The sequence below is a fragment of the Leptosomus discolor genome, chromosome 9 (assembly GCF_034619465.1).
Source record: "Leptosomus discolor isolate bLepDis1 chromosome 9, bLepDis1.hap2, whole genome shotgun sequence".
Taxonomy (NCBI): Eukaryota; Metazoa; Chordata; class Aves; order Leptosomiformes; family Leptosomidae; genus Leptosomus; species Leptosomus discolor.
In genome coordinates, this window is record NC_141399.1 from 17233006 (window position 1) to 17357505 (window position 124500).

At 50.3% G+C, this 124500-nt stretch overlaps 5 protein-coding genes and 1 long non-coding RNA gene across 11 annotated transcripts; 3 read left to right on the forward strand and 3 right to left on the reverse strand.

The window, feature by feature from the left end:
- Positions 1 to 17663: 17663 nt before the first annotated feature.
- GLYCTK (glycerate kinase) lies at positions 17664 to 24486 on the reverse strand. The gene is made up of 4 exons (XM_086469930.1): positions 24200 to 24486; positions 23676 to 23827; positions 21581 to 21756; positions 17664 to 20962 (listed from the first exon to the last, which is right to left on the reverse strand). Exons 1-4 carry the CDS (start codon positions 24484 to 24486, stop codon positions 20057 to 20059), a joined length of 1521 nt encoding a protein of 506 aa, XP_086326056.1. The 3' UTR covers positions 17664 to 20056.
- Positions 24487 to 33250: 8764 nt separating this feature from the next.
- Positions 33251 to 49195, forward strand: WDR82 (WD repeat domain 82). The gene is made up of 9 exons (XM_086469752.1): positions 33251 to 33411; positions 38565 to 38662; positions 41984 to 42050; positions 42245 to 42344; positions 44366 to 44482; positions 46038 to 46193; positions 46315 to 46384; positions 48218 to 48360; positions 48858 to 49195. Exons 1-9 carry the CDS (start codon positions 33251 to 33253, stop codon positions 48885 to 48887), a joined length of 942 nt encoding a protein of 313 aa, XP_086325878.1. The 3' UTR covers positions 48888 to 49195.
- Positions 49196 to 49776: 581 nt separating this feature from the next.
- Positions 49777 to 52537, forward strand: LOC147414876 (uncharacterized). The gene is made up of 2 exons (XR_015183760.1): positions 49777 to 51600; positions 51858 to 52537. It is a non-coding gene; the product is annotated as an uncharacterized LOC147414876 (long non-coding RNA).
- Positions 52538 to 53572: 1035 nt separating this feature from the next.
- PPM1M (protein phosphatase, Mg2+/Mn2+ dependent 1M) lies at positions 53573 to 61691 on the reverse strand. The gene is made up of 10 exons (XM_086469696.1): positions 61474 to 61691; positions 60143 to 60266; positions 59226 to 59480; positions 58594 to 58706; positions 57948 to 58032; positions 57504 to 57622; positions 56948 to 57011; positions 55899 to 56006; positions 54896 to 55044; positions 53573 to 54613 (listed from the first exon to the last, which is right to left on the reverse strand). Exons 1-10 carry the CDS (start codon positions 61689 to 61691, stop codon positions 54469 to 54471), a joined length of 1380 nt encoding a protein of 459 aa, XP_086325822.1. The 3' UTR covers positions 53573 to 54468.
- Positions 61692 to 61869: 178 nt separating this feature from the next.
- TWF2 (twinfilin actin binding protein 2) lies at positions 61870 to 86779 on the forward strand. Of its 5 annotated transcripts, XM_086469699.1 has the most exons (12): positions 61870 to 61924; positions 71882 to 71959; positions 76138 to 76316; positions 77887 to 77982; positions 78759 to 78863; positions 82889 to 82921; positions 83044 to 83076; positions 83532 to 83588; positions 84329 to 84454; positions 84551 to 84701; positions 85109 to 85230; positions 85408 to 86779. In XM_086469699.1, the coding sequence occupies exons 1-12, from the start codon at positions 61900 to 61902 to the stop codon at positions 85573 to 85575; spliced, it is 1173 nt and encodes a 390-aa protein (XP_086325825.1). In that variant the 5' UTR covers positions 61870 to 61899; the 3' UTR covers positions 85576 to 86779. The 5 variants fall into 5 exon arrangements, with proteins under 5 accessions (XP_086325825.1, XP_086325826.1, XP_086325827.1 ...); XM_086469700.1 differs by lacking the exons at positions 82889 to 82921; positions 83532 to 83588; XM_086469701.1 differs by lacking the exons at positions 82889 to 82921; positions 83044 to 83076; positions 83532 to 83588.
- Positions 86780 to 94484: 7705 nt separating this feature from the next.
- Positions 94485 to 101568, reverse strand: ALAS1 (5'-aminolevulinate synthase 1). 2 transcript variants are annotated; one of them, XM_086469945.1, is made up of 10 exons: positions 101367 to 101568; positions 100450 to 100644; positions 99313 to 99468; positions 99009 to 99231; positions 98357 to 98541; positions 97601 to 97780; positions 97236 to 97400; positions 95878 to 96146; positions 95233 to 95395; positions 94485 to 94684 (listed from the first exon to the last, which is right to left on the reverse strand). In XM_086469945.1, the coding sequence occupies exons 1-10, from the start codon at positions 101566 to 101568 to the stop codon at positions 94524 to 94526; spliced, it is 1899 nt and encodes a 632-aa protein (XP_086326071.1). In that variant the 3' UTR covers positions 94485 to 94523. The 2 variants fall into 2 exon arrangements, with proteins under 2 accessions (XP_086326071.1, XP_086326070.1); XM_086469944.1 differs by having other exon boundaries at positions 99313 to 99462; positions 101322 to 101568.
- Between the last annotated feature and the right edge of the window lie 22932 nt (positions 101569 to 124500).

Below are 124500 nucleotides of genomic sequence, written 5' to 3' on the forward strand. Positions count from 1 at the left end.
TCCAGGCTCACTGGCATGTGACAAGGGAAAATGAGCCCCAGCGGTGCTCCTGCTCCTCCAGGCCGGTACCCAGTGGTGCCAGCTCAGCCACTCGTGGGGCATACGATGGGCTCACAGCATGGCAGGGCCCAGCATTGCCCATGTGCCAGGAACCAACCCAGATAATAAAATTACTGCAGCCTTGAAATCCCCTGAGGTAGGGCTATGGGGTGGGGGGAGCGGGAAAACAGGCACAGGACGCTGGGAGTGAAGCAGAAGAAATATGGAGAAGAAGGTCCCCAGGGAGGGGCAGCAGTGCCATGGGGCAGTGCCACTCCTCCTCTGGCTCCATGCTTGGGGCAGAGCCCTTCAGGCAGGCTGCAGCAGGAATCTGGGCAGCCCCATGGCACAGGGATGCTGCTGCACATCCCTATCACAGGGATGCTCCTGCATGTCACTGTCACAGGGATGCTGCTGCATGTCCCCATTGCAGAGGTGCTTCTGCATGTCCCCGTCACAGGGCTGCTCCCACTTGTCCCTGTCGTGCGGATGCTCCTGTGCAGCGCTGGTGCTGGCCGCATCCCTCCAGGCACTCGCCCCAGCTCACCCCAGCAGGAGCAGAGGAGATGCTGATGGGGCTGTGGCTGGTCCCATGGGGACCTCAGCAGCTCCTGTCTCTTGCGGAATGCCACGACACTCCTGCAGCACTCCCAGTTTCAATGGACCACACTGTCCAGCTCTGCCTTGCAGGATCCCTCTGCCCTGCACAGCAAATCAAAACCCCCTTGTTAGAGGCAGCTCTTCCCCTTCTCGAGACCACCCAAAATATGGTTTGCCCTCCCGTGCAACCAGCTGGCTATTTTTACAGCAGGTGAGAAAGCAGCGGCTGAGGAAAGGGGGAGCAAGGCCGAGCAGAGTAGCGCCGAGCCATAGGGTTGCTGCATCAACATGCAGCACAGCGTGCCAGCTCGACGGTGGCTGGACGGTGTCTAGCTCACCCAGACAAACCGCTGCAGGGAAAGGTGGCAAATTCAGCCCCAAAAATAATGGTAGAGAAGGACCCCCCATCGACTCGAGCCCGGGACATTGGGCTGAATGCCACCCACGGGACCTGCTGGCGGGAGTTCTTCATATCCCCTGCTGTAATTAGGCTGTAATTTAGGTGCTAGCTCCAATTAGAGAAGCGAAGCCACGTCTTCAGCTCGCATAAATCAGCAGCTTAACCCCAGTGCTGAAGCCACCCTGCCTGTCCCCTCCAGCACCCCAGGGGTGGAATTTGGGGTGGGAAGCCGCTCTGCCCAGTCTGGGCTGGCCAAGCCGCCAGTGCCAGCCCCAGTGTTCGGGAATCCGCCGCCTCATGGGGCTTCAACTAATGTGACTTGCATCTGTAATTTATTTTTAAAAGGGGATTCTTGCTTTCTCTCTCTCCAAGCTGCCTGCTGGCTGCTCCTGGATTTTCCAAGCAAAGGGAAGGGGAAGAGGGGTATGAATAAAATATCATCATGACAGCTTTTATATATATACATGAACCTGCTCCACCAGGCTGCAAGCTTCATTTTTAAATAAGAAGCTCGACTCTGTTCCCAAGAGGCCAGAACGTGGCGGGCTTTTAAGAGAAGGGACCAAAACAGAAGAGCATTTTCCTCTTCCATCACATCAGACCGGAGCTGGGTTAATTACACTTCTCTGTCCTGATTTAAGCACGGGAGCTTATTCAGTACAACTGTTCCTTTATTAATGAATTGCAACCCAATTTTAACTGGAGGAAGCTGGTGAGGAGGAAAAAAAAGAAAGGAAACCTTTTGCCAGCATGCTCTGTTTGCCGCTGCCTTTCATTTACGTAACTTCAAAGCGATGCATTTTTTAAACCAACCTATTTTCGGGTCCGACTGGACTGCATGGGTGCACGGACATCGGTGCTGATGTGCCTCCCGGCATCTGTCTGTGTGTGCCCGGTGCTGCCGCAGGGTGCAGCACCTCCTGGGCACAGCCAGGATCCACCAACCTGCTGGGTGGGATGTGGCTCTCCTGCTCTCTTCCGATGCCCGAGATGCTGCTGGCTCACTCGGGCACACATCGCAGTGAGCTTACAGCCTGGTGCCAGCCAGTCCCTACAACAGCATCCTGGGGCCCTGGTCCTGCCCCAGCCCATCCTCCCTGGGCTGGACCACGGGGCCCACGGAGGGTGCCACAGGGAGCTGGGGGACAGGCTGCCCCGGTTCTGTGCCAGTCCTGCAGGGCATTGCCAGCACTTTGGGGTCCCTTTCTGACTCTCTGCAGCATCAGGGGAGCCGTGGGCATCACCACCCGCCGCCACGCGCTGGGGAACCGGGGACATATGCTGCTTTTTCACGCTGTGGAAACAACACCTGCTCGGCTCCCTGCTCAGCCCCAGGCAGGCTGGAGGGGAGCCCATCACCCTGGTGCCCCCTGGGACATCACCATCAGCCTCCTGCCCGCAGCGGGGCTCAGCCTCCCCCTTCCATCCATGGGCACCTGTGGGTGGCCTGAGCTCTGGAGCCCCCTGGGATGGCATAGGCGCTCCCCAACACCGTGCGAGCAGAGGGAGCCAAGGGCAGCTTCCCAGCCCCGCTGTGTGCCGGGACCCAGCCTGGCACCAGCACCCGCCTTCAGCACCCACTGTCGACACCTGCCGTCGGCTTGCTCTGCACACAGGAGAGGTGCCAGGGTGGGGGGGAGCCTCATGGATATTCATGAGCAGAGAGTTCACTGATCAAAAGGCGCAATCCTGTTTTTCTTTATAATATATCTGGTTAATACGGACTTAATGAACGAATGAATAATAAATTAGTCCAATTTTGTTTTCTTTCTTCTTGGAAAGGCAGGCGCAAAGGGGGACTCTGTGCGGGTTTGATTGATAGCAGGGGCTTGCTGAGAGATCTGCTCCTCAAGCCCTTATTAAATATGGAACAAATAACGGTGCAATTGGTTTAATCCTGTTGTGGTGGAGGATGCTGACCAGGTAGGGGGAGAGGAGGAGGAGGAGGATGGGGAGGAAGAGGAATCCTCCGTTGCCTTCTCCCCACCTTGAGGCAGAGTATGAGGTCCCCAGGAAGCTTGGTGTGGTGCGGTGCTCTCGTTGCACCATTAACCGGAGCAGGGTGCAGGCACGTGGCTGCAGGAAGCAACCGGCACTGCATGGCGCTGGCACGGCACGTGGCCTGGGGTGATGGAAAAGGCATCACGAGAGGGTGGATGGAGTCTTTGCAATGGCATCATTGCACTAGCTGGATCAACGCAGGGTCTTCTGGGCTCGGTGGAGTGATGTCCAGAAGAAGGACGAGATGACGAGCTCCATCAGGAAGATGAATTGTGGCCACCTGCCACCACAGCCACAACCCCGGGATGGTAAGGGGCCATGCGTCCTGGTGCTGCAGCATAGCTCACTGAGCTGGAGCTGCCTCCATTAGCATGGCTCATTACAGCCTTTGGGTCATTTCACATCCCACCCACTGATGCGAACCGCCAGGAGAAGGTGTTGAGTCACGGGCCACTGGCACATCCTCCACCTGGCCGAACCATGGGAAGGCGACTGCCCAGAGTGTTTCCCCAGGGAGGACTGGGGCTGGTGTGCAGATCTCCAGGGACACAGATCCCTTCAGAGGCACCGCCCTGACCTCCAACAGGCTCCAAGGCCTGGGCTCCATTCTGGTCCATTCCCAAAATATCCCACTGAGATGCCTGAACCACCCAGGCTCCCTGCAGAGCTGGCAATTGGAGCATCCTCCTGCCCTAGGACCATGGCAGCCACCTCTCCCCACACAAGGGTGTTGGGCTCGCTGGGGGGTGATGGACGTGGATGTCATGGGTGGCTTTCCCACTCCCAGCACCCCTCTGCCCTGCCAGGAGCAGTGCTGGGCAGTGGGTGCCTCCCAAAGCAGCACCCAGGCCCAGCTTACACAGCAAAGTCATCTCTCTGCCTGCCCCCCCAGTGCTGGGGATGCCCCTGTCCCCCCAACCTTTCCAGGCAGGAGAAGGTGGCAGGTACACCCTGCACTCTGCCTCCAGGTGGGTGCCAGCACCCTGAACCACCCAGTGATGCCTCCACCGGCAGAGCAGACATTCGGTGTGAAACCTTCTCACCTCCAGGTAGCTTCCCGTTGCCATCCCTTCAATCAAAAAAAATAAGCAATTCCCAGCTGCCACGAGCTTAGCGCTGCTCCAGCTGCCTCGGCCCGGCGCGCCGCTTCCCTTTGAGGCTCAAAGCCCCTCGCTGGAGTCCCGGCCATGGTGGGAAACCAGGCTGGGGATGAAAGCGCCACTTACCTGCTTACTTCTGCTCCAGTGACCGACGAGCAGCAACGCACGGATTACCAAAAATAATTCCCCCTAGAAAAGGAGGGTGAAAAAAAGAAAGAGAAAAAAAATGAGAGAGAAAAAAGAAAAAAAAAGCCTGTGCTTTTTTCTGTGGGAACGGCCATCTAACCTCAAAAGCCTCTTACCTGGCTAGATTTAACTGCCTTTGTTGCTGCATCAGCCTGCAAAATCCCCTCTTGCATCGTGTCAGTGTCGCTGGCAGCTCCGAGCTGCTTCCCGGCCCTTTGTAATGAAAGGCAGCTCTGTGCGGCACGGTGGCCGGGGCTCCTCTGCTCCACTTTCAGGCTTTTCTCCTGGGTAACCCAGCTCACCTACTAGGGTTTTTTTCTTTGCGGGACTGTGCTCGGTGTGCACGGGGCTTCAGAAGCAATCTGGGAAGAATTTGCCTGTATTAAACAGCCGCCCCGACACTAAAATGTCTTCTGCCTCCTTGAGCCCGCTTATTGCCATGATCCAAATTGAGGCACTTCCAGCTGGCTTGCAAAGCGGCATTTCTGAGCCATCTCTCCAATCTATTAATTAATTAATGGCTTTATTAATGGCTTTATTAATGCTAGAGGAATGGCATGGGTTGTGCCTGGGGGCTGTGGACACAAGAAGCAAGGGAGATTTGGTGAACCCAGGGTGTGAAGGTGAAGCCCAGGGCTGTCCCAGGGAGTCAGCACTGGTGGGATGTGGGTCCCATGCACTCCCTGTTCCCATCCTTCTCCAGAGACAGCCCCAGGTCCACCTCTGCCACCGTGGCTCAGAGCCTGGCAGCTGTGCCATGCTCCAGCCAGCAGCGCCATGGGGCCAGGAGCGGGTGGGACACTGTGAAAGGGCAGATGGGGGCTTTTTGGGAAGTGGCTGAGGAGGGACATCACTTCAAACCACGTGCATCCTTAAGCCATGCCCCAGCCTCAAGGGCCACCTGCCCTCACAGTTTTGGGATGAAGTTGCTGCCCTTAGACTGGCACGGGCAAAAAGGGAGCCAGGGTCTGCATCTTGCAGCCGGGCATCCCCTTCTCGCCATCCCCTCTGTGTCTGGCATGAAGGGGAGAGCTCGAGGCTGGTGTCCCCAGGCCTGGGTGCCATCTGTGCTTTCCCTTTGATTTTTCTGCTGGTTTGGCCCCAGCCCTCGGAGATGAAGGATGAGGCAAATTGGTTGTGAGGCATCAAAGGGAAGGCATACATATGGATGAGGTGCAACACTAGTCCCCGTGTCCCATTTGAGTTGGCGTCACCTGGGCAGGTGGGTGGCATCCACCTTGCCCAGGATAATCTGGCAGAGGTGGCAGTACCCAGCTTGACGAAACAGAGGGATGCCCATATGTGTGTGGTCTGGGGACCTGTGTGTGCCCTAGTGCCCAGGGCTGCAGCACCAGTGTGGGATGCACCTGCAGCACCCCATGGCCATGTGCCTGGGGACAGTCGCAGCCCCTTCCCTGGACGTGCTACGGCGCAGTGGGGAGCCAGCGGGGAATAGGCCGGTGACTATGCTCTGTCCTGGCTGAGATGGTTTTGTTTTTTCTCCCAGGGTGGGCATCCCTGTCCCAGGCTGTGCTCTTCCTGTGCCCTTCCGTCCCGGGCTGTGCCCCCCCCCATCTGCACTCTGCTCCCTCTGTGCCCCGTGACCTGGGCTGTACCCCCCATCCTGGGCTGTGTTCCCCATCCCGGGCTGTGCCCCCCACCTTGGACTGGGCTCCCCCTTTGCCCCCCATCTGTGCTGTGCTCCCCCACTGCGGCCCCGCGGTGGGGGGGTCCCAGGGGGGGATGTAGAGCAGGGCCGGGGGGGGAGGGAAGGGGCCGGGGGAGGCTGCGGAGGGGGCGGGGAGCCGCGGCCGGCGCTGCCGGGCTGGGGGCCGGGGCCGGGCAGGGCAGGGCGGACCGGCGGTGCCGGGGGGAGGCCGGGGGCGGGGAGGGGGCGCTCACCGCCCCCCCGCTTTCCCGCTGCCCGCCCCCACGGCAGCGCGGCTCGGCGGCGGCGGCGGCTGCAGACGGGGACGACAGAGGCGCCGCGCAGGTAGGACGGACACCGGCACCGGCACCGCGACGGGGAGCGGGCGGGGGGACCTCGCTGCGGGGGCGGGGGGGGGCAGGAGCGGGCAGCGGGGTTGGGTGAGCCCCAGTTCAGCTCGTTGGGTGCAGGGTGAGGGCGGGAAGCGGGGCCGGATCCTGCTCAGCCGGTACCGGCCCTGGCGGGAGCATCCCCGGAGATGCGGAGCGGAGGAGCCCGGCGCGGGGGTCGCCCCGCTACCCGCCCCCCCCTCCTCCGGCTGCCGGTGGCGCCGGGCTGGGGCTGGGGCCGGATCCTGCCGCCGGAGGGTGCCGGGAGCCAGCGGGGAGAAAAGGCTTCCCCGGGATGGAGGGTTGATGGTCCCGGGGACCTCTTGGGGCGATGGGGGGGCTTCTCGGGTGCCCCACGGAAAACGGGTGATCGGGGGCTGGCGTGGGCGTGGGCTGAGGGCTCCGGCTGCCTGCTGGCAGGTGGATCCGAGGGGGAGCTCCGTGGGACACCGCGGCCACTCGCTGTCTCCCCCCCCACGTCCCCAGCGGTCGCTCCTCTGGCCACCGTGGTGGGGAGGTGGGGGCCTGGTGGAGAGCCCACCCGAGTGGGGAGCACCCTTGGGATGCAGGAGCCGTGCCCTGGCGGGGGCAAGCCCTTGTCTCCGCTGCACCCTCTTCTCCCCGCAGACCCCACGAGGGGCTGACTCCCTGGGGGGCATGGCATCTCCCCGGGTGGCCTCGCAGGGCTGTCGGGGTGGCCAGTGGCTCCCCAGAGGTTCGATACGTGTGATATGGCCGAGCTCCCCACTCAGCTCCCGGCTGCCGCCTCTTCCCTCTGCAGTTTTTTACCCTCCCATCTCCACGTCTACCTCTGCAGCCTCCGGTTTCTTTTTTATCCTTCCCTCTTGTTTCAAGATCCATGGGTTTGTGCGGTGGTTTTTTTTCCCAGCCTGCTCCCCCCCCCCCCCCCCCCCCGCCCCGCGCCTGTTTTCTCATCCGTGCTCTCGCTCGCTCTAGCCCTTGTCTTTGTTTCAGCTGGGGGAAAGGAAAAAAAAAAAAAAAAAAAAAAAAAAAAATTGCTTCCCTTGTAAAGTTGGCCCTAGCAGAGCGAGCCCCTGCAGAGCGATGCTGCCCGGGTGGTGCGGAAGCCAATGGCAGCCCCTGCCACCCTCCAGCCGCTGTCCCCAGTGCGGGGGGACAGCCACTCGCCCCAATAAATACCTGTCACCTCCCAGGGAGGAGGGTGGTGTTGGGATGCCTCGCGGCTGAGGGCCACCGGCGGTTTGGCTGGGGATCACACAGGTACCTCCCCAGCGCTGCTTTCCCCAGGGTGGGTTTTTCTCCTGGCATGATTTTCATCATGGGCCCCGTTTCTCGGTTTGGGCATCTCTGCCACTTGGGTCTGTGCGTGATGCTGGTCCCCAGGGGTCCCACGGGGCTGGGGGGGCCTCAGCCAGCCTGGGGTCTCAGGGGGGGTTTGTGTTTCACATGTGCGCTGCTATGCCCAGGTTTGCCTTTGTCTGGAGCAGGGACGGCGACGGGGACGGGGACGGGGGGGGTCAGTCTTTTATTTTCCCTTTTGCGTGTGTCTTTGATACCATCCCCAGGAGGGGATCCCATTTCCCCAAGCCGCCTTCGCTTCACGTCGCTCCTCCTGCGCCGCCGGGATTCGCGCCGGTCCCAGGTAAAAGGAGAAGCCGGGACCGCTCCGCGCTCCGCGCTTCCCGCTCCCCGTACGGCGGGCAGGCTGCCGGGTCCCGGCTGCGATCCCCGCCCGGAGCTGCTTTGTGGCCGGGCTTGGCCGCACTGGCTCAGGTATCGCCTGCCGGATGCTGGCAGCATAATCTGGCCCCTTGGTTATAGGCGGGGGAGTAGTTTTGTCCTTATCTCCATCCGCTACGGAGGCCGGAGCTCGAATTTCAACGGGATGCTGCTCATCGCCCTGGGAGGCAGCTGGCATGGGTGCTACCCCCAGGGGACGGGGTGCCCAGGGGAAGGTGTGGGCACCCGGAGTGGGGCAGAGGAGTCACAAGGTCTGCCGAGCCTGGAGCTGGGCTGTTGAGGACCGCAGGTTTAGCCAAGGTTTTATTGTCTAGTGCCTCCTACTCTCCTCTGCTCCATGTGGTTCCTTCTCCATCTCGGGGCTGGCTCTAAAAGGCAGGGAAGAGGTGATGCTCGGGGTGGGCGGCACACAGAAGGCCTGCGGGGTGTTTTGGAGGGTATGTGCACGCTAAGGTCTACAAAATGCCTGCACAGATGCCTCATCCCCAGGAAGTTTTTTTGGAGGATGCTGTTGTCGCTTTGGGCACCCGGTGGTTTTGATAAACCGAACAAACCTGGGCTGTGCGGGAGCAGAGTGTGAAGGCACCAAGCCCCGTGCCATAGGGTGCACTGGCTGGGCCCCCAACAGCTCGCTGATGTTGGCACGGCCGCGCCAGCTACTTGGGCTGTGTTTGGAGGAATGACGTGTGCGGTGATGGGAGGGAGGGAGGGAAGGTGAGCAGGGGACGAGCAGGAGCCGGAGCCTGGCCGCGACCCAGGGCTGGCGTGGGCAGCCGCAGCGGGGACAGAAAGCCAGGGAGAGGTATGCACAAGGGATGGCATCTTCCTCCGATCTGCCCCTCTGCCTGCATCTGTGCTGCTGAATGCCAGCACAAGGTTCTGCGAGCCCCTGCCTGCCCTCTTGAAGCTGTTTGAACTCGGCCACTGGGTAAGAAGACTGGGAGTAGGATTTCCTCCCACCTTCCTGGTTGGTGTGGGGTTTTTTTTGTTTGGTTGGTTTGTTTTTTTTTTTTGTGCTTTTAGACATGAGACATTCCTGAGCGGATATCTGTTGCCAGGGATGGGACACCTCCTGCCAGACGAAACTAATGGGAAATGGGGGATTTGGTTTGGGATTTTTTATCCTGTGTCTTGACCCTTTGAGTTATTGAAAAGCCAACTGCAGCTCAGTGATTGCTGCATATCTTCAGCCACTCATTTCAGGTCTTTAGGCGGTTTGCAAAGAAGTCATCGTGAGTACAGGAGCAGCAGCTCACATTTTATGGTTACTGTGGCGGGTTACATGGTTTTGTCTCTATTTCTCCCCCTCCCTGGATCAGATGTGTAATTATCAGAATTGGCAAAGTGTAAATTATAAAGCAAAAAGCCTCCGTGAAATATTCGTAACTCTGCCTTCAGTGAAGGGTCGGCCCTTGGAGCTGGGAAGCCCGAAGGAGCACTCTGCCACTGTCCCACACCCAGCCACCATCCCATCACCCGCTGTCCCATCGCCTGCCTGGCCAGTGGCAGGGGAAAGAGAGGGGAGATGCAGTTAGGCAGGCAGGGAGCCGGTGACCTTGTGACGTCCCTGCCGTCCTGCTCTGCTCCACCACCTCTCATTTTTGTCCAGGCACTGTAGACATCTCTGAAAGCTGTAATCTGCAAAGCCCTGGGGGGCTCCACACTGCGCTAGCTGCTATTATCCCCGAGACAAAGAGGGACAGGCAGGCAGATTACCTTGGCCTTTATTTTTTCAGCTGGGAGCAAAGAAAAGCCTTAAATGAGCTTGCTGCCGGGGAGGGATTGATTGAACCGGGAAAGCCCCGAGCCCCCTGTGCTCCTTTCCCTCTCTAGAAGCTGCAGGACCCCATCCCTCACTCCGAGAACAGCTCGTGCTGCCCCGTTGCTCCATGATCCGCTGCAAAGCCTCAAGGCCAGGTGAGATTTTGGCTCAGGGCTGGTGCTCCCCTGCAGCACCCTTGCCTTCTCAGGGCACATAACACCCAAGGTTGGGGTGGCCAGGAAAAACCTGACACTTGTACCCATCACTTCTGTGCCTGGTGGTTGCATTTCCAGGCTGGACTGGCGATGGGCAGAGGCAGGGCTCGCATGGCTCAGCACCTGTGCTCCTCTCCATGCCAGAGACTGCGTCCCTGGCCAGGCTGGCCTCGTGCCGAGACGGCACCGCGGCAGTGAGGGGCAGGTCCCCTCCATATGGTGCCCCTGGCCAGCTCCCAGCGCCAGGGCAGGTGCTCTAGTCTGGGCTGTACAAAACCCTATTGTCAGCACTCGCAGGGTTTCCCCCCCTGGGCAGGGACCCATGCCAGCCCCAGCACCTCTCCTTGCCCCAGCACTGCCGGAGAAATGGCTTAGCCTGGCCTGACATGGCTGTATCCTCCCCAGGGCTCCCCACAGAGGATGCTCTCCATGCAGCCAGTGTCCCCCTGCAGCCCCCTCCAGCTTGAGCCTTCCCTGGCAGCCCTGCTGCTAACAGCTATGCTGGGTGGGTTTTGTCAACTGGCTGCTAAAGTGCTGATGGTTTTATGCCTGGCACTTAATTATTTCCCCAATTGCCACTGCCATGTGCTGGCAAGTGGTGCTGGCTGTGACCCTGCCGAGCCCGACTCTGCTGCTGCAGCCTGGGGAGCTAATGGCAGAAGCATGCCCCACGTGGAGTTTAATTATTGGCTTTCTTCCTTAACAGAGTACATTGGCTGACCTTAATGCAATTAATTAGGGCTTAATCAACTTCTGGTGGCTCAGCACAGCACACAGCGATTCCTGCCTTTCCAGGAGGGTTTATAAGAGGTTAAAGCAGCTGAGGAGGGGTGGGATGTAGTCTGTGGATTCAGTGAGGTTGTGCTGGGGAGTGGAGCCCAGTTAGCTGGGCACTGAGACAAGACTCACGTGTCCTCCCAGGCTGGGCTTGTTGCTAGAGATGCTGGTAAAGGTAGGTGGGAGGTGAGCTGTGTTCAAGGGCTGTGCCTGAGGTGGTGCCTCTGCACAGAATTGCCTGTGGTGTTTGTTTTTGGCATCACCCTTAGCTTGGGGGTGGCTTTCTGCAGGGCTTACCCCTGTAGCCTGTGCTGGGCCAGGGCTTTTGTGTTCTTTGGGTGCTCTCTGCTAGTGATGGGGCTGTGGCTGGGTCATGCATCCAGCAGCTGCAAGTGGGTTGCTCCCAGGTTTGTGGTGGGGTCCTTCACCCCCCCCTCCCCCCCTTAGTAGGCGTTAGCCCTGGAGACAAGAAAGGAGCTGTCAGTCACCAGTTCTCCCTGGGCAAGAGGGAGGCTCCTTCCCCTCCCTGTCCAGTGGCATTTAATAATTAGCACTAATTAATATTACAGGATGTCCCCAGCACCCTTGGCATAAGGCCCTGGCTCTGCACCCCACTGCTCCCTCTGGGTGTGCCTGATGGGTGCCCCATAGGCTTTTGGAGCCCTTAAAAAGGGACTGAGGCATGGGTGTCCAGTGTAAGGATTTACTCACATGCCTTGAGTCTCCAGCTGCTAGCTTTTAGGTTTCTGAGCCAGTGGGCACAGCTTGTGACAAGGTGTCCCATCCATGGGCTGCTGGCTTCATTTGAGGATGAAGTGACTCAGCCTTGGTCTTGCAGAAAGCCCTCGGCAAGGTGGGTGTTCCTGTGCAAGTTGTGGCATCTCCCAGTGTCAGCTATGCGGATTGGGACTGTGGCATGCCCTGCCATGTGCCCTTGCATCTTCCCTGTGTCATTGTGCTGAAGCAGCTCCTCTCCCACAGTGGTGTGTGACTCCCCATGTCCCTGGCTGTCCCTCACCCCAGAGGCTGTGCCACTGAGCCCTCTTGTGTGGGCAGCCCCGTGCCAGGACTGGGAGGTGGCGGCAGGAACTGCGCCAGTCGCCGTTGCTGGCTTGTTTGCTTCAGTGTCTGTTCATTAATATCGAAGAGCTAATTAGGATTCTGCAGCCCTTCCCACCCAGCCCTCTCCTTTGGAGGCTGGAGGATACTTGTTGTCTGCGGAATTTCACTGCAGCCCTGTGTTAAAAGTATTCAGCCCTGGTCTGTCCCAGCCTGGTGGTTTGTGTTGTGCTCTCTCTGCTCCTGGCTAATCCATGTGGCTAAAGCCCCTTGAAGCCCAGCAAGTGGGGAAGCGATATTTGCCAATAATCCCTCCGCTCCCCTGGGCAGGCTTCTCATATTACAAGTTATTAAAAACCAAAACCCAGGCAGCAGTAACTGTGGCTTGGGGAGAGCCCTAGCACAGATTGCTCCTGGTTAAACCCCACCTGGCAGAAGAGCTGCAGGCAGAGGGGGCATGGCATTGTGTGGTACAGCCAGATCTTGTGGAGCATCTCTAGGCAGAGCTCAGGCCCTCTTGCAAGCGGAGAAGGGATGAGCTACAATCCTCTTGCTCCCTGGGGAGTGAGTGGGGATTCCCACAGGTTGTAGACTAAATCCTGTTTCTCCTCACAGAAGCTGCAGGGAGCCCTGGAGAAGGTGGAATAAACCCCACCATTGCTCGCCATGGCTGCCCACCCCGGTGCCGCCATCCCCTGGCATCTTCCCCACCGCTGGGGCGGGGCTGGGCTGGGCAGGGGCAGCTCCTGCGCCAGCATCTCATGGGGACAGCATAGAGCCAGCACTGCCCACCTGTCACCCCTCTAGGACAAAACCAGCCTCTGCTCCCAATTTTTTGCTTTGCTTTGCAGGGCTTTTGAGAATATTTGCCCAGAATTGGAGAGGCTGTTTCCTCCGGTACAGGGCAATGCTGCTGCTTCATCCTTTCCCATGCAGGTCTGGCAAAAAGCAGCCCAAAGTCTTATTTCCTTGAGGACGGGTTTGTCCTGTGGGAAATTCAATCCACAAAAGATCTGTAGTTACTTGCATTTTTTTTTTTTTCTGCGAAAATACTGATTTCCCTGCAAGAAGTCTCACTGCAGCTCAAAACGTTTCATTGCATGGATTGGGGGGTTTCCTTCTGCTTTTAAGTCAACAGTTCCCCTTAAAATGTCACTCGGGGAAGGATGCTTTTTTTTAAAGCAAAAGTCTGTGATAACATTTTAAGTGGAGAAGAAAATTGCTGCTTCGTTTCAAAATGTCAACTTTGAGTGGGGTGGGTTTGGGGTTGTTTTTTCGTTGTTTTTTTTTTTTTTATTCCAGTGTTTCCCAGGGGAAAAGTGAAACGGTTTTGTTAAGACTCAAGTAACCATTGCTCCCCTGTAACCCCCAAAATAAATCCTTTTTTTAACCCAGTTGCATTTTGAAGCAGGGAAACTTTAGCCAGGAGAAGTTGTGGTCCGGTGGAACGGTGCCCCAGGAAGGGACAACCCCGTTGCAGCCGAACCTGAGCCCTCTACGGCAAATTCTCTGCAATCAAACTCCATCAGGAACCTGTGGGAGAGACTTCATAGCTGCCAGCCAGCTTTGATCAGGAGAGGTTAACAGTGTGTCCAGGTTTTGAAGTTCTCCTCTTTCTGCTTTCCCTTAGCCTAGTGCTCATGGTTTTCTTTCTGTGCAGCTCGCCCCAAAAATTGCTTGTGCTAGATTAGGCTAGAGACTGGAGTTATCTCCCTTTTATTTATTAGAGCAATTATACCTAATGATTCACATGCTCGTGGAGAGTAATTACTCCCAAATACAGCACTGGCGGTGTTCTTATCCAGCCTGGATATGGTGATTCACGAATGCATCTTTTTGTACAATTCATCAAATGATGATCCCTTAATTGCCGATTTGGTTCAGAGGCGGTTGAGAAGCGATTGAGGGCCTGGTGGCACTGTCACTGTGCCTGGTTCACTCCGCTGGTGTGGTCACTTGCCCCTTTCTCCCCTGTGCTGTGCTGCTGGCCATCACTGCTTGCATCCCACGTGGGTTTTGCTGGGGATTTTGGTTGGGTTGAGCCCCTCCAGCTGTGAGATTTGTGCTTTTCAAAGAGCTGCAGTGCCTCATCCAGCAATTGCCATGGCACAGCTCAGCTGAGGGAGGGGTGGGGCTGCCTGCCTCTGGGGTGGGGACAACCCCTCCATCCTCCCAAAATGTGTCAGTGACATGGCTTGACCCTTGCCTCTTCCTAGCTCTTGAGCATGTGGGTGAGAAATCATGAAATACTGATGTGGAAAGACAAACCCTCCTGGTTCTGCACCAAAAAAAGGCCCCTTGCTACAAATTGCTCATTGTAGGGCAGTTGCAAGGGATGTTACCCCCTGCCCCAGAGGCTGACTGCCCCAGGGAGGGTACATGTGGAGACCCTGCCCGTCCATGATGCAGGGTCCAGCTGGGCAGGAGCATTCCATGAGGGATGCAAGTCCATCCTGCTGAGCTGCTTCAGCCTCAGGAGAAACCCTGGGGATGGAGGAAGGCTTCTGGGAGTGTTTTGAAGGGTATTGGTGCTTCCCTGTGCTGCCACGTGGCTTGGAAAGGCAGCCTGGAGCTTGAAGTTTCTTCCTTACGGGTTAAGCGGAGCCCAGGGTGATGGCTCTGGGGTGGCTCAGCTCCTCCAAGGCAATACCCTGGTGCTCAGCCAGAAGCTGGTGATCTACCATGGTCTCTTGGGCCAGTGATAAGAGGTTTTTTTGGTGCCCTCAGCGAGCAGAGCATGGCCGTGCATCACTGCTTTGCTTTTATTTTTTATTTATTTTTTTTAATTTTTTTTTTTAGGTAAAAGAAGCTCTTCCCTCCTTGGTGTGTGGCTGGACTGCATTACACAAGCCTGCACCCGCCACCCATCCCCTGCTGCCACAGGCACTGCTCTGGGTCTCCCACCCTGCAGGTGCCAAAATCACTGACAGGATGTGTGGCGGGAGGAAAGGCAACACAAAGCCCCTTTTCTGCTGGCTGCCACTTGGCTCTATCCCTGGCATCGCTTGGATGGACTCCCTCAGAAGCCTGCCCTAGTCATCCCCCTACCCCAGCACGTGGGGCTACTTGCGGCAGCTACGCCAGCGCCGCTCGGTAAGCATTCACTGGGGCAATAGCTCCCCGGTTTCACTCCACCCACGTCCAACTTCTCAGTGGAGGATCCGTGCTCATTCGCACCGGTGCCTGGCCCCCTGTCAAGAGCTCCTGCAGGCAGCCAGGAGCTGCTCCTAATGGGCTGCCAGAGGATTTGTGCTCTGACATCATGGTGCTGACAGATCCCTGCAACTGCTGGCTCCACATGCCAGGCTCTGCTCTTCACGGTCAGACAGCAGAGGATGCTTCCACTGCTGCAGGGAGCAGGATGGCTCCTTTTTCTCCCCCCACCAGGGTGGGGTGGTGCTGGAGGGTTGCAACACCCGTTGCCTTGGTGGGGCTAACGCCCTGGGGATGATGGTGGCCCATACAAAGGGTCCCCAGGCTGGAGGAGCCCCTGGAGGATGATGCTCTGGGAGGGGGGTAGGCAGTGAGGAGGTCTGGGTGTACCACAGGGCAGGTCTTGTCTCAGCTCCAAGGCGGGGGGCTGGGGTGGGAGGCCCCTGTTGGCTGGGAGCAAGTGCTGATGCCCTGCAGGGCTGCCTCTCCAGAGGCTCTGGGGCCTCCCACACTTTCTCCTGGCTGAAACATCGCCTCTCTTCTGTCTGATGCAGAGCTCCTGTGTCTCCCCATGGACTCTGCACAGAGGCTGGCAGGGGGATGCTCTTGGGGGCTTCCCAGATCCCAGACCCATCCCAGCAGATGTGGCAGATGCTGAAGGAGGACCGGCCTGTTGTCCTGACAGCATGGAGCAACTCACACCCTGCTGTCTCGTATGGCTTTTTATTCCTATGTGATTATACATCCCACTTCATATAGGGATTGAAGCCGTGCAGTACACCAGGGTCTTACAGCGGAGAACAGACCCTGTGCCATAGAAGCCAGCCTTGGAGGAGCCACCAAAGCAGTCCCCTGGAGTGCTGGCCTCAGCCCCAGCTCTGTCCTGCATCCCAGCCTCCCCAGACCTCTCTGGGGACAGGTGAATGGTGCCAAGCTTCTTGGAGGTGAGGCCAGCACAAGCCCACTCCTTGCATTGCACCCCCTTGCAAGGGCAGGCCCGATTCTTTACTACATCTGCTGCAGAGAGCCCTGGTGGGGTCATCCTTGGGGAGACCCCTGCTTCGCTTTTGCCCCCACTATCCCAGGAGATGGGCGACAGCATCTGGCAGCATTTGGGTGCAGGCGCTGGAAGAAGGTGTTGCCAGCAGGACAGGGGAGGAGGAGGAAGAAGAAGAGGAGAAGAAGAAAAAGAAGGGAGCTGGGGAACGGCCCCGGCAGCAAGGGCTGCCCCAAGCATGACGCTCTTCAAAGTTTCTCAAGAGGCCTCAGCTGCTCTTTCAAGGTTTGCGTTAAATCTGTCACATTAGCAAAAATAGTGAAAATTACCTGACTTATGGAGGAGATGAAAGGCAGCCCCCTTCCGATCCCTCCATAAAGGAAGGGCCCCATTAACACCTAGTGAAATATTAGCCATTAATCAGGCTCAGTGCAAAATAAAAAGATCCACATTTATCATTATTGGATCCTTAATGAAGTGATAATGGGAATGCTGGGGAGCTGTGATATTAATGTCTCCTAAGAGGCAAGAGCAGAGCCAAGGGCGGCAGCCAAGATTTTTAATTTACTACCAGAAGCTTGTGCTGTTAATATCGCAGTTACTTTTCCTGGCCATTAGCACTGTTTGGCTACAAGCAGCCTGCTTAGGAGAGCAAATCGACCCTGAGTGCATCTGGGCTTTGCTTTCCTGCCCCCTGCCCCAGTGGCTGAGTGTGCTTTTCCCGATGGCTGTCCCTGTGTTCCCTGCCCACATATGGGGACATTGGCCATCTCCACTCACCTCCCTCCCTCCTTCCTGGAGGCTGGCTGGTGTGGAAAGAGTTTTGCTTTTCTGATAAAAAAGGAAGGGACTGGGAGTGTCAAAACCAAGCTGCTCTTATAGTCCTCACTTTTTCTGTGACTTGTCTCCTTAGGCGCGAGCACCCCAGAGTCAGGATGGCATGGAGCTGGTCCCAGCATGGCCTGCACACTGAGATCATTTGGTGTGACCACAGCTGCACTCTAGGTTTCTTCATTTCCCCGGGTATGCTCAGGTGATGCTAATATCTCATCCAAGACAGCGCAGGCAAGCTGCAAAGCCTTGCTCAGCTGTGGTGACTCACTTAAGTTCAGGAAAGTCATCTCTCCTGACAGGCTCCGACAGCCCGGAGGCAAATGGTTACTTGGCAGGTAAGCAATGCTGTTGTGTCTTTAGATGCAACTGTTATCTCACAAATCCTTGGAAAACCTGACTAGTGCGGCCCAAATGTATGCTGGCTCATGCGTGGGGTCTTTTGCTGTTGGCAAAGGGACTGCAGGTCACAGACTTTGGTCCGGAGCAGCAACAATTCTGTGCTGAGCACTGTCTGGAGGAATAAAACAATGCCTTGTTTGTAAGAGGTGCACACGCTCCAAAGCAGAAGATGCACAAGGTCCACCCAAGCAATCACTCAGAAATGGAGCTTCAATCTATCCAGGTAGAAGCATCAGAAGAGGAAAAGTGTTTTGTAACCTGGGTGTCCTTGGTCAACCTCCAGCTGTCCTGTTATCTCCTCGTTAGAAAAGACTGGATGAGAACAAAAGCCATATATGGAGGCCAAGCAAATGTAAATGTGAAGTGCACTTCAAACAGCTCCAACCTTTCAACAAACCTTTTATTAGCCTTCTCTCCTCCCCAACACAAACTCTTCTTAAACATCAGTGAAAAGGCACTGTTTAGAAAGCAAGGACACTGCTCAGGGTACATGTAGCAGGCATTTCCCAGGAGAAACCTGTGAGCACTAGCCCAAGGTCTTCTGAACCTGACTGTGACACAGCACAAGCAGCAGCACCAAGGACTAGAACGGCGCTCAGCAATGTGGCGAGGCTGTAAGCAGGGTGCAGGAGTATGGTGGGCATGTGACAGCATGCCCAGGCTGGCATGCCAGTCCTGCTGCTGAAGATGCCAGTGACCCTTCTGCCAGGCACCCCAGCTCAAAACTGGAGTCACTCTGGATTTTGCTGGAGCAGAACTGGACAGGATGCATTAACAATGTTTTGGAGCCAGCTTTAGCCAGTTATCCTGGCCACAGTCCCTTCTTTTTGGCTGTATCACCATGCATGTTAGTGCCCCCGTGGTGCTGGCATGCTGGGCATGGAGGAGGCAACCTGCCAGTGACCTCCAGAGAAGAATGCACAGCACAAAACAGCTTCTCCTGCGCAACTGCCACCTGACATTATGGGGGCACAGCGAGTTTTATAATGCTTGGCAGGTTTTCCCCAGCAGAACTCAAAGCTGTTTGCCAGCGTGAGCAAGTTCAGGCACGTTACAGAAGACCTTCAGACTCGGAGGACAAATGAGATGGGTGGATGAGTTTAAACCACTGGGGTAAGAGCAGGATTTTGAAATCCCCAGGCTTGTGCCTTGACACTATGTCTGGGCTATGGCCCAGACAGTCCAGCTGCCAGCCTGGCATCAATACTGGGTCCTGTGACGGTCCTGCTGATACCCCTACTTGTTAGATATTTGCTGTGAAACCAAAGCAGGGGGTTATGCATCCTCCTCAAAAACCCACCTTCCAATCCATCTTGGAGTGTGGTGTAGAACGACTGTTCAGTGAGACACCACAACTCACAGTGTTGGCAGGATGGTGTATTTATGTCAAGAGATGAGATCAGCCACATGGAGTAGGTCGGTCTGTCTGGAAAGAGTCTGAGACAACTGTGTCGTGTCAAATTAGGGTTGGATTTTCAAAAAAGCTCAGCTCCCACTTAGGCTCTGTAACCAACAGGCAGGTATTCAAAAGGAGTTAGATGGGTTGGGTCATACTGGTTACCGAGCTGAACTCCTTTGAATACCCAGCCAAAACCGTCACTATGCCTGTTGCTACAGGCAGAGCCCTTCTGAAATCCAGCCTCATTGTGGGCTCCACATCCTGGGAAACCCAGCTCATCTCTGTTCTCCCACATATTGCACTGCAGTAGGTGATGAACCCGTAATAACCACTGCATCCTTATACATGTGGGGGAGAGTCTCCCTGTCAAAGCACAGCTCTGGCAGCTTTGCCCTTTGATCAGCTCAGCAGCATGGGTCAGGAGAGCTGAGCATGAAGGTTTCCTTGCCTTTTGTTCTGTGGAATTAGCAGAGTTAATCAGAGTGACAGCGACTTCTGCCTCGGCACAGAAGAAAGGTCAGTGGCTCAGGCTGGATGCACGACTGTTTTCTAGGCAGTTGGAAAACAACATGCTGCTCGCATGGAGGCTGTCCTGACAGAGCTCAGCAGGGAAGATGTCCTCTTCTCTCCAGGGGGCTGGAGGAGGGCTCCACTCAGCTGGCTTGCCCCTGTGACTCAATTGTCCCCTTCCTCAGGCTGCACAGTGAAGATGTACCACCCTCTGTGACAGTGTGCGCTGCTTTTGGGTCATGAGTCCAGTATCAAATTCTTCTCTTTGCCAACGTGCTCCTTAGCCACGCTTCTGGGTGTGCGTTGTGCTGGGCTTGGAGTCTCTGTATTGCCTCAGGTACCTTGGTGTGGGAGGAGCTGCAGGGCACTGTGCTGTCAAGGGGAGTGGGTGCAGGGTGTCCCCACTGCATCCCCCCCGGGGCAGGCCTTGCTATTGCTTTTATGTCCTTCAGTCATGGTAATGTATGTCCATGAACCTGCAGAAGCCCACTGCTGAGCTGCTCTTGAGCTGGGGGCACTGGAGATGCAACAGCTGCAGTGAAGGCAGCCCTACCATGGCCTCTGTTTCCCCCCATCTTTTAACTATAGTTGAAGGAGTCACAAGACTTGTGGCTCTCAGCAGCAGTGTTAAATCTGGCCTCTGTGTCTGTAATGTGACCTCTTACTGTCCTCTGATCCCAACTACAAGTGCTTGCTTTTGCTGTGGACATACACTCGTGTCTAATTAGCAGACTCTTTCTGTCAAAGATATTAGCACCCTCAAAAGCAAGCCCTAATTGAAGTAGCTTACACTTGTCTGCAGTGTTGATGCCTTCATTTACTTCTGGTCCTAATTAAATGCATCTGGATATCTGCAGAGGGAGCTCTTACGATCTCTCTGTGGCTCTAATTAAAATGGCCTGGATGTCCATGACGTTGGTGCCTGTCAAGCCTGTCACCAGAAGGTGATGCCCACCTTGGAACTGGCTGAAGAATGTGTAGGAATCATTGTTGCTGAGAAAGGTCTCCACATCAAGGCCCTCCTGCAGCGCTTCATCCACCAGTTCTGGGCTGCAGAACGCCCCTGCTGCATCCGTCGGCCCATCCTGCCCATCTGTCCCCGCACTGAGGAAGACTATCTCACACCTCCCTGAGGGGCTGTTGACTTCCATAGCCTGTGCCCTGTGCAGCCCCAGCCCCACACGCAGGACCAGCTCCTGGTTTCTCCCTCCCTTGCCTGTTCCTTGAAGTTGAACCGTGGTTTCTCCACCGGCCAGGATGCAGACTGGTCTGTTAGGCCCTAATTCTCGCAGGGCCTGCAGAAACTCAGCAAGGTTCAAACCCAGGATGTCTAGCTCTGCTGCCAGCTGCAGGAGATTCCCCTTCACGTGGTCACTCAAGGGCCCTTCTCCGAGGCCAGCGAAGCCCAGGCAGACCAGCTGGATCAGCTGGCAGTACAGAGTGGCGATGCAGCCGACTTCCCCACAGATTGCTGTGCTCAGAATCAGAGTTGCATAGCCGAGGCCCTCGGCTTGGCGTTTGGCCTCATCTAAAGCCAGTGTGTTTGATCCAATGATGATGTTGCAAACGTGGGAGTAGTCTTCCGGAGCAGTGGGCTTGGTGGGAGAGCTGGACAGAACTGTTTCCACTGACTTGGGCAAGCTGTGCAGCAGGTTGTATTTGGCGAGTATCTGAAGGCAGTCTTGGATGCTGTGGGAGCTGGCAGCAGTGGGCCCGCTTGCTATGATGTCCAACGGGTCACCAATCACATCAGACAAGATAAGGCTCACCACCTACCAAGAGAAGCGCCTGGAGAATATTGTGGGAGGCAGAGACAGGTGACCACGTGAGAGCCCTGGCATAAGTGTGAGTCACACTTGCACCACCCCTATGTCAAAGCAGATGGAAAGAGGGGCAGATCTTCACCCATATTTGTTTTAAGGTCCCATGAGAGTCACCTTGCCCTTGAACTCACAGATCTAAAATGTAGTTTGATGCTGGACCATCACATTGGAAGATGCAAGCTGTGCACTGTACTTGTCAGGCTGGTAACCTAGTGTGGGTTCAGCAATGGCATGTGCTGAGAACAGGGGAGCAAAGGGTCAGACTCAACCTCGAAAGCGCTGTGGTGGAGCACCAGCACATTGGAAGTGCCTGCTGGGTGAGGGCTGGGGTCTGCTGATAGTGGTGTGATAGGATGGCTGACGTTTGCCAAGTCTGAATTCCACCTCTGTTTCCCTGAGTATGGGTCCTCAATGAAATCTGAGCCACAGAGTCCCAAAACAGTGTGTGAAGGTTGTTCACTCAGTAAGGAAAAAACCCCTGCAAGCACACTTAGGTCAGTTGATTAAAACCCTATTTTGAAGGCAGATGGGTGATCTCTGTGGAAGCAGGGGCTTCCCCTCGCTTACCTGTGCAGGATACGCGAGCTGGGCCAGCCCTCCACCCTTCAGCAAGGACAGAGTCTTCCGGACAATATTCAGCTCCTGTATGGCAGCTCCTCGAGAAGCCAGTGCCTTTGTGAGTTTCTCCTTCTCTTCGAGGAGGATAGGAGGGATGGGAGCAGGCAGTAGGGCTGATCCTCCCCCTAGGATGCAGAAGAGATGGCAAGGACATCAGGACCGCAGGAAAAGGAGGACAGACACAAAGAAAGACTGTTCAATGCTTGAGCCTTTCCTCTCCCCTCACCAGTGTGCAGTAGGAAGGCAGAGGTGATTGGGGAACTATCCTAACATCCCGTCAAAATTCAGTCTTCTTCACCCATGGGTTTTAATCACTGCTGCCCCACACTGTCTGCAGTCAGCTATACTTCACCCAGGCAGCATAAACCTCCCCAGGGCAGGGTACCGCATGCCTGCAGTGTTGAGGGCGTGATGGTGAAGGGCCAGCAATTACAATCCCCACTACATCATGCTACTAGTGTGTCATCGCACTGATTTTCAAGGGCTACCTGGATGCGTGAGCAGGGAGCACAGGCTCCCATGACTCGCACAGCAGTCAGTGTTAGGCAGATGGGGACACTGCCTGCTTTGCTGCCTTCATTTATTCAGGACAGTGTGTAAAAACACCAGCTATGGCTGCAGCAAGATTGGAAACTACTGAACTACACTCATCTAGGCCTGGGAGGAAAGGGAAGGGGGAGAGAGTAGCACAAAGGATAAAGCACACCCAGGGTGTGAGTCCAGGGTGATGATAGCCTCATCAATAGGAATCCTGTCTGATACAAGCAGACATTGGAAATGTGGAAGAGAAGGCAAGAAAAAAAAGGTTATAATGGAAAAGTAGAATGGATGGAAAACACAGAATAGAAAGGAGCAAGATCTGAGCAGAGAGAGAATGTGCACAGAAGTACAGCTGAAAGCTACTGTCAAAAGGCAAAGCCTGCTCAGAGGTTTGAGACAAATCAGCATCAATAAAACATGATGAGCAAGAAAAACAAATGCAAATGCCTGTGTTTCAGTCAATAGCCAGGGATCTAGCTGAGAGGCAGGAGCAGTTGGGGACTGGCTGCTGTGTGGGTGTGCACATGCATAGGGAGCTGCAGCCGCAGGGAGATCCTGTACAGGCTCCCTGAAGGGCTGAGGAGTCTCTTGGAGATCCCTGTAGCCAAAGGACAGGAGGAAACCCAGGGGAATCCCCAGCAAGTGCAGCTACAAGCCAGCCGCTTGGGTGTTTGCCTAACAGCACTATCTTCTCTGCACCAGATCAGGCTTCAGCATCCACAGAGGAACCAGAAGAAAAAATCACAGAGCAGAGGAGACCAAGGGGTTTCTACAGAGCTGCTCCAAGCCCCTGTATGCTTTTGCTCTGCGACACCCACTCACCAGGCTGAGTTCAGGCTGGGGCGACATTGCTGCATCCCTCTGATGCACAATATCCACCTTCCTTACACAGCCCTGAGTCTGGGGACAGTGTGGGGGCCCAGCAGCCAGGGCCTGGGGGTGTTCAGGACTGAATCTGCAAGGTATGCAGCTCTGCAGCTCACTGTGTTGGAACCTGGGGGCCTCATTTCCACTGGCTGGGAAACAGCAGAGCCCTGGGAAGGGTCGGTCACAAATCTCAGCTTACAGCATCATGCCTCTGCAGAAATTTGGAGCATGCAAGTCCATGAAGTGCTTGCTTCTCCAAGTCTGCATCCCCAAATATAAGGAGGGGGCAGGAAGAAAGCATGTCCTTGCTAAGGGGTGAGAGCAGCTGGCAGGCTGTGCCCAGAGGTGCCATCTCGCAGTGGTGGCACAACTGTGGGACCCAGCCTGCGCAGCTCAGCCTCCCCCCAGTGCTGGGAGGCAGCGCATCCACTGCAGCAGCAGTGAGCCCTGTGCTCTTCCCTGCTGCATCCCTGGAGAAAGGGTGGTGGGAGAAGGGAGAGGAAAAATCACAGAGGTGCAGGTGTCAGTGCTGAAAGGGCTGGCACAGCACAGCACTCCTCTGCTGCACGGCCATGTGTGGGCAGGCAGCTGGAGGAGGTCCACCAGCAGAACCCATTCCCTGGGATCCCCACGCTACCTGAAATGAGCACGAGGAGCAGGTCACCCACAGTCAGACCCTCAGCCAGCTCCTGGATGGCAACTGCTCCCTTCAGAGCCTCTGGGTCTGGGAGGTTGTTTTTGGCACCTTCGATGACCTGGATTTTGCTGTGTGGCTTCAGGAGCATCTCTCTGGCGAGGTAAGAGAGGCAATCACACTGCTGACATGTGCACCTACACAGGCAGCCAGGCTGTCACTCAGCAGGGAAATGGGCCTGGTGCACCAGAGGTGTACAGCAAGTGACCGGGACAGCGAAGTGGCCTTTGCTGAGTGTCTCTTCCCCAGGGCTGGGGAGCCAAGAGCACCCAGCACGAGAGATGTGCTGTGTCATTAGTGCCACCGAGACGTAACGGTGGTTGAAGACCAGGGCAGTGTGGTGGATGGGTTAGGCACCAGACCAAGGGCAGCTGGAAAGGACTGAAGGGGTTCACAGCAACATCCTACAGAGGACCAATCTGGCAGCCTATCCCCACCAAACTTTACAGACACAGCCCCCCCCTTACTGCATTCCTGCTCGCTGCAGGCTTTCCTGGATGCCTAGTGGCACACTGATGATCCCCCGAACAAGGTGGTCTCCCAGGATCTCTTCTGCTGCCGCAGCCATCCCCAGCACAGCTTTGCCAAAACCCACCAGGTACAGGTCCCTCTTCACTGGAAAGGCCTGGCCCTTCACCAGCAGCTGAGGGCACCCATCTCCCTGGAGCTTCACAGCCCTCTTCAGCATTGGAGCTGGCCGGACGATGCCCACCGCGCTGCGGAAGAGGGACAGCGTGTGCTCACGGAGGGACATGCTGCACAGGGTGGCTGGGCTGAGTCAGTCTGCTTGGTGGGGTGGGCTTGTGCACGCTCTGTTGACACTGGCAAGGCCTTGAGAGCTGGGGCAGCCACCACCCTCCAACCTGCAAGGGAAAGTGAATGTTATTGCTAGCAGAAGAGACAGGAGGGCTGTCACAGAGAGGGTAGGGAGGACAAACCATGAACCATGGAGCTCCAGCTCCTGTTCCTTCTAGATTAAGGTGCCGTATCAATAGCATTTTCAAACCTCTCTCCAGGCAGGAGGGAGGGAAGGACAGTGTCACATTCAAACTACCTGTCAGCTTGTGGTTCCCCTGCAACCCCATCACCTCCCACAGGGAAGGCGAGCCCTGCCAGCCAGCTTGTCCATCACTGTGGATTTGCCACTAGCAAGACATCATTTCTATTTGTTCAGCGTTTGACGCCTTTCCAAACTATGGAAGCTGCTCTCTGTCCTGGAGAGAGCAGGCTGTCTGGGTGCAACAGCTTTTCCTTACATTAACTCCCTTCCTCATGCTAGCCAAATGCTGATCTCATTCTCTGGCTAAGCATTGTCCCATGTGTCCCTGCAGCATCAGGCACGAACTTAGGAGAAACAACAGGCTTGCTGGCTGCCTGATCCCTTGCTGCTGGTGGCCGCAGACAGACCAGTAATGAGGTTTCCCCACCAAACAGCAAATTAACACAAGGCTTCATTCACCTTTATTTTTTAGTGTTCTCATTATCCATTAAAATCACATTTAGAGCCCAAATAAGACTTCAGATCCAGGCAAAGTTGCCAGCCGTGTCTGTGAAAGCCCATTTGAGTCAGTCTCCACTGAGCATTAGCATTATATGCAACAGATCTGTGTGTGGACCAAAAGATCTGTCTCAACTGCTCAAGGGCAGACACTTGTCTTGACAGAGGAAAGGCAGCCCCTCCCAGCACACATGCACCTATTCCCTCCCAGCATTTCTCCTTCCTTCTGTTAACTGGCAGCAAGTTCATTGCTGATTTCACAGGATCAAAGACCCTTGTGATCTGCATTTCTCCCACTCATGGCAATTATGGTGCAGGCAATTAAGGCAGGGTGCCAGGAGGCTGAAGCAGCCTGGGCAACACATTCGATCACAGACCCATTCAAATTACCCGAGAGAGTTAAACCTCTCTCTAGTAAATGGATGTGTTTCAGTGCAAGGCTAGTGGCTGGCTGCTTCTGTGAGAGCTCATGAGTCTAGAGGTCTCTTTGTCCTAACGCTCCCATAGCATTACGAGGTGTTAATCATTAACCCAGGCAAGCTTTCCAACCTCCTTTGGGTCTAAATCTGCCTTATTTTGCTGTGAGGACCCAAAGGCTCTGTGAAAACCTCTACACAAGCACCTTCTCAGGCAATGAAACTTGGGCACACTCTGAAATCTATTGCACAAGGGACTTGCAGGCAAAAATATATGGAGAACCATAGGTTGCCAGAGAAAAAAATCCAAGCATCATTTAAGTTGGAAAAGACCCTGAAGATCATCAAGTCTAACTAAATTATTCAATGCTTAGGAGAAACAGATTTTAAAGGCAAAACCCAAGGCTGATAAACTACCTGTCTATACTCCCTCTAGATACTGGCCAGAAGAACTGGCTTTTCAATCACAAGGAGAGATAAGAATGAAAGACAGGGTGTCCTGACCACTTTGTTACCAGCCTCTTAAACTTCCTGGCAGCTGATGCTGCCAGCAGTTTAAATCACTGAGCCTCAGCACTCTTACAATGAGGGCCAGAGTATCTGCGCTAAGCCAGTGAAGTCAGCTGCACACCTCTCAGGAACTGAGATTAGCATCTCCGTTCCAAGCAGGTCTCCGATTCACCTGGCAGCACAGCGCAATCAGAGGAAGGTGTCACAAAACAGAGGTGCATTACGCCCCAGGTCGCCTCGTCTGAACTACGATACAGGGTTTGCAGAAGTAGTTGGAGAGAAAAAGGCTTAAATGGAGCCAAGGGAGTTTAAGAAAATAAAGCTCCAAAGCTTTTAACAGGCTGTCTCTGCCTTGATGTTTCTGTGCACAGCTGACCCTGAAGACCAGGGGAATTGAGCACAACCAGACCTGCAACTGCAGCTCCTGTCACACGTGCCCTCCCAGCAGCTCCATTCAGCTCCACTCCAGACACGACACAGCAGGCACGAGTTGTTCAAAAGCAATCCTCTCCTACTGGAGCCGAAAAAAATAAATGCCAGCTTAATTCATCTGGCACTTGTGTACATACTGCTAATGCTTGCTCTGGAAAGCATTTCACTACAATAGCAGGCATGTAATCTGTTTTCTGCACTCTGAACTCAGATTATATTTTAACCATTGAGGCCTGATCCAGAGCCTGTTGAAGTCAGCATATGTCTTTCCATTGCATCTAAGAATTTTAGGGCACACTGCCTGACACCGATCTCAGTGCACAGGTGTAAATGCAGACTAAATCTGGTGTAAACCCCCCTGCAGTCAGAAGTTATCCAGCTTTACACCAATGCAACAGAGAGCTGAATTTGGCACACACGCACTAGCTTTGGAGGTCTCAGTGTGTAACTCTGCTCCTTGTCAGCTCTGATTAGACATGCAGGCTCACTGGAGGCTCCCCTTGGAATGGGGGTCCTGCTAATGATGCCACAAATCTATTTTATGTAATTTATTTATAGAGTTTCAGGCACTGGGTACTAAATGTCATCAGGGGACAGCTATAAATCAGTGCTATGAAATCCACTGTAGATAGTAACAAAAAATAAAACTCCTACTCATTTTACATTTTACAAGATCAAGAGAACTGAGCATCACCCCACACCAAGGCATAGGCAGCATTGGAAAGAAAAATAATCCAAATGGTAGCTCTCAGACTGCCTCCACAATGGTGGGTCTAGAAATGATGTAATTGCCAGTTAACTGCTGCGTATCGCACGTGGGGAAATTACACCCTCACACCCCTGTGTCCTCCTCTTCCCACTGCCAGCTAGGAGGAATTTGGGCTGGGAGAAGGGGCTGATGATGTGACCCATACTGCTTCATGGACTAATATTTGTTCCTCAGTTTCTCAGGGACATCCCATAGGGACAAATGAGCCCTCTTCTATATGGATATAAGGTGACATACTATAGGCACTAGTGGGGCTCGGGTTTTACACCTTCCCTTTGTTCCTGCTCAAGATAATTTGGACTTGGGGTACACATAGTCTTCTGAAAAGTTTTCTAGAAGTTTGTGCTAAGCTTAGGAGGAAAATTATGCTAAGAATTGCCTGTTCCGAAAAGAGCAGGAGGACTGTAAGGGGTTTAGATTAATCCTCTTTAAATGAAAACTTCCTTAGCTTTCTTGATGAATAATGTTCAGCATCTACATACTTGTTTGCATGCATTACCATTATAAGCCCTTTCTTCATAGGGCTCCTCCTAAGCCTGCAGAAATTTCCAGTTAACTCTCACAACAAAAAGCAGCAAACCCCCAGCTCCTCATTTTCACCTTCTCTGAGAAAGAAGGAAGGAGAAGAGCTGGACTATGATAAAATACAGCAAAGCGCTCATTTGCATCACCTTTCATTAATTTTTTAATTAAAGCAATTCTGCAGGCCAGGAGCCAAAGTCAGAGTGAGACAGAAACAATAACAATCCGGCACTAGGGGCAGAAATGTGGTGAACTGCCAGGTAAATTGGATGGTGGCATGAGACCAAAAGCACGGACATAGGGGGGCATAGTCTGAGCCGTAAACTTGGAGTCACATTGGGGATGAAACCAGTGAACAAATGAGCTAGCCATGCCTGTGCAGTGGGAAAAGTGAGCCAGCACTTCGCTCCACAGCAGGTACTTGAAAGTCAGAAAAATATTCCCTTCTAGGGCCCAGTCTGCCATCGCAGGGCAGGGCTGAGCTATTCCAGGTGCTGCGGCTGGAGGTTTGCTCAAGGGTTTGCAGCACAGGCTTGTGGTTTTCTTGAAGCTGGGACAATTGGGCTTGTTGCAGGGCAAGCCAACCACATATCCCGAGTGTTTCAGGTGCTGCAAGATCAGGGGATACTGTATACTAATGCTCTGGGATGGCTAATTTAACTGAGAACTTCAGGGGCCTAAGTTAGTTTATTTTTAACGTCATCAGGACTTCTCTGGATTTCTCCCAGTACGACAGTGATTGATGGCTGGCCCACCATGTACAAGGTCAACTTCAAATTCCCTGAGGGGCTTGGAAAACATTTGAGATGGCACTGGATAAAACCCAAATTGTTCAAGAATAATGTTGAGCTCGAGCTCTAAAAGACAGCTTACATCTTTGTTACAGCAGTAAACTACCAAACACAGCAAGTTTTAGCAGTGTCTCTTGCTACTCATTTTTCTTGCTACATGACTTTCTCCTGGCCTCTTGATATGTAAATCACTGTTAAACTCACCGAGGCTTACCGCTTCCATTTTTCATGCAGTACCATGGGAGTTTACCTATGAAGTACAATACTGCAGAGATTTTACTGCCTTAAACTCCCCTGTTCCCACTTACTGACACATCTTTTCTATCATTTGATATATCAGCTTTAATTTGCCTGGTGAGCCCTACTCAAACTCAAACTTGCTGCTCCAGATGGTCCCAAAAGCATTACGAGAAAATTTTCCAGGAGATGCACTGAACCCAGGAGGAAAACAAAGCGTTGAAGGTTTGTTCCAAGTGACTATTCTGGGAGGATTAGACGGGGGATTTTTCAAGACTAATCTCTTTAAATGAAAATTTCAGAATTTGATTAATTTCTTAATCTGCACAAGGATTTGCATAAAATTACCACACTGCCTCATTCACATTTTGTAAAAGAGAAAATGTCTGCAGCTAGGATGGACCGACTCATCACTGGTCAGCTACGAAGTGTCCAGTGCACAAGTGGGTGCACAGGGACAGGGTGAAAGGTCCTTTTGCCCCCACTCCCTGAGGTGCTCCTTGCATCCACAGCTGGGAAAGAGGATGATGGTGGACAGAAGCACTACGATGAGACCAGAGAGCTGCACAGAGGGTTTGCCAGGCAGGCAAGGGAGAAAGTAGGATGGAGTCTGAATACCTTTGTTTCAAGAATATGCTGAGCTCTGGGAAACCCGGGAGCCCTAATTTCCAAAACATGGCTTTCTATATGTTTCTTGGAAAAGAAATATGTTGCTCTCATGACTGATTTACTCACCAGGAAAGTGTCAACACGGTCTCTTTGCCTTTGATGGGGAATGTAGCCTAAGGCCAAACACAGGGAAGATAAGTGTTCTGTTCAGCATTTTTTATATATAGATCAATATCATTAGTAAAAAAATTAACTGGATTTGACATATGCATCTTACTAGTTTTTCTAGGTCACACTCCCTTCACTCCCTATATACCTTTTGGAAATGATTTTCCCATGCACTGGGGATTTCAGGGAAGAAAAATTTTTCACTAAAAAAATCCTTCTGTAGCTCAACACAGAACAGTACTACCCTGAAGCCAAGTCCATGCCAAGTCTACTTCCTTTCATGCTGTAATTTCTGAAACACCCTATTTTGAGTCAACTTGCAATTAAAGTTGAGAGTAATTTAAAACAGAGGGAAGGATCATTGTATTCTAGAGAAGATGAAAAGTGGCCAGCCTTGAGGACTGGAATAATAGGATGGGGTCGAAATTCAGTACTGCAAAATACAAGGTCATGTTCTTTGGGATTAATAGCAAAAAATTATGAGCTCCTCTGTTGGAAATAACATAAGAGGAGAAAGAACCAGGAATATTAATCAGTCACAGGATGACAATTACATCTGCCCTCTAGGCTGAGACAAGAGGCTATGGGGAAAGCGGAAGATGTAATCTACCTTGACTTCAGTGAGGTTTTTGACACCATTCTCATGAGCTCGCTGAAGAAGAGTGGGCTGGGCAAACACACTGTTAAGACTCGTTGAAAAAGAGCTCAACCACTCGGCTCAGAGAGTAGGTATCAGCAGCTCAGGGACCAGCTGACAGCTGTTAATGAACAGGGGCTCTGTTGGGGTTCGTGTCACCCTGCGGCTTCATCACCTGACAGAGCCACCCTCCCCAGGAACCATGATAAACTCAAGGTCAGGGCCAACAGAAACCTCATGACGCTCAGCAAGGAGAAGTGTGAAGTTTTGCTGTCGGGGCAGGATCCCCGTGCATCAGGGCAGACTGGGAACCAAGTGGTGCAACCACTAGGGAGCAACCTAATAGCAGCTACAACTACTTGAAGGGTAGTTATAAAGACAGTAGAGACGAACTCTTCTTGGTAGCGGCAGAAAGCATAAGGAGCAATGGCAACAATTTGCAAGTCAGAACGTTCATGTTGGACAGTGGCAAAAAGTTCTTCATAGAGAGGGTCTCACAGCACTGGATCAGGCCACTCAGGGAAGCTATGGTCTCCACGCTAAGTGGTTTTCAGGATTTGGCTAGACAAAGCCATGACCAAGCTGATCTTGTGCTGCTCATGGTCCTGCACCGAGCAGGAGGATGGAGCAGGCAGCTCCAGAGGTCCCTTCTCCCCACACTTCTGTGATTCCATGTTGTAACAGCAGGGAGAGGGTTGGATGCCCCTTAGTTTCATGCTTAGTTTCAAGAGCCCATAAAGAGATGCAAAGTTATAGGATACAAATCCTCCACACAAGCCTCCAGTCACAACCGTTACCCACAGAGAATCATCACTGCCGGCAGAGTCCAACAGAAACATATTCACCTGAGCAGTGTTGTTTCCAGAAGCGTCTCTGAAATTCACGTCCACCCATCCGAGCAAGCACAGGTCTGTCTGTATTGTGCAGGTTATGGTGGTATCTAACATAGAAATGCATAGGTAAAATGACTGGATTTGATCAATACTACTCAAGCAGCAATTAAACATTTTTTCCATTAACTAGTTTTGCAGGGGCATTATCCATAATTCCTACCTAATGTGACATTTTGCTAGAAGATCCAATTATCCTGCCAGAGAAATTCCAGCTTGGTGTAAACTGACAAACTAAGTTCCAACGACTAGGAAGAAAGGTAGAAGAAAGAATAAAAAGGAAGTGACAAAATATCAAATCAACAACCCACGGTGTTATACAACTCTAAAACTTAGCTAAGTATTGTAGGTGTTTTGAAGTAAACTGTCTTATGATGGTATTGATGAGTCACCTTCAGGGCCCACATGAGATAATCCAGGCTTTGATCATGCAATTTACAGTGTGCAAGAGCTATGCCATTCTGTGCTTCTCCAAAATCTCTCATCACACGAAAATCAATTGTTTGAACTGACCTGTAATGGGGTAGCTGACTCTGAGACCCTCGGAAGTAACAAAGGCGTCTTTCGCTGAGTCTCCATAGACTCCAGTGTGAAGATCTTGTCTCTGTTTCACAGTAAAAAAACAGTGAATCATCCTGACGAGCCAATCCCATGACAGCATGAAAGGGTGAATCAGGTTAGATGTCTAAACCTGTGGCAGTGAACTCTAGTAAGCAAGCAATAAGAGCAAGTAATCTGAGAAAAGATTTTTGTTTCACTAAATCGTATATGCACGTAAAATAATTAAGCATGTTTGAATGACGTGCAAGCGGACTTTTGACAAGAGTTCCCGGACTTACTGTTGTTTGACCACAGGAGGGCAACATTACTTTAAAAGCAAAATCAAACTCTTCTGCAGACTATTAAAGGAAAATGCAATTAACATTTATGAAGGCATCTATGGTTTTGTGGGTTTTTTTTCTTTTGATTCTGAGTTTCTGGGGGACCGAAATGACAAAGGATCTGGTGTTCTAAAATTAAAGCAACCGGGTGCTAGAAATTTTCTGGGGGAGGGCTGTCAGATATGTACAAAACCAGGAACACAGAGCCTGGCATCAAGGTTCATCACAGCTGCAAGGTGCCTGTACCGCAGCACCAGCCCCGAAAGCCAAGGCGGCGCGCTCAAAGGTGCGGCGTTCGCTGCCCATCTTTATCTGGCGTCCTGCGCGGCGCGAGGCCGCAGGGTGCGGTAGTGGCGCCTCTGTGGCGCTGCTCGGAGGCCAGGCTTTACAGCCAAAACCGCTGCGGGATAGAAACGTGCAGCAACGGGGCTGACAGGAGCGGAGAGACGAACGTACAGCGCCCGCTGCGCCTTTCAAAGGACAGCACCTACACCGCAGGGACCGCATGGCGCCGGAAGTCACGCCCCCCCAGCGGCGCGAAGCCGCTGCCCGCTCTGCGGGCTGACGTAACGCCCTCAACCCGACTTTCCCCCCATACCCCGCGAGGCACGGGTAATGACAACCCAATCCGGCCCGGCCTGGTCCGGCTCTGGGTCGTCCCTTCCCACCTTGGGCCCCACGAGGGGCGGGGACGCTGACAGCCGCCCCGGGCCGGGGGAGGGCAGGCAGGCCTTCTCGCCACACTCAATATGGCCGCCGGGTACAGGCCACGCCCCCCGCGGCTGCGCCCTCCCCCGTCCCAGCAGGCCGCGCGCACGCCCCGCCCTCCCGCCGAGCTCCCCTGACACCGCGCAGCTGCTAAGCGCGCGCGCGCGTGTGTCCCCCCCCCCTTCCCAGGGTGCCCCGCGCGTCGCCCCCCGCTGTTCCCGGAGCAGCAAGATGGCGGACACAATGAGGAGGAGCCGCCTCTCCGCGGCCTGAGCGGGCCGAGCCGAGCCGGAGGGCGCCGCCCGCCCTGGCCCGCCGCCCCTCCCCGCCCTCTGCCGATCCCCGCCGCCCCGCCGGGCCTTGCCCGTCCGCTCCCGCCGCCGACCGGAGCCACGCCCGGCTCCCCTCAGCAGCGCCGCCGCCCTCGGCGCGGCCCGGCCCGGCGGCGGGATGAAGCTGACGGACAACGTGCTGCGGAGCTTCCGCGTGGCCAAGGTCTTCCGCGAGAACTCGGACAAGATCAACTGCTTCGACTTCAGCCCCAACGGCGAGACCGTCATCTCCAGCAGCGATGATGACTCCATCGTTCTCTACGACTGCCAGGAGGGCAAGTGAGTGGCGGAGACCCGGCCTGGCCTGCTCCTCCGCCGCGCCGGGGGAGGGAGGTGCCTGCCTTCGGGAGGGCCGGGGAAGTTTCTGGGGCAGAGTGGGGACGTAAGGAGCACCGGTTTGGCTGCTGCCCGTTGTGGCGTTCGGGGGGCAGCTGTACCCGGCTCCGCACGGGTGAGACTGCGGTGAGGAGGTGGCAGGTATGGCTGGTAAGCTTTAGCGCTTTTTTGTTGTTGTTTTTTTAGTGTGGGCTTGAAGTGGAACGCAAAGATTTCTGACGCGGGGCGGGGGGGTTATTGACGGTTAAAGTGGGGCGCAGAGATGGGAGCAGCATGGTTTTGTCTGCACTACGGTTGTGTCTTGTTACCTCTGGTAGGCTGGAGCCAGCGATGGTCATTTCCGAAGTGTGAGAGAGTTCACTGCTGTGAGAACTAAGTAGTTGTTAAGCTTAAGGAGTTGAGTCTGGTCCCATTTCCAGGCCTCGGGATTGTTACAGATACGCAAACTGACTTCTTGGGCTTCTCTGGGCTTAAGTCTCGCTAATTAAAATGGAACCAGTTGCTGTGAGCAGTGTACAGATGTGCAATTTTAGGCAACCTCATTTGAGTGTAACTTCTTGGATAAATGCCTTAAGCCAGAAAGTGAAGATGCTGTGGTGTTTACCATAACTTTTGAAAAGTTGATGGTGTTTTCCTTAAAACCTAGTTCCTAAGCAGTGTCTGGGAACGTGGTGGTAAAGCACAGTTAAAATACATGCGTGATTTACATGTGTCTTCAAACTTTGTCTTAATTTCTATTTGATCAGCCAAGGTGTGTATTGATTACTGTTGCCTAAGGGTAATGAATTAAGGTGTGTGTTTCTTACCGAACAAGAGTTGTCCAGTTTATCTTTCTTCTTTCATTGATTACAAGATGCTTGTCCTGTTTTCTGGATAAAACCCCATAAATTTGCACAGTGCTTGAGATACAGTGCTCCTATTCAGAGGATAAAAACGTGCAAATAAGACCACCAGTAACACTTGCAGTTGATGTCTTGGAACGTATGCAAAAGGCTGTTGTGTTTTATGCGAGTTGGAACAAATTGAGCCAAATGATGTCATTATTCCATTAAAATTTTTCTCGGTACAAATGTGCATTTGACTCCTTTAAATTCTTTTAAATTTTAAGTTTTGAAGTTTTGATTTTCACATGATTCTTGGTGTAGAGATGTAATTCTGAGGTGCTTTGTTTTTTCTAAAGCCAAGGCTAGAGAGCGTCACATCCATCCATCCGTAAAGTGAAAGAAAGAAAGAGCACACATGCTTTTGTAGAGGAGAGAATAAAAAGGACAGGGTAATGCAAGAATGAAAAGGAAGTGGCTTGGGAGTACCAGGAGGTAGATGTGTCAGTGTTGCCTGTGTTTTCTAGTAAACAGGTATTCTTTTTTATATTACAAGCAAACCAAGACACCACACTTGCTGTGCTTGAGAGATTGCATCCTGCATATTCTCTTAATTTTGTAGGCCACTTACCATATGTTGTTTTACACTTCTATGTAGTTTGCTTGCTTAAAGTTGTTACGTTGCATGTTAAAGTTGGTAGTGTTCCCTGTCTGATAGAGTGAACTCTTGTTTGAAATTATCTGTTATTTATGTAAGAAGAGGTAACTTTGTAGGTATGGTGTCTGCCATGGATTGTATTCTAGATCCTAATTATATTCAATAGTAGAAGGGCCGAGTGATGTTAATGCAGATGGTATTGATTGCTCTTTCCTTTCAAACTTGTAAATAATAGTTTGATGGGTTGGGAGGCATTTGGTCCTTTCATCCCTGTCTGCATCTAGTCCTGATATATACTTTACAGGCAGAGGGTTTGCTTTAATTAAGTTAAATGTAGAAGATCGATGATTGTCTGCTGCAGTGCTACCAGGCAATGAGAGTAGTTCCATCAAGGTAACCACTGCTTCAGGATGCATTTCTCTAGTGGTTATAAAATTAATTTGAAAGTTTGTCATGTACTATCAATTGACTTAAAAGTGTAACTGTGATTTTTAGAGGTCCCTAGGGATGCAGGACACTTTGCCTGGAAAGTTTTAGCTGTGAATTATTTTGTCACTAGAGGTTCATGTGGAGATGAAAAAAAAATCCGTGAATGATTGTTGTTGTGACATGGTGGAATTTGGCAGTTTCAGGCCTATAATTTGTTGGTGTTTTGTTGTTTTTTTGTTTTTTTTTTTCTTAAACCACCATTTCAAGGGCATGGAACTCTCACCTTCTTGTATATGTCATTGCTAATGAATGTAATGGCCAGGAGGAAGTGTCCTGCTTGCTGAGCTTTGGTATAAGATACCCTTCTTCATCAAATGGCCTGAATGTTTAAGCTTTTCCCTATGTAAATGTGGCAAAATTTGTTGTTTTGTTTTGGTTTTTTTCCCTGTTAATGAACAGTTCTGCTGGTAGAATGAAAATGCAACGGTCTTTTGTTATAGTTGAGGTACACAGTCACCTAGTTGGCTTTGTTTTGCCATACCAAAATGAGCCATACAGCTATGAGAGCCGTTACCAGTATGACCAAGGTCTGTCTCTGTGAACTTCAGTTTCTGAAAATGCCAAGACAGTTTAAAGAAGTGATGTGTAGCCAAGGGCTGACAGGACAAGATTATCTCCTTGAGACACAGATTCCCTTATCTCATATATTCTAAGCCTAGGGAACAAGCTTTAAAAATTTGTCCTGTTTCTTCGTGAGTATCCAATACTTTTGGACCTGAGATTCCACTTCTATCTCAAGATGTGTTACCAACTAAATTGTTGTTATAATTTTTTTTAGCCCCTTCTGCATCACTGAATACCTCCACAATAGGCTGGCTCAGAAGCATAACCAAGAGGCTTGCCTGTGTCTGTCAGGGCCTCAGAATGAACTCTGAAAACCTGTAGGACAGAGTTGTGTGTTGGGATGTACAGCTGTCCGTAAGGCTGGGAACGGGAGGCTTGTGGCTGCAGACTTGTAACCTGGGTATGTCTAGCAAAGGTCTAGCTTGTATTTTAGTATATATCAATTGTGTGTTATTTATATAAATCAAGAGGTGATGGATCCGGACTCCTGCTTAGCTGTGGTCTTTACTAGACATACCAGTGAGCCTGGTTTTGGATGATGGGTTTACCTGCAGTAGTAGTGATTCAAACCAAGGCACAGGTATTATTACAGACATTTTGTTTCATCTTTATAACAGATTTGAGTGTGGTCTCGTAAAGCATTTTTCTTTGGCAATATTGCTTCATTTGGAAGTGGGATAGATTAACCCTAAACTTGGAGTTATGTTTAGTGATTGTGATTTATTTTTAAAAAAATATAAAACTTGGTTTTCTTGTTTGTTTTTAAATAGCCGATTGGGAACAGGTGGTTGGTCTTGTGTGAAGTGACATGCTTCTGCTTGTACTGGCTTACATAAAAACTTCACCTTTCTTAAAACACAGAATTACTTTCTTTCCTTCTTTTTGGTAAATGTGCTTTTGTCCATCTATCGATCTTTATTGTCTCTGTGTATATTCTTTGGTGTATATTCATTTATTCTGAATAGAGCTTCTAAGCTTTGAACTTTTCATAGATAAGGAAGAACCAGAATCTTTGTATGTTTTGAGGTTTTTTGTTTCTTTTTGTTGGGGTGTTTTTTTTCCATTTTGGTCAACAGCATAGCTGAGGTAACTAGAGAGACGAGTATGGAGAAGTATATTGGGCATAATGCTACAGAGTTTTGGTGTCTAAATTTATATTTGATGTGTTGTTTTCAGTTTGTAGCATGTTTGCATCCGAAAATCAATTTTTAAAATATACTGGGGGAACTCAGGAAGAATCTGTTGAGATTTGGTCTAAGTGGTACAGGCGGCGTATGGGTTTTAATTACACTTGCTGTATTGGCTTTCAGTTAATGTAAGCTTGTCCCCAGCAATTCGTTTGAAGTTGAAGCCCTGTGGCTTCTGCTGTGCAAGACTTAGTCTTTAAGAATTAATGTCTATTTTTGTTCTGATATGAAAAGTCTCCAAGTTGTGCTCTTGGTTGGGTGTGTCAGTTTGAGGCTAATGAAAACAAGGAAAAAGTTAAGCATTTTAGAAATACCTTGTCTGAGGGTGTAGTCATGATAAACTTTTCTTTTGGCAGCAGTATTTCGGTTTAAACCGCTCCTGCTGTTTGTTTCCATTCCATGCTGTTGTCTTTGGTTTGTGTTGGTAAAATATTTTGTAGGCCTGTGTAATAACTGCAGTTATAAATTTCTGGACTAAAAATAACTCCCGGAAGAGACTGTATTATTTCTGGTGTTGATCGGTACCCCTGTTGGTTGGCTGCCCAGCTTTGAAACCTCTGTGCTACCTCAGCTGAGGAAGGAAAGGGGAAGGAGGGTGGTGGAGACCTTGCACTGCTTAAACAGGTGCTGCTGCTGCTGTTGCTGCAAGATATGCTTATTAACCAGCTACTTCTAAGTTTACTTTGCAGTTTAAATTTCTAGTACTGCAGTTATACCACTTGCTTACCAGACCCCTAAAATTCCAGTTCTCTATGTTGTTTTCACTGTCACTACAATGCCTTTAATTCTGTTGCAAAATGTTACATTCAAGTTTTGTGCTTTAATTGGGATTGGGTATGAGTCTCATTCTCCAGTAGTTTGAGAGTCCCTGTGTTACCATTGCTTTTATAGACCACTGGTATATAGACATGTTTGCGTTAATACTGAGGAGCCTTATTCTGAATGAGACACACTGTTCTAGGTTTTGAAGTAAGATAGAAGAAAAATAATTTGTCTTTTTGTTCTAAAATAAGCAGCAGATGAATTGGAGATTTGGATGGGCAAGGGGAGGATGAGGCAGTACTGCTTGAAATCAAGGGCTCGTTGTGCTAGCGCCTCATGTTCTTTTTACAGCAAACATCATGGGAAAAAATTTTTGGAGGAGGCAAATAGGTGCATTTTGCGGCTGTTACAGGGCACGTCTCAAGCCTGGGAATAGTCTTGGAGAAAGCATGGAGGTGCTTGTTTGAAAATCGAGTACAAAAGCCTTTCTTAAATATCTGATTACGTGGAACAATCTTGTAATATCTCAATGAAAACAGGCCTTGTTAATGTGGTGAGTTTTGGTTTGAGCTTTTTGTGGCAGCGAGTGCAATTATTTCTGCTTCCTTCTGACAGACCAAAGAGAACACTGTACAGTAAGAAGTATGGAGTGGACCTCATCAGGTACACACACGCTGCCAACACTGTCGTGTACAGCTCCAACAAAATAGATGGTAAGTGGTCCACTGGAGTTGAGCATATTTAGTCTCCTTACATTTAAGACTATATGCCTGGATAAAAAGCTCTAAAGAGCTGGGAAAATATTGTAGCAACTTTTTGGTGATAAATGCACTGTCAGAGACAGAGGAATTGATGTTCAACTCTAATGCACAACTCGGTGATATTCCCTCGAGCATGCTGATGTGAGTTATTGTATTGTCGCAATAACTAAGGTATTAAACGTTGTTGGTGTGATGAAAGTTAGGTTCTTGATTCTGCTGTTCACTTCGCTGTTTGAAACCAGTGCTGTCAGTCAGCCTCTGTGCCTTAATTTCTTACGTGTGAAATAAGGTGGAAGGAGCACAGCCAGAAGGTGGGCTAATGCCATAGCTCTGTCTGGTATGCGCACAAATGAAGTGCAAAGGAAGGGAATGTTTTTCCATTCCCTGTGCGCAGCAGGGAGGACAGGAAGTTCAGGTAACTCGGCAGATCACCAGCCAAGCCTGGAGGAGGTCACAGAGCTCTTCTGAGATTATCTTTGCTTCTGTTAATCTGTTTTTTCCATGTAGTAGACAGAACACCCACTTCCATGCTATTTCTCCACAGTCAGTGTCTGTGATAGCTACACTCTGTAAATCGCTGACATCAGAAAGGCTTCTAGAACTCTGTGGCAGGCTCTCTGTTACTGTATTTGAATTTAATCTAAAAGTCAGATTTAAGACCTGGCACAGATAGGTACATTATTTCTTCCTAAGGTTGGAAACAGCTACTGTTCATTTGAAATTTTGTCTCAGCTTTTTTTGTTGTAGTCAGTGTCTGAGGGATTTTTAGCAAACAAGTCTCTTAGCACGGCACTTTATAAGTGGGTTTTAACATTGTATTTGTAAACATGATAATTTCTGGAATAGTGGTTTTGTTTTGGTGTTTTCCTTTGCAGAGGTGGACCTTGACAGTAGAGATACTGGTGCCTTATTTGTGCTAGGTTACTTAAGGAATTCAAGAGTATGAAATTAGAGCAGATGGAAGTTAAGTTAGGAAGTCAGGTTAAGCTAGAAGAAGCTGGACCTGAAACTAGAGGAACAAGAAAGTTTCCAATGGAATTGGATTTAATGGTGTAAAAGGATTAAAAGTGTGACAGGAAGCACTTGCCTTTTTAGTCTGTTTCACAGCCTGCTTATTTTTTTAATGAAGTTTTGACTTCATGTTGATTTCTGACTTGACAGTTACTGAATTTACAATTAATTAACAATTCAACAAAGCATTTTTAATGCTGCTGTGAGTTTTTGTTTATAAGCACTGGTAAGCCTTTGAGGAACCGAAACTTAAAGAGCCTTTATCCTGTAGGGTAGCATTATGATAAGAAGAAAAGAAAAAGGTAGCATGTGAATGTATTTATGGCTGTTAGGAACTATAAGCCTAATAAAACCAGCAGCATGTTCTGGAGGGGTCTCTTTTGTCCCTAACGCATGCAGCAAGGTGCGTTATATTTAACCTGTTACGCAGTTATCGGGGGAAAAATTAACCCAGGAGCATGTTACAGGAGTGCTGGCGCTGGCTCTCAAGCATTTTATGTGTTGGACTTGCTACCAATCCAGTCACTTCTGAAGATTTCCTCAAGGCCTTTGAACCTAGTTCCTCTTGCCTGATTCCAGGCTGAGGTAGTAGTTTGTACAGTTTGAGGGTCTATGATACCACCCGGTACAGGAGATAACTGTACAGGCCACTGCCTTGCCTGGGACAGAGCGCTGCCAACAAAAAGGATCACAAAGGATCACAGTTCCCTGGTGCTGCTTCTTTAGCAAAGGAAGATAAAATTCTGCATGGATACTTCAGAAATCAGGTAACGACAGTTCTTGCAGGAAAAACTAGAGATGTGTCTTAACAGCTTGCTTGAAGTGTATCGGTTGTAGCCGCGATGGGATGTGATGCTGGTGTTGGGGATTCATGTTTGGATAGTCACCTCAGGTCACTTAGAGCCTTTCAGAACTGTGTGTCACCAGCATCCTGTTTCCAGCTTGATCAGTTAGCTTTAGTTTTCTTGTCAAATACTGGAGGGTGTCTAGAACTCTGATCTCAGCTTGCTGTGAAACCTGAGGCAAAAATGGGAACTTGATAATTTTTTCACAGAAACTAAATTTTGCTGAATGAGTCTTTCAAAAAACTGAACACAGTAGCCCTTAAGAGTGCTAAAATGCACTGTGCATGTTGCATCCTGTTGGCTCTCGTTCTTCTGAGTCAAAAGTGAAAATGTCCTTTCCCCTCAGTTTATCTGTGGAGCCTCGTCAGGACTTGTTACAGCAGCACGGAGTCCCTTGGCACCGTATGCTGCAGGTGCACGATGCCGACCTCTTCCATCCAGCAGTAGCTTAAACCAGTGTCCCCTAATCAGCGTGGGAAGGCACTTTGCTGATACTGCTTTCGTGGGTTGGAGGTTTAACTTGTGCTCTTCACATTTCATCACTCGGATGGATCTGCACATAAAGATTAAAAAGTGGCTTCTGTGTTTTAATAATTGTTTCCTCTTACAAGGATTTCTTTTAATCTTGGGAGGAAGTCTCAACAGCATCTTCCAAATTCTGGGCTACTCTTGATATGTTCATCTATACTCAGAATAAAATTACCACTTGAGAAATGTTGTGGTGCTGCTCTGATTTATTCAATATATTTTTAAGATTACTTTAAGTGGACTAAGCTTTAGTTCAGCTTTTCATCTGTCCTCTTCTTAAAGCTTAGCTGTTCTAAATGCAGAGAATGTGTGAAGCTGTGGTTGTCAGATTAAAAAAAAAAAAAAAAAAAAAGATTTGCTGCTTTTAATGGTCTTGTCCTGGCTTTGAAGTTCATGTTTTTATCTTCCCTTTGGCTAAATGCTAGAATTCAGGAATTTCGTATGCTTACTGTTTAGTTGGAGACTTATTTGCTGCTTGTGTACGTAGGTAAGACAGCAAGATTCATGCTGTATAGCAAAAAAAAAAAAAGGAGTAGTATCAACTTCGTAAATTTTATACTCTCAGTATTGTGGGAATTATGGAATAAAACCTACTGCTACTTAAATTTTAGCAACTTTGAAATTAACTTGCATAAATCACATGGCAGTTTGCCTTTGGGTTATAATACAACTTCAGGCTGTAGGAAGTATCTTTTCCTTGATTATCAATTCTGCCTTGGAAACCAGGTTGTTCTATGTCTAACGATTCTGTTTCAAAGTCTGACTTGAAATCAAATGATGAAACTTATTCAGTGTGGGAAGATTGCTGTTGCTGTGGGGAGCAAGTTTACTGTGTGACCACTTCAAGATGGGTTCATGATATAATAAGGCTTATGGTTTATGTTTTCAGATACGATCCGATACCTCTCCCTGCATGACAACAAATACATTCGGTATTTCCCAGGGCATACAAAAAGGTAAGATGTGGCTTGGAGATAGTACAGGAGAAATTGAAATAATGATTGTAATGAGCTTGAGTTACGTTAACACTCGATTTGTTTTGCTTTGTAGAACTGTTCATGGCAATTATGAGCTTGTACTCACTTGTTGGGGTAGGTGTTGCTCCAGTCCTTTTGGGTGTCTCTGATGCATGTGGTCTTCTGTGTTGCAGAGTGGTTGCTCTTTCAATGTCTCCAGTGGATGATACTTTCATTTCTGGATCCCTTGATAAAACTATTCGACTTTGGGATCTCCGCTCTCCAAATTGCCAGGTAGGATATCAAATTCATGCACGTAGTGTGTTGCATTTTCAAGTAAAAGGATGGAAAATGGATGTGTGCTTGTTACAAAACGAAAATACTGCCGGAAATGTATGCTGCTGATTTAGTGTTGACGCCTTTCTGGAGTGCTGAAGGAGCCTTGATCACAAATCTGTGTGAGATACGTATGTCACATTGTGTAACACCACTCACTTTCACCTATATCTCTCCTGGAGAGGCACTGGGAAGAGCAAGAACACCCACAGCTGACAAAACAAAAGAGCTGAGTGTCGTCAGCTTGTTCATCAGGCTGCTACCCCATGCAGAGAGTATTCTCTCTTAGGGTTGGGAATGCATCTTATCCGAGTGTTTATAGTGTGTGTTTAAAATTGATGCCTTGATGCAATTAAATTTGATGAAGCAACTGATGATCTAAAGTAACACAGCAGCCATATGGTCTCTCTGCTACTTGTATCACCTTTGTTCATCAGAGCTGTTTGTGAGCAGATTTAACTTTCTAGCAAGGCAAAACCCTGTTTGTTTTTATTCATTTAGCTGGAATACTTTACTTTTTTTAGTGGAAGCAGGCTTGTGTGGGCTGAGAAAAGTACCAGAGCTGGCAGCAGGGGCAGGAATGAAAGACTACGTGTAGAATCTCCACGTTTTATTGATGATGAACTGTTTTGTCCCTATATACAAACACACTGTGTTGTGCTCTCATATTCTTCCCATCTCATTGGGACCATTTTGCTTATGCGAGGGGGCTGTTTACTTATGCCAGATGATGTAACTGTAAATCCAAAAGGAGGAAAAGGTTAGGTTCCTTACAAAATGATTTTATCTGTCTTAAAATCGAACATTTTCTGACAAGAAATCTTAATTTTGCCTTTCTCCAGGAGTATGCATTTAATGCCAGTGTGTAAGTTTCCCTTGGGATGAACCTCAGTGTCGAAGTTACTACAGATGAGACAGAGTTGTAAATTCAGTAGCAGTTCTATGGTTTATGCTAGTGCCTGAAGTTGTAAGAACAGTAAAACTAGGACTTGCAGCTGGAAGCTGCATCCGGCAAAGTTTGGGAAACAGGTTGAGGAAGTGTTCCTTGTCATTTTCGATTTGCCCATGAGATGGCAGCCATGGTGCCTAGAAATACTACCAAGAAACGAGAGGTGTCCCACTTGCAAGGGCCCTGAGTATTGGCTAACTTACTACTGCCTAGCCTTCAGAGATCACAGAGAAAACTGACCTAAATTGTAAAGAAAAGAACCTAGGAAAGTCTGTAGACTTCTCTAGAGAAGAATGGCATTTCAGAAATGCAGAAACTTCTTAAATTATTGTTGATTTAATCAAAGGCGTGTTCTTATTTATGTGCATACAGTTACATAAAGACATTTGGCTAACATGCACAGACCTGCCAGTCAGGATACAGAAAATTATATCTCTTCTTGGCTTTTACTAAATTTTCTCAGGTCTTATCTACTATTATCTACTAGGAAAACGTAACATTAAAAATAAGTACTGATAGTAATCTGTCAATTTTAATATGTTAAGGTCTGTTGGCTTCCAGAAGGTATGAGTTTTCATTAGACAGGCATGGAAGGTTCAGCAGTGGTGTATACTGGAGCTGTTTCTACTTGCTTTCAAAATACTTACCCCTGCCCCCCCTCCTTTGCAACCATAATTGGAGGAGCATAGCTATCAATCCCAGCAGCGGTGTTTTGTGGTGCTGTCTAGTATTAATACAGTCACATCATCCACCCTCCTCTGATTACTTGACAGCTCGAATGAGGTCTTGATGAGTTCTGATGTAAAATCTGTCATTGCAGCAGACTGGAAGCTTTGTATGATTACTTGAAGCGGTCAGAGTTGCTTTTGAGAAGCTGAGTTCTGAACCTTTGTAAAACCTCAGTATTTACAGTTGAAATTCAGTTGTTCTGCCCATAGGCTGCTGTCCTGCTCGCCGTGGGCTCAGAGGGCAGTGGTAGAAATTTGAGCATCAGTTTCACAAAATAATTTGGACTTCTTCCATTTTCTAGGGTTTAATGCATCTCCAGGGGAAGCCTGTGTGTTCTTTTGACCCAGAAGGGTTGATTTTTGCTGCTGGAGTCAATTCTGAAATGGTGAAGCTTTACGATCTCCGTTCTTTTGACAAGGTGAGCTACCCTAACTTCACTTCTTACATTTGTTAGCTTGCAAGAAGTAGGCTAAACTCAGCGGCTGGATTACTTTACTCCAGCTTACTATCTGGGGTCCCACTTGGCACCTAAAGAGTTTTCAGTAAGTACCCATCTCACAGACAGAAAGGGGTACGGGCTGTCACCAAATCCTGAAATCCACTCTTGAACCAATGTTAAAGTTTACTTCTTCCAACTCTTTAACCTGTTCCAAACTCCATTTAGGCTTTTTGTGTTGTTGGGTTTTGGTGGTTTGTTTTTTTTTTTTTTCCCTTGCTGCTTATTCTGGAAGAACACTGGCAAAGATGGGAGCCCGGATTGTCAGAAAGGGTGGAAATTTCAAAGTAAACTGTAATTGCGTGGGCAGCTGAACTGGCTAAGCGCTGAGCATAGTTCCATGATTTTCAAAAAGTCAGATGATGATAACAGTGATTCAAGCTCTTTCTTGAACTTCAGTTAGCAGCCTTGTTTGAATTTATTCTGCCTTAAATTAATTTCTGCTGTTGAATGTGGTAGAGCATGGGACTGTTGGTTATTGCAACACCCCACTGTGGCGCTGTCTTGCTACTAAAACTGTTGATTCATACTGCTTTGAAACTACACATGCTGTGACATGTTTTTGCAATGGCACTTTCCTTTGGTATCTTAAGACTAAAGATTTTCTTCTGAAAAGTCTTAAATGTTTTCCTGAGTTAAGGTTAAAAGCAGGCTCTTGTCAGCAGCAATGCATACAGAGTCCACATCGTATAACAAGGCCAAGTGCAGGGTCCTGCACCTGGGTCAGGGCAGTCCCAATCACAGGTACAGTCTGGGCGATGAGTGGACCGAGAGCAGCCCTGCCAAGAAGGACTTGGGGTGATGGTGGATGAAAAACTGAGTATGAGCCAGCACTGTGCACTTGCAGCCCAGAAAACCAGTCGCATCCTGGGCTGCATGAAGAGCAGAATGGCCAGCAGGTCGAGGGGCGTGACTCTGCCTCTCTGCTCTGCTGAGACCTCACCTGCAGTGCTGTGTCCAGCTCTGGTGCCCCCAGCACGAGACAGACATGGACCTGCTCAGGCGGGTCCAGAGGAGGGCCACGAAGATGATGCAGGGGGTGGAGCACCTCCAATATGAGGACAGGCTGAGGGGATTGTTCAGCCTGGAGAAGAGAAGGCTCCAGGAGACCTTATAGCGGCCTTCCAGTGCTTAAAGGGGGCTACAGGAAAGGTGGGGAGCGATTCTTGATCAGGGGGTGGGTGATAGGACAAGGGGTAACTGCTTCAAACTGAACAAGGGGAGATTTAGGTTAGACATTAGGAAGAAATTCTTCGCTGTGGGGGTGGTGAGACACTGGCACAGGTTGCCCAAAGAAGCTATGGCTGCCCCCTCCCTGGCAGTGTTCAAGACCAGGTTGGATGGGGCTTTGAGTGACCTGGTCTGGTGGAAGGTGTCACTGCTTGTGGCAGGGGCGTTGGAACTAGATGATCTTTAAGCTCCCTTCCTACCCGAACCATTCTGTGATTCTATATTATTTCCCACTTTTATTTTGTAGGGGCCATTTGCTACATTTAAAATGCAGTATGATCGAACTTGTGAGTGGACAGGCCTGAAGTTCAGTAATGATGGTAAACTCATCCTCATATCGACTAATGGTGGGTTCATTCGACTGATTGATGCCTTTAAAGGAGCTATCCTGCATACATTTGGGGTGAGCATGTGGCCTGTGTAACCTGCTGGAAACTTGGTGTTAGTTTTGGGAGCAGGTGCCCTTTGGTTGGGAGATTACTGTGGACGCACTCTACTACATGCTCTCCTGTTTTGTGCCATAGGGTTATAACAATAGTAAGGCTGTCACGCTGGAGGCATCATTCACACCAGACTCTCAGTTCATCATGATAGGTAAGATAATTCTTCTTGGAAAGAATTCAGTGCTCTGAAATTAGGTGTGTTATGTAGGACTAAAGTTGTGTCTGTTGGGAAGTAGAATGTATTTCAATAATAAAATGCAGCTATAAGCTTTTTTGCATTGACAGTTCTCTGTTTTGTTAGTTTACTCAGGATTTTCTAGACTGAAATGTAAACGAGCCTGCAAGACGACTCTTATTTTTTCCTTTATATATGAATGCTATTAAAAAAGATAAGAAACTGGCAAACTGTTGTAATACGTGGAGACATGGCTCATAATTTATGTCAGTGATCCTCACCCTGTGGCTAGGTTGTGCCATGTGCTGCCTTAAAGCATTTCAGGGCTGTATGTTGTGGCCTGCCCTCCCTTGCCTGACGAGGAAGGCACCTGTCCGCGTGGGCGATCGGTCTCATAGCCTGGTGCATTTGTACACCTCTTGGGGACACTCTTGTGCTGGTGCCATGCTGGGGCAGCTGCATTCTGTTCATGTGGCTCTTGTAAACCCCCATGTCTGCTTTACCCTTGATAGAAGCAGTAGGCATCAGCCTGATGGTTCCCAGCATATGATTCCTCTGGTCCAGGCCCCCTTCCTTACCCCCTGCAGGAGGGACTCTGAGTGAAATGGGTGGTAAAAAGTGGTTGCAACTCCTGTAGAGCCTGGTGCTGCAGGTTGAGTACCCCAAGGTAAGCACTTCAGTCACTCCGCCACACACTGCTGCACTGCTGCCCAACAGGACCCATGAACGCAAATCAGATGCATCTGTGTGGTGCTGTCCTCTCCTAGCAGGTTTTTTGCTCTTATTTATATGGCTGGTACATCAAAGATGTTTTGACTTTGTGGGAATTGGTATCTGGATCCTCATTTCCTAGATGAGTGATGATCTTGACAAAACTTCTTTTTTCTTTTTCTTTTCTTTTTTTTTTTGTTTCTGGCTGAGAATTTCCCAGTTGCAGAGAAGGGGCATGGGGTTCTTTGTTTAGTCTGTCTCTGGAAAGCACCTTATTGTACACACTTTACTGTTGTGCCCTTCCAAATGAAAAATGCAGTGGAAGAAGTTCCAAAACACTTATTTCTGTTCAGTTTTTACATATGGTTAAGTTGTAACTTGTGCTGCTTAATTTTTCCTCTCTGAAAGGCTATACGTATAAATACAGAAGTAGAAGAAAATTCCTTATGTTTTTATTACAAATCTTATTTAAAATGAGACTAAAGCAGAATTGAATTATAAAAACGTTAAGTGCCAGCCCCAGAGTTTGCAAAATGCCCTTTTGAAGTGAAAAACGTGTCCCACTGTACTAGTGTGGAGAGTAGATATCCAGTGAAGCTTCTTGTATTTGGCATAGCGCATTGAAATCTGGTTACCTTCAGTGGTAAAACCTTTGATTTGATTCTGTGCCTACCGAGTGAAATATTTATCTCCTCCTGAGTCTGAACTGAGAACTTGTGTGAACAATGACTCTTACACACAGCTTTTGGCCTCTCACATGCTGGTGCAAGTTGGCAAGGGTCTTTCTTCCTTAGCTGGATGGTGTCAGCTCTCCTTTTCTACTGGGTGACTGTAGTTGTTAACCTCTTTGCCATAATATAGTTGTGTTGTGTTGCATGGTTGAGTCTTTGCAGTGCATAGATAAAACCTGCTGTTTGGATACGGATGTGTAAACTAGTGACGTTTTGTAAATGCTCTAGTGACACTTAGAGCTTTAAAGTTAAGCTACAAAGATGAGGCATGCTTGTTCCTACAGTGCTCTGACAGGAATGTTCTTCATTTTCTCTGCTGGCCTCTCCAGTCTGTGTTGCATGTCTTGTTTTCCATTCCCGCCTGCAGGTTCGGAGGATGGGAAGATTCATGTTTGGAATGGGGAAAGCGGAATGAAAGTGGCCGTGTTGGATGGGAAACACACAGGTCCTATAACCTGTCTGCAGTTCAATCCAAAATTCATGACTTTTGCTAGCGCATGTTCCAATATGGTAAGGAAAGTGTTTTAAGTTCTTCTTGACTCAATGAGGTGCTGACCCTTTTAGAAATGTCTGAGAAGGCTCAGTGCCACTGATGGGTATGTCCTTGGGCTTTGGTGAGAGCTGGGCCCCTGTCTGTCTTGCCTTGATCATGCCTTACCTGGCAGGTAGATGTGTGGGGCAGCACACCTGGCAAGCCAGTGTTTGAACACACACGAAAGCAGAGCAGTGAGTGAACGTGCACGCAGAAGTGAGAGTTCTCCAGGTCGCTGTACACGACTGGTACTTTCAGTCTGTGTACGACTGGCTTGCTCTGAGGACGTGCAGTGCAAACCAAACCAGCGTAAGCCAGGATTGTAACCTTAAACTGCGGGGAGGGTGCTGCTGCCTCTTTGCTTGTCTCCACTTGTGTGCTCATAGAAGGTAGCAGTGATCGGCTCCTACAGTATGGAACAGGAGAGATCTGTGTTCTGCTCTGTAAAAGATGTTCGTTCTTTCCTCTTTTGTAGGCCTTCTGGTTGCCAACTATCGACGACTGATTCCTACGCTGCAGCTGCTGTCAGATGACATCTACACTGCTAACAGCAGCACATCACTGCAAGCATAGCATTGGAATTGCCTAGGTCTCCTAGGCTGTGTTCCTGTTCCTGCATATGTCTCCATATGTCTTACCTTTATTTGCTGCGTTCCTTTGTGAGGACTCCTCCACTCGGCCTCCTAGCATGTTCAGAAGCGGCGTGCTACACGTTCTTACCTTCCAGTCCATGCCCAGCAGGCTTCAGCCAAAGTTGGAACTCACACAGTATTATTTCTGATAAGAGCAATGAAGTCTGTTTTATTTACAAAACGTTTGTGGCATATTTTTTTTTACGCTGTAATTGTGTGTTTCCGTCTGTAAGTGCGCAAGGCTATTGAGGTTCCAAGGTGGAACGTGCAGTACCTTCCTGTAAGTGCATATGTCTTCACATCTGGGATCTCTGGTTTCACTGCAGCCCACAGATGCAAAGTTACTTTTGTGCCAAATGTGAACACTGACAGTTTTCAACTTAAACAGCAGATGCTGGATTCTCTTGCAGTGGAACACACACCGAAAGAGCAAGTGACTGTCAATATATACGATACATCCTGTCATCCTTTTTTTGGGTTATTTAGTGTGCAACAAACCACAGGTTTTGTCCGCTGCCAGAGCTTGCCGGAAAGCCTCCCTGGTGTTTGATGTGCCGGCATCCCGGAGGGCACAGACAGTACTGAGGAGGTCCAGTCAGCGTCCCAAGCAATAAAGGAGTCTGTCAGCAAGAAGATGGAGAAACCTACCTGAGACTGAAAGCACAGTCCGCCTGTGTATCTTTATTATGTATCATCTTGGCTGATCTTGCTTGTAAATATTGGGAGGGGGCGGGGGGGGGGGGGGCACTGGGAATGGGCCATATTTTTTTACTTTTAGATATTAAAGAGTATGATGTGGCCAGTATTGTGGAGCGTCTAGGCTGTTTACCTTCACCGATGCAGTTTTCCCCTCCTGTTTTGTAATTGAGCTCCATTAAATTCTCCCCACACCAGGCTTAGACCTGTGTCCCTTTGCTGATAAAACTGACAAGCAGTTAAATTCATTGTGCATTTTGTTCCAGGTCCTGCAGATTTTCAGCGATAGCCCCAAAAGAGCGATGCTTCCTTTGTCAGATGGTGTCTTCAGAATTGCATTTTTAAAATCTTACATGTGACTGTGCTGACTGTGCTTTGTGGTGGCCCTGCTCCAAGGAACGCCCCTGCAAAGAGACGGGAGGGATGTGCTCTCCTGCGCCAGAGAGACTTGGGGGCGAAGGGCACGGAAGGGCTGGCAAGCTGGTCCTCAAGCCTGGTTCCAGTTTCTTTTTCCTGAAGCGCTGCATTGTTAAGTGCATCCATCAGCAGGCTGGGACAGGCTCGGCATAAATATGGTGTTTGTTGTGTTCTTGCCTTTCCAGACACACTTGGTTTTATGTGCTGGGTCACAGCTTGGAAGGTGGATTCTTCCTTGCTCAGCCACATGTGCTTCCCTTCTCCTTAATGTGAAGTGCTGGTAGGGTAAGCTGGTACTGGTAAGCACAGTAGTGGGCACGTTCTCTTTGTTCTCAAGTGCCAGTCCATACTGGAGAGCTGTGCTCAAGCATTTTGATTGGGTCAGTTGTCTAGATGTTCCCCTGTTACAGCAAAGTTCATCTCAGCTGTGGGTCCTGGTATATAATTCAGAGCATATCTCCCTGGAAAAGGAAATCGGTTTGTAGAACAGCTGCTTTTGGTTTGCTTTTCCTTGCCTTTGTTGTTTACTTCCCCCCCGGCCCGCCAGTCCTTGTCAGTGGAAATGTGCCGTGTTAAGAGCTGGGGATGGGGAATGAGCATTTCTCCACTGCTGGTTGCTTTAAAGTAGCAGCACATGCTGAGCTGCAGTGTTTGCCTGTGACAGCTGGCAGGAGGACTGCCTGCAGGAGGCAATCTGGTAGACTTGACATTTGGATCAATTGCTGCGATTGAAGCTTCTCCTTAAGCTCTGTGGCTTGCCTCTGCTGATGCTACCGCACAAGCTTAGAGCCATTTCTAACGGCACAGCTCTGCAATGCGAGTTTGCTGTCCTCCGGACTGGAGCAGGGAAGGGAACGGCAGACTGATGCTCTTGATAGTGCCAAACAGGCCTGCTGTTGGAGATGCAGATGAGATACTGTTACACCAGCATCCCTCTTCCTGTGCCGACCCACCACCACCTGTAAATGCCCTGTGTGAAGGGAGATGGTTTTCTCGGTACTCATAGCCACCTCTTCAACTCGGTGTTGTTGCATTTCAGGTTCCTTGGTGCTATTTCACCATTGTTGGTGTTTCCATAAGCAGCTGTGTTTTGCAGTGGTTTGTAACATACAGGTATTTGGGGTTTGAAGTGCATTTTAACAGTTAAACTTCAGTATTCTGTAGCAAATCATCTTGCAGGGTTTTACAAAGTCTGTTGCCTGAGGAAGTGAACAGATAGCCTCCAGCCATTTTTCTTGTTAATTTTTTCACAGGGAAGCATTTGGAAGTATTCTATTCAAAAAATGCTTTTTGCTAATGTGGTTTGAGTGCTTGTCTAAAGACCGTTGTTCAGCTCTTTTCTGCTTGCAGTGTAGTGAAACATTGTGCATTGCAGCATGAAACATATAAGAAAAAGTGGACCAAAGGACCGATCTAGGAGGATACATACATGAAGAACATCAGTGGCTTTCTGGAGTGAAGATAAATTTACAGGTTTGTACACAACGCAGCACTAATGCTCAGTTCAGAATTTAAGCCTAATGCCTTCCCGGGGCAGACTGCCGCCCACACAGGCAAAGACATCTTTCCGATGTGACACTGACGTGGCACTGAGTGTTTCCTACCTGCCTTTAAAAGAGGGAAGTGTGCCAAGTTATTGTCAAGGAACTTGAGTATCCTGTTGCTAGAATGTTAGAAAGGAAAGGTGACTAAAGCTTTCAGTTTCCAGCTTCTATGTGCTTCTCTAAAAGTATCAGGACTGCAGTTCCTGTGATCTTCAGGGCAGCCAGCTCATGAGAAACGGACCTCGTCAAAAACAGCACTCCCAGGTCAAACGGAGTGTCCAACCTTAGTCAAGCCAAGCAGGAAACAACATTCCCCCTCCAAATTGGACATTTAAAAGATGAGTCCCCCCCGCCGTGTTCTTTGGGATGAAGTAAAGACCTTCCTTCAAGACGAGGGGAAGTGAGACTCCACAGCCCTCCTCTGCATAAGCCATGGTGGTGGCTGAGCACATCTGCTTGGACTGTAGGAGATTTCGGGTGTAATTTTCTTCTCCAACTTAGTCTTCGAAATTTATTTTTTTTTTTGAGGCTCCCGGGTCCTTGCTTAATGTTCCAACCCCTGCTCTGGGGGACACGGGAGCAATTGAGTGAACAAATTTGGAAGCAGGAGTGTATCTTTTCCGATGCCTCTTGACTATATTTGCACTTTAAGAGACTTCACCTTGGGTTTGGGTCAGGGGCTAGGATCCTGGCAAGCCTTTGGGAAACTGGTCTCTTTCATCATGAGCTTGTATGGGGAGTTTAACTCCTGGGTGGTATCTGCCAGATGAGTGTAAATACATGAAGTCAAATTATGCTTTGTCACAAAATACATATGTGGAGAATTCAATATTGTGGCTGTTACCAATAAATATTTTGTAGAGAGATCACAGAGTGCTGTAAATTCTGCGTTCGTCCGGTCTGATACAACTTGCTGATTTCTTAGAGGGGGAATGAGAAAATCATTGTTTTAAAAGCCCCTTTGTTTTGGGAAGTCAGAAGCTCTGTAGTGAAAAATGTGATGCTCTGAAGCTATCCCTCCATAAATGGCCCATTTTAAGAGGGTTTTTTTTGCCTAGGAATGTATTGGTAGGGAAGCAGCCTTGTGACAGCTACTTGTTGAGGTATGGTGCCCTAGGGAGAGGGGTGTCCACAGGAGCCTGTGGTCCGGATGGAAGAGCCAAGCCCTTTCTCAGCAGGAAGGCAGGGAGTTGCTTGTTGGTTTGGAGCAACAGGAGACTTGGATCGTTGCAGTCAATGTATAGATAGTGTTACAGCTGCTGGGGGGGGGGGTGGCAGCAGCATGCGTAAAACCCCATGTGTGTGGTTTTCAGGTTAAATTCAAGAGGATGTGGGGGGGAAAGCAAAGCTGGAGAGAAGTGGGTTTTGTTCTATCCCTTGCTTAAACCATGAGCAGATAGCTGAGAAGGCTACCTCGTTCCTGGGTCCAGGCCTCCCACTGCAGGAAACCATCTTTTGACACCTAGCCCTCAGGGTAGCACTGCTAAGGGAATAATACTTCCAGTGACAAAGTGGGTTTTGGCAAAGACAAATCCAAAGCGAAAACTCCCTTGTGATTTTTCTAAGGCTGTTTTCTCCACTTCAAGTCTGTGTAAAACCTCTGACAGGAGTAAAACTGCAGTAAGATGCATGGAGAGGAAAAAAAAAAAAAGTATTGAGCTTTCATCCGTGTGGAACTTAAACACACACACTGGGGTTTGTCGACTTCACCAGGGAATCTTGCAACTTGTGTTGCAAGTGAGGACTTGGGGAAATGGGAAGCTTGTCCAGACTTGAATTTGTCTGGCTAATGAACTGGTTGAGATGCAGATCCTCAGAATTTAAGGCACAACTCTGGTATGTCTTCTGCACTGCCGTTCCTATTGTAACGAGTGTAAGCGCTTGAGATTCAGCATTGCAAATTTGAACAAACTGGTTTTATTTTACTTGGAGTTCTTCTACTAAATCAGCTGATGGACTTAAACATCATCAGTGCTACTGCTACAAAACCATCTTTGCTGTCAGAAATGTCGTGAATGAATAGAAAAAGCGTTACTAAGTGTTGTGGACTAAGATTTGTTAGAAATCTGTACATTTGCATTACATACTAATGTACTTAAGTGCTCTTAAATAACAGTAAGGCATGTATCGTTACACAGGAGGCTCCTGTATGCCAATGTCTAGCTTCATCTGCCAACATTGTTTTGAGGTGGTGCTGCCTACAAATGGCAACTTTCTCAAGAGGTCTCGGCTTCTGCTTCAGCATTTGCGTTACGCAGGCACGGCTGTGCCTTACAGTCTTAGCAGCAGCTCCTAGGTTTTCAGTACATCTCATGTTACAGCAAATGGCTACAAGGGATGCTTTAGCTCATACATCCAGTTTTACACAACTTAGTTCAAGTCCGAATAAAAGCCAGCTCTCGAGACTGGGTCGACCTCAACTGATCCTCATTCTTCAATATTAAAAAGGGAGAGGGGTCACTAGAAATACGGGTTTGAGTCTCACTGTACCGCAAAGATGTTAGGAATAGTACCCTTCAGCTTGTGTGGCCCCCTTTGCAATTTCTCCTTGGCCCAACAATGAGAAAGGAGTAAAGGGAATGATTTGTTGCCCACTGTTCCTCTCTTGCTTGTTCTTAAGGAGCTAATGTCCTTGTTCATCTTCTGCATAAGTGCTGGCTGTGCATTGTCGGGTTCCATTGCAGGTGGTTTTGCTGGAAGAGAGTGCACATGCACTGCAGAAATCCCTTGGTCTCAGGTTGATGCTGAATAGCATCATAGTAGGGGGACCCAGAGATCTTGCCTGTCATGCTAACAGTCAGTCCTCATCCCTGTTGTGCAGTGGGATGACAAATACAGAGATGTCATCGTAGGATGCCTCGTGGCTGTCATCCAGCATCCACTGGTGGCCTGTCTTCTTTCCCCTTGCTCTGCATACCAAGCACTTGGCCAGTTCTGAAAATCTGTGGGTGGAAAAAAACACAAGGTTTGGGTTAACATGGCACTATTCCCTTATGAACAACGTTCAGATGTGGCTTTATGTTGTCAAAATAGTAGGGTTTTTTTTAAGACACCAGCTTTATCATTGTTTCTTTAGAATGGGGAGAGACGAGGGGGCAGTTCCCAGAGTCACAGAAAAGAGTGCTTGGTCATGCTGGAGCTGACCTAGAGGCAGAGTGATCTCAGCCTGCTTTTGGTCTGGCCAGGTTCTTTAGAAGGGAAAACGATGGCAAAGCTGATACTACCTGTGTGGATCTGTCCCGTTTTCTGCAAGGAAGCTCCTGACCATATGGGCCACCTCTTCATTGCACAGAACATCCCAAAGGCCATCAGTTGCCATGATGAGGACATCATTTTCCTTAATGTCATGCACAGCAAGGTCAAACACATTCACCTGGGAAGCACAGAGTAAATCAGTGATAATTCCTGCAATGTACTGGGGGGGTCAGGGAGATGACTTCCCCTGAGAGGTGACAAAGTGGGACCCGAATGCTTTGAATCTTTTACATCCCCTTGCTGCTATGCTTCTAGATTCCTCTGACTTGGGGATTCTCTGAGCAGTGTAGCAAAATTTTACAGTTGAATAAGCTGCTCTAAAGGCCAAGAAAATGTTCTTAGCCTTGTCCTTTGTATAGACCCTCCCAACCTAGTTGTGCAGATCATTTAGGAAAATAAAAGGAAATAACAGTGATTGATTAGTAATGGGTGTGCTGAGCATAGGGAAATAAGATTAGATTTAGGATTGTTTGAATTTTACTTATTGTTTAAATCTTAAATAACTTTGTGCCTTATAAGTACTTGATGTAAGAAGTTCTCAGTAGAAAAGATAATTTTGTAGACGATGACTCAGAGATGACCCGAAATGGAAAACAAGAATTGGAACCAGAAAAGATGAACCCAGCTGAATAAGGGGATTGTGAGCGGACTTAATAAGTGATGAATATGAAGAACTGAAAGGCTCAGTGAAAATTTACAAAGACTTTTGACTCTGTGTATTGATAAAGAAAAGGTATAAAACCTGCAAGGACTTGGAATTTGGTTGCCACACGCCGAGTTGTTCATAAAGCAAACCTAGAGATACCCACATCTGTGTCAAGTGATTTATCTCCTTGAACAAGCAGCATGCAGAGAGATAGGGGATGGAAAAAGGTCATGGCTAAGACCTGCCAGGTCTGTAAAAGATGGGTGCTACAGAGGAGGAGGAGCCTGTTTAATTCCATCCTGCAATTCCCATGTGCTGTGACTGACCTTGGGAATGCAGGAGAGGAAAGGTTTGACTTCAATGTTGGTGTCGATGACTTTGAGTTGGTGATCCCCCAGACCTCGAGAGACAGCCAGCGTCCCCAGCAAGCGAGCCTGGCCCCAAACAAAGCAAACCAGTATTGAAACGTAAGAATGTGGCACGTTTAAAGGCTAACGTGTGGCTTGTCCTGACTGATCTATGTGTTGCCTTTAGGACCCTTCTCCAAGCATCACCCAGAACAGCCCCTTCAGAGATGGAGGAGTGATCAGAATCGATGGCCTGATGTGAGCGTAGAGACAGCCTGCGTGTGAACAGCTCCTGATGGCCTATGGTGTACTCTGGCGTTAGTACACATACTCTGGGTAATGCAGACCTCACAAGGCCCATGGTGGTGTCTGCCCTTGATTTGAGGTGGTGAGGAAGAAAACTGGGTTGGTTGGAGGTGGGGGGAGCTGGTGTCCTTTTTCCTGGCAAACGAGGTTCTGCGCTGACTCCTTGCAAAGAGGGTGGCATGTGGGTTGTAGTGCTGGGGGAGGTGATGGGGCTTTCTGCTTGACCCCAGCAGGGAGACGCTGGATTTGTGCAGTCATTGCTTCTCCTCACCTCCTCCTTCCCTCTCCAGGCTCCTTTCCTCAGCCTCTCCTCAAGGAAGAGGGTTTGTGGGAAAGGCACTAGTCAGAGCTGGAGGAGACAGTCCAAAGTGGGATCTGATGAAATAAGGTCTCATCTGAAATGAGCTCTTGTGTGTAAGGGGAGATGAGGAAAGGGCAGGCTGGCTCAGGGCGGCTGTCTGCTCCACTAGCAGGTACTCTGGAGGAGGGTGCAACCTCTCTGCTCCGGAGGGCTCTGGTTTACACGAACCAGGCAGCATGGCACTAGCGAGGAGAGCTGCTGTATCGGGGCTGTGGGACTGTGCTGGAGAGCCCCAGAGCACTGGGTTCTCTGCAGCCCCAGTCTGCCCTAGTGCCCCAGAGTGTGACTGTGAGCAACAGGGATGCTGAGGACCCCCCGCAGATTTGCCTCTACCTTCCCACTGTGTAAAGCATTAAGCTACCTGCTTCCCGTGACCATGGACAAGAGGATACTTGAGGTCGGCTTTCTCCACCATCTTGTATCCCCTAGAACAGAGAATTCACTGTTGATTTGGGATTTGTCCGACTTGATGGTACAACCCAGCCAGAGCATTTCAACTGTGATTCAACCCTTGTGGTGCCCCCATGCACAGGCAGCTGACTGAGGAAGGGGCAAGGTGACTTGCTGAAGCAGATGCAGTGAAGATGGGCCCTTGCTGAATGCCCAGGTGTTTTTCCCCTCTCCCCTTCCTCCTCAGGTGTACCTGCACCAGGCTGGGACGCCCTGCACCAGCCCCACCTCACAAGATCCCAGAAGGACCATCTCAACTGTTCCCTAACTGCCCTGCCGGGGCCCCAGTCTTCCAGTTGGGGGAAGGCTGCTCACAGCATCCTTCACTTGATCTGGCACAGCTTTGCACCCTCAAGCCCACTGCTCTCACCAGTGGGGCATGCCCCTTCTCCCTTCACCTCCCCATCGCTACAAGCAGGTAAAGCTGCCCTGTGCCACAGCCTTATCCTCAGGCAGAAAGGACTCACCAGCCCTCCATGAAGTAATCCCGGTACAGGACTTTCTGACCTACATCATCTCCTTTCAACCTCCGTGGAAACTCGAAGCGTGTGAACTCGCCGTCCAGGAGCTTAGGGAAAAGAAAAGCCTGGAGGAGGGAACAAAGGCGTGAGGACAGACAGGTTCTGCTTCAACGGAGTAGGGCACCAAAACTGCTTCTGCCTTAGGACTGGCACTCCCAGCAGCTGAATGGAGAACAGAATTGGGAAAGCACATCCCAAGGAGGACATGAGCATCTCCCATACTAAAGGCTGTTGGTTGAGTCTTGCCCCCAGCCCTTCTTGGCTAGTGCCAGATGACATTCTGGCACAGTGGCCTCTGAGGAAAGCTGGTGATCCTCTTGCCACAAGCTCCCTCTGGCCCAGTGGGATGCTGTCAGCTGGATTGTCTGATGCATGGATGGAGTCACTCACCAAATGCTGGATTCGCTGCCTTTCTGTCTCGGGTGTGAACTCGCAGCTCATGGGCACAACATTGTCCTTCAGAACAAGAATCGCCCTACAAGGGGGGAGAGGCAAAGCTGTGTCTGTCACTGCAGCCCTCCTCTTATCGAAGCTGGCCCCAGGTCAGCCAGGCATGGGGCCGGGGTAACCAGCGGCAAAGCAGTGCCAGAGAATAGCTCTGCACCCAGGCATGTTTAAAAATCCCAGTGTATTTTAAATGACTCCATTGCAATTGCACTGTTGCAGCAGAGAACTGAGCTTGCCTGGTTGGACAACGGTAGAGCTCACTGCTAGAGGAATGGTGGGCTAAGGCCAGATGAGCAAGCTCTTGAGGATGCCTTGGAATCACCTTCCACTTTAAAACACCTGCCAGGTTGAGCTTACTGCTGCACTACCACCCCAGTGCTGCCCTGTGGCTAGGCAGCGTTAGTCCCTTGAAATCCCAAACCCTTCCAGGAGGTATGAGAGCACCCATCCTTCCAACAGGTCCTGTGGCAGGCAGCAGGGAAATGGCTGGGCTGCACACTTACCTTCCGTAGGATTAAATAAGATGCTGGAAACCTCGCTTATCTTCCTGCTCTCATCCCCCCAGCAACCCCCTTTTATTATGGCTCACCTGCTGTCCCCAGCATTAGCCACATACAGCTTTCCCTGGAAATAAAGGGCAGCCAGAGCAGTGCAGCCTCCTGTCTGGTTCGTAGCTTCCATCTCCTGGCCGATGACTTCATCCTGTTGGTTTAAACAAGTTTGGAGAGTGATGTGAGCTGGGATGCTGCTTTCTGCTGCTGCCTCATGCCTCCCAGCAGAAATCCAGAACCAAAACTGGTTGCAGATGGGCCAAGGGAAACCAGCAAGGCAAAAGACAATGTTGCTTCAGTACAGCCACCAAAGCTGTTGCTACTAGACAGAGGACCGCTTTAGGAGTGTGATGGGGAGATCTCAAACTTGTAGGCGCTGTATGAGTGTGACAATAGCCACCACCTAGCCCTAAATAAATGTATCCCCTGGGTGTGGTTTAGCAGAGCTGCTGTAGCTTTGCTCTGGGTCAGCACTGATGATGTGCAATAGATATGAGGCAGATCTTGGGGAGCTGACCCAGTGCAATCACAGCACGCTTAAAGGTTGGGCCAAAAGTTCCTGCCTGCCCAATGAGCTGCAGAACTGCAGACCTTGCCCACCCCAGGCAGCAGGGAGGGACAGACTGCCTGCTTGGGGCAGCAGGACCAGAGCCCTGCACGGCTGACTCACGCATTCCTGGAAGGCGTTCTCCAGGGCTCCCACCACCAGGTCTTCTGCATGGATGTGTTTCTCCTCCACGAACTGGGGGTCACTGTCGCAAACGCAGCGTCCGCTGAGGTGCATGGGGGGCCGGGCCTCTGTGATGCCTCCCACAACCTCCTCCAGCTTCTGCTTGATACAGTAGTGCAAATAGTTGGAGGCAATGATGGCAGCTTCTGGGCCGCCATGGCCATCAAACAGTGCCCAGTAGTAACCAGTCAGAAACTGCAGTAAGGAAGAGAGACAAGACAGCAAAAAAGAGGGTGAAGACAGGGGTGGGAGAGGTTTTGCAGACAGCAGGCTCACAGCCAGGACATCACTGTATGTTTTGCCTGGCTTTTCACCCCAGCTATCCTTCCCTGCCACCAATTAATCTGTGCAGCTCAAACTCAGGTGATGCTCATGCTGTTCTGCCAGACCCATCATCTGAGCTCTGAGCGGCTGGATTTGCAGCCACCCACCCTTGCGCACTATTCCTCTGTGGTTTATGGTAGATGGGGCCATTTTACAGGAGGTGAGGCAGAGCTGCTCCCAGGTGATAGCATCCCGTGTGCCTGGTTCATGCTGCTGCCCCCAGGTGATGACAACACACACCAGCCCTTGAAAGCAGAGTGAGGACAGTAAAGGAAAGGTGAGAGCACGAAGTAAAGGGCTTGGACGACCTCAAATGCCCCAACTCATGGGCCATGGAAGTAGAAGTGTCATGTACGGGCAGAGCTGGGTGGTTGCTGGCCAGATGTAGAGTACTTGGGTCCCCTAAACATGTCCAAGGAAGGGTTTCAGTGCGTGGGCATGTAGGACTGATGGGGTAACCCCATGTTTCCTGTACCTGGGCCCTTGGATCAAGGCTGGCAGCAGGGTGAGCACAGCCTGCCTGGGGGCTATACCTGCGTGGAGCACAGGATCAGCCATTCCTCATCCTCCTCCAGGCCCGGCTCTCTCCTCCGGATGGAGATTTGACAGCAGGCTGCCTGGTCCTCGTTGAACTCCGACTTCTCGGCATTGATAACCCTGGGGGTGCCAACGCTCCAGGTAAGGCGTGCGGACACGCTGCACCTCTCCTGCCCCAGCCACCTGTGCTGGGTGCTCTGCAGCCACATGAGTGGCTGCACCTTGTCCCTTCCTTCAGCCCCATGCTCCCTGCTGCCTTTTCAAACTCGAGGACCTCTTTGCTGGGGACCTAAATAACAAGTCCTGCACAGCAGGGAAAAGCTTGGCCAGGGACACAGGGACAAGCGAGGGGTTTTGGAGCACCCTGGCCTCAGACAGCCCTTGTTAGCAGCCCACACTGCGCTATTTCCTTGGTGACACAGTGAACTGCAAAACCACCAGCACTGTTTTTCCTTCCAGCCTTGCTAATGTTTGCCCTCCTTGCACAGCTCCTCTCTCCACGCTGCGCCATCCCACAACCACGAGGTCATGACCGTGATCCGGCCAGGATGTGGGGACAGCTCCTGGCTGGAGGTATTCTGCCTGACCCATCCCCTCTGCCCTTAAAAATGGCAAACCCAGAGATTTCTAAAAATTTGATCTTCCCCCCTCCCTTGGTTTTAAAGGTGCTTTGTTAGGAGCAAGGGGATATACGCCCAGTGCTGCTACCCCCAAGAAACCACCCCCAGCTCCAAACATGCTCCCCCCTACCAGGGCACAGAGCAGGGCACGGGTGACATCCCAGCAGTAAAATTACGGTGTAAACACCATTGCATTAGGGGACAAGATACTTGAGCTGACCTGATTCTGCTCTCGGGGCTGCCCCTGACACTTGTCGCAAGCAACGGTGACCTGCTCTGCGGCTGGTAAGGTGCAGGCAGGGAGGTGGGCAGGAGCGTCCCCCGCTGCTGCCAGCCACCGATGACAGGGAGGGAGAAGGGCAGGGGAGCACAGGCTGCCACACCGAACCTCACCCCGTTCTGTGCCTGGAGGAGGAGGAAGCTGCTCCCCTCCTTGCGGGCAGGGGGGCGATTTCTGGCTGCCAGCCGTCCTTCTCCAGGGCAAGGCTGAAGCTCCGTGCTTGGGCCGGGGGAAAAAGTGGGGTGCGACCACCCCTCCGCCCGGGCACGTCCGCTAAACCCCCCCACGCACCCCCTACACCCCCCCCCCAAGAGCCCCCAAACCCTCTAAGAACCCTAGGAGACCCTCTAAGCCCGCACCTCCCCACCCCCCGGGGGTCTCCCGAAGCCCCCTTCCCGGGGCGGTCCCGCTGCCGGCCCGCACTCACTCGGCGTAGCCCGCTCCCCAGGGCAGGGGCCGCTCGGGCCCGGTGCCCCGCACGGCTCGCCCGCCCCGCGAGCTCTCCTCGACGACACCGCCACGCAGGAACTTAGGCCGGCGGTAGAGGAGGGCGGTGGGCGGCGGGCCCCGTCCAGGCCCCTGCGCGCCGCCGGGCCGCTCCGCGGGGCCGCCCCGCCGCAAGCGCCGCAGCCACTCGGCGGACATGGCGGTGCCCGGCCCGGCCACGCGCGGCGCCGCCGGACGCCGCCAAGCGGCGCCACAGTGCGGCCGCGGCGCGGCGGCCCCTCCCCGGGGCGGTGCGGGCGGCGGGCCCCAGGCTCCGGAAGCGGGCGGTGCTGCCGGCGGAGCGGTTTCCTGCCCGGTACGCGGTAGAGGCGGAACGGGACGGAGCGGAGGGGATCCGAGCGCAGCCATGACTCACCAGACCGGCATCCACGGTAAGCGGTGCCCGCCGAGCCGCTCGGCCCATCCCGCCCCTTCCCGCGGAGTGCCTGCAGCCCCCGCTGCCGTGCTGGGCTCGGCAGGGGCCCGACCCGCACCCCACGGGGCTGGGCTGCTCCCCTGCACGCCCCTCGGGAGGCACCCAGCGGGGACGCGCCCCGAGCATCCCCCGGGCCCCGCCGCCGCAGGCTGCCGGGCGGCGTCGCGGTAGCGATGATGGGGGCGGTAAGATGAAGCTTCCCGAAGGAGCCGGCAGGTTTTCCTGCAAGCAGGCGTTGGAGGCGGGGGGGGAGGCAGTGAGCCAGGGTCGGAGCATTTGGTTGCTCGTAGGAGGTGAAGGAGAGGGTCTGGCTGCGGGGATGCCGCTGGTGAGGGGCTCTCCTGCATCCTTTGTCTGGGCTGATGCTCAACAAACCGCCGTGACACCGATCGTGAAGATGCCTTTTGCTGCGGCAGCACCGTAATCCAGGCAGATCTGCTTCGCCGCAGCCCCACATCAGCCCCGGTTACATCTCCCCTCCCTGCCGTGATGCTCGGCCCCCCTCCCAGGGGGACTGCGGGGAGCCTGCATAAATTCCTGCGTGACCGTTGCTGTTGTATTTGGGGGGAAGCTCCCCACTTTCTCTGCTCGCTCCCTACAGGACCTGGCTTTTGCATTTATGGGTGCGTTCGGTCCACGCCTGCGTCCCCTCATGGCGTTTCCCTCCTGCTCCCCGCCTGCCGACTCAATTAACAACAGTAATCAGAAGTAGAGGTGCTGCATAATTTATGTAACCGAATCAATATGCAAGCAAGGATGTGAGAGCAGTTACCCCTGAAGCCCTGTTCTGTGCTGGTCTGAGTCCAGCACCACTGCGTGCCACAGGAGGGGAGCTGGGATGTTGGCCTCGCAACTCCCTTCCTCACGACCAGCACCTTTGCACAAGGGTGTTGAATTTGCAGCTGCTCTTCTTTTGTGGCATAAGCATCCTTGTTCCTTGAGTGCATGGTCGAGAGCATCCTTCCTCTTCAGATGCTCCTGGAGGAGCTGTAGTTGAGAAGCGGTTAGTGTTGGTCTTTAGATGTTTCTCCTGCTTTGCCTGGGAGTGCTGGTAGCTGATGATGTTTGGGTTCAGATTTGTTGCTTCTGGTTAAAGCTGAGACTCTGAAGTTCAGGGTCTAGTTAAATATTCTCTCTACTGTAAAAAAAAAAAAAAAAAAAAAAAAATTAAAAAATAGGCAGGATGAACTCCAGCACCCACCTGAACTCTCGGTGTGCCAGCCCCGCTCTGCAGAGCTCTCCCGTGGGGTTTGGTGCAGGCCAGGCCGTTGTGCTGCCTGCGCCCCAAGAGGCTGCAGCCTGTTGCTCACTGCTGTGCCCGTCCACCGCCGCTGATGCCGCCCTCCCTTGCACCCCCGGGGCTGGGTGCGCTGGCTTGGCGAAGCCAACGAGCTGGTCTCTGAGAGAGCTGACCTTCGCCGACCTTGGTTGCCCACCGCTTGGCAAACCCTGCTGGGACCAGCGCTGAAAGTCGCTGCAAGTTGTCGTTGCCTGTAGGACATAACGTGCCCCGTCAGCAGTGCTCAGCTGGAAGGGGGAAGGAACTCAGACTTCCTCCGAGGAGCTGCAGCCAGTGTAGGGTGGGGACAGACCCAACGGCTCTGCCCAGGCAGCATATCCCCAAGCTGGGGGTGGAGTAAACCACCCCCCCGTCATTATGAAAAATAACTTGCATTGCGTGGTCTCGCTCTCACAGCATCTTGGGCATCTCTGGGTGGCTGAGTTCTCTGGTTCCTCTCCTCCGTCCCCTGTTGCGCAATCCCTCTTCTGGGAAGTGGCAGTTTCCTTTCTGGATTCAAATCTGCCCCTCCCACACCTGCGGTGCTGAACTGGGGGGCTCTGGGCTTTAAGGGAACCTCCCCAGGGTGGGTTGGGGTATCTCAGTCCTCCCCATCCTGGTATGGTGATCAAATCAATTCCTTTGCTTGGCAGAGAGCAGATTCAATATCGAATGAGGAGCAGCAATCCCGCTGCTACATTCATCCCCTCTGCTGAGACGCTGAGGTCTGTTTTTTGCCGAGGAGGAGGAAGGATTTTCCCCATCTTCCTGGTTTCTGGGGCCTCATTATATTTGTGTGCATGTGTTGCTTTGTGTTTTTTCATTCCTATTTCTCCCCCATTTGCAGGAAGTCATCTGCTCCTGGGGGAATTATGATCGGACCTGCTGGCTGGCTTAGGGGAAGTTCCAGGCAAGCTGGCGAGAGATTTTGGTTGACAGTGCGGTAGCAGGGTGACGTGGTGACGGGGGAGCCCCCGGAGCAGCCCCCCGCTCTGATGCTACTGAGTCATCCTGGCTTTTGGGGAGAAGCAGGTGGTCCCCAGGGAGGGGGAATGATGGCAGTGGAGAGCCACAGGTTCAAGGTGTTTAATCAAGGCTGAGCCTTTCACGGAGAGGCAAGAGGCTAATTATTATTTTTTGGGGGTATCTGTGGCAGCTCCCTCAAAGGTGCTGGCGAGAAAACCGAGCTGCCATGGAGACTACCAGGCTTGGGAGGCGGTTGGAAGCTGTTGAGGGTTGCTGTGGGCTTCTTGGGGCTGGAAACCTGCTTTTTAACTACAGCTAGGAGGATTTGCTAAGTATTTTTGCAGTCCCTGTTCTGTGTCAGATGGGGATAGCATTCACTGTTTGAGTTTAAAATCCAGGCCTGGCCCCTGTGCTTTAGGAAGGAGACACTGAACCAGGGCTTTGATAGTGGTGGGAGGTCACCCAGTTGCCACTGGATGCTCTTTTGTGACCTCTGGGTAGAGAGAAAAAGGTCTATCTTTAATAGACTTATTTTAATGAACCTACTAAAGATTTTAATAGTGGGTTTTTTGTTTTTTTTTTTTTTAATCTAGAAAGTAAACAAACCAAATGCATGTTGTTTCTTCAACCAAAAAAAATAGATTTTGGTGCTGTTGTTTTCTAGGAGAGGTGGCAAAATGTAGGGATAACGATCTTTCGTCCTATCCATGGCTGAGCCTCAGCTTTGCCCCAGGACTGGATCTTGCACTGGGAAAGCATCTGGTAGGAACTACCATTTGCTTCAGGAGAAGCATAACCATGATGTGCACAGGCAGGAATGATGTCAGATGGGAAAAAAGTAGCAGAAAGGGGGAACCCAGGAGCTGCTGGGTCTGCAAAGGTCTTCTGTGAAAGCAGACGGCTTCCTGGCTCTTCAGTGAGAACAAAGCCGGAGAAGAAAGAAGGAGCTTCTCTCCCCATCCACCGCTTCCTCGGCCCCTCTTCTCCCACCATGCTGGGAGGCAGCGCTGGCTCCCCAGGTGCCTGGCTGCCTGAACTCAGGGACGGCTTTATGGCTGGGATGCTGGGGGTAACTCCCTAACCAGGGATGCATCACGCCGTGCCATCAGTGGAGGAGGAGGAGAAGGGATGGCTGGTCCATGGCCCCTCGTGTCCATGGGGCACAGAGGGCACTGGGCTGCTGCGAGGATGGTCTTGAGGAGCTCGTCCCCTTGCTTCTGAGCTCTTTTCTGGGGCCAGCACCCAAATTGGAAGTTGATGCCCACTTGGGGCACTGGCCCGTGTCCCAGCAGGTGGCACATCAGGATGACCAGAGCAACAGCATGAGTGGAAGACCAGACAAACCCTGAGATGTCAAACCCCTTGAAGTTAAGCACCTAAAGTGGTGGGGTAGAGAAAATCCCTTGGAAAGTGTGCATCAAGAGGCTGTAAATTCAACGAGATCTCTGCCAAGATCTGTCCCTGGGTCCCCATCCTCCCGGATGCCCAAACCAATGCTCCCAGTGGTGGCTTTACTGGGCAGAGAAGAGGAGCAGTGACCATCAACTTCTGCAGGCAAAGCAGGACTGTGCATGCTGGCACTGCCACTTGGCTCCGGGATGCTGTGTCACTGGCTGGATCTGAGCAATGCTGCCCACAGGGTGGGCGCTGCCTACCCTGGAGCGAGGGAAGGGCCAGATAACTCTGATCCGAGGTGTCAGAGCAGAGAAAAGACAGGTCCTGGGCACGCACATGGAAAATCAGGTGTCAAGAAGCAAATGGCTGGCATCAGGCGGGTGGCTGAAAGCCTCTGGGCAGGATTTGCAGTACAGACCAGGAGTCGTGTGAAATCCTGCAGGATATGCAGAGCACCACAGAAAATTGGGAGAAAAGCTTTGCTTGTGTCCTCTCGCTCTGGCTCAGATATTTCCCCTCGCCCCCCTTCTTTCTATTTTCTTCTGACATCTGTGGCTTTTTCCTGGAGAAAAGATTCCCTGCAAGGACATTTTTTTTTTTTCCATGGTGAGAAATAAAATCCTCTTAGCACTTAAACTGGCCAGCTACATCATCAACAGAAAAGCTCTCTGCAGCAAGTGGGTTGAGCAGGCACTGCATGATGGAGTTACACTGGGATAGACTGAAAAGGAGGAATTTTAGAAGCAGCAACAGCTATTTTGTGCTTGTTGCTATTGTGTCCTTTCCTGGATGCCCCAGCAGGAGCTGGGCAGAGCTGCCTGTGCAGGGCAAGTGTGGGTGGTGCAAGTGTAACTGTGTTTTATCCATCAGCATCTCAACTACTGTGGCCAAGCATCTCTGGAGCTTGGACAAGTTTTACCCAGATTTGTGGCTAGATTTTTGGCTAAGTTGCCCTGTTGCATCCCAGGCATGCTGTGCCCTGGATGGCGAAAGGGAAGCAGCCACTTAGAGTTGCGTCACCTTGACGATTATGTCCAGGGAATGAAAGATTGATGGCTGGAGGCTCCGGTTTCTCATCGGGAGGGCTAGATGACTCAATGTATTGAGAGAGGCATCTGTTTCAGGGAGCATGTATTATTGATCTGGGAGCTGGGTGCTGTCATCGGGATGCTGGTGGGACTGGGAAGGGTCGAATAAGAGCAAAAACCTGTTGCTCCCCCAACAAGTGAGCGAGAGGAAGGAGGAGGGAAAGATGCAGGGGAGGCGTTGTGGCTGTCGCCTCCATCCCCATCCCCGCGGTGCTTCCCCCAAGGGTTGCGCAGGAAGCTCCGCTGGCACCCTTGGCATCCCCAGGGAGAGACTGTCCCGTTGCTGTGGCTACAGCTGTCATCACTGCGTGGTGTCTCTCTCTCCCTGCGGCCTTGTGACAACCTGGCTCTGCTCAGATAAGCTAATTGGGGCTGTGAACATCAAAAAAAGGCTCAGCTTTGGGAGCAGCTTTTGTGGCGAGGTGGTACCCACAAGTACCATCTCGCTGCTCTATCTCACAGCATTTTCAGGCAAGTGTGATGCTTCAGCCCTGGCACTGGAATCTCCCAGGGACCGATCCAAATGGCTGCATCCCAGCGCAGGGCAGCCACCTGCTTTGGCTGCAAAGTATGTCCGTTCAGTAGGTGCAAGGATCTGGCTGCCCCACTGGCCCCTGAGGTGTGAGGTCTTCGGCCTTTGATCCACGCCTGCTCTGTGCCGCTGAGAGGGGAGGTGCCACCGTGCCTTCCCTTCGTGAGCAGCTCGACTTTGGCAGCTTGTCTGCATGGTCAGGGCCACCTGAAGGCCACCGCTGGCCAAACAGTCACCTCCCTGCCATGCCACGAGCTACCCAGCCTGGGTGCCCTGGTGCTGAGGGCTGGGTCTGCTCAGCCCTCCATCCCTAATGGCAGGTGCCACTGGGCAGGGAGGTTTTGTGATTCAGGGGGACCTGGGACATGCTGTAAGCATACTGCTAAATGCAGATGGCTCATGAATAGGGGACAACTCATCTGCAGCCTGTGAATAGGTGGGAGAGGGAGATGCTGCATGACTCAGTGACTGGAGGCAATTTTTGGGCTGTCATGGGAGGATGGCTGAGGAGGCATGGGTGCTCCTGTCTGCCAGAAGGGTCGATGGCAGGACTGCCTTGTCAGAAGGCTGGAAGGTTCCTCAAGATCTTGCCAAGCTCACGCTGCCTCAAAGCAGCAGCATCCTGGGAGGGTTTCTAGAGTTTTTTCAGGCAGGGATGGAGGCATGGTGTCCTTCAGGAGGTTTGGTCACCCTCATCGCAAGACTTCCAAAATACTGATGTGGGGACCTGACGTTTCTAGCTGGAAAACCCGTACAAGTTGTTCATCGTTTTTCTTCTCTCCTGTGGGCTGACCAGCCCTGGTTCCTTCTGTTGCTCCTGCACACTGCGCCTTCTGGCATAGGTGCTGTCTGTCCTGTGCCTTGCTCCTTGCACTGTGCTGAGCCTGGACATGCTTTTCGTGCTATGCCTGCAGCCTTGTCAGCACTGAATAACGTGGTCATGCTCTTGTTTGTGCCTTCACGAATGACTTTGCCTGCAACAACATGAAGCGATTAACCTGAACTTGGCTTGTGGCCCGCCTTTCTTCTCTGAAGCTGCTGGACCGTGCCCTGCATTGGTGTAGCTGGTCCTTCTCCTATTTATGGTACTTTGCTACCTATTGAGTTTCATCCTATTTCTTTTTTTTCCCAGCCCATTTCTCCAGTCCCCTGAGAGAAAGGTGAATTCTTCAGTGTGTGCTTGCATCTCCTCTAGCTTCCCACCTCACAGCTGCAGGAAGCACTATTGTGTTCATGGGAATGTGGACTGAAGCTGGACCCATCACAGGTCTCCAGGAGACCTTGCTCAATCCAGCCTCTGATACCTCCCAGAGTGAGTTACCCATGCAGTTTTGTGCCTGTGCTGTAGAAGTTAACCACCACCATGTTTCCCAAGCTGGCTACCAACACTTGGAGATACTTAAAAAGTGATCTGACACCCCTAAAGCCCACAGGTTTGTGGCTCTGCTGGAGGACACTAGGTTGATCTCATGCAACTTGCTCTCAGTAGATTCCCGCTGGCTGTAGCCTAGCTTGGGTTTGTTTCTGGATTATTTGTTCCAGGATTTTCCAGGAACCCATGTCTAGAGGCTGAGTTGGACGTGCGGGTCCCTCTTCAGTCCCCTGCCCCGTCACTCCTCCCTTTCCCTGATTTTTGTGGTTTCCCCACACGTGGGTTTTTCAGCCCTTGAGTTGGGTTGTGGAGACTTTCCAGCAGGGAAATGCCTCGGGACAGAGGTACCCCTCGCCTCCACCTCCAGGGTAAGGTCTTCTCCCTGCCTTTCTTCCAGAGCTGGCTGTAGACTTTTATATTATATTAATATTTCAGGCATGCGAGCCATCTCATCAAGTCTGCTGTGCCAATTAAGTCGTAATCATGCTGTAATGAAAGTTGCTGAGCTTGTGCTGAAAACCTTTGCTAGCTTATTCTTCTCCCTCCTTGCTAGCTCTTGGCTTGCATCATGAGAGACAGAAGGGGACATTGAAGACACCTGGGGATTTTTTTATTTGAATGAAAACTGTTCAGTGTTCTGGGTTTAATTTTTTTTTTTTTTTAATTTCAGCAGAATTAAAGCTTGGAAGCCCACTCTGAGGTTTTTTTGAAAGCTTTGCTGCTATCTCCTCTGGAAAGCATCTCCCTCCTTGGCAGACCTTGTGGTATTTCCCATCATGCTCTCAGCTCCTCCAGCAGCATCTGTGATTTTCCCTGTCTGCTTAAACCCCTCTGTACGTACACAGATCCCAGTGCTTGGCCATCACTTGTCAATCACTCAACTGTCAATCATCTCCAGAGGTCCCTTCCAACTCCTACCATTCTGTGATTCTGTGATCTCAACTGTTCATCCAATACTTCTGGGCACTCCTAGCATTTCTGGGTGGCCTGGGGGGTTGCATTTGCCCAGGCTCCTGATTTTCCAGATGCCTGCACACGCTTGGGCTCTGGGAAGGACAGGGTCATGCCAGACGAATTTGTGAGCTAGTTAGCGCTGCAGAGCTTTCCACTTTCTCCCCCATAGCTGATGCTGTAGAAACATCCAAGACCAACATTATTCTTTCCTATTTTGGCAGTGCAATAGGAATTAGAGAAGCTTAATGCTTATTAGGAGCTTTTGTCTCCTACATGAAGTTTCCTGGGTGTATAAATGTCTCTTTTTTTTTTTCTCTTCCGCTGCCTGTGTTTGCAATAACCACAGATGCTGCCGGAAGGAAACAGCCACTTTCAACAGGGAAAGGGCTAAAAATATCAGAGCATCTTTGGGTGGGAATGGCTGAGCTCGCCGCTGGGAGAGGGTGAAGGTCTTCACTGGGAGAGCGACATGCCTCAATGCTGATGGAGAGAGAAGGATGGTTTGCTTGTGGTGGGATTACACCAGCAAACCTTCTGTGTGTCCCCTAAAATGCCGCTAGGGACTGATGTGCCTTTGCTGGGGTGTCTGTGTGCCCGTGGTATCCTACTGGGGTGGCATCTCTGGATTTGTCTGGGAGCGCTGCTGTTTGCTGGGTACCAGCCTGGGAGCACTTTCTCATTTGTGCCTTTTCTTTCCATGGAAGGGGAAGCCATGCGGACCTCTGATCGGGACAGGCTTTGAGCTGGTGGGGCAGATGCGTCTCAGATGTATCACTTGGGAGGGACAGGCAGGAGCTCCCTGGGGGATTCCTCAGGACATCCCTGTCCACCTCTGCCTGTATCATCATCAGTGTTTGTGCGTGGGGAGAAATCCACGCCTGTTCCTTCTCCTTCAGGGCTGGGGGAGCTGCAGGCAGTGCCCCAGCCCAGGGTCTGCCTCCAAAAGACAGAGGGCACCGGCATGGCGATGGGTAATGTCAAGGCTTCTCCCGTGGTGAAGCTGGGGCGCTGCACCGAAGGGCGGTACCTGCTGCTGGTGGGACTGAAGCGGAATGGATATGGCCTTTGCCAGCAGGGAGTAGCTTGTCCAGCCACTGCACCTTTCTGGCTGATGTAGGGATGGCTTTCTCTGCAAAGTGCCTTGACTGTGGATACTCTCAGGCTCCAGGGACCGAAGCAGGGCTCCTTCCTGCTGTGGGCTGCTCCGATGTGGTGATCAGTAATGGGCAGGCGGCACGGCAAAGCGCCGGGAGCAGGGGGCTGCTGACAGCAGCTCCTGGCATGGCTCTTGGTGTGGACTAAGGGGTGTCTGCCTGGGTCTCTAATCTTTGCATTGCCTGTTTCTTTAGTATTTCTAGCAAGCACAGAGCTGCATGCAGCTTTGAACTCACAGCACCACCTTGGCTGTGTGGCCACATCCAGGAAGGAGCTTGGGCATGTAATTGAAGGGGCTTTCAGTGGGACCCAAGCTAGGAGATGCTGGGCTCTCTCTGAGCTGGGAGATGCTCCTTGTTGGGGGGCTCAGCCCCTCCAAGCCTCATCTCTTGGGCGTTGCCTTTGCACATAGCATGTCCCAGTTGGGATGGGGAGCTCTGCACTGGTGATGCTTTTGGGGTGGGCAGATTAAGTCTCCAACACCAGCTGTGGGCTGCACTTCAACATCCACTGCCTGCTGCTGCCTCCTGGTAGGATTGGCAACCTGGTAGCTGAAGACCAGTTGCTGGTGCCTGGTGCTCAGGGAGGGGGAATGTTTCCCAAAAGCCTTCTGCAACAAAAGCACTAGTGGCTCTGGAGCAAAACGCTGGGGCTATTGCCTTTGCCTTCTCCAGGTATTCAGCTTCAAACCAGTGCCTCCAGTTTGGAGTTGTGCTGGTCCCCAGCCACCTCAGGAGCAGCATCCCCACCATGTGTCACAAGCCCAGGACATCACAGCCTGTCGAGACATCTTTCAGCCACCCCCTGTATGGAAACCGTGCTGCTCTGTAAAGGGAATAAACTTGTCACTTGAGCTCTCCCTGCCTGCGCCAGCCAAGCCATCGTCTAAATTTGGGTGATTATGTTCACCCAGGCCAAGTATCAAGTTCTCTGGATCACATGCACTCCCAGCTGCTATTTAACTCTGACGCCTGGGGAGACGCAGCACTTTGCTCCCAGCTGTTTGGGTTTTGTATTATTATTTTTATTATCCTTTTTTTTTGGCACCAGATATTTTTATTCTTTTTAAAATTTGTATCCTGCCAAGTTGCTCCCCTCCCCGGCCAGTTGCCGAGCAGCCCAGCACCTCCTTTGACTGCTAAATCTGATCACAATGTTTCTGGTTCTTTCAGCCACCACGGAATTAAGGGACTTTTTTGCCAAAGCCCGAAACGGTTCAGTTCGGCTCATCAAGGTTGTCATTGAGGATGGTAAGTCCCGTTTTTAAGTGCTTTGATTTACACCATGTTGGTTCTCTGTTTTGCCTCTCCTCCTTCCCTCTTTGTTGCTGCGGTGCCAGCTCATGTTTTTGTAAACCCCAAGGAAAATGCTGCTGGGGCTCCCTGGCACATGGCACCCTGGACCTGAAATACAAGTCCAAAATTTGGGTGTGCTAGTGAGCAACTATTGGAGCTCTGGGGCAGCTCCAGCGGGGAGCAGTGACTTTGCTGGTGGTCTGACACCGGTGTTGAGGATTGGTGCTGTGCTCAGGGGGGCTTTTGCTTCTGCTGTGTTGAATTATATTATGGGAGCCTTGTGAAAAGCTGCTGTGGGTGCCGTGGGACCTTGGTTGGGGCAGATGGGCAGCATCTTCCTCCTTGGATGTGGCACCCCATGCCAGTCAAGGCAGCGCTCGGGGCAGGGGGGCGCTCCTTGGTGCGGGGCTCAGCACAGGGCCCTGACTGCATTCCGTGAGGGGTGCTAAGCTCTGAAACCCAGCCCAGTCCAGCCCCTGCTCCCGTGCACAGGGCTGCCCCTAGCCCAGTTTGGAGGCTGGCCTCAGTCGGCCCATGTTTGTCCCATGGAAAGGTGCCTTTGGGTGGCTTCTACATCTACTGAATGAGCAAGCAGAGCAAAGCACTGATTGAACATCCCAGCGGGGAGCTTCCATGGTGTAGGTTTTCCATCACCTCAGCCTCATACAATTGCATATGAATGACTTGTTTCTCATGGCAGCCGGGACATTAATGCTCTGGCAGCACCACTTCCCTTGGCTGGGCCACCAGGACCACGCTGCAAATGCCAAGGTGAACGTGGTTGCGAGGAGCCTGTGGTCATAAGGAGCCCGTGTTGGCCTTCGGAGGGGCTGTGAAGAGCAGCATGACTTGAAACATGTGGGACACATCAGCAGGGCCACTGCAAGGTTCACTGGTGTTGTCCTTTGTCCTTGTTGAGGTCCCCATGTGTTGGGATGTGACATCTGCATTGTTTCTTTGGAGCATCTTTGACAACAATGTTGGTATCTTGGCTCTTTTTTAATTTAAAAAGTGGAAGTCAGGTTTGCGTTAGGATAAGCCATGGGTGCCCCTAAGCCTGGACTTAGGTTGCTAGGGCTTGTGCTGCTGGCCTTGGGTTGTGGCTGGTGATACCAGCAAGGGAGGCTTTTTACCATCAACGGAAAGCACATCCCACCATCTCCACTCAGGCTGAACAGGATATATTTATCTGTTCAATGAGTTGGCGGCAGCAGCTGCTTCACGGACCAACCTCACTCGACAGTGCTTTGTGCTTCCCAGTCTGGCTCCCCCACCCTGATGGCTCCTTTCCCCTGGCCTGGACTAAGCATGTGCAGCTCTGGAAGAGCTTGGGTGTCTGCAGAAGCCTCTGAGATGCAGCAGAGCCTAAGTCTTCCCTGGGGAAGCAGGTGGAAGGAGGAGACCCAGAAACATCTTTGCACCAAAGGTCTTGGTCTGCTGGGGACAAGGTGGTGATGGTCCCACAAGCCTGACTCAGGGACCTCCTGTTTGCCCTCCCACACATCTTGTCCCAAGTTGCCTGGTCCCTCTGGACCACTACTCATTTCTGTAACGCAGGAAGCATCAGCCTGCTGCTACCCAAGGAGAAAGAGCCTCAGGCAGTAATGAGTGGCCAGATAGACATCACAGATGGACTCAGTCTGGCTGGGGACGATATGCCAGCTGCCCTGCCTTGCACAGTGGATGTGGAAGAGGAGCCTCCAGCGCTGCTTGATGGTTTGCAGAGGACCTTCTACCCTATGGGGCATTAGTCTTAGGGCATATCAGAGCAGGTAATGGCAGGTGCAAGGAGCCTTACAGCAGATGCTCTGTGTCCAGGCATCCCCAGGACAGCAGCTGTGGCTGAGTGACCCTTTGGGAGCTCTTTGAGCTGATGTTGCCTTTGGGGGCCGGCCTGGAGAAGCCAAGGTCAGATGCGGGGGAGCAGGTTGTGTACTGAGGCTCAGCAATGCTTTCCTGGCATGAGAACTACTTGTAGTCCAGCACGGTTTTAGGTGATGCTCTGCTCCTTGCTGTCAGCAGGGTTTTGGACAAGGTTGGCGTTGTGGTCTTTGTTGGGTGTGTGTCTTTGCACTTAGGTGATGTCGTGCCTGGAGTTTTGCAGGCTCCTGGCTCCTGCGCCATCCCCCCATGGTGCCTGCCAGAGCTGCAAGCAGGGCTGCCTTGTACGGGCATTTTGGAGCAAGGCAGCCTGCCTGCAGCTGAGTTCTGCAGGAGCCTCGAGGGCTAGAAACGCTCCCAGCCTCCCTTTTTCCAGCAGCAGCAGAAATGGAGCCTGTAGTAGCCATCGCTGATGATGATGTTTTGCCAAAAGGCAGCTGCTCCGGGTTTCCCTTTCCCAGTGCTTCCTGAGGAGGAAAATTTGGCCCTGCATGGGTTGAGCTGAACTGCAGAGAGCCCGATGGGAGGCAGAGGAAGAAGCAGAGCGGCAGAAGTGGCTCCTCCAGCCCAAGGGAAAGCTGGAGGCTGCCAGTTCACAGCAGCATGGCTGGGATCCAGCTTGGACACAGCCTGGGAGTAACCTAGAGTGACTCACAGTGATTGCCTTGTGCATGAGGTGTCGGGACGCTTGGCAGAAGGAGACACCAGTGAGCTGCCAGTGGGTTTGGCTGGGCAAAATTCCTTGCAGACCCTTCAGGATCCCAGGTCTTTGCAATGCACAAATACATTTTCAGGGCTTTATGTTTATTTTAGGGGTACATTGAGGGTTTTATGCTTCTCTTTCTCAGAACAGGTAGTTTTGCTGAAGGTAAAGTATCTTCAGCACCCTTTTTCTCTGCTGTCCTTGTTGCTGTACTGGTAGCGTGTGTCACTTGTGCAAATTATTTTGGGTTGAGTATGCGGTGGCAGATGCTGTGGTGGGGTGGCACTGGGCAGGGAAGGGCTATGCCACTGTTGGGAGAGGGGAATGCCCTGCTCGGATGGCAAAGAGTGGTGAGCGTAATTAATCCCAAACCCTTTATTCCTCAACTATTTTCTTTAAAAGCTTTCCTGCCATGAGATTCAAAGCTGCTGAGCTGGATGGGAGGGAGAGGGTTGGAAAAGCAACCAAAGCCAAGGGGCTTTCTGGCTCCCAATGGGCTGCAGGGCCGTGGGCAGAGGTCCAGAGGCAGTGTATGTGCCAGGCTGAGCATCCCCTGGAGGGCCAGCTGTCCAAGGCCCCAAGTCATTTTCCTTTGGCACCTCATGATTTTCCTATATCTTGTTCTGAGTCCTGACATCTCCCCTCAGACTTTTCTGCATCTAAAATGGAATAAAAATACAGGTTGTTTTCCAGCAACCTATGCTGATCATCTCTAGCGCTATTGTTTTTCCATCCAACCATCCCCAGGCTTGGTTTGACCCTCATATGGGGAGGTTTCATGTTCATATGATGCCTGCACCAGTGTTTAAATCCCAGCCGAGCGCTGCCCAGCTCGTGGAGCTCCCAGCCCCACTGCCACTTGCGTAGGCTGAATAGAAGACCCTCCAGACGCTTGAGATGCAAACACTTGTTGTGAAATATGTTGATTGCTTCCAGAGGCTGGGGCTCTGCTGGCAGCATGGTCCACCCCAAGCCGGGGTCTCTGGGACATCTCCAGTGCCCACAAGCACAGTCTTCGGGTATGAGCTCTGAATTTGACCCCTCTGAGGTTACAGGGAGTCCATTGAGAGCAGCTTGGTCTTATCATCCTGGCTTTTGCTATGGAACCTTTATTTTTCTCAGTGCCCCAAATCTAGGTGATTCCTTGTGAGGTCTTTCTTCTAGTGCCCCTAGAGCTTGTCCAGGTGGGATGGAGGATGTCTCATGTTCCCCTGTGAGCAAGGAGAGATGGTTGGGGACTACACGGCTGGAGGGAGCAGAGTGGAAGGAGGCTACAAGAGAGGAGACCATGGGAGGGGAGAAGATGGTTGGACAGGAGGCAGTGGGATGCTGGCAGAAAACCAGCCCTTCCACAGTGGCTGCAGCCCCGATGGCATTCCCCAGTGGGGGTGTACACTCCAGCACACGGTTTGAGACCTTTTTCTGCAGGATGGTATCATTGTCGGTGCTGGAGCTGCAGCAAGCCCTCAAATGAGCTGACTTGTGGTCCTGCAAGGTGAGCTAAGCCTTGCCTTCAGCTAACACCACCTTTTTTGTCTTCTCCTTCCAGAACAGCTCGTGCTGGGAGCCCACAAAGAGCTGTCCCGGCGCTGGGATGCCGACTATGATGCCTTTGTGCTGCCCTTGCTGGACGAGCAGCAGCCGTGCTATGTGCTGTACCGCCTGGACAGCCAGAATGCCCAGGGCTACGAGTGGATCTTCATCTCCTGGTCCCCCGACAGCTCCCCGGTGAGCACTGCGCTGGGCTGTGCCACCCCAGTGTGGGGACACGGTTGTGCTCTGGGAGGTGGAGGGTGGAGGAGATGCAGGGCAAGTTGACTTTGTGCTGAGGCTGGGGAGGAGCATTCACACCTTCCATCACTGTGCCTGGGTTAAGAAGTGAAGACTGCTTCGGGGATAGGGAAATTTTTTAAGACACAGTAAGATACACCAGGACTGTGTCTCTGTCCTCTTTGCAGCGTTGCGTGAGGAGGTGGAGGGTCTGGGAGGTAGAGGGGGGAGCGGTATGGACCACAGGACCAGGATGGAGATGTCCCACCGTGGCTCTGGCCAAAAGCATTGCTGGGAAGAGCTGGCACTGGCACCGACTGCCTGGTCGAGTGTCCAGCTTGGCACTGCTCCCCTTGAGGGCTGACGCAGGGCAGCTGCTGGCCCAGCTCCAAAGTCAGCCTTAGAAGGGCCGGGCAGGCTGGTTCCCTTGGAGCTGTGAGTGGCCAGGCCAGCATCGACTCCTGCTGGGCTGGCTTGTGGGCTCAGAGACGGTGTTGGAGGGTGGCGCAAAAGGGCTGGTTGGATGGGAGGCTTGTTTAGAGGATTTTGGTGGTACAGCCTGGAAAATGCCGTCTTGTTGAGCGCACCTCCATAACGGGCTTTCAGTGCACCTGAGACTTACTGCAATGTTAATAAGTGCACTTGTCATTGTATATAGATATATACACACATACATACCTATATATATATTTGTTATATATTTTATATAATCTGTGTGCTCTATAGATTTACTGCCGTGTTAATATGTGCACTTGTCATGTATATAAAAATACATATATAACAAATATATGTTATTATGTTATAATGCACATATATAAAAAAGACCTGCAGTTTGAGATATATCTAGCAAATATATATTATTATATATACACATATATATGTATTCACACACATATATACAATTATAAGAAAATTATATCATCTATATAATTTTATGTGTGTGTACATGTGTTTACACATGCATGTGTGTACTTGTACATGTGTGTATATATATAATAGTAGTATATAATTTTAATATATATCTCTCAACAAACTGTGGAGGGTCATATCGCAAGAGAATGGTGCACCAAGGAGCACTTGCCAAAGCTCTTCTCTGCATTTTGCAGAAGAATGATACAAAAGAAGTGCTGAAAGGCGAAAGTCCCTTTTAGGTGACTTTGGTGGTATTTGCACTTTCTCTTACCCAGGTGCAGGTGAGAAATGACACATTGGAACTTGGGGATGGGGAAGCAAAGCACAGAATAAACCCACGGATCACAGGCAGCGCTTGCTGTGGCTGCACCATGCGTGGGTGTTCCTGGAAACAGTGCTGGTGGGTTTTCCTGGCTGCTCCCTGCCCAGAGATGCTGCAGTTGGAAATCAGCCTGAGCTAGAAATTAGGTGCTTGACTCCCGGGGCAGGCTGAGGTTTGCAGAGCTGGTGGTGGGATAATGGCCACTAACGTTGGGCACCCCTTGTGCAGAGGTGCTGCTCTCTGGTCCTGCCGTGCTCCTTTCTGACCACACTTGCCACCTCCCTCCTCATGCAGGTCCGGCTGAAGATGCTGTATGCTGCTACCAGAGCAACGGTGAAGAAGGAGTTTGGCGGGGGGCACATAAAGGACGAGATGTTTGGAACAGTGAAGGTATGGTGGTGGCTCCTGGGCAGCCTTTTGGGTTCAACCCTGAGCTCCGACAGCCTACCCCGGGCTCGGTGCCAAAGCCAAGTGGGATGCGGGATGCTGGCGTTTGGGGGGACAGCAAGTTGCCACTTTCTCCTGCCTACACGGCTGTGGTCAGTCTGTGATGGAGACTGTGGAAGAGGTGGGAGGAAGGCTCAGTAGGCATCCAGAGCTTTACTCTGAGTGGGAGAAGAAGCACCAGGCGGTGGCAGTGTCACTCCAGCAGCCAGAGCTGCTGCTTCACTTCCCGACAGCACTTGGCAGGAGGTTTCTCCTTCTCTCCCATGGGCGTTTCACAGAGGGAGCTGCACAGCCAGGGCCTCTCCCGAGCATCAGATCCCCGCTGGGGCTTCTGGTGCCGATGGGAGCCAGGGAGCATCCCCAGCGGCTGCCCTCCAGCTCCGGTGCTTCTCTCTTCTGCTCCTGGGTCATGGTCTCTGCCCTTTCCTCTCACTTTCTTGCTCACCAGCTAATCAACCAGAAGAGCCACACTGCCACAGCCATGGGTGTCCAGGGAGGGACAGGGTCATCTCAACAGGCACGGGTGGTCATGGGCAATGTTTAAAATTGAGCGTGAGTTTTGCATGAAGGCATCTGAGAGTGCTGCTTGGGTTCATCCTCCTGGTAAGGAGGGAGCCCAAGACCCACTGGGTTGCTCAGACACAGCCTCAAGGCTGGGGGTGCATCCAGCCCTGCAGTGATAACAACACTTCCCCTCATCCCTGTCCCTCTGTCTGCAGGAGGATGTATCCCTGAGCGGTTACCAAAAGCATGTGTCCTCCTGCTCTGCCCCAGCCCCGCTGACTGCAGCCGAGCAGGAGCTCCAGCAGATTCGCATCAACGAGGTGGGTGTCCACCGGCCCGGGAAAAAGGAGCCCGAGAACCTCGGGGTACACAGGGATGCAGGATGCAGGGATGTGTTTGCTGCTGGAGGTGTGGGATCCAGCTGAAAGGCGTAGCTTGTTTTTACTGGATTGTCTTGTACCTCTGCACTTGCACTGTTCATGCACTTGCCAAGGTGCATCAGGCATCTTCAGGGTCAAATTGGCAGCATAAAGAGGGATTTACAGACTTTTTTTTTTTTTTTTTCTCTTTGCTAGGACATGAGCTCAGAGCTCAGAGCTCTATTTTGTGCACTATTATTGGCAGTCAGAAGATGGTTTGAGGCTGAAAGCAGGTAGCAGTGTCTAACCTCTAGGTATTGGGGTAAAAGCCAGAGCTGAGTCTGAATTCGCAGGGGAGGCAGGAAGAATTCAGGCTTATCTTTGGGCTGCAGCAGTCTGCTTTCCCCTCCTCTTCCTCTGTAGCTATAAATATGAGGGATGCTGTCCCAAGAAATACAGATCTTAGCCTAAATTTGGGGGCTTATGTGCTGGAAAAACATGTTGAAGTGGCACAGGGTAACGCTGGGGGCAGACAAGGCTGTAACACCATCATCTCCCTGCCGGCATCTGACAGCACTCATGCCAGCCTTTGTGGTGCTGTGAAGCACTGAAGCAGGGGAGGAGATTAGTTCACTGGGTGGGAAGACCACCTGGAAGCAGGATTTTGTTGGGGTGGGAAGATTTCACTTGGATGCTGTCAAAACCTTCATCTCTAGAGAAGCTTTCTTCCACCAGTACTGCAGCTGTGGTGTTCACAGGTGGCTCAGGACATGTGTGGGAGACACAAAGCCAATCAGCCTGTTGGTGGTAATTAATGGCAAAGACAAGGCAGGAGGAAACCTCCTGCCAAAGCAAGTCTAGGGGCGATGGAGTTGAGGGGCGTTTGGGAGATGACACCAAGGGGTGGTCTGGAGACCACCGTGTGAGTCTTGCTGTGGTTATCTCAGCTCCCAGCCTGGAGGGGCTGGGCAGGATTTGTGCAGAAGGATCTAAGGTGATGCCCACGCTTGGAGAAGAGAGAGATTGATTCTGATGGTGGCTCTGCAGCTTGGTGTCTGTGCGATTGCCTTGGCTGGACAGTGCTGCAGGATTAAGTAGTTTTGGGGGGTTTTTTGAGCTGTGTCTGGCAGGGTCAAGTATCCAGGTAGGTGGTGCTCATAGTGCTTATTTTCTGGTTGATTTTGACAATAAAGGGTAACAGTTTCAAACTGAAACAGGGTAGATTTAGATTAGCTATTAGGAAGAAATTCTTTACTGTGAGGGTGGTCAGGCCCTGGAACAGGTTGCTCAGAGATGCTGTGGCTGCCCCCTCCATGGCAGTGTTCAAGGCCAGGTTGGATGGGGCTTTGAGCAACCTGGTCTGGTGGAAGGTGTCCCTGCCCACAGCAGGGGGTTGGAACTAGATGATCTTTAAGGTCCCTTCCCACCCAAACCATTCCATGATTCTATAGTCTGCTGTGCTCTGCTTCCCACCCTTGCCTTTGCAAGATGCAGCTCCCAGGTGAAGGTGCTGCTGCTGTTTCATTTGGTTGGGGATTATTTTAAAGGCATGCTGTCCCCTGTGTCAGCCTGGGCTGTGGGGAGCAGCCACCAGCATTTAGAAAGAGAGGAAAATGGATATATTTTTGCCTGTGGATTTAAAGGTGGGAAGTGGCCATGTGCTGAAGAGTCTCTGTGTTGGTGCAGGGGCTGTCCTGCTCAGCCTCGGGCATGGAGCAGGAGATGCTGGGAGCTACAGCTAGGGTGCTCAGTACTCACACTTATCTCCCCAGGGCGGGGGAATGCATGACTCTACGGTAAATGCGGCTTCGAGATAGTTTCTGGAGCCACACAAAGTAGAGGGCTATGATCGAGATGGGGCTATATGAGAGCAGCTCCCAGCCTCTAGCACCCTGCTCAGCACAGCAATGCCTCCAGCCTTGCATGTTGCCTACAGGGTTGTTGCACGCACACGCGTGTTGTGCACAGGCTGCAGGGTCCTTGCACGTGTGTGCACGTTGCAGTTTCATTTGGGGGAGCAGATCCAGTGTGTGGGAGCGAGCAGTCAGGGCTGGCAGCGACCTGGGAAGCAGCCCCTGGGCAAGCCCTGGCCTCAGTGCTTCTGCTCATCTGCTCATGCCCCCACTAGTGGTTCAGGACATGTGCATCCCCTTGGGTTCAACCAATCCATTAGGATTTTGGAAGTGACACAAGGGACATTTCTTTAAAAGCCACCAGCTCACTAGTGCTTTGCTGTGCCCCTCGCCTGGAGATGCTGCTGGTGCTGCAGCTCTCCTCTCCTCCAATGCTGTTGATGCGTGACCCTCTGAGATGCCAACCTGGTTTGCCGTCTTCACCCCAAAGGTGCCTGCATTTCTGGGCCAGCAGAAGCTCCCTGGGATCCTCCTTGACCACCAGACGAGTGCAGAGAAGGGGTGGGAAGGGAAAGGCAGCAGCAAAGCAGGAGCGGGGAGGTGATGGCTGCATGGCAGTGGCTTTGGGACCAGCACAGTGGCCTTTTACACCAAGATAAGAAGGACTCGGGTTTGCACATCCCCCAGGAGGGTGCCCAGCCTTTGGTAAAGCAGGTTTTAGGCTGCATGAGCCAAGATTCCCCTGTGGTTTGAGGACTGTATGGACACAGGCAATGTCGTGAGCTACCCTTCTTGATAGCTGGATGGGAGCTTGCAAAGATTTGCTATTTGCTTTTTTTTTCAATAGCTGGAAAATGCATCACCAGCTTTACTGAGCTGGGCTAAGAAATGGTTTTGAATTTGGCATTGAGCTATCTTGACACCCACAAGTGGAAAGTCTTTCTAGAAGCATCGCAGACTCAGAAACACAGAGGGGAGCCAGGCGTATCACAGGATGGGGCTGTGGGGGAGAAGGAGGCAGCTTTGGAGCTGGGGGATGAGGCAGAAGAATTAAGAGGAACTAAAGGTGACCGTGCCATTGCAGCATGTAAGGAGATGTCATTTGTAGCTGTCCCACAGTGTTGGTGGGTGGGTAAAGCAGAGAGTTCGCCAGAACCTCCCCCGTGAATGTTTCACCATAAGACAGAGAAATGCTCGTTAGCCAAGGTCAGCACCTTGGAAGAGAAGGGGGGGGAAAAATAACCTAAAGAAAATATAAAATAACCCCTCAGCCAAGCCTGCTACCGTCAAGGCTGGGGCTGGGGTGACGGGGTGCGGCACATGCTCGGCTGTCCCATGCACAGCTGTCCCATGCACAGCTCCTGGGCTGTGCCCTGGGGAGTGTTTCAGTGAGCCAGTTTTTAATGTTTTTGAAAAGAGAAGGAGTGGAAAATACAGAAGTATATGGGGGAGTTGACGTTGCTAGGAAAACATTCCACCTCTTGGGATTTTTGGACTTCAGCGTGCTTGGTGTTGCAGCTTGAGGTCTCTCTGGTCCCGTTACAACCCTCTCAGCCTCCTTGCATTTATGGGGGGAGAAACATGAGGATCTGGAGGTGTTGGCAGTGGTAATGTCCTTGTGCCACACCCCTCCACAGGGTAGGGCCAGGTGAGCATGTGTTTGTCCTCTGAATCCCTGCGCACTTACCCTCAGGCCCTTGCTGGTGCCACGACACCCCAGGGGATGGCAGGACAGCAGAGCTTGGAGGTCAGCCAGACCTCTTGCCCACCTGGCACCAGACAACCCTTGAGCAATTATTTCCCAAGAGCTGCACGTTCATACCCTGTTCATCCTCCAGGATACTTGGCATGGATAGAGGCTTGGGCATTTTTTTCCTGCCAAACCTTTAGTATATGCTATATATAGGAGGATAACCCAAAATCTATTGCTGCGACTGCTGGAACTCCTCCAGACTCTGGCTTGGGGCTACCCTGGCTGGGGAGCCAGCAAGGATGGGCTCTGCACAGGGATGTCAGCAGAGATGCTGTGTACAGGGCTGCCAGGGCTTGGGGCTGGGGCTCTCCCTCCTGCTCCTCCCCAGCACTGATGCCTCCCATATAATATTTTGCTGCTCTCCCTGCCTGAGCCACCAGGACCTACCTTCCCTGGCCTCCAGCAGAGAGATGGTACGCCTCCATCCTCCCGGCATGTCCATGTGTCCCCCACCCCTTCTCGTTTCTCACGAGTCCCCCTTCTGTCCCCGCATGGGGTGCTGTTGACAGTATGTCTCCTCTCCCTGTGCTCGCAGGATTCCTGTTCCCAGGACTCGAGCGCTGAGATGGTAGGCTGCTCTGCCTGCTTGATGCCTGGTTTTTCCTTCTCCTGGTGGTGTTTTTCTGCATGCTCTGCTCCGGGCACCCGGGTCAACTGTCTCCCTGGGGTGTGGGTACCGTGGGGGGCTGCTGTAACAAAGGGCAGCCTCGTAACAAGATTCACTTTGGTGCTGCTGAGCTGGTTTTGAGATGTGAGCTAAAACTCCTGCTTTTCTCTTGGCATGCCTTGATTTTTCCTCCTTTTCTCTATCGGGGAGGGAAAAGAAAAAAAAAAAAAAAAAAAAGAAGGTTTGACTGTCTTTGTCCAAAACTCCATAAACTGATCACGAAGGAAAGGGACCCATGCTTGCTGCAGAGCACCTGGGTTAGCGTTGCTGCACTGTTTACCTGGGGCGGGGGGTCTTGAGGTGGGATGGGTTCCTCTGCCGTTGAGGTGACACCATCTCCCTGTATTCTGTGGCAGATGGTGGGGGGCTGTTGCTGCTGCCCATCGCTGGTAGAGTACCCTGGCCCCGAGGAGGTATGCTGTGCCTGCCGCGTCGTGCCCCCCCTTCCCCGCTGCTGGCTCACGGCACCCTCCAGTCCCAGTCAGGGACCCTCCTGTTGTGTCTGGATGGAGGCACCCGGGGCGATGTGGTGTCTCCACCATCTCTTTCTCTTCTCTCTGGAGTGGGGTTCAATCTCCTGGACTAGGGGGTTTGCTTGGGGTATGGGCAGCAGCCTCTGCTTGCAGGGGTTGTGGGGAAAACAGCATCTGGGATCTTTCTGAGCTATGGATCTCCAGTTCCTCAGCTCCAGCATCAGAGGGAATGCCTGTCTGCTGCAGTTTAACCCATCAAGGAGGGGCTTGCCCTCCCCACCGGTGGGGGCCTATGCAGCTGAGTGCTGTGATTTCAGGGCTCCCCCATCACCCGCAAGTTGCGGTCAGAGATGATCGGAGATGGACACATGCCAGCATTGGTCACAGCATCCCTGCCAGAGACTCACTGGGAAACATTGGGTTTGAGCTGGTCTTTGCTGGGAGTGAAGCAGGGGGCGTGGGGGTGCATGGCTGGGGTCAGGTGATCTCTTGGCGTGCGGTATGGTGACAAGCATCGCCGCCCCAAGCCTAGCTGACTTTTGGTGGTTTAATGCCATGGTCCCTGAGCCGGGTGTCAGGCAGCAACTTGTATGAGAAGGCACTGGCCGGTTTTCCTTTCTCTCCCTTCTCCATCCTTTGCCGGTCTCTGGCCTGACACGGGGAGTGATCTCTGTCCCCAGGTGAAGACGGAGATCAGCGTGGAGAGCAAGCATCAGACCCTACAGGGCTTGGCCTTCCCCCTGCAGCTGGATGCTCAGCAAGCCATCCAGGCGCTCAAGCAGAAGAAAATCAACTACATCCAGCTGGTAGGTCCCTCACATGGCTCCCCCACACCCCGCTCCCCATGCCTCTTGCTGCTGCCTCTCACTCCCATCCACTCCACCATTCTCTCTGTCTGTCAGAAGCTGGATCTGGAGCGGGAGACCATCGACCTGGTGCACACGAGCCCCACGGAGATTGCCGATCTGCCCAAGAGGATCCCCCAGGACTCGGCTCGCTACCATTTCTTCCTGTACAAGCACTCACACGAGGGAGACTACCTGGAGTCTGTCGGTGAGTGCCCCAGCACTGGGGCAACTGGTTAGAGCCTGTGCTGATCTCTGCTCTCCCTGGACCCTCGCTCATGTGGAGAGCAAGCAGAGATGGGGATGGGGATGGTCAGCAGAGGACTGCTTGCCATCCTCATGCGGTGAGTGCTGGCAAGTCCTTTGGTGCCGAAAGAAGCTGCTACACACACTGCAGGGCTCTCTGGGTGCTGCCATGGAGGACTTGTGCAGCCATTGTGTAGCAGGTGTACCAGGAGAGTTTGGAGAGGGGTGATGGATGGGATGGCTTGCCTTCTGTCACTGAGTAGATGGTGACTCTTAGGGCTGGAAAAACTATGACCAGGGTGGGATGCGGCTGCCTGATGCTTCTTGGCCATGAGCCCAGGCAGCACCACAAGCCCTGCTCTCTTGCAGTCTTTATCTACTCCATGCCCGGGTATAAATGCAGCATCAAGGAGCGTATGCTCTACTCCAGCTGCAAGAGCCGGTTGCTGGACACCGTGGAGCAGGAGTTTTGCCTGGAGATAGCCAAGAAGGTAAGTGTGAGCCCACCCAGAGGTGATGGAGTGGAGACCCATGCTGGACATCTGCAAGGGACTGTGCTGCAGCCTTGGTCCGGCCCCACTGGTGGGCTCGGGGGAGCTGGGTGCCCCAAAGGTGGGTGTCAAGATCCCAGGAAGCTGCTAACCTCTGCTTGCTGCCCCCGGGCGCAGATCGAGATTGACGACGGAGCCGAGCTGACAGCGGAGTTCCTTTACGATGAGGTGCACCCCAAGCAGCATGCCTTCAAGCAGGCCTTCGCCAAGCCCAAGGGGCCCGTGGGGAAACGGGGACAGAAGCGGCTGATCAAGGGGCCGGGTGAGAATGGCGAGGACAGTTAGATCCTGCAGGACCAGGTGGTGAATGGACAGCATCCCTGCGGCGCTTCCCAGCTTCCTCTCTGCTGACCTGGGGATCTTTCCCTCCATCTCAGCCTTCTTTTTTTTTTTTCTTCCCCTTTCTTCTTTCCTGTTTCATTCCTTTTTTAAACATCAGGATGGCTTGTTGCTCCTGGGGGCAGAGCGATGGGGAGGGTTCAGGGTTGTTGGTTTCTTTTCCACGCATCCTTGTGCAAGCCCAGGGCCGCCCGCGAAGGATGGGAGCAGCAGGGCTGTGTCCCCAGCCTTGCTCCTGTCCCCCCCTGGGGTCACAGCTGCTGCTCTTGGTGTCCCCTGGGTGACTGAAGGACATGCTCGCCTGCAAGCTGCTCTATGCAAAGGGAAACGGATGGTGTTGGGGATTCCTGTTTGAAAAGAGAAAATGCTTCTTTCCCTGCTCCCCCAGACCACTGATTTTGCTCCCTTGTCCCCCTCTCGCTGTGCACGGCCCCTCTGCCCGAGGCCTGGGGCAACCCTGCACCCCCTCAGGGTGTGGGCAGGACCCCTCCCCCTGGGGTGGGCTTTGCTGGCAAGAGTTTGTCGCTGTGGGGGAGCCAGCCCATGGGAGGTGAAAGGTCCCCCCCTGAGTCCTGAACTCAGCCTGGCCCTGGAGAAAGGTTACTCTGCCTTTGGGTGATGTTTGCATCCCCTTTTTGAACCCCTCCAATAAGTCTTTTCCCCTCGGAGGGAACTGTTACAGCCCTGACTCAGCCCCATCCCTGTTTAGGATGGGAGCTGGAGGGACCCCCCCCCCCAGCCCTGGTACCCCCCTCCACGTGCCCCAGCCCCCACCATCACTGCCTGGGTTTGCTGCTGGCTCTCTGGTCTGGGGCAGCCCTATGTCTTAAAAAACACATGGACTACCCCAAATCCTCATGTGGGGAAGTGTGATGGTCCCTGCGTGCCCCCCACCTGGGGCCTTCCCCAGCCATCATTGGCTCCAAGGGTCAAGCTTGGCATTGTGAGTTAGGCTTCACTGGGGGCTTGGGGAGAGAGCACCTTGCTGCTGGGTACCAGTGAGGGCTCGAGAGCTGCCCACCTCCCCGGGAAGATGGAAACGGGGTCGGTGAAACCTGCCATCTGCTTTCCTGCTGCAGTGAGGAACGTGCCGACGTTGCCTTGACTTCGGTGGAGCAGGCGGTGGGGAGGTTGAAGCTGGGGGGGAGCAGAGCACACTGTACTGAACGCTGTATTTTCTAAAGAATAAAGTATTTTTAAAACAGTCTGATGCTCTTTGGAGGTCTCCTGGATTCCCCAGGTTTGGGCAGTTAGCAGCCACGGGTGCTGGAGCTGCAAAGCAAATTGCTTGGATGTCGCTAGCCAGGAGCTGGCAACCCTTGCAGCCTGCCCACTATGGCCACACCCAGCCCTCCCCCCCCCCCCCCCCCCAAGGACATTTACACTTTAATCCAGGGGTCTTGGACTACCCGGCAGAGGTTTTAATGCTGGACTCCTCCAGCGATGTGCAGAGCTAGAGCTGGCTGTGGGAGGTGGCATCTCTGCTCAGCCCAGCTTTCCTTTTTTTTAAGGGCTGATGATGATTTTGCAAGGCTGTGACACTGCTGCCTGGGGCTTCTGTTCTCTTGGCTGGGGTGAATTCCTGTGTGATGATGGGGAGGGAAAGTGGGAGGATGCGATGCTGAGCCAAAATAGGAGTCAGGAAGGCGATAGAGTCTGCCCACATCCCAGGCCCCCATCCCTGCCACTCCTCACCCAGGGCAACACAGATTTCCAGGTTCCCAGGAGGGGAGCTGGACCCTACCTCTCCCTTGGAGTGAGCAGCTGCTCTGCCAGAGCTCTTCAGCATCCAAAAAAAAAGACCAACAGCCAAAATCTGACACTAGCTGGCCTGGGGTCTGAATTTCCCAACAGTGGGTCCTGATGGAGAAGCAGGGAAGCATGTCCCAGCTTGTGACACAGCCACTGAAAGCCACTGCTTCCCCCCTCCTTGCCCAGAGTTCAGCTCCAATTTGGATATAACCTTTTTTTTTAATTTATTATGGTGTCCTGAGCAGGTTTCCCAGCAGAAGGGCTCCCTGTGTACTGCATTGGCACAGCCCAAGCCCCAAATGAGCTCCTGCAACGAGACTGTTACGGTTTGCAGCAGGTCAGGGCTGTGCCATCTCTCAGCTTTACTTGCTGTGCCCAGGATGAGATGGATGATTTGGGAAGCTGGCTGTAAAACATAAGAAAAAAAAAAAAAAAAAAGGCTTAATGCAAAAAAAGAACCAACCCAAAATGGGTTTCCCTTTGGCACAGAGGGGAAGGGAAGATGCTGCTATGCATGGAGCAGCCTCCACAAAGGAGAGCTCCCTCTGCATATAAATACTAATAATCCTGGGCTGACACCACTAGAGCCATTTGACAAGCACCCTTCTTCTTCAGATCCTATTCCCCTTCTGTGCTCAGTAATTTTTAAACTTGCCTAAATATTGAGGGGGAGTGAGGGGTGTCCCCCATTTCCCACCTGCCTCCCTCACTGCCCCTGTCCTCCTGCCAGTGCAGCCATCCCCAGCTGAAAGCCCCCCTGTGCCAAAGGACAACGTGGCTGTGGGAAAGCTGCAGATCCAATGCTGGGTGCCCATCCCTTCCATCCCACCCCAACCTGTATCCTCACTTGGCTTAGGTGTCAAGGGGCTGGGTGCAGGTGCAGGCAGGCAGGCAGGCAGTGCTGTGCTGAGGGCAGCCTGGGCATGCACACAGCCTGGCTCTGCACAGCCCTCCACCCCCTCACACCAAGGAGTGGGGGGTGAGTCCCACCGTAATCCTGCTCCCCCATCCCACGCCTTCCTTGTCCCAGCTGCAGGGCTGGTGGCTCAGGGACATCGTGTGTGGAGGGAGGCCGTTGGCTCTGCTGCTGGAGCCTAGGGGTGAAGGCAGCCAGGAGCACAGCTGAGCGGTGGAGTCTCTGGTGTCTAACAGTTTGCAAGAATAAGGGGGTGACATCAGGGAATCTCTGCTGCTTTGGGGCAGGAGATGCCAGGAGAAGGATTCTCCCTATTGGAGCTGCTGCTTCTGCATTGCACTAGCCCAGGGAGAAGGCAGGAGCCACCCTTTCCCCAGGAGAGAAGAGAAATAGCAAGTCCCTGCCGAGCAGTTTCCCTTCCTTCTTTCTTTCTGCTCTTCAGAAAAAGCTGTCATCCTGCTCTGGCTCTGTATTGCAATACCTGTAGAAAAAGTGGAGGACTGGAGGAATCCTCCTCCTTTTCCCCAAGGCTTCCCCTGTGCCTTGGGCTACCTCCTCCTGTGCCTGGCTTCCTGCCACACACTTGCCACTGCCCTTTGCGTTTAGGTGGATGCAGATTTTAGGTGGATGCAGATTTTAGGTGGCTCTAAGAGCTTGGATGATGTTTCCTTACAGTCAGCATCCAGTGACAAGACAACAAAGACTGTAAGGACATTGCTGCTGGTGTCAGAGGTGCCCAGCTGGAAAGCTTCCCAAATGGGGCACTGGGATGCTCAACCGCATCCCTACAACCAGCATACACATGAGGGTTCATGCAAGCATCGGCCCCTCTCTTTCTTTCTAAGGTTTGAGCTAAAAAAGTCTCCCCTGCTGCATACCAAAAGCTTTAGGGTTTGAGGTGATGCTTGGGAAACCCATATTAGGTTGGCAGATGCTGGTGCTACCTCAGGGCAAGTGTGCCAGGGGACGAGGCCACCCCATCATGGCATGGATGTGGCTGAGCATCCCCGTGACCAGCCTGAGCGCTCAGGGTTTTTTAGGACTTGCAGACGAGGATTCATGGGCTCCATGGCAGACAAGCCACAGGGGAAAGGATGAGTACAGGATGCTTTTCCCTATGGTCTTCCCAGGTGAAAAACTGCAACGGGCAAAAATCTCAGAGGAGATAACTCCTTTGGCTTCTGCTCCCCTGAGAGCTGCAGTGGAGGAGCTGCAAAGGAGTTACACCTGGTTGTAAGTCGAATGTGTCAATTGAAAGAGCTGCCTGGCATCTGGACTATGAAACCATAGGTGCCTGGAGGAAAAGGAGATGAGCCCTCGCCCTCTCAAAAGCTCTGTGCCAGCAGGGAGGAGGGTGTGGGAGCAGGCAGGAGTGAAAGGCTGTTTACCCAAGGGGGTAAGTGAATCCAGAATCAGCCTGAGGGTGTGGGTGGAGAGGAGGGAGTCTGACCCAGACTGGGAATGATGAGGGTTTGAGGCTGGAGGGTAGCTGAAGCACAGAGCATCCTAAATAACCAGGAGCCCATCCATGCTGATGCTGGGCTAGCAGTTCTGGGTCAGGGGCTACCCTTGTATTAAGTTTTGTGCCTTGTGCCAGCACTAGCTGCAGCCTGGCCAGTGTCTGCTCAAACTGTAGTTTGCAGTGAGTCCCCGTGTGCATCCCACATCCCAGCTGCTGGCAGCAGGGCAGAGGACCTGTTTGCAAGGATCTCCCTGCTGCTCTTCCCTGGGGAGCAGCAAATGCGGGTATTGCCCCCTCTCCCCTCTGCACACCTTGTCCCATGCCTGCCAAGTGGGCTTCTCTGTGTGCCAAGGTGGCCAAACCAGGCAGCCAAGGGAGGGCTCCTGCGCTGGGGTCGCCAGGATCCCCATGTGGGGGCAGTGGGAGGTCTGCAGCTGCAGCATCCCTTTGCAGCCCCTTGCTGGAATGGAGATCCAGGGCAATGGCTCAAGGAGAAGGGGGTGCTGCTGGCAAGGGTGGCTTCTCCCCACCCTGTAAAGCCCAGCACCTCCCTGGGGAGTATCAGCAGCAGATCAGGCTCTGCTGGGGGTCAGGGAAAACCCCAAGTGGTGGGGCTTGCTTGCCACCTTCTGCTCTGTGTGAAGGCCCTAAGAGGGCAGGGCTTAATATCTCGGGCCCCTTGGATGTTTCCCTGCATTAGCAGCTTGTTTCTGCCTGAAGCACCACACCCTGGCTGTCCCATTGCTGTCTGTCCCTCCAGGCGGGGGTATGAGCAGTCATTCCTAATGATTTAAGGCTTAGCTAATGTTATAAATATTATTTAAAAGCAAGCATCAGTTCAAGGTGTAATCCCAGACTGATGTGTAGCTAGGTGGCCTATTTGAATAAAAGAAAAGCAGAAGATTTGAACCCATGATGTGGTTATTTGGTCATGCTGGCAGGGTTTATAGAGTGAGACCTGATGTGTGCATCCATCTGGAGCCTGCAAGAGGTGATGGGTCCCACTGAGCAAAAGTTCAGCCTAGATTTTTTTCAGAGGACTAAAGCCTGGGTTTGCTTTTTGGGAGCAGAAGAGGAAAGATCTTTCAGGGGCTGAACACACCATGAGAAATGCATGTAGTGAGCCACCAGTGCAGGCTCTAAAATACTCATTACCAAGCAGGAGCCCCTTCCCTGAGCTGCAGATACTGGGGAGCTCATGGGGCTTTTAAAGCCCTGGCATGAGGGACAGAAACAGACTGCCTGGTCCTTGCCATGCCAGGAGAGAAACCCTGTGAATGTGAGTGCTGGGAGACTGAGCAGGGGCTGAGGGGTACAGTGTGAGACGTGCCCCAAAACAAATGAGTGCGAAGTACCAGGGATACAAGAGCCATGAACCTGGTGGTGTTAATAACGCTCCTATTATTATTGTTGTTGTTGTTGTTATTGCTGGCTAGGAAACAGCATGGAGTTATTGGCTGAAAGCAGCAGCAGCAGCAAGAGCAGGTGCTACGAATGATGTTCATGACATTTATTTCCCTATAGGAGTGTGTTTCAGCAAGGGGCAGCTGGGGCTGCGTAAGGCTGATGAACACCTGGTGCAGCACAGGGTGGCGTGAGCACACAGCCCTGCAGCCATGACAGCATCCTCCCTCTCCTGTGACAAAGTCCTGCTGGTTGGGAGAAGCCGACCCCAGCCTGATGGGCTATTTTTAGTTCAGTTCCTTAAAGAAATGAAGGTCATGACTGTGTGATGCTGGTTTCCTCCTTCTGGGCTGAACCCATGGGTTGTAGCCAACCACCTACAGCACACAGTGAGGGGCTTGGTGGAACACTAAGACACACCCCCCCCCCCCCAAACTTCACGAACATTAGCAGCTCTGCTGATGAGCAGTCTCTGCTCCGTGGGGCTGTGCTGTAGACAGGGGTGGAGGAGGGAGCAAGGGGGTGGAAGACACCGCAGCCTGCCTAGCCTGACACCCAGTCCTGGCCACGGTAGGAAGAGCACCCTCCTGATGCCTCCTCCCAGCAATGGGGAACACATGCTCCAGTTTGCATTTGGGATGTTTTCACTGCCCCTGTACCACCTAAGGTTTCTCCATTGTGTAAATAGGTTGAGAAATGAAGGAGGGTATGAGTTTAGGGCTATGCAATGTTCAGCTAGATGAATTATTTTGCCCCAGACAAATATTAGCAGTAGCTTTACAGTTGCGTTCTTGCTTGCTTACTCTGTCACTGCCCTGGATCATTCGTCTTGGACTCTAAACATCTTTTACTGATTACTTCCGCTATTATTTTTCCAGAAACCAAAGTAAGGCTTACATAACCATCCCTAGTTATGTAAGCCACCATTCAAGTTCTGTTTGCTGGGAAACAATATGTGTTTGTTTTTCATTGTTTGTCCTTTTCACAGGGGAAAATTTATCCTTTCTATGTGTCAATGGATTTGTCTGTCTTTTGCAGGGAAGTGGTGGACTTCTGCTGGCCTCTTGCTGCGCACTGGTTCTGCTCTCACACGCTTGCTTGCCAGCACCAGAATGTAAGGTAACTTGTCACATCTGATGTTAATGAGTGCAGAGGTACCGATTGCCATGTGCTGAGGTTAGTTGTGCTCCTGTCATTTCAAAGGTTGCTAGCTTTAAATCTTGGGATTTGATTCTCTCCTGCAACTGGTTTGGAATAACAGTTGAGATTTCTGATAGCTGGTACCCTTTCTGTGTCTTATTTCTTCTTCTCTGCAGTACAGAGTGTAGAGTAGCTGCTACAAAAACTAGAAAGAAAAATTTGGCTTGTTAACAGATATGTAAAACGCATTGGGCCAATTTGGAATGCTGTTGGTGAAGACACCGGAAATGCAAGTAACCTTGTACTGTCAGATTGTGGCTACATATTAGTCAGCAGGTCATGTGTTGTCCCCCCATCCACACATTGATTGCTTGTGCCAGCAGTTTGGGATGGCATTGAAGGCACGTTATGGTGTTAGGGACACTTCAAGGACATGTTGATGTGGGATCTGTGGCTTTTTACTTAATGTCTCAAGTGAAGGTAGTAACATAACCTAAAGCATAATGAGAAAAGCTCTGTAATGCAGATGCATATTCATCCAGTCTTAGGCCACAAACGGCTCATGGCAAGGCAAGGAAGCCAGGGTGTGGCATTGTATTCTTCCTCGAGTAGCACCCAACTTGCCTCGGTGAGATACAGATGTCACAGCATGTGAAAGCTAATCCACTTCAACAGCAATGCGACCACCTGCATCTATGGTAATCTCGGGGTGGGTTTGAGCATGCCAGTTCACAAACTGCCTTGTTCAGCAACAGGGCTACATTACCATGTTAATCCTATAGCCTGGTGGGGGGTAGTTTCCTCCCTCCTACAGTACACCTGCATATGACAGAGGCAGCAACCACCTGACTGGCTAGTAAAAGGCTTCTAAAAACTAGCTTGGCTGCTCAGGAAGTAACTTCTACAAGAATTCTTCTGAGAATAGCGGTGTCCTTCAGTACATGCTTAAATGACTGGTGACTTGCAGTTGATGGGGCTGATGATTTTGCCTTAATTTGGGCTTCTATCTCTCCAACACATGGCTGTTTGTGATACAATGGATCTTTACAGGAGCTTCACAGCATGCCTGTGAGCGTGACAGCAGCACGCCCTACCAGGGGGCTGGTTTGTTACATCTGGAAAACAGGATTACTGGGACAGAGCCATTCAGTGATGGGTGAAAGCTAGACTGGAGCAGTTATTGGACATGCCTGTACATGAAGAAAGCAGTTCAGTGCTTTGCTCTAGACTTCATGCCAATACTGACCTCTAAGCACATGTGTACACCCACAGAATTACTTCCCCCTCTTCAAAGTGTGCCGTTGCTATTCATGAAAGCATTTAAATAGTATGGCAATTGGGCAACAGGCCTAAGTTTTCAGAGGGGTTGCAAAAGCAGCACTGATACAATCTTCTTGCAATACTTCTGTCAGACCTGAACTATTAGATTGCTCACTGATATGCAGTTTTTACACTGAAGCCTAGCTCTGAGTGCATCTGGGAGCAGACCACATAGAGCTGAAGAGATACAGGCAGCCAGAGGCAACTTGCATCTACCACCTACAGTGGTAAACATGCCTGCCTTTCCCAGCTACTATACCACCCTGCCACCTTGGTTCTTCTAACTGTCAAGCAGTCACAAAATACTACTTACTAAATCCCATTAGCACTTTTGTCCTCATTATAGCAAGTGCCACACTGAACACCAGAGCGGGAATACTTGTGCACAAAGCTACAATGGAAGAATAAAGCAGTGGAGGGAGACAGCATCTAGCAGCACCCATTCTAAATGCCTGCAAGTATACTCTTGCTTAAGGTTTACTGTGCATGTAGTACTGTAGCTGCATGTTTTCAAAAACTTGCAGGTAGAAGCTCATGAAGAGCTATAAATACCAATTTTCTGTCTTCACAATAAACCCATCCCTTGTAGTACACCAGGAAACACTACTGAAGTGATTTTGGTGTACACTCATTGGAAAAGCAGTACTTCAGCTGAAGAGCATTAAGCTGTAGACCACTTTTTATTCCACCAATTGCCCATCCAACCACTGACACTTCAGTTTTGCTTATGGAAGACAAGCAGAGAAGCAAACAAAACCACAACTGGGCATAATGGCTCTCTAGAAGTTTATTTTAAGAGCTTAGTGCTTCAACTATGATTAAAATACTTATTATGCAATTTAAAAATGCTACTGACTGGGTACTAGAACTACACAAGAATACAACTTAACAGCACTACTTTCATGCACTGACAGATACTAGCTTGCTCATGCCACTGAAGTAGGATCTTTCCCGTTCACTCATCACTTCAAAATGTAGGGGTCTTCTACAGAAGTTGCATTCAGCTGATGAATGTGGCTTCAGCTCCAGACCAACATCCTTCCATGTTGCCAGCAGTTTTTCTGTTATGAACAGAAAATCTCATAAAAAATTAAGGTTTAAGACAGTGGATTGCTTTACAGAAGCAGCAGCAAAGCACCAGTGTACCTGTTCTCCTAGCAAATTAGGAGGGATAATAGAAATTCACTGTGACATCATTTACCTCAGGTCACGTGACTGGGCTGCAACTAAGTCTCAGCTATCCTCATACTACCTCCTCTGACAGGGTCAAGTAGCTACTTTCCCTGGACAGATCCATGTTTAAGACAGGTTAACAGCTTAGCCAAGAGGAGCAGATTTCAGTGGACGCCATTTGGTTTGGACAATGCATGAGCAGAGCCCCAGCAGAGGTGGCTTGGGTACAGGACTGCACTGCCCTTGTGCACTCTATTCTAGGTTGCAGTGCACTGGTCTTCCCATGTCATGCTCAAAGCACATTAAGCGCAGAAGTGGAAAGACACTATCCAGCTAGTGACATTTAAAACTTAAGTATTTCCTAGTCTCATCTTTAGTGTAACAACTGCATAGACAACCCAGTATTTTCATTGCACTGATGCAAGAATCCACTCACCAAGAAAATAACTCATCATCTGAGGGGTGTGGTGAGGTGTAGGGGCAATACGTAGCAGCTCTTCTCCACGGGGAACTGTGGGGTAGTTGATTGCTTGGACATAGATGCTGTGCTGGCTCATCAGCTTGTCACAGATCTCTGTATTTTTAGCAGCATCTGCAACCTAAAGTTCAAAGTCGTAAGTTAGAAGATAGACCAAAACATGTAAGGTGGCAAAACTGCCAGCCCAATTTGGCTAGCCACAAGAATCAAATAGGACTAGTTAGTCTTCCTTGTGCCACTACAAGTAGCACGTACATCAGAAAGAGGAGCTAAAGCTTGTGTTTTAGAGCCTCCCAGGCATAAGTACACCATTGCAGCCTAGGCAAGTAGCTCTTTATACCTGAACTTTTTTTTTACTAGCCTGTTACCAGTCTCCTTGCTTCCTGTACACTGTTGGATTGCAAGTTTCATACACTTCACTATTCTGCCTTGCAACATTTATCACACACGGAGGTCAAATTAAGCCAGACTCCTAGCACATCACTGCTGAATATTAGGACAGGTTTGAACTTATGAATGCTAACAAATACCTGGAAGTGTAATGTTATCATGGACAGAAAACAGGCACCACAGCCCTGTGTCAACAGTATCCTAAGCACTCACCCTTATTGGAATGATATGACTGGGGCAGTGCACCACAGGAAGCCCTGCATCCATCAGCATCTGTCTCATAAGCTTCACATTGCGTTGGTGCTGGCGCCTCAGAACTTGCCCCTCTGCGCTCTTCAGAGTTCGGACAGATTCTAGGGCACCAGCTAAGAGCATGGGTGGCAGGGATGTTGTGAAAATAAAGCCAGCAGCATATGAACGAACAGTGTCTATCAGAGAACTTGTACTGGAGATGTATCCTCCTACACAACCAAATGCTTTGCCTGAGGAGAACAAAAAGAAAAGGCAGCCAAGCTTATTCCTTCCACCCATCAGAATGGCTTAAAGTATTATAGCCTTTCACTTGAAGGAATGAGTTATTTTGACTACATACTTAATGTAATCATGGCGGGCAACAATTCCAGGCCACCCCCACTAATCTTGTATTTACTCAGCACATGTTACAGCTTTGTTTTTAAGCAAATCCTGCTAACATCAATCTAGTTATTAGAGCAAGGACGGTCCAAGACTTGCTCAAATACTCAAATTTTGATTTTGGGGAAGACCTTATAAGCCAAATCATCAAGTATAGATTTCAACAGTGACCCCAAGTGATCAATGCTAAGTCTTCTCAGCAGATTTAAAATAATCTGTTCCAGAGATGCTAGAAATAGCCTGTGCTCCTAAGGAGCACACAAAGTTGTTACTGTGATTGTGCAGTCAATACCAGCCCCCTTTTCCAAATGCTCAGGTACCAGAACAGAGCCACAGATACAACCAGGGTGTCTACTGAATCCTTCTGTTTCTACTAGGCTGTAACCCACCAATCTGAAAGCTATGAACTTTCCTAGTAAATTTTATTTTTGTTTTGGAAGCTGTTTAAGCAACAATTCAATTTGCAGCAGTAAACTCACTCCTAGGCCTGCATTCTACTCAGATAATAGCAGTTGCTTCAGTTCTTGCCAAATCTCTTTACATAACTCCCCATCTCAGGTTTCCAGATTACGAGCACTCCATTTCACATAAAAGAACTAAGTACTACTAAATATAGGTTACTACCCTACTAGCATTCTCACCTGAATTTATTCTTGAGTTGTATAATGTGCCACTGGAGAACTTTTTGCTAGCTTGTTTAAAGGAAAAAAACAAACAATGCTACCTTAACTGGTTTGTAAGGCAGTGTAAGCAGCTTAACACAAGCTTTCTAGACTGTGGGGCACACTTAAATCCTTTGGGCTTTTTGAAAAAATCCTAGCCCCCAACAGCCCTTAGCAAGCTCATTTGAATAGACTGATTTTGAGTTAACCCACTTAATTTGGCTGCTCATAAGCTTTGCTGCCTTAGCATCTGTAAAAGGGCCAGGCCATGCATACCAAGAGTTCCAGAGATGATGTCCATCTTGTGCATGATTCCGTCCCGGTCTCCTATACCACCACCTCGAGCTCCATACAGGCCCACAGCATGCACTTCATCCACAAAAGTGATTGCCCCATGCTCGTGGGCCGCATCACACAGCTCCTCCAGAGGACAGACTGCACCTAGGAACCAAAGTGGTGACTGGCAGTTTAAGATTCCCTGTACTCAGCTAAATACTAGAAGTACCCCAAACACTAGGCATTTCAGAAGACTATTTTCTTGTAAACCCTTATAACACTGTACACTTTTAGCCCTAAAATACAGACAATTTGAGCACTAACTGCACTGGAAGGAGAGAAAAAGGGTTTGATGTCAAACTTACCATCCATCGAGTGAACAGTTTCAAATGCAACAATTTTAGGGGTAGATGGATCAGACTTCTTCAATAGTTCTCGAAGATGGTTAACATCATTATGGCGAAATATGTGTTTTGGCACCCTACTGTTTCGGATCCCCTGGATCATAGAGGCATGGTTTCCAGAATCAGAGTAGATCTCACAGCCTAAGGAGACAGCCCAGTTACACTTTAGGTATAGAAAGCATTAACTGATTCCTAGCATTGCTTTATGTATGGGAAATGTTCAGGCAGCAAGTAATGCTTTTGATAAAAAACTGCAAGTTACAGATCATGAGCAAGAGTAGTATTTAAGGCTCATTTTAGGTGTTTAAACTAACACAACCTTGCACTTAAGGAAATACAGAAGGGTTTTTCTAAAGTCCTTAATATTTTTTTATCCAACTCTCCTAACTTCTGGAGTTAGAGAGAAGTTTACACCCACCGGTGGGAGGACACTAAATTCCTCCTTCCTCATTTTCAGGTGGAATTTAGATGCAAGAGCAGAAGACTCCACATTTTGTCCAATTTCTTCTGCAGTTCCTACCTCCTAGATATCAATCAGCCACTACTATGATTTGCACAAGTTGAACAGTTTCAATATGGCATACAAAACCAACCATACCTTGCTGATCAAGCACATTTAATCCTCACTTTGGCTAGCTGTATGTAAAATGTACTCCCAACTGCTTAGGGCAAGGTTGTGTTTTCGTGTTAAATAAGGGGTGCAGTTTGAGATCTTACCTGGCAGCATTTTTGCTAGCGTGAAGAGAGTGGAGTCATTGGCTACAAAGCAAGATGAGAACAACAGTGCTGCATCTTTTCCATGAAGATCAGCTAGTTCTTTTTCCAAATCAACATGAAATTTACTTGTTCCCGAAATATTTCTTGTGCCTCCTGCTCCAGCACCATGTTGTTTCAGTGTATCCCTACGGAGGGCCCCAAGAGAGGCATGTGCATTACTGCGTGACACACAGATCAATAAAGGATCACCGCTGAAAACATTCTAGTACATAACCTGTATTGTTCTAAAAAGGGACTGGCTGCAAAAGCAGCTGTTAGGTTTAACGTCTTTGAGCAACCTGCACAACTCAGGAATCCGATAAGCTAAGAAATCAGTCATGAAGTACAGTTTATCTGGTAACATCTGGGGGGCTTCTAAGGAGAATCCAAGGAGCAGGGTCAGTGACTGACAGGTATACTGCAGCCCTGGAGCTAAATAACAAGTTACCTACCCTAGCTCCAGAGAAGAGCATGAGCTTAATCATATACCAAGAATAATATCAGAAGCAGCTTATGTAGCACAGTATAGAAATTAATTCTTCAGAAGCCTTCCCACAAAAGCTTCTGCAGGGTACTATAGCTTGAAACTGCCTCTTAATAGGGCACTACTCACATAACTGCTCCGCACACACGAGGGTGACGACTCATCCCCAGGTAATCATTGCTGCACCAGACAGACACCTCTTTCTTGGTGATCAGAGAATCTGTATAGTCATCTGCCATGGGAAAGATCTGTGCCTTTCGGTTCACTGTTTTGAATACTCGGTAGGTGTGATCCTTCTTCTTTTCATCGATCTTTTTCTCGAAGAACTGATCATACTGGAAGGTGGATACAGCTGAAATGAGACAGAGACTTAAGCACACAGGAAAAGGTCACAAAAGACTGGGCCTGTGGGGGTTTTGTCAGACCATCTTACATTTTGGCAAGTTATCCTGAAGCAGGTGAGAGACACTTTCTGGTCTTTGCTTCAGCATAATATCCTTAAACTTTTTGAGCAAGCCGCTCTGCTCTTCTCTCTCAGTCTCAACGTTCCTCACTGTGGAAGTAGTTGGTATTTTGGCAAATTCTGTACCTACAGACATTGTAATGAATTCCGGGGAGCTTAATCAGTTTGAAACAAAATGAAGTAAGTTGAGTTCAGCAAAGCAAACATTTTAAGTAAGTCTAACTCTTCATTCTTTAGGAAGCACGTGCCTGAATCCACCTGCCCCTGTTACAATCAACTATTTTATCTGCTTACAATTTTGTACTGTACAAGACAAAAGGAAAGCCTTGCTAATCAGTGAGAATACAACATGTAATTTCGTTACCGCACAATTGGTTCATTACGACTCTGAAAACCACTCTATACAGCTACAGCATTTATTTGAAAGAGCTGGTACACATCTAACCGAAGGCAGAGTTCTAGTCAGCCACTTCCTCTTCATTCCTAGTATTTGCTCAATTAGCACAGATTTTCTTAAAACTGTGCCACAGAAAACAAACAGAAAAGTAAAATAAGCTTCCTGAGACAGATGGCAGGGCCTTACTGATACTGGTGAAAAGTTCCTTCCTTTGAAAAACAGCCCTTCTGCATCAGGACTACAAGCCAGCCAACACCCTTCAGTTCCATAAGCCAAAAAAAGCCACCAACCCCATTTGCTTGCTTTCCAGCTTGAATTTGTGCTGGTACTTGCCTAGTACCTTGACCCAGTTTCTTCCACCTCTGGATTTACCACCTTTGTCTATACCAGCACCCTGGTAAAGCTCTCTTCAGTTCTAAGCATCTGGTTTGGGTGCAAGCGTAACAGCTCGCTTCACACATTTAGAGTCATTGTATCAAAACACAGCATACAGTATTCCTGCACCAAAATCACCCAGGGAAAACACTGCACAATATTGCAGGTATGCCATTAACACCTGCATTCTCCAACAGCTTTTTATTGCAGTCCCCCACAATCCACAATCCTACCCGTACAATTTAAGCAGTGACTCTTAGACTTGGCACTCTAGAGCAAAGTCAGGACCAGAAGCTCTTGGAAGGAACAGACACTTCAGTGCACAGAATACATACCTTTCCTGTCCACCTGCATTTCCTGCACATCCTCTTGGAGTTCTAGGCTGGCTTTGCAGAAGACGTTACTGTTCTTGTGGTTCATCTGAGCTGCCAGGAATGGGCATCTGGTAGCAGAGCTCTGGCTAGCACCAGCAGGCGGGTGGCCAGCAGGTGGCTGGGTTCCATCTGTATTCTGTTGGGCATTTTTGGCCTCTGAGGTGGGGGTGGAGAAGGGAAAGAACTTCAGCTTCATCATTTTAATACACTGACTTAAGCTTTTCTATCCATCACCTTTGCAATTGATTTGGCACAAGCCATTCATAACTATTTAACTGAGCAGTCACATTTTATTTATACAAGCGCAAAATCCCAGTAACATCCGAGGGGCATCTGATTTAAGATGCTAGATGTAGCACTGTACCCTTCGAGAAAAAAAAAAAAGCTTCTTTCTCCCTCCCAAAGGGGAAGATTTTCCTTTGAGGAGCTCAGCTATTTTCAGCCACCAGTCCCTCCTCTGCTGCAAGCCTCAACTGCTTCCCCCGAGTGCCAGGGTAAGAATCCCCTGAGGAACGCTGCCGGATGGGGGTGAAGAACCGCTCGAGCGTGAGAAATCCCAGCTCCGTGATTCAGGATCACGGATCCCCAACCAGAGCTCACTGCAGGATGTCCTAACAGGCCGGTCCCTGATTTATGCCGTGCCCGTGCTTAATTACCGGTGACATTTAAAGGATTAAGCAACCCTCATCTCGAAGCTGCCTACTCCATAAGTCTCCCTCTATGACATACGATGTACGTTTCCCTAACGGCGACCAGCTCCGTCCCTAGCAAAGCTCCCCGCTGCGGCTACCGCGACCCAGCCCAGCGCCCCGCCGCCCACCCTCGGGCGAGGCCTGGCACCTGAGTCGCGGCCGCGGCTCCCCTCCGGCCGTACTCACCCCGGCGGGCGGTGGGGGTCTCCTCCTCCGCCTGCTGCCCGCGGGCGGCGGTCGTGGCCAGGGCGCGGGCGGCGGCCGGGGGGGCCGCCTCCATCATCCGGGGGCAGTGCTGGGCGTAGAGAAGCAGGGAGGGCCCGGCTTTCTGCAGGAAGGCCTGCGAGACGCGGGCCAGGAACGGGCAGCGCCGCACCACCGCCTCCATCCTCGCCGCCTGACGGGAGACCGGACGTGACGTCAGCGCCGACCACCGCGAGGAATACGGACGCAGGACCCGGGCAGCGCTCGCGCTCCGCCGCCGCCTATATAGCCCTGCCGGGCACGGCGCAGGCGCGCTGCGGCTGCCCCGCCGCCGCACTGCGCAGGCGCGGGCCGGACCGTTGGGGGCAGGAGGTGGCTGCGGGCGGGGACCGGGGGGGGTCCGTGGGTGGCTCCTGGGGATCCGGAGGGGGCCCAAGGGGCTTCTGGGGCGTCGTCGTGGGAGAGTGGAGATGGTGTGAGGGTACGGATGGAACCTGGGCGGCTCCCGGAGCGTCGTGAGGGCACGGAGGGGCCCAAGTACCTGCCGGGGGTGTGTGTGAGGGGAGAGAGTGGGGCAGCCGACCCCGGGGGGCTGTCAGGGGCGGCCCACGGCGAGGGCATGGCCTCCACGGGAAAAAGAGGCGGATAGTGGTCCTGCTCCGGGTTTCCCCTCAGCCCCAGGCTGTGCCACACTCGTTTCGCAGAAGTATTTGGGTTTCTTACCCCCAGGATGGTAGATCTGTGGGCCGGTAGTGTGCCCATTCTTTGGAAATCACGAGTTCTGAGTCAGCTGAGTGGGGAAACCCAGTGCTGCTCAGGCACACCTCATGTATTTTCTTCTTAAACACGCACCTCTGACTCCTCATGGAGTCCTTGCACAGGGGCTTGGAAAGCTGCAGGTAGTCTCACTGGTGGTGGTTGGATCCTCAATGCCTCTCGCTTTGCCTACAGCCCTATGAATCTAACAGTTTCTCTGTCGGCGATGCTCAGCTTCCACCCCTGCATTTTTGAAGCGTGGTGCCATCGCCCAGGTTTTGAAGAGAAGTAAGAGTCTTGTGAGGATGACAGCAGCAAGTAAAATTGAACCCTTCATCCTCTGGTTTGCAATGGACTTTGAAGTTTATTTATTTAAAAGAGTGTTTACAGGTGGGTAATGATAAAAGGAGCTCCCTTTATATATCTGGCCATCTGAGCTGCAGTAGTACTAATTACTGTAAGCGTATACTAACTGCTGAAGTGTGGAAAGAAGAAGAAAGATGACGATGCATTCTTTTCCTCATCTTGCGAAACAGTGATTTCACAGAAGACAGGATTCAGGCAGAGTACTGCCTCTCTCAGTCTCACATTCCTCAGCCAACCAAGAGCCCACTTGGGCACTTTGAGGCAAGAGTGGATTTTGTAATAGGTACAGAGTTTTCAGGAGAGCTTTTTTAAAGCTCGCTCTTACTTGACTTGTGTCTTGCATGTGGTCACGTTGTGTTGTTACTAGAAGGTGCTCGTAGTAGAATGATTAGCGAAATACAAAACCTGTGTAGGACTGTGGCTGCTGAAGTCAAGTTTGGATACAAAAGGCTCTTGGGAAGTATTGGTCAGTACACACATGTTGCAAATTAATCTTTAGATAACTCCTCTGCTGGAGGGCAGGGGGAAGACCAGCAGGATATTTGTCTGACCCTTCTCTCTCCATCACTGACTCACTTTGAGGATTCTGGCTGCAGTATGGAAACTGTGATCTGAGTAAGCAGACTGAGAGGAAGGCAACTTTAAACCGTAGTGAAATGGCAGACTCACTGTCAAAGCCAGCGCGTTACTATGCTCTGAAGTAGGAAATGGGGCAGAGTTCTGCCCTCTTATACTCCTCATGGGGCCCTGAAAAAACTAGATGGGGCTTTACAAGGCAGGGCGTAGGATTTGGGTTTTAGTAGGGCTAGATTTTTTTTTTAAACAGATCATTTCTTGCTTATTAGGGATTTAAGACAACATTGTTTAATAAGTCTTGATGCTTAGATCTTAAACAATTCAATTAATTATTCCAGCAATGTAATGCGGAAGTTACCATTAAGAAACAGCCTTTCATCAGTGGGCATCGTTAAACAAGATATATGCTAGTTTTAATTTGTCCTGTAAATAAATGATTAAACTAAGGCTAAGGACCCGAGCCTGTATGGCAGTTATGATAGCAAGAGTCCTGGTCATTTGGTAATACCAGGACAGCGCTTCAAATTACTCAGTTTGCTCATGAAAGTGCTCTCTTTTTTTCACAACTGGCTTTCAGTTAGTGTTGCATGCCTCAAATATTTACATTTTGCAAAATATAGTAGTTAATTAGCACTTGAAGTTTAAAGATAGCTGATCTGTATTACAGATTACTGCTATCCCTGTTCCCCTGACCATCAACTTTGACTCCCTACCCTGAAGCTTTGTATCACATCAGTTACTTTAAAAAATGAGGAAGCATCTGGACGTTCTACCATGTAGATACCTGGACAAGTGTCCTTAGAGCACAGAGTTAATGTGTCTGAACCTAAGGGATTACTTCAGTGCTCCTTGGATTAATTTCAGTTTTAACAACAGAAATCAAGTCCCATATACTTGATTTGTAGTATGTTGGTAGTATTTTTCCTTCTCCTTTTCTTCCCTTACTAATTCACTGTGGTACTTAACTCCAGAGGGACAGAGGGAATACGTGTTTTGTTGTAAGAGGCACCAGAGAAAGGTGTGGTGCAAATATGCTGGCAGAGTACTGCAACAGGCTGCAGAGCTCTTCTGTGTGGACACCTGCCACAGCAGGTTCAATCCCACAAAAATCTGATAATCCTCCTTTATCCTGATAATCTTAACAGCAGCATCTTACCATGTTGCAAGGTTGAGAAATGAAGCACACTAGTCTGCTCTGTTGCTGGAATTCAGAGACTTGTGGTTCTGTATTCAAAAGCGCATGTGAAGTCTGAAGCCCAAAGATCGTGTTTTTTACACAAACATCCTTCAAGGTTGGCAGCTGAGACTCAGCGACCTTGGCTACGATACGGAGATCTCCAAGTGGAGCAGAACTCTGGGCTTTCCCGTCAGACTTCCCTACAATCTGTGCTATTAATGAGACCCTGCAATAACACTTCTGTAGAGCTTGATTTTATGAATTTATTTAACCTTGCACATGACAGGAATTGTGCAGAGCTAAACAGCAATGGAATGACCTTAACTGGACCCTCATCTGGGAGAGCTGCTGAAGGAACGCGTCCTTGTCAGTGCGCAGAGATGGTATGAGCTCTGGGACCAACAGAGCATGGAAAAGTCAGGGGAAAAGGGTGTCTTGTCAGCTGTTCTGCCAGTTTTCTCCCTTTGGAAATACTGCCAGCGCTTGCATGTTGAAGGTGAAGTAAATACTAATAAAGCTGCTGTTAATTAAAATTTCTTAGGGCTTCAGTGGATTAATTAAATGGTATTTAAAGATGTTAATTGTGGTGATGCGTTACCATCATCCTACAGGGCCCAGGAGAAACTAGCATGAAGTGTCATGCAAATGCTGTTCACCACACTCCAGAAGGAGGACTTCACACTGCAACAAGGGACAGTACCTGAGCAGCCAACGAGGAACAGGGAGCCTGTCCTGAGAGAGAAAGGCTTGTGTAGCCTGTCTGGAGAGAGACGGCAGGTACGGCGGGCAGGGGAGAAGCAATGACTACCTGTGAATATGTAAAGTAGCATGTAATAAAGAAGGAAAATGGTTTAAGCTGAGGGGATAGCATTGGCGTGAGAACAAATTTATTCAGCTGGACGTGACAAAGTTTAGGTCAGAAGGTGGGTAGTTCCTAGCTGTAATTTTGGAGCACACTGGAGCTGGTACCTGAGGTGCTGGTACCAGATGGATTCAAAAGAGGAAGCTTGATCTGCCTGAATTAGGGAAGGGAAGGGAAGGGAAGGGAAGGGAAGGGAAGGGAAGGGAAGGGAAGGGAAGGGAAGGGAAGGGAAGGGAAGGGAAGGGAAGGGAAGGGAAGGGAAGGGAAGGGAAGGGAAGGGAAGGGAAGGGAAGGGAAGGGAAGGGAAGGGAAGGGAAGGGAAGGGAAGGGAAGGGAAGGGAAGGGAAGGGAAGGGAAGGGAAGGGAAGGGAAGGGAAGGGAAGGGAAGGGAAGGGAAGGGAAGGGAAGGGAAGGGAAGGGAAGGGAAGGGAAGGGAAGGGAAGGGAAGGGAAGGGAAGGGAAGGGAAGGGAAGGGAAGGGAAGGGAAGGGAAGGGAAGGGAAGGGAAGGGAAGGGAAGGGAAGGGAAGGGAAGGGAAGGGAAGGGAAGGGAAGGGAAGGGAAGGGAAGGGAAGGGAAGGGAAGGGAAGGGAAGGGAAGGGAAGGGAAGGGAAGGGAAGGCTCTCAGCTGTGTCTCTGCTGAGAGACTCAGCTGATTTAATTTTCTAAAGCCCATTCCATTCTGATGATTTGTCCATTTCTTTGCTAAATTAGTTGCAAGAGGGGGAAAGAAGGTTAAATTCCAGCAGTTTCAGAGGTGGATGAGAAGCCAAAGAATGTGCTTCCCATACAGAAACAGAATGGGGAAAAAACATCCTCTGCAACAGGGTCAAGTTGATTTCTGCAGATATCTGTGAAGAGTTGCTGCTGAAGATGGTCTCTTTCCACATTACTGGTTTACCATATAGGCTCAGATGTAAGTTACCTTCAATGCTTCCCTCCCATCCCTCTTCTCTCAAGCACGTTTTGCCCAGTATTCCTGGAAACAGAACTTGATTCACAGGTTTGTAGCCTTCATCCAGCCTCACATCTGTCAGCAGTTAGCTCTTTTCATGGAATTGTATGCTTTTAAGAGAGTATTTAGATACAGAAGAACAAGAGCCAAAGCCCCTGTTCACTCAGCCTGTCCAAATGAAAACATAACTGTACCATTAGCAAAATTTAATCCCTTTTGCCCACTTCTGAAGTCAGAGCTATGCATATTCCTAGTTTTTTTCCCACCCAGTCAGTGTCACAAGAGGGCAAGCTAGAAAAACAATTCCCCTTCCCCATGCACAAGCCACTGTCTATATTGAGATCTGAATTTTCCAAGGGAGTGGATGTGGTCCTGCATCTGGATTTAATCCAGACTCAAATTCCAGGCTGAGATCTGAGAACTTCCACCTCCAATCCTGAGACCAGCAGTTCTTAGAGAGAACTTAGTTTACCTTTTAAGGCAAAATTCAAGGGTTGCGATAGTAGCTGCATAGTGAAAATTCTTCCCAGGCTGAATTTCTTAGCAGATTTTCCTCATTTGGATCCAGTGTCTTCTTTACATGACAGAACAGGAAATCTAATTTCTTTGTAGGACCCTCTAATCGATAGGGAATTCAATGCAGCTGGAAGAGCTGCTGAATGCTGAGGCACGTGTGACCTCTTGCACAGTGACTGAGCAGCACCCCTGTTTCACAGATGCAGGCCAGGCAAGCTTCTTACCCCATTGCATACAAACAAGCGCCAAGTTGTTTTTCTCCCCAGTGTAATGGATATCTTTTAAAATTCATGAACTGCCAGTGGGTCCTCACAAAGGTGTTGCGTCAGGACACTGCGAGGCCCTAGGTGCTGCCCATTGATGCAGAGGAGTTCAGTCTCCTGGCAAAGTCCCATTACAGGAGCATGACTCACACTCCGTCGGGACAGCAGAAGCTGTTGCCGCCCTGATACAAGGTACCCTGCCCTTCTCCTGAGGGGCACCACTCCCACACCGGCGTTGCTGCCCATCTGATTAACACATCCAGCAGTGGTTTAGCTTAATTCCAGAATATGTCCCTGACATCCCTCCAGTTGCTTCAGATGTGGAAAATCACACAGTCTTTTCCATCTTGAATCCTTGAGTTTGCCTTGCTTTGTGCAGCACATGGCAGGCAATGATACATGAATCCTTCCAGCTACTGTGAGCTTTGCCGCACTTGCAATTTGCATTCACACCCTTGTTTGCTCCTCTCTCACACTGTTTTCATCCTTCTCTTAGAAAGAACCAGTAGACTCCAACAAGTGATTTTTAGTTAGGATTATTCCTGGGCTGTCATTTTTCTTGCACGTCTCAGCCCTCGTTTCTCTCATTAGCTACTCAGGCAGAGATGACACCTTCTATGTCCAGTTTAGAAGCTGAACCCTCTATGTAGTCAGCAGAGAGCAGAAGTACCTTAGAAAAAGTGAACCTGAGAGCTTCCTGTATGAAGGTGTGAGAAGGTAGGGAAAGGATTTAGCTCTGAAGTTGTAGCTCTTTATAGCTCTCTGTAACTGGAGTTTCCAGAAAGGAATTAAGTAGATAGCCTGCTCTTCTCTATATAGGAAGGACAGCTGACAAAGGAGAGAAAGAAGTGGGTGGCTCTTTGTCTGAACTTAAACACTCCAGACACTCAAGTCATTAAAGCACCTTTGCTACACCAGGTAGCTCTAGTGAGCTCATATCTGCATTAGTGTGGCCATTGGCAGGAATGTGGAAGTCAAAGCAGAGGCAAGATTGTAAAAGTCCTTGAAAAGAAGAAATCAACCCACAGCAGTGAAAAATGTTGTGCTGTGGAGCCTATGGGCAATGTCAATCCTAGGACCGTTCTGTCAAGCAGAAGGTTGCTAGAAATCAAGAGCATACCTTGTTCTCTCCATCTCATCCTGTAAAAATGTACTGGTTTTCTCTGAGATAGAGTTAATTTTCTTCATAGCAGCTTGTATAGGACTGTGTTTTGGATTTTTGATGAAAATAGCGTTGATAACACAGGCATGTTTTAGTCATTGCTGAACAGTTCTTGTATAGCATCAAGGGCTTTTCTGTTTCTCACACTGCCCTGCCAGCAAGTAGGCTGGTGGTGCATGAGAAGTTGGGAGGGTACAACCCCAGTGGACCAAAGGGATATCCCACACTGTATGACATCAAGCTCACAATAAAACTAGGGAGGGTGGAGGTTGGCTGGGGCTGCCGTTGCTCAGGGACCAGCTAGGCATTGGTCAATTGGTGGTGAGCAATCGTTTTCTTTTGCGTCACTTGTTTTTCTTCGTTTTGGTGGGGTTTTTCCCTCACCTTGTTGGTTTTTTCCCCTCTTTTTTAATTATTAAACTGTCTTTATCTCAACCCCTAAGTTTTTGCACTTCAACCGTTCTGCTTCTCTTCCTCCATCCTACTGGGGGGGAGTGAGCAAGTGGCTGTGTGGGGATTAGCTGCCTACTGGGGTTAAACCATGACAAAATACCATCTCTCTGACTTGTACAGCTGTCCGTGGGCCTGCTAAGGCAGTAGCGTATTCAAGTGCCCTCACTCCTCCCCAGTCATGCCAGGCTGACTTTGACGTGGTTAGTTAAATCCTTCGTATAAGTTGACATAGTTTTGTTTGTCAAAATGGAGATTCCCTGACCAAACAGGTTTTTAAACAGTACTATTTCCTGCAGATGTATGTGCTACCTTTCTTTTCCAAGGTGTAGTAATACAAATAAGATTGCCTTTTCAGCCTGGAAATAGGGATGAAGGCATCCTGTGAAGTCCTAATAGTCTCTGATCTCTTTTGGGTGGGTGAAAATGATGGGATTTCAAAAGGCTGTTACCTTAAAATGTCTATTGTAGGTACAAGTACACCTACAAGCAAGGCTAGTTGTTATGGTTTGTTTCAGCAAAGGCTTATTCTTCTCTTGTGCATCTGTATTTTAATTTCTTCTGCAAGGATCGATATTCCAGTGAAGGAAGGAGAAGCATTTCAGAATGAAATACATGCTGATGACATGAGAAGGTGGGGGAAAATCCCCCTACTGACTAGACCCAAGCTGGGAATTCCTGTGTGGGTGTTATCCCATGAACAAGTGAGGCAACAGGACTCTTCTGTTTCCCAAGTGGCTTTTCTTCTTAGCCAGCTATTCCATAGCATTAGATATTGCTGATCTTGAGACTGTCTTGGAGAAAGCAAGCAATAAATAGAGGGAAGCGATTTTGATCTTTTATTGTTTCCATCAGGGAAACTTTATAGTTAAAGAACTAGTTGCTATAGTTAATGTTAGTTGCTATAGTTGTGTAATCAATTCGAATTAGCTCCTTGAAAGAAATAATCTGAAGGGCTGAGAGGGAAGTGGCCAAGCAGTAGAGCAGAAGGATGCTTCGCATCTATGTGTAGACATTCCAGACATGAAAATAGCATGAAAATGTGTGGTAACAGGGGTATGAACCGCCACAGGCCCAAGCCCACTCCTGTGAGTGGGAGGAAAGTCTGTGTAATGTCATAGCCTCTGCCACAGCAGAAAGCTGGAAGGATGAGCTCCAGCCTTCTTGGTGTCCAGCTCCTTCCTCTGCAAATCTTTCCATCTCCCAGTGTAAGTGTTGGTGTGTTCTGCCCAGCAGTTTGCTGTGCTATTTTGCAATTGCTCTTGTTGCCTAACCTTTGAGGTGCAAGATGTATTACTCCTCCTCATGGTCTAAAGATTATAGATAAAGTTAAAGGGTGATGATAAGGTATTAAAATGAGAAGAGTGTCAGCAATAGGGAGGAAGGGGCCAGTGCTGCAATATTAAGGGAGGAAATTAGCACATCATATCTCCAAATCTGAACATGGGAGCTGCAGACCAGAGAATTTCTCTGATGTGTTAAGGTTATTGGAGTATATGAAGCTTCCATTCCTTGTTTGCCTTTGTACTGAACTCTTCAAAAAGCTGGCAAGTGCTCTGTTTGCACTGTTTTACAAACAGCCTAAGTCATGCAAAGCTACTTTCAAGGCTCCTGGGCCACTCTGCCTGCCAAGCAGCACAGGTGGTACCAGGAGTACAAGTGAGGACCAGCCAGGAGAGCTGGGATGGGAAGTTTCTTGGGGTACTGTGACCCCGCTGGCAGCCTTTTCTGCACATAGTTTATTTGACCTGATGGTTCTGCAGCTGCTTTGAACACCATTCCAGCTGAGATCTACAGGGCTAGAGGACTCAAAGGAGCGAGTAGTCTCTGACTTGGTGTGCTGAGCAAACCTAATCTTGTCAGGTGTTGGCTTGGGGTGGTGGTAGTGGTTTGAAAATGTGTTGCTCTTGTAACTCCAGGAGACATGGTGAATGACCTGCAATCTCTAATGTTGTCTTTTCAGGAATCCACTTAATCAGGTGAGATGCACATGCTTTCTCTTGGAAATGCATGTTGTCCCAACCCTGGGCGAAGAAGATTAAAGCTGATTCTAGGAAATGTCATAGAAAGAGATTGAAGTGCAAACACAAAAAAAGTTGAGAGGGGTCAGCTGAGAAATTAAGACTGAAATGGCAAAAATACAAACCCAAGGTTAAGTCATGCTCTTTACTTCTATGCCCAGTTTCTCATGTCGAATTGATTGTAAGAGCAAACCAAGCGAGAGTAGAGGGTTATTGCCAGCTTAGCATTAGTGATGGATTATGTGATTGACCTGTGTGCTGTGGTTTTATATAAAGCTCTGCTAATCTTATGGAGCTTTTATATACATTAGAAGTCTCTTCAGACTTGCAATTTGTGTCACTTTGCCCAAGAATTCCTGCAGCCATCCCACAAGCTCCTAGGAGAACTAGAGTGTAGTTGTGATGGTTTGGGTTTAAGTACTTTCAGTCTTGATTTTTAAAGACTTCTAGTCTTGACAAGTCTCCACTTCAAAGTTTAACTCGAAAAAGCAATTCAGAGTTCATGTTCTCAAAAAGTTGCATCTTGTTTCCAGTGTGAAATATGATGGTGTGTTATTTTTAAAAAAAATAAAAATCAGTATTAGGACAGGAGACCTCTCCTGAGAAACCTCCTCTTCACACTGATAAGGGATGATTGATGTCATAGGGAGAAAGTATGGAGACATGTGAGAATGTGGTGTGGAGGGGTGGTGGCTTTACATGGAGAGGTCATTTGGGGTGAAGGGTAACTGATTCTCTCCAGCTATCAGTAGCATCAGCAAACTTTCAGATTAACTCCACTGCACAAGGCTATTGCTGGGATGCTTGGGTTTCGGCAGCGGCTGAACCGTTTCCCCAAAAGCCCTGATGACAGTTTTGTATTTCTGTTGTTTGGCACTTTGAAGTCTGCAAATACAGCAGAGCTGGCATGTATTATTTCAGTGTTTAACAAGTAGAGAGGTGGTTAGGTTGCCTTGCAACGTTTTCCCCCAGCCCATTCACTATTTAAAGGTTAATTCTTCTGCCTCTGGTGCAGTGTGCTGAGCAGTCTCTGTGTCAGGGTGGGTGTAAGGTAGGGCTTTTTTGCCAAGCTGCTTTTTGTGAGACAAGGATGTCTTGGAAGAAGCAGTTTTAGGGAGAGATGTCATGCTGGGCAACACACACTTACTAGGCCAGACTCTAAGATATGAAGCAGACATTCATCCTGTCCAACCTGCAGCAGGAATGAGACCCTGTAGTACCTTGGAGGGAGGCAGCCACCACTTCAGCCACAGGAGCCAACAACTCTAATGTGCGAAGGTGTGCCAGCCCTCTGGATCTCTGTGCTATATCCAGAAGGGTTTTCAGGGCTTGCATAGTGCCTGGTCTTGCACTTTGGCTGGAGGAGGGAGAGAAGAAACTGGTGCTTGGCACAGCAAACAAACGTGCTGCTCTTCTATGGGTGATTCAAGACGGCAAGCTCTGGGTTCCCTTGTGAGCCTGTGGGACCACGGATTGCTCCATGCTACCTGTGCTCTCTGTACCACTGTCTCAGAAAGGTGATAACCTTTGCTATGTTTCAGCTTGGTTCCCAAAACTGCATGTCTCCTCCAAAGCAAAAACCCTGTCAAGATGTATTTACCATGAAGGACGATGAGATTTTGAGCAAATAGTTGAGATTTAAAGCTCCAATTACAAGAGCAAATAAACTAAAACTGCTTCCTAAGCTTGTGTTTTAATTGGAAGAAGTGATTTCCGTACATTCTTCCGAGTCCTTGCACTGTCTCTGGGGCCTGATAGCCAGTGACCTAGTTTTCGTGGAGTGATCTCGTGGCAGTGCAGTCAGTCCCTCACCCAGCTGCACTTGGGTGAGGCAGAACAGTAGATGTGTATGGTGATGGTGTGTCTGCCTGGAGTTTGATTGCTCTGCTATTCAAAGTTTCCTGGGGTAGAAATACCGTTTTATGTTTAGTTGGCAGCTTTTCTCCTTGCTACTTGTTCTGGTTTAATTGCATGGAGTCATGTCTGTTCCCTGGTGCTGTCAGTGTTGCTGAATACAATGCCTTTGGGGGTGGTAGTGAGCACAAGTGACACATTAATAAGGGTCCCTGGAGACATGGCTTTAGTACTAAGCTGCCCCCATCTCCCAACAATTGTCAGTTTAGGGCTTATTAGTCACACATCCCTCCTTTGAAACAACTATTTTTAATGCTTCTGCTCTGTGCTGAGTCCTCAGAAGCCCTGTTAGGTTTTGCTGTCTTTACTGATGGTGGCTGCTTTTTAATTGCTCAGGTAGCAGAAGCAGGACTTGAAAACTCAATCAACATTATCTCAGCTTGTGTCCCTGTCATCAGTGGATTTAAGCAGATCAAGACGCTCATAGGGATCATATGTAGATGCAAAACACAGCTAGCTGTAGTGGCTGGGGCAGATGACATACATCTAGACTGTTCTGCCAGGTGTCAGCCATCCATGCCCTTGCCATCAGCCAGCTACTGCCACCCCACCGCCAGATGGGCTCTCCACTGTCATGGTCAGGGACAGGTTTTTCTGCCAAATGAACAACCTAGCCCTGCCAGCACACAGCCTCTCCTAACTTCAGCTGCAGTGTGCAGGCCCTTTTCTCCACTGGCCTTGATGCCCCTTTGCAGCACCCATTTCTCAGGGCTGTGACTGCCAGCCCAGCATGTTAATTTAACCCTCTGTGCAAGCTGAGGCAGTGCACATGGAGAAGCTGATATCTCTTACCTTCTTCCAGAGGAGCTGGGGAGAAGTGACTTGGGATAGCACACACCAGCACAGAGGGGTGTGGAGAAGAGCAGGATTGTGAATGAAGCACAGTGCAGGGAGCTGGGGCAGGATTTGGTACGGCTCCTCTGCTGGAGCCTCGCGTCTTCCTGCCCCTGGGCTGTTTTTGATGCTGTTTCTCTTCTGTTTCGTGGTTTATGTCAGTGTGGTTTGGGCAGTGGCTAGTGAACAGGCTCTGGGCTGCTGTCACTTCCTTGAGGGAGATGGGGAGAGCCTGGTGCGTTTGTTGGCTAAAAGCTTGGCAGAGAGCAGGCTGGGCAAAGCAGCTGCTGCTTCCAGACAGGATTTTGTCCCCAAACCTCTGAGGGCTAGGATGGGGACTGGCATTACCCCTGGCCTGCTTCTGGGCTTAATGAGCTACCTTATCTGTCATGTTCCTCATGGCAGATGGGGTCTCTTCAGGATTAATTAGGGATCATAACTGTGACCTAGTTACCAGACTTGCACTATTGTTACTGGAGGTCTCTGAGCCATCAGGTTGTTTGAGAGAGCTGCTTACCCTTGTCTGCTCTGGTTACTCGCTCTGTATGTCCCTCTGGGACTGACTCTGAGCCCCAGGCAGGATCATGTTACATTCATTTTTGCCTTACCCTTGGGTAGGTAGCTAGCTGCTTCCTGCTTGCAGTACACCAGTCAGTGTGGAGATTAGATATGCTGGCCTACATCTTTCACAGTGTTGTCTCCCATTTGGGAGAGGCTCTGAAAATGAGGAGAGTTCAACTGCAAGATTAGAGAGGATGGTGCTGGAGACAACATCTTCAGACAGTCCAGTTCCGTGCTGCCATGCCTTAAACCATACTGATGCTGAAGGGATATCCCAGGGTCTCTTTTCTCGCAGCCACTCGAATCCTTCTCATTTCCAGCTTGTACTTTATTGTAGCAAGCCTTTAGGAATGCTCCCCATAAAGAAGCAGAAATGACTAGAGCTTGAGGCGTAAATTGAGTTCGACTCAGTCACATATTCCTGTGGTCTGCTACAGCCAGATCCTTCCTTCAGCTGGGGAGGGATTGCACCACAGGGATCACAGTGGAGACTTGTCCACATCTTCCTGCTCTCTCCTTCCCTCCCATTGCTGCTTGTTTGATGAGAGCTCGGCTTGCCTGGTGAATTGAATCTCACACAGACAGGCCATTGCACAGGCTCACAGCCTTGTGTGCAGAGGCTGGACATCATGTTTACTGTTCACGTGAGGAGGGTTTATGTTCCCAAAGCTCCCCGCAGTCCCCCGTGGAGCTGGTCCTTAACTAGCCTGATGTTCTGCTCAAGGTCTGGTCATGTCCCCAGTGGGATCCCAGCAGCTCCTGCTGATTGCAGACAGGAAGAGCATGAAGGAGGCTGCTGTGTGGGATCCTGGGGAAACAGCGCTTCACTTTGTCTTCAGAACACACACCGTGGGGGAGCTGCTTGGCTTTTCTCCTCTGCCTTGGAAAACATCTCTTGTGTTCCAGTGACCTGCTTATTATGTAGGTCATCATCAGCTGGAAGAAAAAACCAATTTCAAAAGTAGGATAAATCTAGCAGGGTTCCTCCACTAAGCAGCTCTTTCTGGAAAAGCAGAGAAAGTTGCCCTGGGGGAGGTGGCAGGCAGTGTGGCCTGTTCCTCTTCCACCCACCTTGGGCAGGGCAGTCAGAGAGGGGAAACTCTGCAGCTGGAGGGATGTGTGATACCCTGAAAGCAAGCAGATCTGATGTGCCCTGTGATGGGGGAACAGTGCATTAAGGTAGACAATAGGGACTTGACTTGAGTGGTCAGCACTTGTTTGTCCTTTAATGACTTTCTTGGGCTTGTTTTTGGTAATTAGGAGGTTGTTTCTGCTGGTCTTACCTTGGTCATGTGTCTGCACAGCAGAGACCTGCGCCATGTGTGCTGGAAGAACAGCCCCTGCTGGGACACAAGACTGTCCTGCCAGGGGTAAAAAGGGGACACAGAACAAGCAAATGCCTCTGGATGCCAAAAGTAAAACTGGGACCCAAACCAAAATTCATCTCAGTGTCATGCCAGTGCCGTTACCCTGGGGTTGCTCCACTTTGCTTGTAGCAGAGCTGTCACCTTGTGATACCCACTGAGAAAAGAGAAAGCCCTTAGCATAACTCCTGACTGTAATCTAAGGAAGAGACAAACTTCTCTGTGAACCACAGGTTCTATCCCACTTCACTCATACTTGCCTCTGATGCAGTAACTCTTAATAGCCCTAACTATCCTTGCTTCTCTCCCAAATCCCCTAAATACCAGGTGGGCTGGGAGACACCTGGTGCGCTGGCTACTTCCTGCTTGGGGAATTGTGTGTGTGTTTACTGACCAGCCATCAGGCAGGTAGAGAACTACAGCCTTTCCTTAGCAGGAGCCCAAATGTGGCTGCCCTCTCTACCTGCTCACTGAGGGAGTTCTCTTTTCCTTCAGAATGCATAGAAATGTGATGTTTTTGAGACAACCGGGCTTGACAGGAGAAGCTGAAATCACTCACAGGCTTCACTAGTAATCAAGGTGAGACAACAGGATCTCATAAGTTGTTATCTTAGGAAATGCGATTTCAATATGCTGCGTTCTTGTCAATGAAGAAGTGTAGGGGGAGGTGGGTTGTGCATGGAGCAGAGGGCTCTGCCCCCTCGCCTCTGCCTTGCTGTTGGCTGGGTCCCCTTCTCAGGTCCCCATCACTGCTATGTCACTGCTTACTGTATCAGGGCTGGCTGAGCAACCCCTCGCTGGACAGTTGTGCTGTCGCTGCATTCATCCCTGCTAAGCCTTGAGTGAAGCCCCTCCAGTTGCAGGAGGTGCCTGTCACAGACTTGTGCTTGAAGGTGTAATTGATCTTTTCTCAGAATACAGGTTCTTGCAGAGCTGCTTGCTTTGTTTTAGATGTGCTTGCTTCCCACAGCCTTTGCTCTTTGCTTTATACCCGCATCTGCTGTGCTGTCTAGATAAAGCACATACATCTGTCTGTGACTGGACTGTCCTCTTTTTTCAGCATCTTGATCTTGGTGGTTTCTATTTAATACATGAAGATCTCTCTGTGGATCCCAGTTCTCCTGCTGTCTAACCCAAGGGTAGGCAGTCTTCCTTGTCTCGTCATACCAGAGTAGTCTAGAGAGAAGTCAATGTAGGAAGCAATACAGCAATGAAATTTTGAACAGAATGACATTTTTTTCGCCTACAGTAAAAAGACATCTCCCTTGCCTTGTGCACCCACATGGAGCAGAGCATTAAGAAAGCAGGCAAGTGTCTTAGCTGGAGGCACTGCCATGTGATCTGCCAGTGTACCACAGACAGCTTGGAAGTCTTGCTCAAGATGTAGGACTAGGGTAAGTTCCTAGCACAAGATTTTCTGAGTTAGACAGGGGACAGGTGCCCTGAGGCTGGGTTTGTCACATTGGCTTGGTGAGTCCTTGCACAATGAGACTGCAGTGTGCTGTAGACAGCAGATTGCTAGGGCTGTCATGCACTTGTGGTGAGAATGTCGAGGATAGCCTGTTATCTTTGCTTGGAGGAAAGGTTTGATTAGAAACTGTCTCATAAATGTGTGGTTATTGAATGAGTTGCTCCTTCAGTATGCGTGAGTGTCCTGGGTTACAGTGTAAAATATGCCAAAAGAAAAAAAAATATATTCTATTACCATCTTCAGGAGCTGTTGAGACCAGGTGGGGTGGTGCTCCCTGCCTCCCCCCTCTGGACTATCTCCTGTTACTGGGCACGACAATGCCTTATCGCCTGACCCATCGATAACTGGCTCCTGGACTATCTCCTGTTAATGGCCCATCAAGGAACTGCCTCACGACTCCCCATCCCATTGTGAGATGCTCCGCCCGGGGAGGGGGGGAAGGAGCCAAGCAGTCCATGCCAAATAAAAACGGAGATTTTGAACACCCTAGCAGCCTTTCTTCCACTGGATTCCCAGAGGAGCTTTTCCCCCCACTGGAGTTCCAGAGGACAAGAGCTACCTGCCGACCACTGGACCTTCGGAGGAAGACCAGACTCTTTTACCTGATTGCTGCTTCCACAGAACTACACCCATCACTTCAGGAGGATTGCAGCCAGCATCTTATCGGACTGCTACTGCCACCCTAACAGGGTGTCAGGTTGTATTCCTGACTCTGTCAGTGTAAACCAGTGGGTTGTTTGTTTTTCCCTGCCTTGTGTTATATATATATATATATATATATATATTAGTAAAGAACTGTTATTCCTATTCCCCATATCTTTGCCTGAAGGCCCGTTAATTTCAAAATTATAATAGTTTGGAGGGAAGGGGGTTGCACTCTCCATTTCAAGGGAGGCTCCTGCCTTCCTCCACAGACACCTGTCTTTTCAAACCAAGACAGTGAGCCATCTCCATATACGTGCCAAGCGCATCTGTCCTGGGCAGGCATGCAGCTGGTCTAAAGGAAAGCAGATGAGCTTTCCTCATCACAAGCATTTCCTGATCAAGCTTTCTCTAAATTGCTCCCTGCTTGGAGTAATTCAACAATATTAAACACAGCAGCAGGAGTGAGTCAAGCAGATTGTGTCAAGGCTGCCCTATTTTTTCTCTTTTTGGTTTTGTTGTGAATTGAATCCACTCTGTCACAGGGCACAGTGCTGTTCCCAGCATGATTGGTGGCAACAAATACTACTCCAGGAATGGTATGTATTGTGTGGTAGCTGGGGAGAACCTCCTGTTCCCAACATCTTTGGCCTGTCTGGGGCTTGTTGGCATGAAACTGCGGAAGTTAACTAAAGGATGATTTGACTTGAAAAAATTATATTAGCCACTGATTAACTGAGTTTTCTTATGTGTGTCTCATTGTTTTCAGAAGTTGGTGAGGCCATAAATTTAGCAAGGCAGAGCGTCTACCTCAGGTTCTTACATGGGAAGCAAGGCAACCTGGTGTTGTAACGAATGGTGATACTTCCTAAGGGAGTAACGGGTGTTATGGTCCAGACATAAACCAGTCCTGAGGGACTGGAGGGCAGGTTGAGACCTGTGCAGGTAGGCTGGGGTTCTTGCACCTCTTTGGTAAGTGTCTGGTGTTGCTCTGGATAAAAGATGAGGTTAGGCGGCATTTGGACTTGATTTCTTGAGATGGAGGCGTCAGCAACACTCTGCCTAGCCTGGGGCTCTGCACAGGCTTTCTGTTGCGAGAGCATATCTCTCATTTGCTCGACTTTGCTTAGCTCATCTCAAGATAAGTCTTGATATTGTTTAACGCACATTTTCACCCAAAACACGGGACAACAGTTTAATGGTTGCTGTAGATGTTGCTGAATCATTGCAGGTAGTGGAAGAGCTGTACTAGAACATGGAGGGTCTTTAAAGTAAACGCCAGTCTGGGTCTTGAATAATAACTAGGGCTGCTACTGAGTAACTGTCCCACCAGTAACTTGTCTTGCAAGCTTCAATTTGCCTATGAATGCAACAACTTTTATTTGAATTAATCTTGAAGTAGAAGGTGCCTGAAGGAGTAAGCCACCTTGGCTGTTCGTGCTGCAGTGAGCTTGCTGCAACCTGGGGTTGCTCTTTCCTGCATGCCCCCCACCCTGCCAGTGCTCAGGTCCTGGCTTCAACCTCTGGGGTGGTGCAGTGGCCCCAGCCCAGACCTGGGCTGCCAAGGGCAGGAGTGAGGAGGACAGCTGGGCCCCCCCAGGCAAGAGAGGAAGGACAGGGAGAGGACTGTGTGCCTCTGGATGTGTGTTGAGGGAGGTGAGCAGGTGAGGTGAGGTCCCTGGAAGCTCAAACTGATGGTCTTCGCATGGCTCTGCTCTTCTTTCTGCAGCCTGCAAGCAGGTCCTAGAAGCCTCTGTCCCTATTCCCGCACTGCCCCCTTGCTCACATAGTATTTTCAGACACTGCTGAGTAAAGCGGGCAGGACACCCTCCCCACCAAGCCTTCATCAAGAAGAATGAGATGGCTAAATTACAACCAAAGTCGTAAGGATCACAGCTTCCAGTAAGCCACTGATGTCTCTGGTTGCTGAGCCCAGTGTGGCCACTGCAGCTTGGAATGGGACCTGCAGGGAACTGGCTTTACAGCTCTTTTGTGCTGAGTGAGATCGTGTTGGGGGGACAAGAAAATAGACCAGTGTCCCAGCATGAATCAGCCATCCATCTACATACAGCTACTGCTTCTCCAGTGGTACCAGGCAGTCCTGCAGGGTGATGGGCTGCAAGGATAAAGAACTGACTCTCCTCTTGTGACAGGAGGGTTTATGCTAGGCAGTTGTGGCTGGCTACTGTTTGTGAGAGAAGAACAAGACTCTAGATTTGGACTGAAGAGCTTCCCTACTGTCTGGGCATTCAGGGCTGAAGATCTAGTAGCTAGATGACTGTTCAAGCTGTTTGGTTAAGAGGTTCAGGCTATATCTCTGGGAATTGAGGAGACGAGGCTATAAACAAGAATTTTCTGATTTGATGCCTTTTCAGATTTGGTGTTGCAATTCTCTTGCGTTTTAAAGGATTTTTGCTAGGCTATTATATGATTCACTATTGGCTTCCTTTTCCATCTGTTTTAGGCTGAACTTCATGATGGCATATGGTTGTGCTGACTGCCCGCCCGCCAGTGGCTTTGAACATGGTGGCTATGCTTCAGTTCAGTGACAAGCTCAAAGAACACTGACCAAGAAAGAGGCTGTAGCAGACTTGAACCACAGTAGCCATGAGGAAAAAAAAACCCCAAACATAGAGAAACTAATTATCCCAATACTAAATCCATGAGGCACCAGGTTTCCTTAGGTCTGCTGTTGATGGAGCTCCTTACAAGGAAGAGGAAACAAAGTTCCTCACAAATCAGAAACCAAGTGAGTGGAAAAAAAATTCTGGATTGCCTGCAACTATTTGCTAGTAGTGTAAGGCAGACAAAGGTGAAACATTAATTTCTATCTAGTCTCTTCTGTACTTTTTTTTCACTTGTCCAGTGCTAATTCAGTGTACCTATCTGGAGGGGGGGATGGCATGGACAGTGCTGGGGGAAGAAGTGCCTTTGGGTGAGGATATAGCATGAACGTCCACCTTTGCGGGATATCCTGCCAGGCCAGGGCTGCTGTTGCCAGTTACACTGAATGCCACTGAGCTGCTGGAGGGAACATGCTGCTGTGGGACTGCCTCAGGCAAGGTGCTACTCTAGGCAAGCACAGGCAGGAAGGTTTGGCCTCAGCAGCCAGGGTTGCTTCCTCTCTGGAGCTACCCTGCTGCAGTCAGTCCCATTATGTACGATGGTATCTTTGGACAAAGGAGAAGGTGATGACTTAGCCCATGTTATAACCCCTGCCCTGGGTTTCTCCAAGTCAATTATGAGTCACTGCTTGTTTATTTACAGAACGCACGCAAACAATATCGATAAAGTAATACTATTACAGATGCTGGTGTTTGGACATTAGGCTGTGTTTGCAGAGCAGAGACAGAGTAGTTGCACAATCTGTGTAAGCAGTCACCCACTCCTACGAAAAACAGTCACATATCTCTGTTTGTCCACCTGACCTATGCTTTAGCCTGATGACCTGACTCACTGTGGTTGCTTTTATTTTACTATGTAAGGGGTTTGACTTTCCTGCTGCAAAGGTGGTTTGGCACACGTAGGCTTTGTATCATCTTTCCATCTCCGCTACTGCATAAAAGCATTACGTCAAAAGCTGTAAGAGTATTACATCTGCACAGCTGTATTTCACTTGGGAAGGGGAGGGGTTGTATAAAAGCTATGTTTAATTTAAAACAATTTAATGAGTTTACTGGCTGTTTTTTTCAATGCTAAAGCCCCCTCTCCATGGTCTAAGCCTCAGAGCAACGACTGTAAGTGCCAATATCACCAGCAGAGCAGCAACCACAGCTCAGCTCAGGGGCAGTGTTTGGTGCTGGACCACAGTGAACAAGGACATTCACCTATGTAAGAGCTATGGTGTGGTTGGCACCAGGAACCTTTAGCTTGCAATTATGTCATCTAGAGGTGAGATGAGGGTACATCTTTATAGCAGCAAGGAATTGTTCCTGTAACTGCAAGAAACATGTATAATAAAGCAGTTGCAGTAAAATCATGCTTTTGCTGTTTGGTTAAAGTTGTAAGAACAAGGCAGCCCACTCCAGAGGTGTGGCAGAAAATCTGCTCTAGCTGAGCTCTGTCCTGAGCTAAGATAACAGACCACAGGTAGATGCAAGCAGTTGTTGGGCTAGCACAAGAGAGTCAGGAGTGTTTGTAATGAATGTAAATAAGTAGTGATGGGAGATTCTCATACTCCTCTTCTTTGGGTCGTTTTTATTCATGACACCAGTGATTGCAACATCAGCATGACTAATCCCATGCATGGGATTTATCTAAGGCTTCTGTTTCGTCCGAGGTTAGACTGTTTGTTTGCACAGTGTGTTGCAATACTTTACAAACAAGAAGCAGAGCAGCCCTGTGCAGAGATGTCTGCCCTCTTTGGAGACAGTCAGGCTCACAAGAGACAGAAGGAAGAACTAAACGCAGTTTGAGAAAGAAGCCTGTAAAATCCCACACCATCAGGCAAGGAGGCTTTGTTTTGCACAAACAAAACTGAGCCTTGAATACTTCAGTCTTGGCAAGACTCAGGTATGTGACAAGCAAGTTTGACCAAACATCCATCCAGCTAGCAGCAGACACTAAGGGAAGATCCTGGTGTGCACTATGCTCCTGGCAATCCCCTGAGCCCAGGCCAGGACACAAAAGTGCTGGTGAACCCGTTCTGCATTGATCTGTCTAACCCTTTTATGAACTCGCTTGGTTTAGATCCAGAACTTGGCAATGAGTTAGACAGTTCTGTATCACTTGGAAATGAACTTCCTTCAAAGAAATTAGTATTGTGTGTTCAATGTCAGCTGCACTTTCCTGCCCTTTAAGCTCTAGGATAACATATCACTATCATAAAACTTGCTGGTCTTTAGAGCTCACAGTCTGAAAGGCGTAAGATTTCATTTTGGCTAAGTATCCTGTAATGTCAACAACTTGCATTTCTGATGTCTTTTGTCATGGTGTAAGTATTTATGGCAATGATGTTCTGCTGGAGGTTTTTTTCCTGAAGGTCAGGACAGTTGCAGATGAAAGAGCCTGTCCCTCCCTGTGCCAGTCCCTTACTGGACCTCTGCAATTTCTAATAAACATTTGCTGATTAGACGGATTACCTTTGGAGTAATTTGACAGAATTAAATGCTGGCAACCCTAATTGTTCAAGAAGTTGACTTAGCAAGGGGGGTCCTTCCCCTCTGCCTTCTAGTTATGAGCCTTTGAGGTGCACTTCGGTTTGCGATGAGGACCATTCTGCGTAACTAGGAAAACAAAACACTGGATGCCTTTAGCGTAGAGTTCTCCTGAAACTGGACACTGGCTCTCTTCAAGTGAATACAAAATACTGAAAGACGCATAATAAAAATAACTGGCCTGGCACCTCAGCTCTAATTATAACAGTGTTCGGCTACTGCCCGCGCTTGGCAGAGGTACTGTCTTCTGTGAATGAAGCACCCAGCTTGAGCCAGTGCTTGGCCATTCTCCAGCACTGGGTTAAGTGTGGCACTTCTCTGGGCAGGCAGCGCCTTTCTTGTGCTGGTTCTCCAGGGAAGTCCCTCACACAGGACAAGTTTCAGTAGATCACTTTCTCATTCTGCTCTTCTGCTTCTACTTGCACAGGTTAAAAGTTCCATGAGCTTGAAAACTGGGCAGTAGCCATGTGGCTCTTGAACTGGTGTACACATGAATGCAGCTATGATGGAGGCTGTGGAGCCTGCTCACATCAGCTGAGAGTTTGGTCCTTCTGTGCAGTGGTGGTTATTCAAGAAATGCAGCAACCCCTGAGGAGCAGCTGAGTGTGATGTTCCCCCTGTTCTCCTTCTGGCTGCGTGGATCATCCCAAAGCCCAGCAGATACTTTCCATTCGGCTGTGGTAGCAGTCTGTGTAGATAAATATCTCCATATTCAGCAGGCTGAGCAGGAGAGTTTGTGCATGTCTCCCTTTAGGCTGCTCTGGACTTTGTTCAGCACCTAAAGGGGCCTACAAGAAAGCCGGAAAGGGACTTTTTACAAGGGCATGTAGTGATAGGACAAGGGGTAATGGCTTTAAACTGAAAGAGGGTAGACTTAGATTAGATATTAGGAGGAAATTCTTCACTGTGAGGGTGGTGAGACATTGGCAGAGGTTGCCCAGAGAGGTTGTGGCTTCCCCCTCCCTGGCAGTGTTCAAGGCCAGGTTGGATGGGGCTTTGAGTGACCTGGTCTGGTGGAAGGTGTCTCTGCCCATGGCAGGGGGTTGGAACTGAATGATCTTTAAGGTCCCTTCCAACCCAAACCATTCTGTGATTCTATGTTCTCCCTCCCCTTCCCAGATGCTTCCTTCTGTGCTTCAATAAAGTGGGATATGGTGTCACTTTTGGTTTTGTCTTAGGAAGAGTAAACAAAACAGAAGGCCAAAATCCAGCTACTTAAAACACATTCCTCTGCTGTGACCGGGAAAAAAAATCTCTCCTTCAGATACAGGCATCCACTGTTTGTATTGCTCATCCTCCTGGCAGGGGTTGTGGGCTTTGTCTGCCTCATGAATCTGATTCGAGTCTAACCTTTCTGATCTTTCTATTTCTGAGATGCCTGATATGCTGTCTCTTCCTCCCACAGATCCTGGGTTCCAGCTGCTTCCCACATCTCCAGGAGTTGATAAAAAAAAAAAGATCTCGTACAATGGGTCAAGGTACAGTGATAGACAAGGATGCTCTTAGTCTCATTAGGGCTTGGTTTATCTGTCAGGCACATTGCGGACCTGGCATTGAGCTGAAAGGCAGAGGCAGAGGAATGTGTCTGCTCTCCAAGAGGGGGTAAACCTGAATAAGAAATGCAGGGCTGGGTGACTTGTGGTGGGAAATAAATTCTTCTGAGAAGGCCTGATGTGCTGCAGGGGACAGTGGCTTCTCCTATACCTCAGGATGACTCAAAGCAGCACATCTCAAACTCACTGCAGCTGTACTGCCTCTCTTTTTTCTGATTTGTGCATCTTCCTATGACAACCAGCTCCTTTCTTCCCCTTTTTGCTTTCCCAGGAGAAAATGGAACAAGTCGCTTCCTGAAGGTAGAGATGGGAGACATGGCTGCAAGCGCTGCATCCTGCCTTTCCACCCCAAAGGGTTTGCCCTGCTGCCAGCAACTGCACACTGCTTGCCGTTCCTTGGCTTTGTGAACACTTGGTGAGCTTCACCCTTGGAGCAAGTCTAAATTGCTAAGGATTTTCTGGAGATGAAGTGAAAGCCAAAAGCTGAATATGGGCGCTTTTCAAGAGTCAGAACATGTT

What these genes read in the sequence shown, in the direction of transcription:
- GLYCTK (XM_086469930.1), bottom strand. Translation starts at nt 24,486, where the DNA reads ATGTCCCTCCGTGAGCACACGCTGTCCCTCTTCCGCAGCGCGGTGGGC. An exon ending in GCTCCTCGTGCTCATTTCAG is followed by an intron (nt 21,757 to 23,675) that starts GTAGCGTGGGGA and finishes TCTGCATCCTAG; the next exon opens with GGGGAGGATCAGCCCTACTG. An exon ending in AGCTCGCGTATCCTGCACAG is followed by an intron (nt 20,963 to 21,580) that starts GTAAGCGAGGGG and finishes TTCTCTTGGTAG; the next exon opens with GTGGTGAGCCTTATCTTGTC.
- WDR82 (XM_086469752.1), top strand. Translation starts at nt 33,251, where the DNA reads ATGAAGCTGACGGACAACGTGCTGCGGAGCTTCCGCGTGGCCAAGGTC. An exon ending in TTCCCAGGGCATACAAAAAG is followed by an intron (nt 42,051 to 42,244) that starts GTAAGATGTGGC and finishes TCTGTGTTGCAG; the next exon opens with AGTGGTTGCTCTTTCAATGT. An exon ending in TCCGCTCTCCAAATTGCCAG is followed by an intron (nt 42,345 to 44,365) that starts GTAGGATATCAA and finishes TCCATTTTCTAG; the next exon opens with GGTTTAATGCATCTCCAGGG.
- PPM1M (XM_086469696.1), bottom strand. Translation starts at nt 61,691, where the DNA reads ATGTCCGCCGAGTGGCTGCGGCGCTTGCGGCGGGGCGGCCCCGCGGAG. An exon ending in TCCATGGTCACGGGAAGCAG is followed by an intron (nt 56,007 to 56,947) that starts GTAGCTTAATGC and finishes GTTTGGGGCCAG; the next exon opens with GCTCGCTTGCTGGGGACGCT. An exon ending in AACGGGACAGATCCACACAG is followed by an intron (nt 54,614 to 54,895) that starts GTAGTATCAGCT and finishes TTCCACCCACAG; the next exon opens with ATTTTCAGAACTGGCCAAGT.
- TWF2 (XM_086469697.1), top strand. Translation starts at nt 61,900, where the DNA reads ATGACTCACCAGACCGGCATCCACG. An exon ending in AGATGTTTGGAACAGTGAAG is followed by an intron (nt 77,983 to 78,758) that starts GTATGGTGGTGG and finishes CTCTGTCTGCAG; the next exon opens with GAGGATGTATCCCTGAGCGG. An exon ending in AAATCAACTACATCCAGCTG is followed by an intron (nt 84,455 to 84,550) that starts GTAGGTCCCTCA and finishes TCTGTCTGTCAG; the next exon opens with AAGCTGGATCTGGAGCGGGA.
- ALAS1 (XM_086469944.1), bottom strand. Translation starts at nt 101,568, where the DNA reads ATGGAGGCGGTGGTGCGGCGCTGCCCGTTCCTGGCCCGCGTCTCGCAG. An exon ending in TCAGGATAACTTGCCAAAAT is followed by an intron (nt 99,232 to 99,312) that starts GTAAGATGGTCT and finishes GTCTCATTTCAG; the next exon opens with CTGTATCCACCTTCCAGTAT. An exon ending in AACTGTTCACTCGATGGATG is followed by an intron (nt 97,401 to 97,600) that starts GTAAGTTTGACA and finishes TTTGGTTCCTAG; the next exon opens with GTGCAGTCTGTCCTCTGGAG.